Raw genomic sequence first — 138,410 nt, 5'->3', positions numbered from 1 at the left:
TTTAAAGGGCTTAAATTTTAGGATGCAAGATAAATTGCCTTAAGCAAGGATTTTATATAATAAAAACATTTATTTTCATTTTAAAGCTACCAAATAGGTATGCTGTACATACTTCACAGATGAGTAGAGATGTGTGCTCTGATACTGGATGTTTCAGCACCTGCAGGCATCCTTTCCACTTTATAAGGCTGTGTTCTAATAATGAAAGCACTTGGCATGTTAGTGATTATACTAATTCACAAACAAAAATTTAATGCTCGTTTGTTTTTTTTTTTTAAGTTTTCAAGAAAGGGATGCAGATGGAGGTTATCACCCACAAATACATTTAAATAAGTGTTTCTTACTTTGAAAGTAATCCTTAAGTAATTAGCTATCTAGTCTATCTAGTTACATTACCAGTTTTTAAAGTTCTCAATTTCAGTGAGATAAAGTGTATTAAAATGTTTAAATAGCCTCATTTGTTCTTACATTCTGGCTTACAGAACTTTACATTCTGGTTCCTTGTTATGACACATGCCCTTAGGTTTTAAAAACAACAAACAAAAAAACCCTTCCGTTTTGTTAAATTATGTTACCAGGTGGAAAGAACTGTCCAGCACATCTAATGTATTTCTGTTGGTAACTCTGTTACCTTCTGACTACTGAGCCAGTCTCTCCTGATGTATAAATGGTTCCCTGGGAGCCTTTGGAAGCCGTATTAACTCTTTCAGTTTTTATGTTACCTCTTACTAATTTTTATTCTCATACTTAATCTAAATAGAGGCCATTTATCTAGTTCAGTGGCTATTATTTTGAAGATTCTCAGATCACGGTTTGCTTTCTTTCAGCTTTGTAGCCCCTGAGAAATACATAACCTTATAATGTAATGGCAGTGTATGCTAGAATAACCACATGGAGAGAATTACTACTTGATGAATGAACAATCCTAAAATTATAACTGAAAGGACTTTGAGATTTAAGGAATTGATGAAAAGAACTAGCAACTTTTGTGTGGCGTTTACTCTGTTTTCACTCATCTACAAAAGGTGAAGTCATAGCTTTGGAGATATACATCCTAGTGAGGGAGAGTAGTTTTCTAGTTATTAGTATTAATTGGGAGGGAAAAAACAAGAAAAATTCACATCAGGAAGTGAGCCAAAGTTGCTGAAGGATAGTAAATGCTGTTTTCAGTGTAAGTTATTGACAGAAGATGATTTATATTTAGATTTTGAGAGTTAATAAGAAAAGCATATATACAAACTTGATTTTCTAAATCAGAACAGAATGGTGGATGGTTGCTCAATTAGAGTAACCATGTCTATGAGGAATATTAAAGCTAAGCATACTCCTCAGGCATTAGGCGCAGATCATCCAAATTGAAGTTATTCTTTATTTTGCCTATACCCATTTTTATCTTTCAGTGTCATTTTTGCCTGACAAAATGTTGGTGACATAGGGTATTTTTATTTGGAAAGTCCTCAGCAAGACTAATTGCCAAAGCAATAATGGTTCACATTAACAATGAAGTGGAATTAATATCCAGGTTCAACTAAGGAGCAGACATCGTATGGCTATTTCATTTTTAGATTATAAACATGTTGAGATTTATTAATGGGGGATTAAGCCTATGTCAGATTATGGGATGACTCTTCATGACATTATAGTTGTACTTTTCTTTAACTTCATACTCAACTAATACACTTAGATATTTATACGATATCATAGTGATTATATTTTTATGATAAAAAGCAAAAGTTCCATATCTTTACAAATAGTCTCTGCAGAGATGTCAGGCAGTGGTGGTGGTGGCATCTCAATTTGACAGTATCTGAAAAATGAGACTGCCTTAAAGTGTACGTGCTACAGAGCTCACTCTGCATATGGTCCAGGCCAGTTCCAACTAACATCAAGGTTTTTATGTACATAATAGTTTAGAAAGAATTTAAAGGTGTGGACTATTGGTTGAAAACAAAAACTTAAAAAAAAATTTTTTTTTTAACTTAAAATTCTTAAATTTCAGTTTGAAGTGCCTGGTTTATAAAAATCAGATTCTTTGATTATTGCCTTTCTCTTTTAAACTGACTTTTTGCTGATTAAACTAAAGCCCTAGGCTCAATTGTGATGATTTATGGATAAAATTGCTGCTTGATGGTGTGAGGGCCTAAGTGTCAAGATTTTATTAAATTGTCCTTGTTTTTCCAAATATCAGTGTAACCATATCCAAATTTCATCATTCAGGTAAGCAGGTTAAAAAATCATCCTATGAATGAATGTTCAGATTACCAAAGTACATGGTCTGCTGAGGAAAGGTCAGTCTTCCCTAAATTAATTGTATTTGTGGAGGTTGTGTTCACTTAAGGATGGGCAGCCTTTTGTGCCATTCCTAAAAACACCTGTTTTTTCTAGAAAGACTTCTTTTTTTTTGTATTTTTTGTAAGAGCTTTCTCTTATTTCAACCATCAGTTTAATTTTCAAGTTGACAAATGCTCATACTGAGAGTGGTCCTTTGAGTTATTGAAAGTCGCACTGCTGTTCATCTTTCAGGTACCTGAAGTGAATGCCATCAGCTGAATCAGGAGTAAGATTAGTCATTTTCTTCCTTATACAAAGTAATGGCTTCTCATGCTTATATTTCAAGATATTTTTTAAAAAGACCACAGCCCCTACTACAGTACAATTTGATCTCAGTTCACGTCCCAGTAATAGGTGTGATGTTTCTCTTGTTGCTGGTGCCTCCTGTTGCATCAGATAGAGATTGCCTGCCTCTTTGTAGGGCACCCTTGTGGCACCTTATGTCCAGTTGGAAGATGGCAGACGGCTTCATTTTGTGCCTCTGCTATCTTCTCAAAAGCCATTTTATAAAAATCCTAGGTAGCCTATTTTAATATTTAAATATATATATATTTGTGAGAGATACTTTTAGAACAGACTTTTTTTTACTTTAAAATTCCTGTATTCCCATTTTTAAGAGTAAATTTAAACTTTCCAGGATTTGAACTTTTTCCACAGCAGCATAATGAAAAAGTCAATTTGAGATAATAGAATGTAATTCAATGATAAAAGAGATTGATGTCTGGTTATAGGAAACAGAAGGGAAGGGAAAAACGTTTTGATGTAACAAACAAATTTTTAATAAAAATGTTTTTGTTTTCTGTAATTTTGTATTTGCTGCTACAGTAGCTCAATGTTTTCAGAGCTAACATATAGATCTGGCTCCATTCAGAAACTGGAGTACTTTATAGTGCAACCAACCTAGGAGGAAGGTGTGTACCACAGTCTTCCAGAAAGGTGACTGGCGGCCCTGTTTAGCTGATGCATGCTTTAAAATGCGCCTGTAGCCCAACATCAAGGAAGTGTGGGAGAAACGTTTATCTTGCTAGTTAGTAGCATTATGATTCTTTTTGGGCCCTGGCATTTTGTGAAACCCTTGAGGGAGGGAAGGTGATGCTGGAGAAGAAATGTGAATTACATTATGTAGAAGGATGTTTTCATGCTTCTGTCCTCTCCTAGAACCAGAACAGCTTTTGTATCTGTGCCAGGCTCTAGTTCACCAGCTATGTATCCAGTCATCATCTCATTCATATTTGGCTTCACTTGGTGACAGCGCCCATAGCTAGGTTATTTGGCATGTTTGACTTTGAACAGTAACAAAAATGGTTTTGGATTTTATTTCCTAAAAATGTATACAATGTCGAAACTTTACATTTTATATACTAGTATCTGGCTATTAGTATTTTACAGGAACCATGGTTCTTGGTGACTACATATATATATATATTTTTGTGACTTTTTTGTATACTAAGTGCCGTTTTCAATGTTACAATCATTTTTAGAGTTATTGTAATCAATGTGAATATCATGTTTTTTCAAATCTGTTCTGAGCCTATAGTGTTTGCTTTGTGAATATATATGTGTATTGTATATATTCTGTATAGTTACATTGTACTGAAATATTAGCTTGTTTGATATAAGGAAAGTATGTATTGAGTACTTTTTGCTAGTTTGGTTGTTTAATCTTTTTTAAAAAGGTTTAATCTTTTTAAAAAGCAAAAACTTTAAACCGGCCTTTATTACATGGTCACAAATAAAGTTGCAGTTAGAAGGGATGGGCAGGGAAAAAAATAGTTTTGAGTGTCTTTGAATAGAAACAAGACTAAGTTTTTAAGTTTTGTTTGGTTCCCTTCCTCCCTTCATTAAAATATCTTATTAATGCTTTATGGAGTAAAACTTCCTGCTGTTTTCATTTACTGTTGGCTGGAAGGAAGAATTGCTGCTGCTGCTGATTGAGGTCAAGTGGATAAGAAAAGTCATCAGAGTAATGCATTTCTTAAGTAAGCATCCATTGAGTGTGTACAGACCAGAGAGTGCTCTCTGAGACAGCACACATCAGCTTCCTGGGCAGCTAAGAAAAGAGTTCATGAACACCATCCCTGAAATTAAAAGGAATATACAGGAGGCTAATAAAGAAAGTCATCAAATCCCAGAGCGACCGAGCCAGGTATCTTGTTGGGGCTGCTTTCCTGAGTGCTGGGCTGCATTTTTCTGAGTCTGTGTCTTATTGATTAGAGACCTGTTGGTGATACTTCCATAATATCTTACAACCAAGGAGTAGAGATAGTACTTCCTAGGGAAGGCTGCTCGTCGCATAGGTGAGGAGCCTGCGCAAGCCCTGAAGGAAGGCCTTCCTAACTGTAGGTTCCTCTTGCTATGGACTTTGACAGGGAGTGGTCTGCAGAGTGAGAGTAACAGGCAGGGGAAATGTTCACTGACCCCAAGTACCAGGATCACTTCAGTTCTGGGAGGAAATGGGTAAATTTTTAAGAAGCATTTTCTGTCATTCAGCGAGTGTGTTGAGTATTTTTAACAACAGTTTACCAGACTACTCAAGGTCAGCAAACTGCTGGGGTCCTCAGTAGCCCCAGCCAAGGGTGATCTCTACAAACGCAGAAGGCAGCATCCATAGAATCATGCCCTATAGTTTATTAGAGACCAAAAGATTGCTTCTGGAGAATGATACTTAATGTGATAACCAAAGGTGTGTGTATCCTTGGCATATGGCACAGGGATTGATAGCTGCTTTTCTGAACAGAATGTTCTGAGTACTAACCCTGAGAGATCTGCAGACATACTGAGAGTTTCAGTGGGCTATACTTGCCCATAAACATCAAGTCCCAAAGTGTAACATCATTCCCTTTCCACGTGGGTAAACTTTTATACAGATGGGAAAACTAGACGGGACAGTCAATCCAGAAAGAGCTTCCTCATCAGCAAAATGATGAGAACTAGGGTTTAAACAGCCATGGAGAGGAGGGGAAGGCCGTTTTATTAAACTCTTGGTTCATTTACTTAAATTCTTATACCAAAAACACTGAATTTCTGTACTCACCCATTTTGTAGATAAGTCATTGCAGAGGCTGTGGGCAGAACTGTCTTTAGAATCCTGTCGGGCTTCCATGCAGCCCCACACCCTTCTGTCTGTTCTTCCCTATGTTTGTTTGTTTTCCACACCTAACATTTCTGGCCCCCTTTGGCTGAAGTCTAAATGACTGAATAAGTGAATGAGTGAGTCTCATTGACCAAAGAACCTGAGCATCCACACATACCCACGGCCTCTGGTAAGCCTGGCCATCTAGAGATCCTTGGGAAGGCTGCCTTAAAACAGAAGAAAAGGTCACACCAAATAGAGCTCCACTCGTCCACTCTAATTGAGGGGCTGGGGCACATGTGGTCTCTGGGGTTCAGGCGTCACTTGGGCATATGGCAGGACTTGTGTGCATGATTGATAACTTGTCCAGAAATAATTCTTGATTGCAAACAAGTCTACCTGCAAGATGATCAAAGATTCCTTCTCAGAATGTGTTAAGTTTATAAAAGGCTAGCACTGTGAGTGACTTGGTCTTCAAAACCCCAATGACATAATAACAAACGTGACCTGCACAGATAGTTGGCACCCTTCCTACCCACTGTGAAAAGGCACAAGGTCCACCCTGAAACCTCCAGGCACCCACAGGGCTGGAGCCCGAGAGGTGTTGAGCTGACAGAGCTCTGTGCTCTGCCAGGCCCAATGATGGGCAGAGATGCCAAGAACTTGACCCAGCCAGTGCCAGCATCAGTTCTTTGGGGCAGTAGCATTTGGGGAGAATCCCTTGAGCAGTGCTGGCAGAAAACGTGAGTTCAGTTACGCAAGTGGGTGATTCTGTCTTTCGTGCCAGGAACTAGTTCTGAAGGAGAATCAGGTTAACTTACTCTTATGATGTGTAATAATTGCACATGACATTGTCCTGTGTAAACTTTTGTAATACGGGTGCTTTTACCTAGCTAAATACCACCTCTGGACTATCCTTCCCACCCCTGCTGGTAATACCATCTTATTATTTTCTCCATCCCTACTTCTGGTACTTAATTGGAGCCTTTGTTATTGCTGGCCTAGCAACTAAAACAGCCCTATCTCCTGCCAGGCCGACTCTGGTCCATCCTTCCCATTTCTGCTGGAGTCATCTTTTAGTTGGGCCACTGCCGTACTTCAAATCTGCCTGCCTTTCTCTTAGGAAATGTCCCAGCGTGCTGAACTTGGCTAGCTGTAGTTGGACTTCACAGCACAGATCAGGCTTCACCTCCTCTCAGAACCCACCCCTCAGCCCCTACTCGCATCTTCCTCCACTTTGGGGATGCAGTCCGTCCTGTTTATTCCCCTAGCATGTTTTGTTTAGCTCCCAACAAGCCACATCTCAATCACATCATCTTGTAATCTACTTCATAGGGTGGTTGTGAGAATTAAAATGAATTACAACCGTGCCTAGTGTGTATATCAGTCAGTTCAGTAGCTCAGTCGTGTCCAACTCTGCGACCCCATGAACCGCAGCACACCAGGCCTCCCTGTCCATCACGAACTCCCAGAGTTCACCCAAACTCATGTCCATTGAGTCGGTGACACCATCCAACCATCTCATCCTCGGTCGGCCCCTTCTCCTGCCCTCAATCTTTCCCAGCATCAGGGTCTTTTCAATTGAGTCAGCTCGTCGCATCAGGTGGCCAAAGTACTGGAGTTTCAGCTTCAACATCAGTCCTTCTAAAGAACACCCAGGACACACAGTGTGTATATAGTAGCCACTGGGCGTATATACACCCATTGTGTATATAGTAGCCACTTAATAAGTCCTGTCTATTTATTACTCGTGTGTCTCCCTCAGCTGACTTAATTCTTGACATCGGGGACTGTGTCTTCTATTTGTATATCCCCTGCAGCACCAGGCACATAGTAAAGCTCAGAAAATGTCAAATGAATAATCGAATGTCCCAGGAGATGCTCACAGGTAACCTTATGCTCACCAGGGAACTTTAGGACAGAATACCAAGAATCATGTCACCTGGTAGCTTGCCTCCATTACCACTTCACCATATACATCAGAAACCTACTCATCCTTAAATGAAGGTCTGAAATGTGAGGCTGTACACAGTTTAATCCCTAAGTCGTGTCCAACTGCAGCCCCATGGACTGTAGCCCACCAAGCTCCTTGGTTTGTGGGATTTCCCAGGCATCGAGTATAACTTCAGATCTAATCCTCAGAATGACTGCCATCAGCCTGACCAGAATGTCCCCACATTATCTGAAACGCTGGTCCTGCCGTATCTATCCCCTCAGGGTTTACTCATCCATCAAGTCCACAGCCGCACTGGCTTGGGACTTGGCTGGCAGGTTCACAAAGCGTCCGATGCTTCTATTACAATGGTAATTGAGGATTCAAAAGCAGTCCGTTAGATTCAGTGCCATTAGGACAGGGCCCTTACCTGTCTGTTGTACTAAGGTGTCCTCGGGACCAGGGTTGATTGAATGAAGCCTCTGACCTTAGGAATGAACAGTTTCTGAATTGAAGAATTATAGAACTAAAACTAATAGAGATATAACTGCCCTCAGAGACCCACCAGAGCATGTGCTCTGCAGATTTGGAGGGCTCAGAGAGGACATGTTGGGGAGGGGCCCTCCCTGTCTAGAGGCCTAGTAGAGATGTGGGGGCGGGGTGGGTGGGGCACAGGAAACAACACTGAGCGTGGAAGGTGGCGTGTCCACGGGTGACGGTGGTTCAGCACCCCTGAAAGGACTGAGTGTTGGAAAGCAGACTCGGGTCAGATCAGAGGAAGGAGGTCTTTTAAGAACCTGAGCTAATCCGGTAGGAAATAGAGAAGCATCACACATTTTGAGGCAGAGAAACAGCTCAATCAGAGCTGGCTCTAGAAAGATGAACACACGTGGAGTAGGTTAGAGGACTTACAGGCTGAGCTGAGATCACAGAAGAGTTACATCGGTAGTTCAGGAAAGCAGTCAGAGGAGGGTGCCCTGAGGGGCTAGAGCAGGGGTCTAGGGAGGGCTTTGATGAGACGTAGGCCTGGGATCTGAAGACACGTGTCACCTCTGGACAGTGGACAAGATGCTCTATTTCAAGCCCTCACAGTGCTACTTCCTTGATCTTGTCAGGTTCTCAGGCAGATTCCCCTTGTTTCTGAGGAGGAACTTTGTATCCTAGACAGAGTCAGGCAGAGTTCCAAGTTGGGTTCAGAGCTGAGCTCAGAGTGAAGGTGAGGAGAGGTTTAAGAATAGTCCTGCAAGAAAAGTTACGTAGCTGGGTGGCTCTTTTCTAGCAGAGCCTGGCTTCTACTAAACCAGGTTGCTGGGGTTGAAAATTCCCCTTCGCTCTGCTTCTTACATTCCATCTACTTTCCTTCAACAGACTGCTGCACAGGGCGCTGTTCTAGGCACTGCAAACAGCATGGAACAGCACAGCAGAAACCTTGCCCTCATGGAGCTCATCATCTTGGTGGGGGAAGGGGTTTGTCCAACAATAAACAAGATGAAGTGTGGGAGTGGGCAGGGGAGCAACTTTAGGTACGCTGGCCAAGGTGAGCAAATGGCCAGTAAGCCGGGTCCAAGCACATGAGGGCCAGGGCACTGCACGCAGAGGGTCACCAAGGTCAAGGGTGCTGCCCGGCCTGTACAGGAAGGAGGCTGGGCTCCTCCCCACCTACTTCTCTCTGGGAAGAAGCCGAGTAGCAAAGGCTGTGCCAGGAGATTATAAAGGGAAACTGAGTGTGGAGAACAGAGGAAGTTTGTTTCCACATGTGATGTCTTTTCCTGGACAAACTCAGAGGAAGTCTTTTTCCCCAACACAGGCCAAGGAACAGGTTGCTGGGAGTCAGAAACTGAGCTTAAAGGCCAGTCCTGGCAGCGGCTGTAGATGTAACAACGTAGCCTAGCTGGTTCTCTAATCCAAATTTGTTACCTCTATCTAAGATGGCATTTAAGAGACCTGCCTGTGTCAGATATCCGGATGCAGCCTTTCCTGCAAAGATGGACTGCACACAGGCTCCTGTGCACACAGCCCAGAAACGAGGTGTAGACTACCAGCGTGTAATCCCCATTCAGCCAGGAGATGGGAAGTGGCTTTTGTAATACAGTTGCTGTCTCCTCAAGAACCTCCTGACAGGTGAGCAGACATGCGTAACTGCCCAGGACAATCTTACGTGCCTCCTGAAGAGGTACAAGAGGGAGGTCTAGGGCAAGGCGGAGGTTTAAACACAGGAACACGCACTAATTCATGCAGTCCTGCTGAGTACGTGCCAGGTGCAGCCATGCACAATTCCTGGCCAGAGTTGGGGTTCCACAGCACCCCCAGCCTCCCAGGTACGACTGTATGGCATCTGTGAGAGCTCACATCCACTGTCTGACATGGCAGGGCTTTCCACATGGCCCCAGGAGAAAGACTGGCACAGATCAGCCCTGGAGAAGGCCTCGCTTTGCCTTGCACGTTGGAAGTGCCACAAAGCAAATATATAGACACAAAACACACACAAAGGACGGACAAGTGAAGAAGGCAGGGTTCTCTACTTCAGTCAGGATCCATCTACAGCTCTGGTCTCCCTATGTCTTTGGAGAGCTGCTGTGACCAGGAGTCCTGCCTATCCAGCACTCCTTCCCCAGGGCTGCTGCCAGGCCCTCCTTCCTGGGGCCCCAAGCCTGCAGCCCTGAAACACGTGAGGCCAGAAGCCCTTTCGTGCCCCCACTGGAGCTGACACTGCCCCTCCCCCCGCCCCCACTGCCACTACTTCCTTTCTGTCAGCAACAGCCACCATCCCAGAGCGAAACAGTTCTGGCAGTGTACTTGCCTCTGTTTGCAGGGACCAGGTGTGGAAGGCTTTTCCCCAGTGTGCTGAATCCCTTCCCACCTGGACTTTCACTCAGTCACTAGTTAACCCTGGCGCTCATGTGTGCATCAGTGGATTTTCTGGCTCCTCTTCCACCATAAAGTGTAGGCTGAAATGAGGGTGGAGGTGTGAACAGAGCCAAGAGCAAAGGAAAAACCCAGCGGCTCAGTATGCCCAGCAACCCCCAGGCTCCAGTGGGAGCTAAATGCCCCCACCACCCAGGTCCAGCCCACAGCACCTGGGCTCCAGCACCTTGGAATGCAGGCCTCTCCCTGACTGCCCACACGTCACTCCCAAGTACATTACATAAGCATAATCTGTTTTCAGCGTAGACTTGAAAGTTTGGTCCTTGCTTCCCAGAATTTATCTATAATGCAGTCCCATGAATAATCCAAGCACAAATAGAAGGGGCTCACTAATCCCAAGGAGAATGAGAAGTATGTGGGAAGGTCAAGTCTGAACATAATTCAGACTGAGTCCAAGATAATGTTAAGCTAGGGTGACAGGAACATGTGGTGACAAACGTGCTTAAGACCTTTCCAGAGCCGAAGCCCCATCTGTGAGTCGCTGGGCACTGGTACCTTTTCCGTGAAACCATCAGCTCTGCCTCCTGCCTCTTGACGTTTCTTCCCCTCCCCTGACAGACACACAGGACAGACAGGTGTATGGGCAGCTGAGCCACTTACCTCCCCGGGCCTCGCTTTCCTCCCCAGTTACCATGGATGCAGCCCTGGTCCCCCACAGCCTGGAGCAGCCCTGGCACATGCTGAGAGGTCAGTGAGTGTCCTCGGAAAGATTAGCTGAGGAGGGACAAATGCACACCCTGGAAAAGGGTTCATAAGATTATCTGGTCACAGCTTTAAAAAATAGGTGTTAACACCTGTAACGTGTAACCTCAGCACACTTCCTGCCTCTCACTTTCACCCTTAGCGATGGACCACAGCTGACTGCGAGCTGCTCATGGAGGAGCAAAGCTCCTCGGCAACTTCCCCAGACCTTGTTATGAACACGACTTAGAAGCCAGAAAACAGTCCCAGGGAGAAAAGCCTGACAGGACCATTTCCACGTATTGTCTGTGCTCTCAGTCGTGTCCACCCCTTTGTGACCCCACGGACTGTAGCCCACCAGGCTCCTCTGCCTGTGGGAGTCTCCAGGCAAGAATACTGGAGTGGGTTGCCATTCCCTTTTCCAGAGGATCTTCCCAAACACAGATACATTGAGTGGGATGAAATAAATCCATGCCTTGTAAAAGGTGACCCAAGGAGCTTCTGTGGGCCCTCTACTCATCCCCCCTCCACCCCAAGAAGAAAGAAAAGAGGATACTGCATCCCCATGATAGTGACGATGATCCCAACCCCCCCTGGGCCTCCCGTAAACTTGCTCCAGCTTAGGAGTCTGCCAAGCAAGGCGGCACCACGTGCAGAGGTAGCAGTCCAGCGCCTGCCAGCCTCTCCAGGATGGTGGGTTTCCCAAGGGGACCACTGCCCATGAAGTTCACATCCTGGAGTGAGTGGCCTGGAAGAGGACACGCAGCACGACCCCCACCCCCACCCCCGCTGGAAAGCTGCCTTCACAGGGGCACACACATGGTGTTCCCCCACTTGGCAACACAGGGTTCTGTCTGTTGGAACACAGGGACGCGAAAGACTCACCATGAATTGGGTGGGAGAGGGTCGTGGAGAGAAGCTGCCTACCACACCTTCCTTCTGGATGTGGCTGCTTCAGCCACTGCACCTGTGACGTGCAGAGCATGGGCGCCCTCTGCTGCCCTCACCTAGAATGAGCCCCAGGGTGGAAGAATCTTGGCCTTTAACCCAAACTTACAAACTATATATATGTACACATGTGTTTGGCTGCACCACATGCCACGGCTAAGTTCACCACATCTTAGCTGTGGCACATGGAATCTTAGCTGCAGCGTGTGGGATCTAGTTCCTTGACCAGGGATTGAACTTGGGCCCCTTGCAAGCACAGAGCCTTTAGACCATGAGGGAAATTCCAAACTTACAAAATATTTATTAAGCCTAATCAAAAGGCTTTTGTTTACAATAGATACCCAGTGAGACAATTCAGACTGTTAACCACTCACATATTTTTCAAAAGCCCTTAAACTAGAATGAGGTGGACTGTCTTTTCAGCTCCAGGTCCTAGTGAAAGTCCCTGTCATTTGTGACCAGAAGTACTTCTGTCACCTCACACATGCTCATTTCGTGGCTCACTCTTTGGGAGAATCTTGAGAAAGGGGATTTCCTGGACTCAGCTGGCTTTCCGTCAGCCCTCCTTTTCCAGGCTCTCCTCCAAGCCCAGGTGCCCCATCACTTTTGGCTTCTGTTCCTTTTGCTCCAGCTTCCCCCAGCGCTCAGCAGATATGGCTCCAGGGAGGAAAGTGGGACAAGAAAAATTGATCCTTCTGAATCACAGGTCAGAACATGTCGTTCAGCTGCCCATAGACGAGACCTCAAGGAAACATTTTCTCCCTCCAGTCCATGCTAGCCTCAGTCAGGGGGACAAGGGGAAAGCAGATGGTTTGGCCCCTGCAAGAGGGAAATACCCAGGGGCTGCCAGGGCTGGCCAAGGAAATGGGGACGGGAAAGATTTTAAAATGCTGCAGGAGTCCTTCCAGAGCCCAGCTAGCTCACTTTAACCGTGTCCACGCGTGCCTGAGCCAGGGAGCTGATCACCTGGCAAGAGGTCCCGGATCCTCGAGGCTTCAGGTGGGGAGTGCCTTGCTCCTGGAAGGCAGTGCAGGACATTACTACACAGTGGCTGGAATTCATCCTTCCTCTTCTCTTTCTACTTCTTTTTAAATGTAGTTGTTCTTTTCTTTTTAAAAAAAATATAATAATGGCCACATCAGGTCATAGTCATTTCTCAGCCTTTTGGCTAAGATCAAGTGTAGTATGGGGGTTTCCTAGGTGACTGCCAGTGCAGGAGATGCAAGAGACTCAGGTTTGATCCCTGGGTCAGGAATATCCCTGGAGAAGGGAATGGAAACCCACTCCAGGCTTCCCTTGTGGCTCAGCTGGTAAAGAATCCACCTGCAATTCTGGAGAGCTGAGTTCAATCCCTGGGTTGGGAAGATCCCCGGGAGAAGCGAAAGGCTACCCACTCGAGTATTCTGGCCTGGAGAATACTATACAGTCCATGGGAATGCAAAGAGTTGTACACAACTGCGCGCCTTTTACTTTCAGTTTCCTGTATCCCTGTTGGGAGTATCCCATGGGCAGATAGATGAGGTTGGCGGGCTAGTCCGTGGGATAGCAGTGAGTTGGACACGACCGAGCTGCTGAGGAGAGGACATGGGATCTTTTGTTGTGGTGTGTGGGCTCTAGAGCACGTGGGCTTAGTTGCCCCATTGCATGTGGGGGTCTTAGTTCCACAACCAGGGATCGAACCCACATCCCCTGCATTGGAAGGCGAATTCTTAACCACTGGACCACGAGGGAAGTCTGGATTCCTCTTCTCTTTCGGAGGAACCTTGAACCAGATGCTCTGGTGAGGAAGCAGTGACGGAATACACACGCAGCACTCAGCACACGATGCCCTTTGTTGCTGACCCCTCCCAGATACCACCGGAGTAGCTGATCAACTGGACCCTCCCCCGCACAAACAGCAGCGGGAGGCATACAGACGTCTCGATGACTTCTAACAGTCGGCAGGGCAGGTGTGTGGACATGGGTGTCCTGGTACCTGGAAGTCTGTCTCCCAATATGTTAAGCAGGTTCCTACCCACCAGACCTTTGAGTTTCTTTCCAGCTGTGAGATTGAATGGAGGTGTCCTCCCAGTTCTAAAATTCAGGCAGTTGTTATCCCACCAAGTAACAGCGGGGGAGGCCCAGAACCATCCTGACAGGCACCCGGAAAAGCCGCCAACATAGGCCCAGGAGACAGGTGGTCAGATCCGGGGATGCCACACCTCCCAGGAACGTGAACCCCCAACCTCCTACTGCCTGCTTCCCCTGTCATGAAGGGCACGGGCCGGCCCTCAGCAAAATCTTGTTGAATTGATGACTTCCTTCTCCAACTCCCCCTGCTATCAATAAGCTTGTTACCATCTTCTTGCAAGGCACATGTTTCAAACATAGATTTCAATTTTCTCTAGTCTGTACACATTTTTCCTGCCCTATTAGTTATCTGGACAGTACTTAGGTTATCCAGTTCAAAGAGGTATTGGATGCCTTATTTATTCTGGGAGCTGGTGGTCCCTGACAGGAGAGGGGGAGAGGGGAGAGATGGAGAGACCTTCCCCACCCTTCTCTCTGGACCTGGTCCTTCTCACCCACTCCACCCCAGCCTCCTTCCCCGGCCCCCCTCCCCACCCCCATCACACACAGCTCTTTGGAAAAAGAGCACAGGTTAAGGGGAGAAGAGTTTCCTTTTCGAGTTAAATAAGTCCGTATGAAGTTCCAGCAGAGAGGTCTGGTGGAGAGACTGAGTTATTCTGGACCACAGGGGTATGGGCAGGGAAAATGCTGATAACCTCAAGGTGAAGGAAGCATGTGGTGGAGGGGAGCACAGAGCCAAGGGGAAGGGCGAGCTGGGCTTGCACCCCAGGAAAATACACAGCCCTCCTGCTGGAAGGTTCTGAGACAATGGAACAAACAGAGAATGGGGTTGATTCCACCTCGCCTGGAAACAGTCTGGACCCTGACTTTTTTAGGAAACAGCTGGAGGTGACAGCAAAGGGCAGACTGAACACAGTCGCCCACATGCAGGCGCAAGGCATGATGACATGGGAGTGTGCACCCTCTGAAGAAGGAGAGGGGGAAACAGATGATGGTGCTGACTGAAATCCTCAGAGCTGGGGTTTTTTCACCAAAATGCAGTCATTGCCATAGGTATGTCAGACCCTGAAGCAATTAGTGTGATGTCAAGTGCTAATCTGAGAGTCAAGGCTGCTCTTTCCTCAGCATCTCTCTTGCAGTGGGGAGTGGGGGGTGGGGGGGTGGGGGGGGTGCAGACAGCCTGAACTTGAAGACAACCCAAACCCAGGCCTCCCCTCAGGCATAGCCTGCTTGCTCCTGCTTTTCCTGATGTTGTCAGAGTCAGCTTGCCCTCCTTCCATCCTCCGTGAGCTCAGTCGGCTAGTCCCGGGGAGGAGGCTGGCCACCCCGCAGGCCCAGAGGAAGGGCCACTCACTCAAAACCTCTGACAATGTCCCTCCCCAGCGTCAGTGCCCATGTTTGTTATCTTGTGCAAGGACTCTTCAGACCACCTTCTAGGTAATCCCAGGATAAAAATGCAGGTGATAAATATTTAAATTCTGCTCTGGGGTTTGATCTCACATCTGAGTGGTATCTGGTGGCTTTCCAACCTCTGTTCCTCATTGCCACCCTAAGGAATCCCAGACCAGCAACCAGGTACCTGACCTGCTAGCATGTCCCCACCTGCTTCTAACAGACACTTTCCCCCTCCCTCCCTCCGCCAACCACCTTTACAGGGCAAGAGGAGACTCCGAGGGCTGGTACAAACCCAGGAGCATCCGCAGCACCTGGGACTTTGCTGAGGCTCCCATCCTGGGGTGCTACACACCCTCCCCCCACCCTCCTGTCTGGGGAGCCTCAGGTAACGGCAGAAACATAGACCCCTGCTGGCCCTGGGGAGGTCACAAGGCACTGTGGTCCCTGCTCTCAGCCCGACCCTTTAGGATCTGGGCTGAGGGGAATTTAAACCCAATTTCTTGCTACTGAAGCTAGAAGAGCCCATCAAGTCCAGTAAGAAAAACAATTACCTAAAAAGAAATAAAGCGTTTTACTCATACACACAAATACACACAGTGAACCCCACCCTTGGAGCCGGTAAGACATTCTGATCCTGGACCCGGCTGACGTTCAGGGCCTTCGGGCCTGAGCTTCCTGAAGACTGTGACCCTGGGGGTGCCACCAGCCCCATCAAGGGGTCCCAGAGGCCACACGACAGCTGCTCCCGTGTTCCAGGCGGACCAAGAAGCAGGCCAGCTTGGAGAGCGGAGGTTCTGTCCTCTAACGCGCCTCCCGGCACAGCCGGGTCCTCCCCACCCCAACCCCACCCCCACCCCCATTTCCGAGGCTGAGTGGGGAGGCCCCCTCATCCGCAGTCTCGGGGATCAGTTCACAGTCTGGGTTCCGGGGCCCGAGGCGGGGGCGTGCGGAGTAATCCCGTCCTCGGCCGGCGGGTGTGCACCTGGGGTGACTGCGGCTGGGCCTCCCATCTATACCCCAATCTGCGCTTTAATCCAGTCCCGGAACACAGGGAGCCTCGTGTACACGCCGGGTTTGTTCCTCTGCGCGCAGCCCTCGCCCCAGCTCACCACGCCGGCCTGAAACATCCGCCCATCCGCCTCCGGGCTGGACAGGGGGCCCCCGGAGTCGCCCTGCAGGAAGAGCAGGCCTTGGCACGGCGTGCCCCCGCCCTGGTCGCCACCTCCACCCCGCGCCCACCATGCCAGCCCCGCGCAAGCCCCAAGTCCCCGCTTATCCCCCCGCCCCCTGCGTCCCTGCCCCGCGCCCACCTGGCAGGCGTCCACACCACCGCTGAGGTAGCCCACGCAAATCATGCGAGGGGTGATCTGCTGCGGCAGCAGGTGCTCGCAAGTCGTCTGGTTGATGACCCGGATCTCGCCCTTCTGCAGGATCATAGCTCCCTGGCCTGCGGAGGAGAAAGGGCGGACATGGGCAGCTTGCCAAGCCAGGCCGCGGAGGCAGGACCCGGGTCCAGGGCTTGCGGAGCCAGGTGGGATGCTGCGCAGCCGGACACAGTGGTCAGGGTGTCCTGACCATGGGAGGGGGGGTGGGGAGGCGGGGGAGGGGGGCAATCCTGGGAAGGCATGTGGGAAAGGAAGGGACAGAAGGACAGCCACGAAGCCCCCAAATCCGACAGCAGTGCGGTTGTGAGCACACCCTCGGCCCCCACTCACCTGCCTCCTGTGTGTGGCCCCAGCCAGTGACCCAGATGGCCTTGCCGGCGGGGAAGGTGTGGTCGGCCGCGGGCAGGCAGATGGGCCGGATGGTGGCGCTGTACTCCACCGGCCGGTCGAGCTGCAGCAGCGCAATGTCGTAGTCGAAGGTGAAGTCGTTGAAAAACGGGTGCTTGATGATCCGCTGCAGCCCGCGCTCCTGCACCCCCGGGGCGTTGCGCTTGCTCTGGTCATGCAGGCCCAGGAAGGCCGTCCACATGCTGTGCTCCGAGTACCTGCAGGGAGCAGCGAGGGCCCCAGAGGGAGGCCTGAGCCAGGACCCCAGCCAGATGCCCTGCCCCGCCCCAAGCCTGCGCCCACTCAGAGACCATGCTCAGAGGCCTCCCTCCCTGCTGCCCTCTCTCAATACACTCTTATCTCACTACTAAAAATATCTCGCTTCTTATTAATCTACCCTTCCTGCCAGGAGAGATTCTTGAGAGTCCCTTGGACAGCAAGGAGATCAAACTAATCAATCCCATAGGAAATCAACCCTGAATATTCACTGGAAGGACTGATGCTGAAGCTGAAGCTCCAATACTTTGACCCCCTGATGCAAACAACTGACTCATTGGAAAAGACCCTGATGCTGGGAAAGATTCCATGCAGGAGGAAAAGGGGACAACAGAGGATGAGGTGGTTGGATGGCATCATTGATTCAATGGACATGAACTTGGGCAAACTCTGAGAGATGGTGAGGGACAGGGGGCCCTGCGTGCTGCAGTCCATGGGGTCTCAGAGACACAGACATGGCAACTCAACAACAGTAAGCAGGATAAAAATAGCACATCAATCCAAGTACTTCTCTAGCGCGGCGGTACATATTTTAAGTACCAAATGAGCTGAAAAGTAGATGGAACTTTGTCTCCCAGGTTTGTGGATGGTGGCAGAAGGGTGCAGCAATTCTTACCACTGCACATAGGAGAACTGAACGCATAAGGACAACGCCCTGCTGTTGCTGGGAGACAGGGAAATGCTGGCAGCAGAGGCGGAAGAAGAGGAGAACTTGCACTGGGAAGATCCCGGAAGAGGGCATAGCAACCCACTCCAGTATGCTGGAGAATCCCCATGGACAGAAGTGCCTGGCAGCTACACTCCATAAGGCCTCAAAGAGTCAGACCTGTCTTAGTGACTAAACAATAAAACATACCAACAGGGGAAATACCTTTATCACGGAGAAACCTGGTGGACATCACCCTAACCAAGTAATCAGACTTTTCTCCAAACTGTCCTCCACTGATGGGGACTCTTGTACTTCTTGAAGACACGTCAGCTGTGTGGTGTTTCCTGACCAAAAAAATGTTGAACCTAACTCTCCTCATGAAGCAACAACCAGGAAAAGCCACCTCGAGAGACGTTCTATACAACAGCAGCTGGGACTTTTCAAAAATGCAACGCCATTAAAAAAAAAAACACACAAAAATTAAAAGGCTGGGAGAGACAATTCTAGACTTAAAAGAGACTAGCATTGTAAAGCAACTATTCTCCAATTAAAAAATAAATAAATAAAAATAATGACAAAGCATATCCCTTGACTGGATCCTAGACTTTTTAAAAAATCTATAAATACCTGGAGAATTGGAGGAATCTGAAATCAGGCCACATTGCCAGTTAACACTGCTATGTCAGGGCACTCGTTTCTGGGTGTAATAACTATGGTGGTGACATGGGAGGATTTCCTTGTTCCTGCGGACACCAGCGGCTGTACTTAGGACAGAAGCGCCATGATGGCTGCACCTAACTGGGAAATGGCTCAGAAGGGTGTATGTGAACGTCTCGGGAATCACAGCTGAGATGTGACCTGTGTGCTGGAGCCCACAGATGAGTACAGTGTCTGAGAGAAGAAGGAATCTGAGAAGACTTCCGTGTCAGTCAGCAGTGAGGGCCTGGAACTTCCAGAAGACAAAGAAGAGAAAAGGAAGCAGGGGGAAGAAGAGACAAAGTGTGAAAGCCCCCGCAAGGCCATGAAGAACGCTGGTCGTGCCGAGGCAGCTGGTGACGCTGCGTGCCGCACCGTCACACCGCACATCGGGCTGGATGGCAGACAGGGAAGGTCATGCATCAAAAGGTAACTCAGCGACAGGTTAGACAGCACAGCAGCACGAAACACCTGCAGTAAACCCTGGCCATTCCATTGAGACCTAAGCAGAGGTCGACCAGTCAACCATAACAAGCACTCTTCCAGCGGCTGACATGCTAAGTCATCTTATCCCTAGACACCCCATCAAGGTGGTCACAGGCCACTGACTCTACCCAGTGCTCTAGCCCGTGCTCTTGACACATGAAGCTACCTCTCAGGAACAGCCTGGGGTCACCTGCTGACTTAGAAATGTGTGCAAAGTACCTGCACTTCAGGTCCTAGCACACTTCACCCCTGCCTGTCCCTGCTCACAGCCCTGCCTTTATCTGGAAGGTCCGAGTCAACTGGTCCAGTGACAAACACCCTCACGTTTCAGCACAGACCGGACACCCTGCCCACACAGGCACTCCCTAGCAGTCACTCTCCCCAGCCCCCAGGAGAGCTCTAACGCCACACACTGGGCCCTCAACAGCCTCTCCCCAGCTCTGTGCACGCACGTGTGCACATGTGTGTATGTGTGTGCCCTGTCCCCCTACCCCGGGACATCTGGAAGAGCAGGGACCAAGTCTAATTCAGCTTTGCCTTCCCATGCCAATGATAACAATGGGTTCTGAGTGCATTCACTGACAGAAGGAAGACTGCTGAGCAGAAGAGGAAGGAAAAGGAAATGAGAAATAAAAAGATGAAGCAGGGGAACCAGGGCCCAGGGGCAGGTTCTTTAGGAGGCACTCCCCAGCTCACCCGGCCGACGGGGCTGCAAGGGGACTGCGGGAACCGAGGGTGTGCGCAGTGCCCAGATCTTGGCTTCTTCTCAGGGGAATACCTAGCTCTGGGGCTGGGCCGGAAAAATACCAGATGAGCCTGGAGCACCAAGTAGTGTCAGCAGGGAGGCAGCTCAGAAGAACAAAAGAAGGGGGAACATGTCAAAGGGAGCCGGGAGCCAGCCTGGAGAGTTCCCAGTGGCCAGCTTCAAAACAATCAAGTAACAGCACACAACACGGTACCAGATTACAACCCAAAATACACACACAAGTCCCTGCACACAGAAATAGATGATTAAATAAACACATGGGAGAGAAGGGACAAATCCTCCTTACAGAACAATGCCAGACTGACTCACTTCCAAAGAATAGAGACCAGAAGAAGGAGATCCAGGCAGGGAGGGGAGGAAACTGGCATCAGCCTCTGAACCAGATGACCAAGACGAGCATCACCAGTGATCAGCCACAGTGACATCATTTACCTGCTGATATGACATGACTGTCTTCCCAACCCCAGGCTAACCATGAGAACAACGTCAGCAGCCACTGGCCTTCAGACAATTCAGGTCACGAAAAACACAGAGAGAGGACTGAGAAACCGTCCTGAACAGAGGATACTGGGGAGACAGGGCAGCAGACACTGAGGGGGCACCTGGAAGGACTCTTGCTGCAGAAAGGAGGCTGGTATGAAACGTGTATGGTATTAAGCGCTCGTATGGCACCTGGGGTGGGGGGGCGCGGGAGTGGAGCCCTGGGGCAGCCCCGAGGCGAGTTTCTAGGACAGAACTGTGAGTTTCTCGGAGCTGACAAACGCAGCACGATAACAGCAAGGGGAAGTATGTGTGGGGGGTGGTATAGTGAATTCTGTCCTGTCTTTGCAAGCTGTCCACATTCCAAAATGATAAGTTCATTCTAAACTTTCTTCAGTAGGCTCCCACCACCCCGAGAAGAAAGCAGCTCATGTCTGCCCAGAGTGGTATGGAGTGTGCTAGTGAGAAGACAGGCCATGCTTCACCCGCCTAGCCATGCCCAGCGACCACCACTGATCCCAAGCCCCCACAGGCCTCCAGTGACCCCTCCAGCATGTGCACCAGTCAGGCCTCGCCATCTGGACACAGGCCTACTTCCTGCTGCGGGCCCCGTCTGTCCCAAAAGTCCACGGTGCTCCTTCTCTCTCTTTGCAAAAGGGTGACCGTGCCAGCCTGGGTCCCCTCCACCCGCAGCTGCCCAGGGCTGGAAGGCTGGCCGGCTGGCAGGGAGGGCCTGAGGGAGGGGGGCCCTCTAAGCCCTCAGTCTCACTCCCGCAGCCGATGGCCAGAGGGCTTGGGCGGGCTGGACCCAAGTCACAAAGAGCCCCAGCCCTGGGCCACCTGCTCCCGCTAAGCCGCCCTGAGAGGCCAGCTCGGCCCAGTGATGTGCTTGGTGGCCCTCCCCGGGGTGGGTTCGGGTCTGCACATGTGCCAGCAGGGGCTCAACGCTTCATTGTCACCCTTGCGTTTCCTTCTCACACCTCTCAGCCTGCAAATCACAGCATCACCATGAGCCCCCAGGAGCCCCAGGCTCAGAAAACTTGCCTATGGCAGCCTGGCAGCCTAGAGCTGGGCCGTGCATCTGAGGGCCCCAAGCGGGGCTCCCTGTAGACACTGACCACTCAGGCTCAGGAATCCACACACCAGGGCTACGGTCTGTTCTGCAGCTTAAGAGCTGTACAACCTCAGACAAATATCCTTACCTCTCTGATCCTCTGCTTCTGTAAGATGGGCACATATGAGACCTGCCCGCCTGGCTTTTAGAAGAGGCACTGAGTCCCGCCAGACAAGCAGGGGCACCCACTAAACATTTAGTGTCCCACCCCTCCAGTCCTGCTCCTGCCTCACCCAGGCAGGCTGCACAGACACAGCGCCTTTCCACCTCAGGAAACATACAGGGGCCCCACTCAGCGCCCTGGAGAGGCCTCCCGGCTCCTGCCTGTGACCCACCTGAATCCTCTGTCGTCAACAAAGCAGTGTGCGGCGGATACCATCCAGCTGGGGGAGATGAGAGAGGCCCCGCACAAGTGGCCGTGGCCCAGGGCGTGGAGGCTCACCTGCCAGGGCCACTCGCCTTGGTCCGAATTCTCACCTCCGACGACCCGGGACTGCCTGGTGAACGACCGCCGCCCACAGTCTGGAAGAGGCACAGGCGGGAGTCACCGGGTGGGAGTGGGGGCAGGGGCAGCCTGCTAGACCAGCCTCCTGGCCCCTCTCCCTGCCCCTGGACTCAAAACCCTCACTCCCCAGCCCTGGGCTCCTGCACAGGTGCCATCGCGGGCCTTCAGACCTCTGCTGGTTTGCTGAGATTTAATTTGGATGTCATTTGCCTAGATATCCTCACTGAGTGCTGAAGGACACAGCTCTCAGAGACAAGAGCGATGGGTGATGGAAAGTCAGGATGGTCCAGCTCTGCACACACTGAACCTGTGGCCAGCGCTTCTGAAATATGCAAAGGGCTGCAAATATGGGCAGGGTGCAGACAGAACCCTGCCCAGGGGTCCAGGAGCTGTGCTCTTTCTCCTCCAGGTAACACGGAGAAGCCTGGCCTTGCCCCCATGGCCAGGTCTACAAAGCAGGGGTCAGTCAGCCCAGCACCGCAGCCCGGCCCACAGAGGCCTGACCCTTCTAGGGTCAGAGCTGCCGGTGAGGCAGTGCCTGGGTGCTAGTCAGCAAAGTCCTCCTTTCCTCCAGGCAGACACATCCTATTCCGGGGGCAGAGCTGGGTGAGTGAGGCTCTGGCATGATTTCTGCCTCTGTATGTGCCTTGCTCAGTGAACAACCTGCACAACTGTACGCAGCAGCCCTGCTCACCACAGTCCTTCTCATCCGAGCCATCAGTACAGTCCTCGTTCCCGTCACACTGGGGGTTGCTCTTGTCCACACAGAGCCCATTGAGGCAGCGGTAGGTGTGTTCCGTGCAGGTGACGGCTTTCACTGCTCGAGAAGGAGGACACAGGGGAGGCAATCCATTTATCTGAGGCACCCGACCTGATGCTCACCCACCTGTCGCCCCTCTCTTGGGCCTGCCCCACCCAGCCACACTGACACCCACTCTCCTCCCGGCCCTTCTGGACGACTCTCTCCCAGCTGACACCCTTTCTCATCATGTTGCACGTTGAGTGGCCGTGGGAGGCGGGCCCCGGCCTCACCGTCTTGGCACTTGGCCTCATCGGACCCGTCACCACAGTCGTCCTTCCTGTCACACTGCTGGCTCTGCGGGAGGCACTTCCCGTTGTCACACTTGAAGGTATTGGGCGGGCAGCCTGGGGAGCACAAGGACTCAGCAGGGGCTCGAGGGCCAGCAGCGAGGCCACAGGGAGCTGGGCAGCGACCCCCGCCCCGACCCCGGCCACACTCACTGCAGCCCTCCTCGTCGCTGCCATCCTCACAGTCCCTCACGGAGTCACAGACCCAGAACAGGGGCTTGCAGAACTTGTCCTTGCACGTGAACTGGTAGGTGGCGTTGCACTCTGGAGGGGCGGAGAGGCAGTTGGATGCCAGGCTCACTCGGTACTCAGTCACTCGCCACGCCCCTGGGGATCCCATCCCGCCCAGTCGTGGAGGCTGACTCGCGGGCTACAAAGGACAGGAATGACCCCTACCCCCACCTCAGGCCTTCCCGCTCGGGGTCGCAGCCAGAAGCCGGGCACAGAGAGGGCAGAGGACGCCAGGGGACTCACTGCACTCGAGCTCATCACTGTAGTCAGTGCAGTCGGCCCAGCCATCACAGCGAAGTTCCTTCCGGATACACCGCCCCGTGTTACACATAAAACTGCCCGGGCATGCTGCAGGCAGAGGGTAGGCCTGAAGTCCACAGCCACCCCCATCACCTCCACTGCAGGCTTCCCGAGCTTACAGCCAGCCACAATGGGCACCAGAGGAGACCTCCCAGCCCAGCCCCCAGTACAGGGGAGTGAGGCTGCAGCTGGGGGCCCACTGAGCTGTGGCAAGGGGTTCCTAAAACAGGTGGGACAGCCGGAGAGGGTGGGGAAGGCACTGGTTGTGGTCCCTCCTGGCCCCCATGACCAATCCCTGGGAGGTCCCGGGCAGAGTGGAGAGAGGCCGGTGGGCGTGCACTGATTTCTACAGCCCCGTGTCCTTGGCCGGCCATGACCCCAAGCACCAGGCTCCCCATCAGCAACCTGGAGCAGCAGCCACTCGGCAGACAGATGACGTGCGTGTCCTCCCCCAGGCACCGGGAATCACTGGATCGCCTTAATTCCAAGGTGCTTCCACACTTGAACACTTCTGAAACTAGGATGTGTCTGACAACTGAGGTCATCGGGCAGATGACAAACTGAGAGGAACCTGTTTCCCTTTCTCTGCACAAGTAGCTTTGTCACTTACCAAAGGCGTTTGCTCATCTAATTACACTTTGGGTGGTGAGCCACGCAGCTGAATGTGAAGTTAAATTTGGATGCTTGTGTGCAGTTAAACGGAGAAGGAAATGCCACCCCTACTCCAGTGTTCTCGCCTGGAGAATCCCAGGGACGGGGGAGCCTGGTAGGCTGCCGTCTATGGAGTCGCAGAGAGTCAGACATGACTGAAGTGACTTAGCAGCAGCAGCAGTGCAGTTAAAGTGTCTTCCAAAAGGTTATTCTATGATTTGTTATTGTTTACTAGCTAAGTCGTGTTCGACTCTGCGACTACGTGGACGGCAGCCTGCCAGGCTCCTCTGCCCATGGGATTTCCCAGGCACGAATACCGCAGTGGGTTGCCATTTCCTTCTCCAGGGGATCTTCTCAGACCAGGGATTGAAACTGCATCTTCTGCACTGGCAGTCTCTTGACCACTGGTAGCCACCTGGGAAGCCCTATTCTATGATACAAGGTTGAGACAAACAAAAAGATCCCACTGTGGACAGAGAAGAACTGATATTCACAGCAGACAGTGAAATTAAACGCCATGGAAACAGTTAAGGTCTCTTCAGTAGAGATCTCACAATTTTCAGAGCTAGGAGGGGTTCATGCGATGATCCATGCCCCAGTGTGCTCTGTCTCAAAAGCATGCTATTCATATGGCAGCTGCTAAAAGTCCAGAGACAAGCACAGATTCTCAAAGTGGTGCAGAGCCAAAGGGACAGTGGCCCAAGGGCACTTTGAGTTCCCCGGCCTGAGGGGCTCCTCCCAGGGACCTAAGGGCACAGTTGGCTCTTTTTCCCTCAAAAAGCTACTGCAGTGACTGAGATGCCCCCTATGAGCTCTGGTGGCTCAGCGTCAGAGATGCTAATGAGATGCAGAACAGACGGCCAATCTCAGGTCTGCCCTCCAGCCAGGCCCCGCTTCCTGAGCGCGACACTCACGGTCACGGGCATCGAAGGACAGGAACTCCGCCAGGAATCCGGTGTCGGTGTAGGACTGGTCCGAGTGGAAGTGGACAGTGATCTTGTTGCTCCTGCTGCTGGTGACAAACTGTGGCCTCTCTCCACAGTACCTGGGGGCGGCGGGCAGCTCAGCAGAGGAAGAAGACTCACCTGGGGCTGGGGCACCCCACTCGCCCTCCCCCAACACTCACTTTTCCCCATTGATCTCCACGTAGTCCTTGGTGCAGGAGCCCACAGGGACATTGGGCTCCTGCAGGAAGAAGGCTTTGAAGCGCACCTTCACGTTTTTGTTGTTGGGCACCTACAGAGAGAGATGCTGCTGTGGGCCTGGCTCTGCACAGCCTCCCTCTTTCCTGAGCTGGGGGGGATGCGAGGGGATTCTTCCCTCCCACCTGCCCGCCCACCCGCCCGCCTGCAGGGCAGTGAGGACACGGCAGGAGGGATCTGGAAGGAAGACCTTTCCGACTCGCCAGCCGCAGCACACACTGTGGTGTTCTAAAGAAGGCTGGGCAGTTCTCCCACATCACTGACTGGACGGCGCGCATTTCTAGCCGCCCAGTGAGCGTGTCCTCCTCTGCACAGCACTCACTGTCCCCACAGCTCCTCTAGAAGGCCCCAGAGCGAGCCGCATCCCGGGGGTGGATCCCTCCGGCAGGCACCAGCCATAGGAGGAGGGGTTGAGCTTGGGCCTGAAGATGCTGCTTCGAAAACTGCCCCGCCCACAGCCTCCACACACACCCCTTGGGAGTGGCCGAAGGTGCTCATCGCTCTCTCTCCTGCCTCCCTGGAGCACCCCCACCTCCGTCCTCCCTGGAGCACCCCCACCTCCGTCCTCCCTGGAGCACCCCCAACCGCTTCCTCTTTCCTCCCCCATCTACTGCCGAACCAGCTTCTCTAACCTCCCACAGCACACAGCCCCCACCTCAATGTGCCAGGTACAGTTGACATTGGGCGGGTAGTGGCCTGGATAGTAGGGGCTGTTAAATGTCCCCTGGGCTGCCCGCAAGTAGCCTCCACAGCCTGGAAGGAAAGGCAGAGAGACGCACGTGACGACTGAGGTCCCAGGAGGGTGAGGGGCCCCGAGGAGCCGGCCAGCCTCCCTCAAGCCTGGGCACCAGACGCCCACAGCTCAGGAGGGCCTGAGCTTTAAACCCCGTGGCCCCGAGGCCTGCCCCTTCCTGGGCCTCCCCTTACTGCTCATCCGGGGCAGCTGGAAGAACACAGCCTCAAAGCCGGGGTGCCTGCGCTCGGTGCTGGTCACCAGCGTGATGAGCAGGACGTTCTGGGAGGAGAGGAAGGTCAAGTTGTAGGAGGGAGGGTAGGTCCCACACAGCCTGCAGGGCAGAAGGGGGAGTGTTATGGGAGCCACAGAACCCCAGCAGAGGGGTCAAGGGTGGGGTCCCCCACCACCCTCAGCCCGCCATTTAAGTAAAGATCTCCTCATAAGACTGTCTTTGTTTATAAACAACTCAGAAACACTGAATGCCTAATAATAGAGGACTCGCTAAACAAACTATGGGCCAAATAATTGCAGCAGCAGTTAACAGCATCAACTGTTAACACTAACACTTACTAAGAATATACCAGGCACCATCCTTACTGCTTCTATATCCATTAACTCAGGTATTCATCACAACAACCATTAAATACTATTATCCCCATTTTACAGATAAGGAAAGAGAGGTGAAACAGGTTAAATAGCTTGCCCAAGACTGCACAGCTGGTAAGTGGCAGGACTAAATGAAAAAACAGCCCATAGAATGGGAGATAATATTGGCAGGTGATACAACCCACAAGGGATTAATCTGCAAAATATACAAGCAGCTCATGCAGCTCAATATCAAAAACAAACAAACAAAAATTTTTTTAATGGGCAAAATATCTAAATAGACACTTCTCCAAAGAAGATGGCAGCCCACCAGGCTCCACCGCCCCTGGGATTCTCCAGGCAAGAACACTGGAGTGGGTTGCCATTGCCTTCTCCGATGCATCAAAGTGAAAAGTGAAAGTGAAGTCGCTCAGTCGTGTCCGACTCTTAGCAACCCCATGGACTGCAGCCTACCGGGCTCCTCCATCCATGGGATTTTCCAGGCAAGAGTACTGGAGTGGGTTGCCACTGCCTTCTCCAAAAGAAGACAAAACACATGGCCAAAAAGCACATGAAAGGATACTCAACACAGCTAAATATTAGAAAAATGAAAATCAAAACTACAGTGAAGTATCAGCTCACACTGATCAGAATGGCCATCATCAAAAAGTCTACAAACGAAAAACACTGGAGAAGGTATGGAGAAAAGAATCCTTCCCACACTACTGGTGGGAATGTAAATTGGTGCAGCTACTATGGAAAACAGCATGGAGGCCTTAAATAAACAAAAATAGAGCTACCACATGACCCAGCAATCTCACTCCTGGGCAAATATCCAGAAAAGATGAAAACCATAATTTGAAAAGATACGTGCAACTGAAAGTTCGCAGCAGCACTATTTATAGGAGCCCCAGTGTGGAAGCAACCCGAATATCCATTGACAGGTGAATGGATAAGGAAGACGCAGTATGTACATACAGTGGAGCATGTACCCAGTCACAAAAAAGAACGAAATAATGCCATTTCCAGCAACACGGACCTAGAGACCATCACACAAAGTGAAGAAAATCAGACGGAGAAACAAAATACCCTATGATATCACTCATGTGTTGAACCTAAAACAATTACACAAATGAACTTTTCTATAAAACAGAAAGAGACTCCCAGATATAGAAAACAAACTTCTGGTTACCAAAGGGGGAAGGGAGGGAGGGATAATTAAGAGGTTGGGATTCACAGATACACACCACTATATATAAAGTAATCAACGAGGACCTACTGCATAGCACTCTATGGGATACTCTGTAATAACCTATATAGGAACATAGTCTGAAAAAAGAATATAGACATGCACAACTGAATCACTTTTCTGTACACCTGAAACCAATACAACACTGTAAATCAACTACACTCCAATATAAAATAAAAAATGTTTTTTAAATTTTTCAATAAGTAATAAGTCAATGAAGGAAAAAAAATCTCTGCTCACCAGAAAAAAAGCAGCAGGACTGAATTTCAGACTCGTCACTTGGCACCGGAGCCCTCAATGCTAATAAATACGGCCTATGAGCTGACCGACACCAGCACCGTTAACAGTGACACAGACATGCCACTCATCTGGGAGGGCCATCATAACAGGCTTCACCTTTACAGAGCAGACAGTGCAGCCAAGTGTGGCACATACGCCTACTTTTAAATAAATACACAGATACACCCAGAGCAAACAAAACCTGCAGGAAGGTACAACACATTTAACAGTGACCATTTCCAGATGGTAAGATTATGAGTGGTGTCTGCCCTCTCTGTGCACATCTGTTCTACCCTCTGCCTCTCAGGACCAGGCATGTACTGGCTGTACAGACGATCAGTTAGAGAAAGAGAAAGAAACCCAGCATGAAAGGGGTGTTTAGATAGAAGTCCTGGCTGCAAAGCTGTGGCAGCAGATGGCTCTCTCTGGGTTTTAGCCTGAAGTTTAGCCCCTTTTTAATCACAAAACATCTGTCCAGCTCATTTCTACAGACAACAATAGAAGGCTCCAGTCCACTGAGTCCAAGGTGGCAGGGGGAGCTGAGTGGAGGCAGTTCATCCCTACCTGCAGGCTCTCATTCACCTCAGCACCCCCCAGCAGGTGTATTATGCCTTTTTTTTAACTTTTTAAAATAATTTATTTCATTTTATTTTGGGCTGCGCTAGGTCTTCGCTGCTTTGGCTTGGGCTTTCTCTAGCTTTGGAGAGCGGGACCTACTCCTTAGCTGTGGCACACAGGCTTCTCCCTGCTGTGGCTTCTCTTGCGGCAGAGCATGGGCTCGAGGGCGCATGGGCCTCTGCAGTTGCAGCATGTGGCCTCAGTAGTTGCGACTCCTGGGCTCCAGAGCACAGCTCAACAGTTGTGGTGCACAGGTTTAGCTGCTCTGCTGCACATGGTATCTTCCCAGACCAAGGATCGAACCCTAGTCTCCTGCATTCGCAGATGAATTCTTTACCACTGAGCCACCAGGGAAGCCTCCACGCGTTTTCTTAATTGAAGCGTAGTTGATTTACAGTGTTTCTGGTGTACAGGAAGGTGACTCAGTTATATATATATATTTTTTCTTTTGGATTCTTTTCCATTATAGGTAATTATATTTAATATAGTTCCCTGTGCTTATATATTTTATATACAGTGATGTGTATCTATTATGCCTTTTTATTTCCTATAATTCTGATGCTCTGACCCCTGGGGGCTTGCTAACCCTGGAGAGGTAGCCTTCCCCCCGCTACCCCCCAGGGCTAGTCAATCCCTCGAGACAGTTAACACTTAGGCAAGACTTTTACATGCAGACTAACCGGAGCCCACACCCCAACACCTTCTCTGTGAGGCTCTTCTGCTGGAGACCACGCTCTACCTCCCCTAACTGCCCAGGTACCAGTCTAGCGGAGACGGTCCCAGGCTACGGAGCCCGCTGGAGTTATTCAAACCAACCCATCCTAAGGTGTAACTCTGCCTTGCCATTCCTGCAGAATCCACACAAAGGCTCTTGCCCACATTATCCTCCAGGCCCCTCTGCCTCCTGAACAACCCTGATGCCTCCCCCTGTGGCCCTGTGTAGCTCCTCCTCTCAGCAACTAACTGTCTGCTTGTAACAAACTGTCTTTTCAACAGCAGTCATCTCCCATCTGTAGGCCTCGGCATTGCTGAGCAACAATAAAACCTTCATTCACAATAGCAAGGGCGGCAGGTAGGGTGGTGGCAGGGGCAGGAATTCCCTGGTGGTCCTGCAGTTAGGACTTGGCATTTTCACTGCCATGGCCTGGATTCGATCCCCGGTTGGGGAACTAAAATCCTGCAAGCCTCATGGTGTGGCCAAAAATAAAAATAAAAAAGAGAGAAAGATAAAAATACAGTAATAGGCAGCACCTTCACAGTGGCAGGTAAAGGACAGATAAAGGAGCACCCGGCTCCTTTAGGGACCTGTGGGCCTCTGGCACCCTTGCCAAGGCTGATGGTCACCTCTAGATGCTCCCTGCAGCTCACACTGAGGACCACGCCACCCCTGCTCTGTGATGCCTGCAAGTCGGCCGTGGCCTGAAATTCCAACCTCCACAGCAGTCATTCCAGAGGCTCAGCCCACCACAGGCAGCCCACTGCCCACCTCCACTCTCCCAGGACACTCACTGCACCACGGCTCGGGGTTCCACGGGGCTCAGGGTGTCATACACCGTGACCAGGTCACTGCCACGTTCATCACAGGTGGCAACATCGAAGCTGCGGAAGGTGAGGCTCAGCACGGAGTCAGCGTCCCCCCGCAGCGTCCACTGGCAGCGGGCGTGAGATGGGTAGGGGCTGTCGGGGAAGCCGGGTGTGCTGAAGCGGGTGGGCTCGCTGCCCTGGGCGTGCAGGGCAAAGCTGCAGCTGTCTGTGTGGGGCAAGAGGACACGGGGCTGAACTGGGCAGGAGAGCCACCAGGACCCCCGCCCATGAGGGTGCAGCCAGCCCTGGCCCCTCTAAGGTGCCCCAGGCTGCTCTGGACCCGGGAGAGGCCAGGAAGGGGGTTTGTCCTGGCCTGGGAGAGGCAGAAGGATCTGGCCATCACCATGTGTGACTTTGGCAGACCCCCCTGACTGAGCGGGCATGTGGCCACATCGCTTCCCTTCTCCTTCGGGAGGAGGGCAGATACTTACTGTCCCGGGTGTTCTGTACTATTCTGGGGTCACTGGCTGAAGAACAAGAGGGATAAGAGAACACTTACTCATGCAGTCCATTTCCTCATTCCCCTAGAGGGAGGTGCCCGGCCAGCTCACAGTCTCCTCTCCTAGGCACTGAGTCCAGGAGAGCTGAGGCCCCCACACCAGCCCAGGAGCCCTGCTCCAGGCCGGAAAAACGCCCACCCCGGTGGCCCCTGCACTCACGGAAGGCCACCACCGAGGTCATCACGAAGGAGCTCATGGAACGGGCTCGGGGCGGCACTGTGACCATGCGCTTCTCCGCCATGGCCTGCTCAGCTTCCTTCACCAGGTGCTTGGGGATGTCGAACTCTGACCAGTAGTAGGCAATGACGCTGCCCTCGCTGGGGAGAGAGGGCTGAGCCTGAGACGCCCGGGTCCACACCTTCCCAGGTGCCCGGTGAAGACGGGGCAGGATTAAGAGCCTCCTGGCTGGAGGAGATGCTCACCAAGAGACCTTCTCCAGGCCGGTCCCCCCACGCCGCCCTAGGCTCCTGTGTGCCCACCCACCTGCTGACCCCTGAGCCAGAGGCCTGGCCCTTGACTCTCATAGGCTCACACCCAACCGGACTCGCTGGGGTTGCGGCTCAGGCTCAGGTGGGAGAGAAAGCCTGGAGTGGAGTGTGGGCTCTCCCTCTAGCCTGGGCACACTGAGTGACCGTTCGAGTCTGTTTCCTGAAAGTGAAAGGGGCCGACGGCGCCGCCTGCCACGCTGCCTCCGTAAAAGATTCAATGAGATCAGCAAACTCTAAGGTACTTTCCGGATAAAGTCAGAAGAAGGACTGGCGGGCATCCTGGCTCTTCAAGCAGGACCTCGTGGCCTCATCACCCCGGCGGGCCCCACACCCTGCCCGCCCCCCAGCAGCCCACCTCCTGCCAGCCCTCCCAGCACCCACCTGAAGGCGGTCACAGTCGATGTCTTGTAGTAGGGGCCCAGGACCGGGATCCCGCTGTATAAGAACTTCAGCTGAGGGAAGGAGAGGAGGCTGACGGCGGGCCAGAGAGCGCCAAGGACCCCGGCCCCCAACCCAGGCCACTCCCTCCCTCCTGGGACCTGGGCCCCCTAAACAAGCCAGGTGCTGGAGAGCCCCCCGTCACACGTCTGGGGGTGCCAGAGCCGACAGCAGCGCCTGGGGGCCGGGACTCACCGCCTCCTTCACCTTCTTGGCCAGGTTTGCAAACTCAGTGGAGTTGGAGTTCTCGTAGGCATCCAGGAAGTTCTCGTTCCGGACACTCAGGTAGCCGTTGAAGATCTTCTGGACTCGCACATTCCGGTCTGCGAGAGACCCAGGGAGGATGGTGGTCAGAGGGAGGGACGTACGCCCTCCAGTGCCCGCATGGGCCCAGCTGCCCTCAGCCACCCCAGGGAGCGGACCCTGCCATCTCCTCTCCCTCCCCCGAACCGTATCCTCCCTTCACCCCGAGGAGGGTCACTCACCCTGGAAGCGCCATGCCAGGAGCCCCGCCAGGAGGGACAGCGCCAGGAAGGCAGCCAGCACGGCCACCAGCACCACCCACCGCCGCGGGCCGCCCTTCTCCACCTTCCTGCTGTTGTTGGCCGGCAAGAACTCCACGCCTTCCTCACAGCCATTCATATTCTGCACAGAGAAGCCAGCGCACTGCCCATCAGAACCCCCGGCTCTGCAGCCTGCCAGCCCCGCTGGGGAAGGACATGTCCAAGCTCTCACGTTCAGCTGCACGAGAAAAGCCGGGAGGACCGAGCAGTGGCCTCCCCTCCGGGTATCTGCAGGCATGCACTGCCTGAGAACTGTGAGTGTAAATAAAAATGAAACAAGCAGCCCGTCTGAGCTCAGTCAGCTGAGACTGTCACCTCCGTGAGTCACCTCGGACGTAGGAGGGCCAGGTGTGGGGAGAGGTGGCCCAGCCCAGGGATCACCTCCTCAGCACCTCCGGGCAAGCTGCACTGTACACCCTGACCCCAATCCTTGCTCTGCCAGTGTGTAAGCAGCCAGAAGTAAAAGGGCAGTAACGTGGGCAGCTCTGCAGTGCCACGGCAGGGCAAGTCTCTGCCTTGAGCCTGAAGTCTCCCAGCCCAGGACACCATGGCGAGCTGAGAAGGCCAGGTCTCTACTGGAATCCGTGCGTGTCCATGCTCAGACCCAAGAGCATGAAAAACGAACGAAACTTCCAACAAACAGGATGGCGGGGGTGAGGGGGCTCCAGGAATAGGGGGCACAAGTATGGACAGGGAGGTGGGGTGTCTGCAGCGTGCAATGGCAGGTAGGCAAACTCATCCGCCTACAGGACACACTCTTATCTGCAGCCCTAAACAAGCAAAAGCCCCACCCCAAATTCCACAGAGGTGCCCGTTCAGTCTTCAGACGTGGCTGTCTTGGTGTGAACCTCAGACCTGTGCTTGAGCTGACATTTCCTGCTTTGCCACATTCAGACACTCTCACATAGCTTACTCACTGCTGTGAGAGCTTGTCCCCACGCCTGCCCCATTTGGGTGTCTGTATCTCGAATTTCAGTTTCCTAATGGGTTATATTTGGGACTTCATCTAATATCAAACCCAGACATACACCCTCTAGCTAACCCCACCACGATCACCGTACTACAATATATAAACGGATCAAACCAACACGTTGTACACCTCAAAATTACATCTCAAAATGAAATAAAATTTTAAAAACAAAAAAGAAGCACACCCCAGAGTCAACCACTTAAGATGTTTTCAACCTGCTTGTTCTGGAATTTGTCTCCATGTCTCCGAATAATATGCCAATACCACCAACTCGATTCATCTATAAAATATAATCAGCTGACTTATATTACGGAAATGTGTATTTCAAAGTCCTTCCTTCTGTCTTTCACCCATCTTCCCAAAAGATACAGGGCTAAAGTTAAAAAAAAAATTATATCCATACTCTATGTTTTCATTATTAGTCTCGAGAATATTGTTCACTATAATTTCCTTCTCACTACAATTGATTTGTTTTTCCGGCTGTGAATATTCATTTACTCGGGTTTCCCCACCCCCCCCACATATATCTAAGTCTTTCCATACAATCTAAGTGCTCTGTAATGTTCTTCTCACCTTCCACATATAAAGTCTGTCAAAGAACCTTTCATTTTCTTCCTGGAGGCACTCTGCCCTTTCCCGTAGCTGCTGTCTGGAAATTCCCCCCACCACCATGACCCTGGGAAGTTCCTGAATTCAACTTCCTCTTGGGAGGATAATATCTGTGCCTTTCAGGATTATAGTTCCCCGACCAGGAATCGAACCCAGGGTCATGGCAGTGAAAGCATTGAGTCCTAACCACTGGACTACCAGGGAACTTCCAATTCCCTCTTGCATTAAAACCCCCATTTCCTGGATTCCATGTCTTCATCTCTGTTGGCTTACTTCATTTTGGTGGACACATACTTCAGTAGTTTCTAGAGAGAGACATTTCTTGCAACTTTGCATGTTTCAGAAGGACCTTAACTCTGTACTCATGTTTGTTGATATCTGGGCTGGGTATAATTCAAATAATTTTCAAACTTAGAATTTTGAAGTCCCCAATGTTCTACAGCTTTTAATTTTGCTTTGCAGAAATAAGATAATAGTACAAATCCATCATTTTTTATCCATAATTTGTTGTCTTTCTCTGAAAATCTTGAGGAACTGTTTGGAACTGGATCTTTCAACTTCACAACACTGAGCTCTCAGTCCACCCTTTGAGCTTGGAAAGTTATATCTTTCAGTCTGGGAAAGTTTCCTATATTATTTTAAGTTATGCCCTCTCCTTTATCTTCTCTTTTCTCTTTCTAGAAGTCCTACTATATGGATCCTTTATTTATCCTTTCTCTGCTACTATTATCCATCTTGATTTTTAATCTTTCTATTTTTTCATTTCTGCTATCAAAACTTTCATCTCCAAAAGTTCTGTCTTGTTCTCTGATTTTTTGATGCAAAAATGTTCTCATCCTGATATTTCTATTGAGTAACTTTTTTCAATAGAGAAACTGCTGTTGATTTTCTCTTTTGTGTTGAAGGTTTTCCTTAAATGCCTGAGAATACGAGGCTGTTCACTCAAAATCAGGAATGAATTCCTAAAGGTTGTTTGAAAGTTCTGTGGACATGGCTGGCCACAGGTGGCTTCACTTTGGGCCACAATTCAGTGACTAGACAGATACTTTACTGGACAGTCCCAACTGCTAGGCTGTGTAGATCTTTTCTATGGGATGGCTTAGTTACTGCAGAGAATGATTTTCTAGTCTCCAGGATGGGATAATTTAAACCTGCTGCTGCTGCTGCTAAGTTGCTTTAGTTGTGTCCAACTCTGTGCGACCCCAGAGATGGCAGCCCACCAGGCTCCCCCGTCCCTGGGATTCTCCAGGCAAGAACACTGGAGTGGGGTGCCATTTCCTTCTCCAATGCATGAAAGTGAAAAGGGAACGACCCCATGGACTGCAGCCTACCAGGTTCTTCCACCCATGATATTTTCCAGGCAAGAGTACTCAAGTGGGGTGCCATCGCCTTCTCCAATTTAAATCTAGCCACTAGCATTCAGAACACGGGAGAGAAGAGACCTATGACTGTTTTCGCCTTCACTGCAGCCCTCTAGCTCCCGGTGTCCTCGAGTCTGGAGAAATCAATTTCCCATCCCTTCTATGAGATGTGTGGGTAGGAGCATTTTTGTTTGGAGTGGAGGTGGGGCTCTGGAGATTTCTAATAATGCCCTTCCCTGTCTCACCTCTATCTTGTATAAATACCTGAGCCCCATTCCTGAGTCTGGCAGAGGACGTTATCAGAGAAATACTAGGAGAATATTTCCAAGCATTAAAAAGTCATATGTCTTCAAAGGGCTCGCTGAATAATGAGAAAGATAAATGAAAAAGCACACATAACAAAATATATCATGACGAGGTTTCAGAACACCGAGGTTTAAAAGCACATCCTCTACTGCATGATGTGACCGACAAGGGCTTCATTTCCAAAATATACGAGCAGCTCATACAACCCAGTAACAAAAAACAAATACCTCAGTCGACAAATGGGTAGAGGACCTAACCAGCCATTTCAAAGAAGACATACAGATGGCCAACAGGCACATGAGACGATGCTCAACCTAGATAATTATTAGAGAAATGCAAATCAAAACTACAATGAGGTACCACAGGTATTCACTGGTCAGAATGGCCATCATCAAAAATTCTACAAATAATAAACGCTGAACAAAGTGTGGAGAAAGGGGAATCCTCATACTATTGGCGGAAATGTAAACTGGTTCAGTCACTATTGAAAACAGTATGGACGTTCTTCAAAACACTGAAAACAGAGTTATACGATCTAGCAATCCCAGGCCTGGGCCTATACCAGAACAAAATTGTAACTCAAGAAGATACATGTTCCCCTATGTTCCGGGCAGCACTATTCACAATAGCCAAGATATTCAGTTCAGTTCAGTTCAGTCGCTCAGTCGTGTCCGACTCTTTGCATGCCAGGCCTCCCTGTCCATCACCAACTCCCGGAGTTCACTCAAACTCACATCCATCGAGTCGGTGATGCCATCCAGCCATCTCATCCTCTGTCGTCCCCTTCTCCTCCTGCCCCCAATCCCTCCCAGCATCAGAGTCTTTTCCAATGAGTCAACTCTTTGCATGAGGTGGCCAAAGTACTGGAGCTTCAGCTTTAGCATCATTCCTTCCAAAGAACACCCAGGGCTGATCTCCTTTAGAATGGACTAGTTGGATCTCCTTGCAGTCCAAGGGACTCTCAAGAGTCTTCTCCAACACCACAGCTCAAAAGCATCAATTCTTCGGCACTCAGCCTTCTTCACAGTCCAACTCTCGCATCCATACATGACCACTGGAAAAACCATAGCTTTGATTAGATGGACCTTTGTTGGCAAAGTAATGTCTCTGCTTTTCAATTGAAACAACCTAAATGTTGACCAGAGATGAATGGATAAAGAAGATATGGTATATTTATACAATGGAATATTTCTCAGCCATACAAAAGAATGAAATATTGTCATTTGCAGCAACATGGATGAACCTAGGGATTATCATACCTAGGGAAGAAAGTCAGACAGAGACAAATACCATACGACATCACTTATATGTGGAATCTAAAAATTGACACAAATGAATCAAGCAAAATTTCATGGTCATGGGTTGGAAGACTCAAGATAGTTAAGATGTCTTATTTTCCTCAGATGCCTATAGCGTCAGCACTATCTTGATCAAATCCTCAGCAGGCTGTTCACAGAAATTGATGAGCTGCTTCTGAAATTCGTACGCACCAAGCTCTGAAAAGGAACAAAACTGAAGGACTTACATCACCTTATCTTGAGATTTACTGCAAAGACAACACATTTTTTTTTTAAGTCATGCATTTCATTTCCAAGAGTGACTTTGATTCTTAGATGGTTCTTTTTTTAAACCATAGCCTTTTCGATTCTATGAATTCACCACCTTCTTGTTCTTTCTTAGGATACCAACTTGATTGTTTTTATATGATCTTCAGAATCATGTCTTTGCCCATCTAGGTTGCAGGATTGCTGTAAATGTCCAATGGTCTTTGGTTGTCTAAACATACTGGAAAATGAAAAAACAGTAAGGCTTTAGCTAGACTCTGAGCAAACTGTGTGTCTATGTTTATATGTGCTGGAAGAAATGTAACAGAATAATAGTTTATTCAGTTTATTTTCAGTGTAAAGGGTAACTTCACAACTGTTTTCTTACTCAAGCCCCACAACAACCCTGAAAGCATTCATGACAGGTATCCTCACTACCATTCTACAGAAGGGCAGGGAGAAATGATGAGTTTGTGGGATCACACAGCCACGAGGTGGCGCTTCAGATTTGACCTTCATCTTCGGCCTCCCTCAGTCAGCATCCAGAACTCAGGGAGCAAGTATTCTGGGAAACGGGAAAGCAAACTCCTTGGGAAGGAAAGGTGGCTGACAGCATGGACAGTGGACCCCAGGGGCGACCCCAGGCTGGCTGCGGAGCACAGTGTCGGCGGTGGGGCTGGCTCCAGGGTCTGTTCATCCCTGCGGTGTGAATCCTGGGCTCCGATCAGCCCAGAAATACTGTTTAATCAGTAACTAGATGACTTATTTTATTACCCTACTCTTGGCTCCATTTTCAGGTATATGAGAGATCATCTTGCCTAACCCAGTCATTTTACTGATAAGGAGACTGAGTCTGAGAGACAGGGAGTGACCTGTCCAAAGTCACAAGGGAGGTGTTGCTGCTGTTGTTCATCACCAAGTCGTGTCCGACTCTTTGTGACCCCATGGACTGCAGCACTCCAGGCTTCCCAGTCCTTTACCATCTCCCGGAGTTGACTCAAACTCATCTCCATCGAGTCGCTGATGTCATCAAACCATCTCAACCTACGTCACCCTTTTCTCCTTTTGCCTTCAATCTTTCCCAGCATCAGGGTCTTTTCTAATGAGTCAGCTCTTCCCATCAGGTGGCCAAAGTATTGGAGCTTCAGCTTCAGTCTTTCCAATGAATATTCAGGACTGATTTCCTTTAGGATTGACTAGTTGGATCTCCTTGTTGCCCAAGGGACTCTCAAGAATCTTCTCCAACACAATTAGAAAGCATCTTCAGCACTTAGCCTTCTTTATGGTCCAACTCTTACATCCGTACTTTGGTTACTGGAAAAACCATAGCTTTGAATCTATGGACCTTTGTTGGCAAAGTGATGTCTCCCCTTCACAAAGGGAGTGAAGCCAGTAAAACAACAAAGAGGGACGAGCCACACCAACCCTTGTGGCTGGGGTTTTATGGATGCATGGGACCAGGAGGCCCCCAGGGAAATAGGAGGCAGGCAGTTCCCACTGGCTCAGGGTCAACGGCAAACACAGCCTTCTCCCTACATGCGACCACCTCTACAGGCCAGAGAGCTGATGGAAGTGGGAGGATCTGCATGCCCACCTGGGCCTCTCCTTTCTCTTTCATAAAGTAAACATATTTGCAGGTGCACACATAAAACCCGTGCTGTGCTGTGAAGCAGGTGCTGGCCTACCACAAACAGAGGCCACACAACTCTCGTGGCCTCTTCTCACCAGCCGGCTTGAGTCAGATCCTGGAGGCTCAAGGCCAGCTCAGACAAGAGTGTGAGGAATGACTTCCTGGAGAACAGACGGACATCACAGGTGCACAAGGAGGGACTCACAGGTGCACACAAAGCTCCTGGAGGGATGACCCAGGGAGCGGGACACCAGGGCAAATCCGATCACCACGCAGTCCACCTGACTTCCTGGAGGGATGGGGGGTACCACCCCAAGACCCAGGAGTAGAGACATGTAAACCGTAGACAATATCATATTTTCTGTCAGTTTAAAGCACGCCAGTGCAAATGATGCCTATCCTCCCCAAAGTCAGGGGTTGTCCAAAAAACAAATTTATAGAAGGTAAAAAGGAAAAGGCATATCTTATTTGATGCTATAGGAAAGATCCTTGTGGGCTTCCGCAGTGGCTCGGTGGTAAAGAATCCTCCTGCCAATGCAGGAGACATGGGTTCGATTCCTGGATCAGGGATGATCCGCTGGAGAAGGGAATAGCAACCCACTCCAGTATTCTTGGCTGGAGAATCCCATGGACAGAGGAGCCTGGAGGGCTACAGTCCATGGGGTTGCAAAGAGTTGGACACGACTGAGTGAGTAAACAACAGACCCTTGTAGCCACTCTACTCCTGTTAAGTACCAAACTCACCAGAGCTAAAAGCTACATGCTTAGCAAGCAAAACTGTGTCCAAGTCAGCCTCAGAAGCCTCCTCTGGGCAGCACCCTTCGCCCAGTTCCCCGAGTGCCCCCGGATGGGCTGGCACCACTGCTCGCCGCCCAGGCCGGCTCTCCCACGGGCTCCAGGGACCAGCAGATCCAGAGCCAGCAGCTGCAGCTGGCAGCCCATTACGGTCCTTGCGGGAGAACAGCTACTGGTGAGTGCTTGTGTTTACAAACAGCAGAAAGGACAGGAACGACCCAAAAATCCACGCGAGATTCCAGTCAAAGCAGACAGGGAAAAAATAAATAGTCACACCAGGCTCTCCTTTTTAAGACTGTTCCTCGTTTGGCCAAGGTTGGGTGTGATCTGTTGGGAAGGCAGGGGATGAAGCTGAGGCTAAAGAGGTCACGGAGAGTCCTGGGAGGGGCCATGAAACGCCCTCACGTGAGGCCTGATGACGTGCTTCTGCAGCTGAGGATCAGGATCAAGGGGCAGAAGTGATGTCGCTGGCTGCAGACACTGACCTGAGGCTAGACAGGGTGGCTGGCTTCATGCACCACTCCCAGCTCCACTGTGACTGCTGGTCACAGTCTCCGTGACTCAGTATACCCACCAGGTGGGACAGATTTCAATTCTTTTGTAAGAGTTATTTGTTTCTTTATTTTTGACTGATCTGGGTTTTAACTGCACACAGGCTTTCTCAAGCTGAGGAGGGTGGTGGCTACTCTCTAGTGGCGGGACACGGCTCTAGAGCATGGGCTCAGTAGTTGCAGCACACAGGTTAGCTGCTCTGCAACACGTAGGATCTTCCCAGCCCGGGGATCGAACCTGTGTCCCCAGCATTGGCACGTGGATTCTTAACAACTGGACCACCAGGGAAGCCCAGGATGGATGTCAATTCCATGATGAGAACCAGAAAATATCCGTGAGATGGTTCAAACAAGAAAGCATGGTGTGCATGCCTGCAATCATTTCCCAAGGTGAGGGTCCATCTCGTGCGACTTCGAAGATGCCTTTATTTTCAAGAGGAAAAGACAAAGCCAGCATAACTCCCTTGGCCACTTCCCAATGCCAGGTCAAGTTAGATCCTGGCAAGAGTCCCTAGAAACTCAGCGTGGCTCAAGGCCACCAGAGATGACAGAGCAAAGAGTTAATTCCAAAACCTAACACTGTCTTTGTCACCCTGGGAGATACTGAGTGTAATACAATGTATAGCACTGAGATACCAGGGGTGAACCTGGAGAAAGGCCCCTTCTTCAAGTTGCTAGTTATAAAGGGACCCTGTCTCTAGGCAGGAGGGGCCCTACTTAGATGGGCTCTCTCCAGTTTAATCAGCAGCATAGGCTTACCTGGTGGGCCAGTGGATAAGAATCCACGTTGCAATGGTTTGATCCCTGGTCTGAGAAGACCCCATATCGGGTAGCTAAGCCTGAATGCCACAACTATTGAGCCCAAGCTCTAGAGTCCACGAGCCCACAACTACTGAAGCCCACATGCCCTAGAGCCTGTGCTCCGTAACAGAGAAGCCACTGCAATGAGAAGCCCGTGCACCTCAGCTAGAGCAGTCCCCGCTCTCTGCAAGTAGAAAAAACCCAGGCACAGCAACGAAGACCCAGCACAGCCAAAAAGTAAATACATAAATCTTAAAAAACCAGCACCCATCAAAAAACACTCAAGCGGCTGTAGGCAGGAAGCAGCCGACATGCAGGCTCTCAAGGGCAGGGACTTCACTCACTCTGCGGTCACTGCAGTCCCAGCCCTGCACAATGACCGGCACAGAGAGGACACTTGATCTGCTCATCACAGGATGACTGAAGCAACAAAGGAGAAGGGAAAAGGCACCCACTTCAGAATCCACTCACTCACCAGCCCTGGGGCGACTGATTCCCCAAAGAAGCCAGATTCTCAAGAAACAAGAGGCTCTCCTCAATCGCACCACCCCAGCATTTCCCAGACTTGCCTGGTGCGAAAAATAATGATTAAAATACACCAGCGAAAGGAGCATAGGGCTTGCCCAGTGTCCAGAACCCCTGGCCCCTTTCCTAGGAGGTTCAGATGCTGCGGGGCAGGGGCACCACCCCAGGGTCTGCAAGCTTAACCCACATCCCAGGTCATTCTCGGGAAATGGATCTGAAGAGTACCAGCCAGGCCGCCTACCCTTTCCTGGAGGCTGCTGACCCGGCCCACCCACCTCCCCTCTCAGTGAGAGGAGCCTGCCAGCTGGGTCATGTCAGTTTCAGTTGGCCTATTTTAAGCAACCGCCTGGGATGCAAGGTACCTGCAAGAGGGGCTGGACTTGGCGTCCAAGCTCAGGGCCCCCCCACAACAGCTTATGAGCAGCACCCAGAAGTCCCGGAGGCTGCCAGCAGACACACACTGCCAGCCGAGGCTCGTCAGCGGCTGATAGCCTCCCTGAGCTCTCTGCCTTCTTGTTGCTCGACCCTCTGACCCTTCCCTTTCAACCTGGTCTCTTCTCTCAGCTGCTGACCTGCCAGGAAATGGGTGAGGTGCCGGGGCCCTACAGAGAATCCAGAATTACCTGCAGATCTGTGACCCCAAGGCATCCAGGAGAATAGAAAGCTGAATCAGAGCCAACGGCTCCCACTGGAGGAAATAAACCCAAACTCTGTACACCTGGTCAGAGCTGGACGGAAAGTTCCCAGGGTCTGACTCAGTCAACTGTGGGCACAGGACCTGGTGATTCTCTGCCAGTCAGCGTCCGGCTCCTGCAGGTTTCACACCTGTATCCCCTCCCCATTCTTGGCACTGCCCAGGGTCCCGCCTGGCCACACCACTGTGGCACCAGGACCACACACACCTGCAACCAGCTTCGGCAGATACAAGCCTCTTTCTTTTACGAGGGGTCAGGCTGGGTGGATTTCTACCCCTCCAACACTGGTCTGGGCGTGCTAACCTTGTCCTCAGCCAGGTGGCCCCCAGACCTGTGAGGAAGTAGGTTGGTGCCCATCCCGCCACCCTGAAAGGCTCGGCGCCCATCACCACCTCCGAAGCCCAGTGTGTCCCCGAGGACAAAGCCGGGGCCCAGCCCCTCCAGGAAGTGTCTGTGGACCACCTCAGTCCACAGTCTTTGTCCCTGGGACCTCTCCTCCCTTAGACCCTTGGCATCCATGATATCCCCAGGGCACAGCGGGCAGACAGGCAGTCCTGGGAGGTCAGGCGCCCCAGTTTCCTCTTTCTACTGCTTCTCTCCCCCACACCCTCTACCCTTGACTTTGCCCAGGGTTAAAACCTGATTGACAGACTGACTGAAGGACTTCGCTCTTCACAGCCAGAACTAAGTAGCCTACCCAAGACAGGTTCCAAGGCCCAGGGAACTTTCCAGACCTGCCTCCACTCCCCTGGAAGCGGAGAGAAAGCTCAGTCTACCCAGGGATCAGCTGACAGCTCGCCAAGCTCTCTGGTGTCAGCCACCCCGCCACGTGCTATACCTTCAGCATCTAACTTTAGACCTTCCTGGTCTCTTCCTCTCCCAGTCCTCAGTTACACGCTCCCCCTCTTTTGTAATTCCAAGCAGAGAATTCTATCTCAGATGGGCTCCAAGATTCTATAACAGAGCAGCACCCCTCAATACAGCCAGTCTCTTTGATCCCACAAACTTTGCCCCCACTGTGTCCTTTTTGGTCAGAAACCCTCTTCCGGGCCCAGCCACACCCACCTTCCTCCTGTCACCTGACCGGGAGCAGACGTATCTGCCTGCAGGGGCAAAACCAGGCACATTCCCCCAGAAGCTGAACCAGAAAGAAACTGAACAAGAAACTTAGAAACTAACAAGACTAAGAAGCTAACAAAGGAGAAAGGAGCACCATGCAATTTCTTTTCATCTTTCTTCTTGACTTTATTCTCACTGAGCCCAAGGGCCAGTTTCATGGGATAGTGCTTTTTTTAGTCATTAACACTTTTGTTGAGATCACTGTAAATTCAAATGCAGTCGTAAGAAATAATACCAAGATCTCTTGTACGCTTCACCCGTCTCCCTCAATAGTAACATCTCATAAGACTATAACACCACGACACTGCTATAACCCACAGATCTGATTCAGCTTTCCCATTTTACTTGTACTGATTATTAAGTTCCATAAGGTTTTATCACTGGTGTATGTCTGTGTATGTATATGTCTGTGTATCTATCAACAGTCAGGATTCTGAACCAAGACTTCCCTGGCAGTCCAGTGGTTAAAACTCCTTGCTTTCAGTGCAGCAGGCATGGATTCGACCCCATGGACTGTAACCCGCCAGACTCCTCTGTCCACGGGATTCTCCAGACAAGAATACTGGAGTGGGCTGCCATTTCCTTCTCCAGGTTATCTTCCTGATGCAGGGATCGAACCCGAGTCTCCTGCATTACAGGCAAATTCTTTACCATCTGAGCCACCAGAAAGGCCCCAGGAATGTTAGAAGAGTGAAAGTGTGAAAGTGTTAGTTGCTCAGTCGTGTCCGACTCTTTGCGACCCTGGACTGCAGCCTGCCAGGCTCCTCTGTCCATGGGATTCTCCAGGCACGAATGCCGGAGTGGGTTGCCATTTCCTCCTCCAGGGCCAGGAACATTAGCTCAACTGCAAATCTAGCAGTTTGGGAGAAAGCACTGAATATGCAAACAAGAAAGCCCCATCCCCAGGGAGAGGCCTGGAGGCCCCAGTCCACGATTACAACCCGTGCAAGGACAGAGCGAGCAGAGAACTGTGGAACTGGGTCTGGTCCCATCCCCTGGGGGCCACCCGTTCTGGGGAAAACAGCTTTTAGGGCTACAGCCAGCGTTACAAAACTTTCCCTTCCCCCAGGGCACTCGGCATCACAATAGCCCAGCATATTAGCGTTGCAATAGAACCAGCCCCGTTCCTCCCAGCTCCTCCAGCTCCAAGCAGCTACAAAAACACTCCTCTGGGTCTGCTCTTTGTCCAGCTCAAATGCTCAACTCAACCAACCGTTCAAACTGTTTCCTGAACCTCTGGTCGTCTGGTGCCACTTCACAGGAGCAACGTTCCCGTTAAGACTTGGAACCCAGAATTCAGCAGCAGAATTCAAGCAGGTCGGGGCTGTTTGTCAATTTCTTCCCCTAGCCCTTTGGCTCTGTTTCCATTCACTGTTCCATAACACAGGCAATTAGCACACACAAATACCACAAATAAAATAACAATACAGAATGACACATCCACTTGATGAAACTTGACACAGCAATCAAGAATAGCTTTTCAAAGAGTAGGAAAAAACTCTCTAAAACACAATGTTAACTGAAGAAAAACAAAGTCAGTGTTGGGCCCTTCCCACCCTTCCAAACTCCCGCTTAGGTGCCTCCTCTGAGAAGCTCCGCAGGAAAGCCCTGCCCCTTCCAGTCTCCCCAGCGTCCCAAGCACAGCTCCAGCGGCAGTTGGTCAGTGCTCAAGGTCAACCACCTGCTCCTTAAGGATGGAGGTGGGGAACGGGAGGGAGCCATGTCTTGTTCCACAATCCTAGCATGCATAAAGATCTGTAATAAATGTGTGATGAATTAGTTCATTACAACCATGCCTTTAGCTGCAGAACAGGAAGAACATTATGATTCCATTTGGGAAAGAATATATGTACACATAATATTAATATGCATACAAGTATTGGTTCATGCCTAAAAGACTGGGGGAATAGAAATCAAACTACTTATAGGGATTCTGAAACCTGGGGGAGAAAATTTCAGAGGAATTTTACTGTGTATATTTCTACATTGCTCAACTTTTAAAAAACAGTCCTGAGGCACCCCTGGTGGTCCAGTGGTTAGGAAACTGCCTGCCAATGAAGGAGACACAGGTTTCATCCACGGGTTCGATCCCTGGTCCGGAAAGATCCCACATGCAGTGGAGCAACTAAACCCGTGGGTCACAACTACTGAGCCTACGTGTGCTACTGAATCCCACTCGCCCTAGAGCCCGTGCTCTGCAACAAGGAAGCCACCGCAATGAGAAGTCTGCACACCATAAGAAGAGTAGCCCCTGCTCACCACAACTAGAGAAAACCCACACAGCCAAAGATAAATAAGAGTCTTTTCCTAACTTCAACAATCAGAAAAAAGAAAGCAACTTTTTAATAGAAAATATACACAGGCAATACCAAGATGTTAAAAAGCCTCTCTAGGGAATTCCCTGACGGTCCAGCAGTTAGGATTGCACGCTTTCACTGCTGAGGGCCTGGGTTCAACCCCTGGTCAGGGAACTAAGATCCCAGAAGCCGTGAGATGTGGCCAAAAATAAATAAAATAAAATATGAAAATAATTGTTTAAAGTATGACCAAGTAAAAACGCTGGGGAGCGGGGAGATTTACTTGACATTTTAGGGAGACACATTACAGGCCTGGCTTCGTCAACTCAAAACTCTGGGTCTGCCGTGGCGTCCTGAGGGCTCCTTGGACTCCTTCGGTCCCAGCCGTGGGGGGCTGAAGGCTTGGCATCTGCAGTCAGGGTGGTGCGCTCACTCTCAGTGAAGCCGGAAAGAGTGCTATTCTGCACGGCCTCTCCGGAGGCAGCCCAGGGCCTTCTGACTCATGATTAAGTCATCCCAGGTGTCAGCCTTTCCCTCCCGGTAGGATGCCAACGACAGAGACGATTTCTCCAAGACCACATCAGAGCTATTTCGATATAAGAAACGACACAGGAAGGATGCAGGGACAGCCCCAAGGCCACCGCCCTGAGCGACTTGGGTGAGCAAGGGCACCCTCTTGGGCACAGCTGTGCAGCGAGACACCCGTTCCTCCAGCCTGCAGCCCTCCACTGTGCCCAGCAGACAGGAGGCTGAGACGCCTTCCGGAACATACACTGCACATGTACAACCACACACTAGGCAAAACCCCTGTAACATGGCACAGACTGCACAGAACACGAAAAACTATAGCTGATTCGTTTCCTCTGGCAGGTGAAGTTCTTCTATGTTAAAATTCCCACTATGGGCTTCCCTGGCGGCTCAGTGGTATAGAGTTAGCCTGCCAACGCAGGGTTGATCCCTGGTCAGGGAAGATCCCACTGCAGCAGAGCAACTAAGACCTTGTGCCACAACTGCTGAGCCTGTGCTCCAGAGCCGGGGAGTCGAAACCCCGGAAGCCCACGCGCCCTTGAGCTGGTGCTCCACAACAAGAGAAGCCACCGCAAGGAGAAACCAGGGCACTGCAACGAAGAGTAGCCCCCCTCTCGCCACAACTAGAGAAAAGCCCGCACAGAAACGAAGGCCCAGCACAGCCAAAAATAAATAAATTTAAAAAAAATTTTTTTAATTCTAATAAAATAATTTTTAACCATGCGTATCCTAAACAAAAGCTACATTTTTCAGCGTCCTCTCCAGTCGGTCTCCTGGTTTACCAGGTGAGGTTTACCAACCTCATCAAAGGAGAAACCAGTCGGGTGTGGTGTGAGAGGTCGGCAGTGGACCCATGTTGGTGCCTGGTGCTCAGGACTCTCTGTCCAACCATGTGTTCCAGGGCTTTCCTGGGGATGTGCGTCAATCACCCACCCTTCGGAATACAACTGTACAACGGCTTTGCGGTTAAGGCCGCAGACTTTGAAGTCGCACAGATCTAGGTTTGAACTCTCACTCTGCCTCTAACTGCCTTTCGGCCATTCCGTCGGTTCAGTCCTGTCACTCAGACACGTCCAACTCTTGGCGACCCCATGGACTGCAGCACACCAGGCTTCCCTGTCCATCACCAACTCCTGGAGCTTGCTCAAACTCATGTCCATTGAGTCGGGGGTGCCATCCAACCATCTCATCCTCTGTCGTCCCCTTCTCCTCCTGCCTTCAATCTTGTCCAGCATCAAGATCTTTTCAAATGAGTCAGTTCTCTGCATCAGGTAGCCAAAGTATTGGAGTTTCAGCTTCAGCATCAGTCCTTCCAATGAATATTCAGGACTGACTGATTTCCTGAATATTAGGATGGACTGGTTGGATCTTCTTGCTGTCCAAGGGACTCTCAAGAGTCTTCTCCAACACCACAGTTCAAAGGTATCAATTCTTCAGCGCTCAGCTTTCTTTACAGTCCAACTCTCACATCCATACATGACTACTGGAAAAACCAGAGCTTTGACTAGACAGACCTTTGTCGGCAAAGTAATATCTCTGCTTTTTAATATGCTTTCTAGGTTGGTCATAGCTTTTCTTCCAAGGAGAAAGTGTTTTTTAAATTCATGGCTGCAGTCACCACGGCTGCAGTGATTCTGGAGCCCCCCAAAATAAAGTCTTTCACTGTTTCCATTGTTTCCCCATCTGTTTGCAATCAACTGATGGGACTGGATGCCATGATCTTCAGTTTTTAAATGTCGAGTTTTAAGTCAGCTTTTTCACTCTCCTCTTTCACCTTCAAGAGGTTCTTTAGTTCCTCTTCACTTTCTGCCATTAGAGTGGTATCATCTGCATATCTGAGGTTGTTGATATTTCTCCTGGCAATCTTGATTCGAACTGTGCGTCATCTAGCCCAGCATTTCACATGACGTACTCTGTATATAAGTTAAATATGCAGGGTGACAATATACAGCCTTGACTTACTCCTTTCCTAATTGGGAACCAGTCTGTTCCATGTCCTGTTCTAACTGTTGCTTTGTGAGGTGCATACAAATTTCTCAGGAGGCAGGTAAGGTGGTCTGGTATTCCCATCTCTTGAAGAATTTTTCAGTGTGCTGTGATCTACACAATCAAAGGCTTTGGTGTAATCAATAAAGCAGAAGTAGATGTTTTTCTGGAACTCTCTTGCTTTTTCAATGATTCAACGGATGTTGGCAATTTGATCTCTGGTTCCTCTGCCTTTTCTAAATCCAGCTTGAACATTCAGAATTTCACAGTTCATGTACTGTTGAAGCTTGGCTTGGAGAATTTTGAGCATTACTTTGCTAGCATGTGAGATGACTGCAATTGTGCAGTAGTTTGAACATTCTTTGGCATTGCCTTTCTTTGGGATTGGGCCATTATGCAAACCTTTTGAATCTCAGTACTGTCATCTGTTGGTGCTTCCCAGGTGGCGCAGTGGTAAACAATTTACCTCCCAAGGCAGGAGACGCAAGAGACATAGATTTGATCCCTGGTGGGGAAGATCCCCTGGAGGAGGAAATGGCAATCCACTCCAGTATTCTTCCTTGGAGACTCCCATGGACAGGGGAGCCAGGTGGGCTACCGTCCACAGAGTCACAAAGAATCAGACACGACTGAGCAACTGAATGCACATGGTCATCTATAAACTAGGCATTTTTCTCCTATAGTTTCTGTGAGGATAAGAAAGAATAAACCAAAGTGCTCATATTTAGTGATGGGTAGTAATGACTGTCATCCTATTCTTCTTCACATTTCGCCACCATCACCACCAATCCAAGAGAACAAAGGATCCAAGATTCTGAGCTGCTAGTCAACCATCACAAGGATTCTAAAGATTCTGTTGCTAAGCCTAGAGGAACAAGCAAATTCTGAAAACGTGAGCTTCCAAGATGGAATTCTTAGTAGGAATCTGCTTCTAGAAAAGTTCTTAGCAAAGAAAAAAGGGCAAATACTACCCACAAACATTGAGCAAACCCCAAACACTCTTCTCACCACTGCCAGCCCGGGTGAGAGTTCCACGAGCCTCTCAGAAGTTCCCAGTGACCCTTCCTATACTACCAAATGGTTATTATAAATATGTTAAGTCCCAGAAAGTCCCAAGAAGAAAAATCCATTTTCTTACCAAATCAAATCAGCTCTTACCCTTAGTGCTTCATCCCTTTCTGAGCCCACTGGGCTACTAGCCCTGTATTTCACTAAGGCAGTCCAAGTGGAATATAGCAAAGCCAGACTGCTTGGGTTCAAATCCTGATCTCACCACTGTTTCGCTCTGTGACCTTAGGCAAGTTACTTAGCCTCTCTGTGCTCCACTTCCTTCACTTATAAAAGGATAATAACAGTACTGATGCTAAGAGGTATAATACATGGTCCATGCTCAATAAACTCAGCAATGATTAGCATTCTAAACACTCCAGCAGCATGCATGTGGCCAGAAGCCACATGTTTGGGACCTGGGCTCCTTGGGGGTTTGTCACACAGTCGCTACTTTTCTAAGAATAGACTTTCTCTTTTAGGAGACATGAGCCAATAGCCTGGGCAGAACCACAGACCAGAGAAGGGGATGACACCAGGGGAACTCCAGAACCACAGCAGCCACAGACCACAGCTGGCCGTCAGGTGTGGGCAGAGGAAGGGGGGCTGTGATGAGATGCATCCCCCACCAAGGAGCCAGCTCATGGAGACTCCCAGGGGTTTGCAGGCGACACAGCCTTCTTCCTTGGGCAGCTGTCAAGCTAGTGCCATCTTCTCTTACCCTCAGTTTTCCCGTGTCCTAAATGAAGGCCATGGATTTCCAGGTGTTCCCAGGACCAAGGTGGAGGGAAGGCTGGGTAAGAGCTGAGGAACACAGGCTTCCTGTCCAATCACAGCACCCAGGTCTCAGTAACGCCCCCCAACCCCCAACCGCACACACCTCCCAGCACAGGGCCTTCCCCTTCCGGAGGGGCCAGCACAGAACCGAGAAAGAAGGAAGTACTTAAAGTTCTGTTTTATGTGGTGGGAGGGAGAAAGGGTTGAGTAGCCAGTCTCAGCACCGTTTCCCTTTCCCAGGAGGACCTTGTTCATAGAAGCTGAGTAAAGGGAGGAGAAATAAAGAGGGTCTCCATCACTGGGGAGACATCCCCTGTGTTCTGGAGACAGGCCACACACCTGTACACCAGGCTGAACCTTATAAAGGGCTTGCATGTAAATTATCCCTTTTAATCTTTGCAACAAGCCTGTAACATACATACCATTTTTATAACACAGAAACTGAAGCATAGAAAGATTAGGTAACATCTCTGAGATCACCTTGAGGGAAAGCAGTGGCACCAGGTCTTGGCTCCACATTAAATATTCCTGTCACCACGTCACAGGTGGCTCTGGCTATAATTCACCTACCCTGGTCCTTCAAGCCTGAGTCAGACATCCCTCCTAAGTGGCCCCCCAGCTTCTCCAGAACCCAGTTCTTACCATGAAAAATCAAATATCTCTATGCTACACTATGGCATCACTGACTCAATAGACATGAGTTTGAGCAAACTCTGGCAGATAGTGAACGACAGAGGAGCCTGGTGTGCTGCAGTCCGTGGAATCGCAGAATCAGACACAAATGAGCAACTGAACAATAATAACATTGCTACACTATACTGGGCGGTCCCTGAAGGCAGAGATTGTGTGGCTGGGCTCTCCCTCAAGACTACTGCCCAGGGCCTGGCACTTGCTCTGTCGATGAGCACCTAATAACTATCTGTCATGTGGATGACCAACTACCTAAGAGAGGAGACCCTGAGAATAGCCAGAGCTGCAAAGCCTGGCCCCCAAGACATCTGATTTTGACCCCACCAAATCTGCTCTCCTAATCCTGGTCTCTGCATGCCGAGGGGACACTGAGTCTTACCAGGCAACACCGACTTTAGAAAGAACCAAGGACTCCTTCTAAACAGCTGCCTGACCACCATCTAAGGCTCGACTGGGGCCAAGACACCCAGTGAGGCAGGCTTCCCAGTTATCGTCAGTGTCCATGATAACTGACATCCGTGTCCCTACTTGCATGCAGGCTGGGCTCATGGTCGCCAGACAGGACATGCACATCAGGTCTCTACAAACACCAGGGAACACAGAGATGGCCACCTCCCACTTAATAGTAATAGGATCAGGTGGAGGGCGCTGGGGCCAGAGTCATCAGTCTTGGGAAGGAGGCAGCCAGATCCAAGCATCACCAAACAGAACCTTTCTCCCTCCACAAAGGGATGGAAGTGGCCAAGAGAAAGGAACTCAAAAGCAACAGCGCTTCTGAGGGACTCAGCGTGACCCAGACTGGCTCTGCTAACACAGAGGACAAACCCAGGGGCAGCGGCTGCACTCCTGGTCAGAAGACAGCTGAGGCAGAGTCCGCAGACCCTGGCTGCAAACATGGCAGGGTGATCCAGAGTGTGAGAGAGCTGGGGAAGCAGGAAGCAGGAAGGCACAAGGGGAGACTTCCTGGAGAAACTGAAATGAGTTTTGGGCACAGCAAGCTACTTTCTTCAGGACAGTGGTAAACAACCGCTCAGTCATGTCTGATTCTTTGCGACCCCATGGACTATAGTCCACCAGGCTCCACTGTCCATGGGATTCGCTGGGCAAGAGTACTGGAGTGGGTAGTCATTTCCTTCTCCAAAGGATCTTCCCATCCCAGAGGTTGAACCTGAGTTTCCTGCATTGTAGGCAGATTCTTTGCTGTCTGGGCGGCCAGGGGAGCCCAGTCAAAGTGAAAGTGAAAGTGAAGTCGCTCAGTTATGTCCAACTGTTTGCGACCCATGGACTGTAGGCCACCAAGCCTCTCCTTCCCTGGGATTCTCTAGGCAAGAATACTGGAGTGGGTTGCCATTTCCTTCTCCAAAGGATCTTCCCATCCCAGGGATTGAACCTGGGTTTCCTGCATTGTAGGCGGATTCTTTGCTGTGTGAGCCGCCAGGGGAGCCCAGAGTCACGTCTAATTTTCATGCACATCTCTTACCATGGCTCTCAAGAGCGTAAGGGCCTCCAGGGAAATAGCCAGATCTTATTCGTCTTTGAGAGCCCGGCCCAAGACCGGGACACGGTACTGCCGGTTACAAGGAGGAGCTTGGCGGGAGGAAAGATGGAGTGATCCACGTGGGAGAAAACGGCAGAATTGGCGTGGAGAATGGATGAGCTTCACGGAAGCTGAGAAATGAGGAGGGACCAAAGGGGAAGGAAGTGAGGGCTGACGGGTGGCCGTGGGAGTTCAAAGGCCAGTGTGGCATGTGGGCAGTGTCAGCTGGAGAGGGTCCCTGAAAGGGAAGTGAGGAAGAGGGAGGGAAGAAAAACAGTCCTGAAATAACACCACCAGACAGCAGGCTTTCTGCTGAGAAGGCAGGGCTCTAGAGCTCCTATTAACAGGCAATTATCAGGGATTCGCAAACACAGAAATTATGGAAAGGAAACATCAGCCGCCAGCAGGGCAGACAACTGGCCACAGACCCCAGCCTCCAGACTGGGTGCTGAGTCCTGCTTCCTCCCACACAGGGTGGCCAAGTGGAGAAAAGAATGCCCACCTCAGTTGTGATTGGTGGCTCAGGGCACCAGGGCAGACCCTAAATCTAGTCTTTGGCAAGCTCCCTCAGTCTGCACACCACTGGAGAAATGGACTGATCGGTGAGACCTCCCAAATCAGGCCCAATGTGGGCCCAACCACCTAGTGTGGGCCAGTAGAGGAGCTCATTGGCCCCAGGGTCTCAGGAGAGAGGGGGACAGGCCCATGTTTGCAGAGCCCCAAACACCTCCTGCGTCTCAGCAGCCCTCAGTGCCCATGACCTGGCGTGCAGGGGACACTGGGGGCCCCACTACAGGGAGGTGGAGGCCTGGCTGCCAGTCCTGCCTGGGCACTGCCACCTAGGGTGCCCTTTTACTGCCATCAGTAAAGAAACTAACAACCCATTTCCACTCTCTATGGTAAGATTCAATGTTTTCAAGTTCCCAACTCATTAGAAAAAACCCTGAGGCTGGGAAAGATCGAACGCAGAAGGAGAAGAGGGGGCGACAGAGGATGAGATGGTTGGATGACGTCACCAATCCAATCGACATGAGTTTGAGCAAACTCCAGGAGATGGTGAAGGACAGGGAAGCCTGGCGTCCTGCAGTGCATGGGGTCGCAAAGAGTCAAACACGACTGAGCGGAACAGGGCTGACCGACTAAACAACAGCAACAAAGATTCTTTCCGCCAAACGAGAGCTCCCTGCTTCAGAGTCTCCAACAGGTTCAAGACACAGGTTCCCACTTCCTTCCCAAAGGGCTCCATCCGCCTTCCCAGAAGACCAAGCAAGCCCCACCCTGGAGTCCTAAGCTTCACGTTGTATGGCAACCGAAGTTCTGGGCTCCCGGTTGCCCTCTGCCCGGGGGGCTCAGATGCCTTCTGACCAGTAAGACAAGAGTAAATTCCCGCAGAGGCCAAGGATTCCAGAACGCTAGAGCCGCCTGGAAACTTCCCTCCCCGGCCCAAACCCCCGCTCACAGCCTGCGCCGCGGCTTCCTTCCCGAGGGGCACGGACCGCGTGGAGATAACCAGGTGCCGAGACGAGCCCACTTCCAGGCCCGGGGTTGGGGTTAGGGAGAGGGCCGGGGGAGGGGACCGCGGGGCTGAGCCGAAGGTCCGGCCAGGCACCCGCCAAGCAGGAAATTCCACCTGTCGGGCCGGCGCCGCGGCCACAAACCGGCAGCGCAGCGGCTCCCTCGGCCGAGACAAGCGAGGCGCTGCCGGTTCCCCGGTCCCCCTGGTACCCCCGGCGCCAAACACCCCCCCGGTTCCCTGTCCCCCCCGGGCCCCCCTCGGAGCCCCCCGACCCCGGAGCCCCCGCGCGTCCCGCCTCGACGGCGCTCGCGCCTCCCACCTCCGGCCGCGAGGTGTACTTGAGTCCAGCGCCGAGGGCACCGGAGCCGCCTGCGCCCCCGCGCGCCCGCTCGCTCTTCATGGTCCCGGAGGCCGTGGGGCTCTAGCCATCGCCGGGGGGCCGGGGCCGGGGCGCGGGACGGGCCTCGTTCAGATCGCAGGCCCAGCGCTCCGGCCGCCCAGGCTCTGCCCGGCCCTTCCTGTCGAGCGCAGGTAGTTTCAGGGTGTGGCTCCCGGGTGGCCCCGCCCCGACCGCCGCGCCGCCGCACCTTCCCGGCCCGTGCCCTCCCCGCCCTCGCCCCCACCCCTGCCCACTCCTCCCCCATCTCAGTCCCCTCCCCTTCCCCATTCCCACCCCCATCTGCCCCCACCCACAGGGCTCGCGGCTGCCTCCTCCCCTGGGGAGCCGGGAAGCTCGGCCACCTCCTGAAGGTGGTGGAGCCGCCAGGCTGACTACCTGCCTCGAGGTGGCCCTCGGCTCGCACTGTGCCCGGCACCGAAGAGGCCAGCGGGAAGGACCGAGCGATGGCGAAACTTAACCCTTCTGCCCTCCTCCTCGCCTAGAAGTGGCCCTTTCCCCTGGAAGACAGCCTCCCAGCCGCCTCTCGGAGGCCTGCCACGATTTCCTTCCGTCCCTGCCTCCCTCCATCTTCAAGCTCTCTTCACCTAGCTCCACATCCAGGTCCCACGTAGAACCCCTCCAAACCCAAACAAAACCCAGGAACGCCCCTGGGCCAGCCTGCCCCTCCAGCCACTGCTCGCCATCCCTCCTGCCAGCAGCTGCCCGCCCAGCCCTCCCCAAGTTCCTCAACCCCGTGCCGTCTTCTCTGTCCTGGGCTCCATCACCCATCTGCAGCATCTGATACCCATAGATCCAAGCCTCCAATGCCCACCTTCCCTGGATTGTAGTCCTACCTTCTTGCCCCTAAACATCAAGGTTCCTAAAGCTCTCTCTTTCAGCCTGTTTTTCCTCTACACTTTCTCAGCAACTCATCTTATGGTTTCAAGGAGGTAAATCTGGGATTTCCCTGGTGGTCCAGTGGCTAAGATTCAGGGGGCTGGGGTCGATCCCTGGTCAGGGAACTAGATCACCCCATGTTGCAATTAAGACCTGGAGAAGCCAAATAAATATTTTTTAAAACCCACAAAGCCAACATGCCCTGCATTGTTAAAATAACTTAAAAAGGAGGTAAGTCAATGGCAACCCACTCCAGTACTCTTGGCTGGAAAATCCCATGGATGGAGGAGCCTGGTAGGCTGCAGTCCATGGGGTCACTAAGAGTTGGACACAACTGAGTGACTTCACTTTCACTTTTCACTTTCATGCACTGGAGAGGGACATGGCAGCCCACCCCAGTATTCTTGCCTGGAGAATCCCAGGGATGGGGGAGCTTGGAGGGCTGCAGTCCATGGGGTCACTAAAAGTCGGACACAACTGAAGCGACTTAGTAGCAGCAGTCTGCCTTCCTAGCATTGACATTACAAAAGAGTGGCAATCTGGCATTAACAGTTCTTTGGGAACTTCTCCATGCTCTACTGGTATTACACAGTCAACAAGTAATACTGAGCACAGACTGTGTGCTGAGCCTTGCTCTAGGTACTTGGAGACAAGAATAAACAAAATAAAAGCCCCCCTTTGCAGCCAGCAAAGGTACATCTAGTCAAAGCTATGGTTTTTCCAGTAGTCATCTATGAATGTGAGAGTTGGACTATAAAGAAAGCTAAGCGCCGAAGAATTGATGCGTTTGCACTGTGGTGTTGGAGAAGACTCTTGAGAGTCCCTTGGACTGCAAGGAGATCCAACCAGTCAATCCTAAAGGAAATCAGTCCTGAATATTCATTGGAAGGACTGATGCTGAAGCTGAAACTCCAATACTTTTGCTACCTGATGCAGAGAACTGACTCATTTAAAGAGATCTTGATGCTGGACAAGATTGAAGGCAGGAGGAGAAGGGGACGACAGAGGATAAGATGGTTGGATGGCATCACCGATTCGATGGACATGAGTTTGAGTAGGCTCAGGAGTTGATGATGGACAGAGAAGCCTGGCGTGCTCCAGTCCATGGGGTCTCAAAGAGTTGGACACGACTCAGCGACTGAACTGATTGAACTGAACTTGCAGTCAGCAAGCTCCGAATGTCCTTCCCAGACTGGTCCATCTTGCACTGTTTCCTCCAGTTATAATATGATCATTCTCCTAGGCTCCAAACCTGACTCTCCACCCTCCTTTGCATCTTGTATGTAATTTGTTCCAGACCTCACCAAGTCTCTCTTAAGTGGGTGATGTGTAGCATCCTCTCTTTCCTCTCCAATCAGAGGATCCCACTCCAAGCTCTTACCCTCCTTTGCCTGGATTAGAAAGTGAAAGTCACTCAGTCGTGTCCAACTCTGTGCGACCCCCGTGGACTATACAGTTCATGGAATTCGCCAGGTCAGAATACTGAAGTGGGTAGCCTTTCCCTCCTCCAGGGGATCTTCCCAAGCCACAGATCAAACCCAGGTCTCCCGCATTGATTGCGGGTGGATTCTTTTTGCCTGTATTAGTGTAAGAATCAAATGGAGAATGTGCCCACTGTGTCCATGGAGAGAAGCTGTGGTGCCGCACTCTGGCCTGAGGCACTGGGGCACCTAGACAGGAAGGATGTCAGCTCCATTAGTCCGGGCCACTGTCCGGACAGTGGCTAAGACTACAGTGGCTTTCCTGCTGGTCCAGTGGCTAAGACTTCACACTGACAGTACAGAGGATCCAGGTTCAAGCCCTCGTTAGGGAACTAGATTCCAAAAGCCACAATGGAAAAAGATCCTGCATGCCGCAACTAAGACCTGGTACAGTCAAATAAATATATATATATATTTTAAAAAGATAAGCCTGAACACATAGGTTTGCAAGTTGGTGTCCCAGCCAGGGATTGTAGTGGCCTTTCCTACATGCTAGAATATACAAAGACAAAAGGAAACTGTGATGAAGAGATTGTCAAGATGGAGTCAGACTGTTCATCAAGAAGAAAGCACAGCCAGCACTCTTAGAAACAGAAACGGATGATGCTGAAGACACATTGTTTATGTTCAATAACCCAAACATCAAAGGAAGGTGTGGCTGCCACGAAAGCTTAATATTTGACTCTTCAGGACTATGCAGTCTGTGGGCCCCAGGAGAACTGCAGAAGCTCCAAGGTTTATTGGAGAAACCACGTGACTGTCACATGCTCAGGGTCTGTAGTATCTGGCCACCCTACAAAGAGAACAAAGTGATGCATTTTAAAATAATAATAATAAGCAAATGGATCTCCTGCCTCCAGTTTGGCCACCCTTTTATCTCTCCTACACACGGCAGTCAGGTCCCTCATGCTACACCACAGCTCCTTTAAAACCCTCAGTGTTGGATTTCCTTGGTGGTCCAGTGGTTGGGAATCTGCCTGCCAAGGCAGGGGACATGGGTTCAATCCCTGATCCAGGAAGATTCCGCATGTCAAAGATTCCACAACTAAGTGAGCCCGCAGAGAGCCCGAGAGCTACAACAAAGACCAGCGCAGCCAGTAAATGAATAAATGAAGCCCACAGTGTCTCCTGGATCAAATCCTGGACCTCCTTGCCTGGCTCTCACAGTGTGACCCGTCTTCCTTTGCTAACTCATCTCCCAGCACTCCTACTGGGATCCCTTCTCTGCAGCCAGAATTCCCCACTATTGCACTCTTCCTAGTGCTTCTCACCCACTGGAAGCCTTTCCCCTTCACAGACATCTCTGCACATCAGGAGAAAGTCACCTGCCACAACAATAGTCATTCGTGTTCTTCACAGAATATTTCTAGGTCTCTGCCTTCTAGGCACAGGCAAGGATTTGCAGTTAGATGTGGCCATATGGCTAGCTGTGGGCAGGGAAAGGACAAATGGCAGATGATAAACATCTCTTCCAGGTAGGAGCATGAGGAGGCAATGCACAGCCCCAGCGTCGTCTAGCAAGAACCCCATCACCCCCCAGCCCGGCTGCAGTGAGCAGAGATAAATTGTGGTATTAATCACCTTTTCTTTGCATTTCTGTCAATATCTTATGTACCTTTGAGTCCTCAGGGCCTAGCACACTGATTGGTGCTAGTAAATCATGTCCACTGAATAAGTAGCAAAAAAAAAAAAAAAATCTGCCACCTTCTGCCGTATGAAGCACTCTAAAGCTAAATAGAAGATGTCAGAATGTACTTTTCTGCATAATGGGACAAAATCACCTAGGGAATTTGTAGGTGTACAAAGTAGGTGCTCTGCAGTCACCAGTGATGCAGTATTCTTCAGATAGGGTAGATGATTGAAAGCAACCCATCCCAAGTAATGACAAGGAGAGACACTCATGGCACTGAAAATGCTACTCCACCCCTGCCCCACACACAAAAGAAGCATCTCATATTGTCTCCCAGGTTCCTTCAGCACCCCCTCTTACCTCATGGAGCTGTGAATGCCTTGCACGTAGAAGGCACCCAGTGCTGTCATCTGAATTCAATTTACATGTATTGCAATCCCAGATCAAAAGAAGGTGATGCAGGCCAAGATCCTTCCCGTGACACTGTGTCCTGTCAGCTTACTGAGTGCACACCATGCGTGTGACAGAGGAGAAGTGTAACCACATATCCTGACACTAAACTCATGACATGTGAGGTCACTGCTTCTGTTCCTAAACGGTACGTGAAAAAAGCCAAGAGCAGAAGCCTGATCTTCGTAATACGCTCACATGCTCATCAGTTTCATGGCCTCGTGCTTCCCTGCAGCCACATTTAGAGAGCTCTTACGTGGACCAGGAAAATCAAAACGCCCTGGTGTGCAAGCTCTAGTTGAGAAGAGTTCAGGATTCTGGGGGAACTGAGGGGGACAGATGAACTCTGCCTGTGACACCTTCATAGGAGTGACATTTGGGCTGAATTTGGATTTCACCGGGCCAAGGAGAGAAGGCAGGGTGGGGTGATATGGGGAAGATGCCAGGAGGATGCAGTGTTGCTGTCAAGGCCCAGGGTGTGGGTGGGCATCCTGCAGGGAGAAGGCTGTGCCCACCAGACAATGGGTATTTAGAATCTAGTTCATGTTTACCCTACACAGGGAAGTAGGTGTCAAATACAGTCCTTGTTCTAGAAGGTTAAGATACATTCATGGACGAGGGCTCCCTAACAGGTTGACTCTGCTCTGCCCTGCTCTTTCCAGACCTTCCCCACACCAGACTCGAGTGCAAACTGGTCCTCGCAGGAGTGGCCACTGCAGGCCGGCCTGGCATGATCTGCCTCACCTGGGTCTGCGCCCGATCTCATCACCTTGAGCAGCAGAGCTCGATGATTTTAAACTTGAGCTGGAGCTGCCTGACATGGCCCCTACTCCCTTCCATGTCATCACCCATTGAAGCCAGTGTCTTTCAGCCTGCAGCCAGGTCCACCCGTGGACACCCTGTAAGGTGCTCTGGCCCCAGGGTCGTTTGGGTGGTTGGAGCAGCCTTCTGAGGAGGCCCCCATGGACAGAGTCCTAGGGTCAGGAAGAGCAGGACTTACGGGGAGGGGATGGCAGCTTTGGACACGGAGTGTTTGTAGGGGAAGAGAAAGGTGATGGTGGAGGCTGTGTGACACGGGCTGAGGCTGACACGGGTTAGAGTCTGGACACACCCCTTAGGAGCGTGAGAACCTGGCTATATCCGACAGGCCGTCTGCTCTCAAGTTTCCTTAGTTACCATTTAGGAACGGAAGTACTTACCCATGTGCATAGTTTATGAGGATTAAAGCGAGCGGGTTTGACGTCAGGACATGTGCTTACGCTTCATCTGTCACACGCATGGTGCGCACCCAGCTGATGCGCCTCAGCGTGGGGGAAGGGTCTTGGCCTGCACCGTCCTCTCCCAGCCTGGAATCGCAGTACATGCATGGCATGCACGCTGCATTCAAATGACAGCACTGCCTGCCTTCTACACGCAAGGCAGTCACAGCTCCGTGAGGTAGGAGGGGAGCCTGAAGGAGCCTGGGAGGTGGTATGCGACTCCTTTTGTGGGCGGAGTGGGGAGGGCAGCTTTCAGTGTCGTGAGCATCTCTCTTTTATGTAACTTCAGGTCTGCCCACCTTAGTAATATTGGCTTCATCCACTTAATGAAAAAATTGTAAAGACATCTCTGGGGACTTCCCTGGGGATCCAGTGGTTAAGATTCTGAAGGCACCGGTTTGATCTCTGACTGGGAAATGAAGACCCCAGCATGCTGTGGGGGTCTTCAAAATAAAATAAAAATTGATGCAAAAAAAAAAAAAAATCCATGATGTTGGCACATACACACACACAAGACATCACTGATTTCTTTTTCTTTGTCCCACTCAGCCCCAAGAAACAAATCTCTCAGTTTTACCCCCCAAAATATTTGGAATCTGTCTACTCCTCGACCTTTCTACTATGTCTCTCTATTCCGAGCCACCATATTCTCCTTCCTGGATGACACATGACCTCCTGAAGCACTGCCTTCTTCCACTTGGTTCCACTCCAGCCCGTTGTGATGACAGATACATGGCACTCCATCAGCCACCTCTCGAAACACAAAGCACCTGGCTTCCCTGGTGGTGAAGTAGTAAAGAATCCATCTGCCAATGCAGGGGACATAGGTTTGACCCCTGGTCCGGGAATATCCCACATGCCGCAGGGCAACTAATCCCACACACCCCCACTACTGAAGCCCGTGTGCCCTAGAGACTGTTCCGCAATAAGAGAAGCCACCGCAATGAGAAGTCCACTCACCACAACTAGAGAGCAGCCCCTGCTCCACAACTAGAGAAAAGCTGGAGCAGCAACAAAGACCCAGCACTGCCAAAAATAAATAAATAAAGAGTTAAAAAAAATTAATAAATTTTTTAAAAACCCCACAAAGCTCCTGAGGGCCAGGATTGCTATCGGCTTGTTCCCCAGCTCATACTCAATAAATGTTTGTTAGATTATTGATTTACTTACTTTTATTCAGCATTCATTCAACACGTTTATTGTATATTTACAGCATGTTAGGTACTGCTCTAACATGGAGGATACAAGGCCCTATAGGATAGAAAATGTTCCTTTTCAGAAATTGTTCCTACTGTCAGGGGACATTGTAGTTGTGGGGGTCAGGGGGAGTAAACACTTAAAGAACAAGATAATTTGATAGAGATACATACTATGAAGTGTTAAATTATTTTAAAACTAAATGAATAAGTGAAAACGTTTTCTGGTTTTCTGTTATCACTTAAAACTTTTTATTGTTAAATGCAACACAAATATAAAAAAACAGCATAAAATAAATATACAGTGTTCTGGATTACTCTCAGACAACAGCATCTTGTCAACACAGCCAACCCTGAGCCCTCCATGCGCTAGTCCCCAAACAACCCCACTTCCTCCCTGACTAGCTGTGTACCCACCTCTCTGGGGATTACTTGCGTGTTTTTTTGGTATGGTTTTTATCATGCAGGCCTGAATCTCTGCACATCAGGGTTTAGCTTCAACCCACTTTTGGTTTGTCTGTTCTGTTTTAAATATGTTTTTTAGGTCTCTTTTAATCTAGAGATTCCCTTTTTCCTTCCTTTATATCTTATTTACTAAAGAAATCAAACCATTTGTCCTGAAGGCTTTCCACAGGATTTCTGTGGATTATCTTCTCCAATTGTTGTCTCTTTAGTGAATTTCCTCTCCATCTGTATTTTCTACAAATTGTAATATCTAAAGGCCTGGGCTTCCCAGGTGGCTCAGTGGTAAAGAATCCTGCCAATGCTGGAGATGCAAGAGACATGGGTTCAATTCCTGGGTCTGGAAGATCCCCTGGCGGAGGAAATGGCCGAAGTGACTGCTGCTGCTAAGCCGCTTCAATCGTGTCCGACTCTGTGCGACCCCATAGACGGCAGCCCACCAGGCTCCCCCGTCCCTAGGATTCTCCAGGCAAGAATACTGGAGTGGGTTGCCATTTCCTCCTCCAATGCATAAAAGTGAAAAGTGAAAGTGAAGTCGCTCAGTTGTGTCTGACTCTTAGCGACCCCATGGACTGCAGCCCATCAGGCTCCTCTGTCCATGGGATTTTCCAGGCAAGAGTACTGGAGTGGGGTGCCATTGCCTTTTCCGACTGAAGTGACTGAGCAGAGGCTTAATCAGATAAAGGTTTGATTGTTTTTTGTTTTTAATTAATTTTCTGGCTGCACTGCATGGCACGTGGGATCTTAGCTCCCCAACCAGGGATGGAACCTGCACCCTCTGCAGTGAAATTGCAGTCTCAACCACTGGACCTCCAGGGAAGTCCCAGTTTGATTGTTTTTTGGAGGGAAGATGCTCAATAGGTGGTGATGTGTCTTTCAAGTGAGGTCCGTGTCTGATTATCTCATTCTGTTTTGTTAATCCCATGCTTAGACCCTAAATTCAGGAAGTATAACCAATAGTGTTTTAACTTATCACCCCTTGTTTATTTACATGCTGAAATACTTCTAAATAGAGAAATCTATCATCTATGTGGTTACCTGGTGGTAATGTTTCTACAGGAAGGGGAGAGTAAAGGCCTGTGTTGTTGTTGGTCGGTCACTAAGTCACGTTCAACTGTTTGTGACCCGATGGACTGCACGCCAGTCTTCCTTATCCTTCACTATCTCCCAGAGTTTGCTCAGACTCACGTCCATTGTGTTGGTGATGCCATCCAATCATCTCACCCTCTGTCAGCCTCTTCTCCTGTCCTAAAGGCCTGACTCTCCCTCTATAAGCAGTTTTCAAAATAGCTCCCTAGCATCTTCCAAAGGAACCAATTGGTGTTTGCTTTGTTTGTGTGTTATTATGGCTTCTTGGATTTAAATGTATTTGATATGTTTTGGTTTGTTGCCATTTTTATGCTATCGATGTTCAAACTCTCCCCTCTGTAACCAGCAGGAATGTCTTTAAGTGAGTTCTGAGTCATGTTTGATCTGTTCCTCCTCATCTTGGATCATTCTTTGCTTTCTGGCCAGATGTTTCAGGGGCACCTTGTACATTCTCTGCCTACACTTGCAATCAGACATTTTCCAAGACATCCTGTTGTCTTTCCATTGAGTTAGACAAGGCTGTGGTCCATGTGATCAGTTTGATTAGTTTTCTGTAGTTGTGGTTTTCATTCTCTCCACCCTCTGAGGAATAAGGATAAGAAGCTTATGGAAGCTTCCTGATAACAGTCTTGTTCTGGTGGGTGGGGCCATGCTCAGTAAATCTTTAATCCAGTTTTCTGTTGATGGGCGGGGCTGCATTCCCTCCCTGTTGTTTGACCTGAGCCCAATTATGGTGGAGGTGATGAAGATAATGCAACCTCCTTCAAAAGGTCCCCTGCACGAACTGCCACACTCAGTGCCCCCAACCCTGCAGCAAGCCACCGCCAAGCCACGCCTCTGCTGGAGACTCCTGGACACTCACAGGCAAGTCTGGGTCAGTCTCTTGTGGGATCACTGCTCCTTTCTCCTTTCTCACTATGACCAAAGCTAGTGGAGGTGATGGAATTCCAGTGGAGCTATTTCAAATCCTAAAAGATGATGCTGTTAAAGTGCTACACTCAATATGCCAGCAAATTTGGAAAACTAAGCAGTGGCCACAGGACTGGAAAAGGTCAGTTTTCATTCTAATCCCAAAGAAAGGCAATGCCAAAGAATGTTCAAACTACCACATAACTGAACCCAGCTCATACTCTAGCAAAGAAAGAAAGGGAAGTCGCTCAGTTGTGACCGACTCTTTGCGACCCCATAGACTGTAGCCTACCAGGCTCCTCCGTCCATGGGATTTTCCAGGCAAGAGTAATTCTCCAAGCCAGCCTTCAACAGTACCTGAACCATGAACGTGTAGATGTTCAAGCTGGATTTAGAAAAACCAGAGGAACCAGAGATCAAATTGCCAATATCCGTTGGATCATCAAAAAAGCAAGAGAGTTCCAGAAAAACATCTACTTCTGCTTTATTGACTATGCCAAAGCTTTTGACTGTGTGGATCACAATAAACTGTGGAAAATTGTTCAAGAGATGGGGAATACCAGACCACATTACCTGCCTCCTGAGAAACCTGTATGCAGGTCAAGAAGCAACAGTTAGAACCGGACATGGAACAACATACTTGTTCCAGATCAGGAAAGGAGTACGTCAAGGCTATATATTGTCACCCTGCTGCTTATTTAACTTATATGCAGAGTACATCATGCAAAATGCCAGGCTGGAAGAAGCACAAGCTGGAATCAAGATTGCCAGGAGAAATGTCAATAACCCCAGAAGTGCAGATGACACCACCCTTATGGCAGAAAGAAAAGAAGAACTAAAGAGCCTCTTGATGAAAGTGAAACAGGAGAGTGAAAAAGTTGGCTTAAAACTCAATATTCAGAAAACTAAGATCATGGCATCTAGTCCCATCACTTCATGGCAAATAGATAGGGAAACAATGAAAACAGTGAGAGACTATTTTTTGGGCTCCAAAATCACTGAAGATGATGACTGCAGCCATGAAATTAAAAGACACTTGCTCTTTGGAAGAAAAGTTATTATCTACCTAGACAGCATATTAAAAGGCAGAGATATTACTTTGCTGACAACGGTCCATCTAGTCAAAGCTCTGGTTTTTCCAGTAGTCATGTATGGATGTGAGAGTTGGACTATAAAGAAAGCTGAGCACCGAAGAACTGATGCTTTTGAACTGTGGTGTTGGAGAAGACTCTTGAGAGTCCCTTGGACTGCAAGGAGATCCAACCAGTCAATCCTAAAGGAAATCAGTCCTGAATATTCATTGGAAGGACTGATGCTGAAGCTGAAACTCCAATACTTTGGCCACCTGATGTGAAGAATTGACTCATTGGAAAAGACAGTGATGCTGGACAAGATTGAAGGCAGGAGGAGAAGGGGACAACAGAGGATGAGATGGTTGGATGGCATCACCGACTCGATGGACATGAGTTTGAGTAAGCTCCAGGAGTTGGTGATGGACAGGAAAGCCTGGTGTGCTACAGTTCATGGGGTCGCAGAGTCGGACACGACTGAGCGACTCAACTGAACTGTTATCTTTTAGGGAAAAACAGCATTTCAAGACAATCATCGGGCCACCAGCAATGTTTATCACTACTGAGGTAGTAACTGTTTCTGGGGCTTTTGGAGGACAAAGCTAGGAAATTTTTAAAAGAGAGAAAACACCCAACAAATTCACATTGATATTTCTGATTCAAATTTAGGACCAGTGCAGTATCGACTATAGCATCTTATGTCTGTATTTTCCTTTTTCCTACACTCAGAGTCCTTCTCATGTTACTTTTTGCTTTTGTTTTTTGTGATGTCTCCTTTATTTTCTTTTTGAAAAAGATTTATTTATGTATCAATGGCTGTACTGGGTCTTCACTGCTGTGGGCAGACTTTCTCTAGCTGCAGAGAGCGGGGGCTACTCTCTCATCGTGGTCCAGGGGCTTCTCATTGCAGTGGCTTCTCTTGTCGCAGAGCATGGGCTCTCGATGCTCGGGCTTCGGTAGTTGTGGAGCACAGGCTTAGTCGCTCTGTGGCATGTGGGATCTTCCCAGACTAGGAATCGACCCCTGTCCCTGCATTAGCAGGCAGATTCTTTACTGCTGGGCCACCAGGGAAGTCCTGCACTATCTGCTTTGTTTAGGGAAGGCAACAAGGTACCATTTTCTCACTAGAGTTCAGTGAGTTTGCCCTTAATGCAGTTTTTGTCAACTTGCCAGCTCACGAACAACAGAATGCTCTCGTTAATTTGAGCGAAAAAGAAGAGAGAATTATTTGAAAGATTCTTAGGAGGCTCTTAGAATCTCTGGGCAGGTAAGAGAGGCAAGAAGGGAGGAGACACAGCCAGAAACGTGGCTGGACACACCACAGGGCTGCCTGGGGAGCCCCACTGCCCCCAACCTCGGGAGACGGCTCGCCCCACTAACCATGGAGGCCCGTCATGCCGCCCTGCTGCCCGGAAGCTGCGTGTTCTGCGGTCAGTGTAACCAGAGAGTGGTCTCCGGGCTCTCCTTCTTCCCTCTTGAGTAAGCCTCCTGTAAGTGCCTCTCTGGTAAGTGACACCTATGCCCTCCCCAAGCTAGCTGATAAGTCGAGTTCTGTTCCTGCTTTGGGTAGACAGGATGTGCAATATAGAAATTCTGCCAACATAGAAGAGCTGCTCCAAAAACACCCTGTGGTGTCCCCGGATGGGGCGGATGCAGGCACTCTGAGCTGGCAGTCTCGGAGCCTCCCTAGACGCATGTTTAATTACCTACTACTCTGGTGAGCGCCACTGTGAATTTCTGCCTTGTCCACATGGTCAACATGTCAAGGTTCATCCTTTCCTTCACCTGAGATTTGTGGCTGCCCCCTGACCCGTGGTGCTGCATGGGGCCTACATTGGTTTGGTTGTTTTTTTTTTTTTAATCAAAGTACCCAATGCATTTGCTTGCATTCTGAGTCCAGGGCTCATTCACCAGGTTAAAGGAACTTTATGTTTTAAGCAAATAATGTAAATAAATATAAATAAATGTGCATGTGGCTTTATAAGATCCTTGCAGCATATTATCTTCACTGCAAAGAAAAAAAAGATGATAAGATTGATGTTTCTACTCCTAGTATAAACCCTTCACTGGCCACATTATCAGGTTACAAATATTATCATCTGATAAGAAGTTGTCAAAATTTTTATTTTTATTTTTGGTCAGGTGGCATTCAGAATCCTTGTTCCCCAACCAGGGATTGAACCCAGGCCATCAGCAGTGAAAGCGAGGAGTCCTAACCACTGGGAAGTGCCAAAAAGTTCTAAATTATCGAGATTGTGGATTTACTTTGCACATTAATAATGTCCACTTACAACATACATTTAACAATGACATTCCTCATTCTAAGTGTATGTTGAGTCAGGTGGCACTGACGAATATTTCAAGACCAGCATGATTAATGTCATTTAAAAATTTAATATCCAGAACATGAAGACAAGCCACTACAATTTTTTCAACGCTTAAAGTCATGCAATATTCAATTACATAATTTATAAAATTTCATTAAGGAATGATAAATACACACCTTGAGTTCTTAATTAAATGGCAAAGACAGGAAGCCATAAACCAGTATAGAATCATTTTGTCCTGCTGCAGTAATAAAAAGGCTGAAATAAAACACGGAAGTGACATGGTGGCAGTATAATCCACTGTCCTGTCAGCAAGTGCTGTTGGAGGAAGGTGGATTTGAAGAAACAAGCAGAAAGCCATGTTAGACTATGTTTGGAAGAAGTACAACCCAATTTATGGTATGTTGTTGTTTAGGCACTTAAGTCATGTCCAACTCTTGTGTGACCCCATGGACTATAGGTCACCAGGCTCCTCTGTCCATGGGATTTCTCAGACCAAAATACTGGAGTTGGTTGTCATTTCCTTCTCCAGAGGCTCTTCCTGACCCAGGGATTGAACCTGTGACTCCTGTATTGCTCAGACGGCAGGAGACCTGGGTTTGATCCCTGGGTTGGGAAGGTTTCCTGGAGGAAGGCACAGCAACCCACTTGAGTGTTCTTGTCTGAAGAATCTCATGGACAAAGGAGGCTGCAGGGCTACAGTCCATGGGGTTGCAAAGAGTCGGACACGGCTGAACGACTAACACTCCTAAGTTGCAGGCAGATTCTTTACCACTAAGCCATATTCAGTTCAGTTCAGTCGCTCAGTCATGTCTGACTCTTTGCAACCTGAGCCATATAGTATTTGCCAATTGTTTTAATCAGGAAGTACGCAACTACTTTTTTTTTTTCAATCAATCCCTGTGTTCTGGGAAAAGATGTTTTCAACAAATAACACTAACTCACATTCACTGAGCTCATCTGTACTGGGCATTGGTGTAGCTTTAGCATCTTTCCCTGTGGTCACTCACTCCTAACCCAACAGGCTAGTGCTGCCTCCACCCCATTTCTTCAGATGGAGAAACTAAGACACAGACCAGTTATGCAGCATCCTCAAGGTCACCAGTCAGTACGTGGCCAAATTAGAAAAAGCATCACGAGGTTTGGCTTCAGAATTCCCACTTGTAACATGATAGCTACCTCTTCAATTTTATTTGTATTTTATGGGAAAGAATGTAGTATGCAAAATCTGGGAAATGTAATGCTTTGACTGGGGAAATGAAGTCAGTCTGTTCAGTCGCTCAGTTGTGTCCGACTCCTTGCGACCCCATGGACTGAAGCACACCAGGTTTCCCTGTCCGTCACCAACTCCCGGAGCTTACTCAAACTCATGTCCATCGAGTCCGTGATGCCATCCAACCCTCTCATCCTCTGTTGTCCCCTTCTCCTCCTGCCTTCAATCTTTCAAAGTATCAGGGTCTTTCCCAGTGAGTCAGTTCCTCGCATCACGTGGCCAAAGTATTGGAATTTCAGCTTCAGTATCAGTCCTTCCAGTGAATATTCAGGACTGATTTCCTTTAGGACTGATTTCCTTTAGGGAAATGAAGTATCCCCAGATAAAGTTTGGTGCTAGAAATCATTAAGTGCAATGCTACCAAATGTCTCCAACCAACAGAGTTATTCTGGTTAGAATCAAGAACATTTAAATATAAATCTTCACCATAGTTTTTAATAAGGCAGGAAGTATCCAAGAAAACATTCTGTACCTCAGAGATTCATCCTGTGACAAAGTATTTAGAGTTGTTCTTAATGATGCTAAACTGTTTTCTGGTTTTCATTTTATTTAATTGATCTGTTTTTGGCTGTGTCGGGTGCTCCTGGCTGTGCTGGCTTTCCTCCGGTTGCGGCTAGCGGGGGATGCTCTCTAGTTGAGGTGTGCGGGCTGCTCACTGCAGCGGCCTCTCTTGTCGCTGAGCACAGCCCTGCGCGCATGGGCTTCAGTGGGTGGTGGCTCCCGGGCTCTAGAGCGCAGGCTCATTGGTTGCGGTGCGTGGGCTCTGCTGCTCGCTGCATGTGAGATCTTCCCAGACCATGGATCAAACTGGCGTCTCCCGCATTGGAAAGCAGATTCTTTACCACTGAGCCACCAGCAAAGCCTTTTTGTTTGCGTTTTAAGCTAAAAAACACCTGTTCCAATTTGCTTTCTCTAAAGAGAACTATGCTGTGGAGAAATTCGAAAACCAGCATCTGGAAAGTTTTCCCCTAGTATATAATTCTGCTATCAAAAGTGGTGTCTCACCTGAAAGACCCATTTGTATACTTAAACTCAGGAGTGGAATCGGTAGATAGGATTGGAAATTAAGTATTGTGCTGTTAACAGGCATGGCCAAAGATAATTTCTCCCATCCCAGCCTGTTTCGGCAAGGTCTCTCTTTCAGCTTAAAACAAAACAAAACAAAACACTTTATTGAGGTATAATTGACATAATAAACTGAACATATTAGAAATGTACACTCTGATACGTCTGATACATGTCAGGCTTACACAACCCTGAAACCATCACCACACTCAAGAACTCTTTCAGCTTTGATAGCCATGAGATACAATAATGAAACAAGCAGACTTTAGAACTAGACTTTCTAATTGCTCTGTTGCAAAGTGTTAGGACATGACTTGAAAATAAGAAGGTGTGGCCCAGCATAACGCCCTACTTCTTAAGCACATAACTATGTCCTTCCAGGGAGGGGAGAGGAGAGCGACTCCACCGGACAAACCAACAAGTGTACCTACAGGAGAGTTATTAAGGCCAAGACAGACAGTGGCGATTATGGGGATAGCTCATACCCTTGACGAGCATGGCATTTGGCTGTGGTCTTCCTCCCCAGTAACACACAACCCTAGGGTCTTATCATGATAAAAAAAAGGTGTAACCAATCCTGGTAGAACAGCATCCGACAGTATGCTGACCTGTACTCCTCAAAGCCATCAAAAAAGAGGAAAGTGTGAGAAAGTCTCTACAGTCAAGAGAAGCTTAAAGAGACATGTTTTCCTGAAGGTTTTACTTTTGTTTTAGGTTCGAAGGATTCATTAACAAATCAAACCACTTGTGGCACAGATAAACAATTTTTTATGGAAGATTATTGGACCTAATTTCAATATAGTCATTAAAAGAAAAGAAACAATAGAGAAAAGTAACAGCATACACATCACCAAATTGGGCTGACCAAAATCCAGAATTAAGCAGCAATGGGAAGTACCTTGTTAACAGCAATCTGGAGTCCCATTTGGGAAAGCCCCCTGGGCAGTGCATTCACCCTTCGGCAAGACTTCAAATTGCAGTTTTGGGGGCTCCTGTTTATAATCCCAGGCTGAAAACTGGTATCAGCATCAGATGGTGTACAAAAAAATACAGCTTTACAAAGCTGTTTCACAATTTTTGTTGAGTCACAAGAATTCTTAGACCTTGGGGGATTGGCGAGAACTCCAGGGGCTCAAGAATCCCAAGACCCACCCCCTTTCTTATCTAAAGGGCTGCCTGATTGCTGCGCTTGCAAGTGAGCAGGTAGGTACAGAATCTGAGCAGAGTCGGAAGCAAAGTTGGAGGCCTGCTCTCCTGCCTCTGAAGCCTGAACAAGACTTCCTCCAGTTTGATTTCCCTAACAGGACACATCTAAAAATGTGATATCTTGGGACAGAGAAAGGACATGGGGTAAAAACTAAAGAAATGTGAATCATCTATGGACGTTAGGTGGGAAAAGAATGAAAACAATCACTTTGCTTCCACTGAAACTAGAAACATTTCACTAGACCCGAAAGGCTTTATTCCTTTAGTAAATAAAATTTTGTGGGGAAATTTCATCTTTTTTATGCTTTCCAAATTTCCATTTATAAGTGCATATATATACTTTTAAAATGACTATCTAAGACACAAATTTTAAAGGTTTTGGAGTGCTGGTAAGGAACAAGGAACCTTTGTGCACTGTTGGTGGGAATGTAAATAGTGGTGGTGCAACCACTATGGAATACTGTATGGACATTCCTCAAAATAGTAAAAATAGAAATACCATTACAAAAAGGTTTTATTGATGGAGATTGCTGCTGTAAAGAAAGAGCCACTGCCTTCAGTTCAGTCAGACCTAGGTTAAGTCGGCCGAGAACTTCTGGAGATTGATCAAGAAGCCATGCTTCATCCATTTCAAGGATGCTAGAAAAATGCGTTCTGTTTGGTCAAGTCCTGTCCCCTCCTCTGGATACCTGGACCACGCCCCTCAGGAAGGCACAGCTGTGCTGGTTGTAAAGGTCTGCTGGACCCAGTGCCCAGAGGTCAGGAGAGACACCATTTCCCCTTGTTCACTGCAGCTAAGAGGGCATGGTGCCAGCGGGCCCTCTTTTACAAGGACCACTTCACCCTTTGTCCCAGAAAATTACTGCATACCCCACAGACTTTGGCTCTGTGCAGGAGCGTGTGAGCTGGTGGCCATGTGTCAGCTGTGAAACGAGGGTGGGACGGGGAAGCCACGGGGCCTTCCGGTTCCTTCTCTCAAGAGTCCACTTCTAACAGTCATGTAAGGCCGTATGTTCCTTTGGAGGGGACCCCGGGGCCTCCCCAAATTTGAGCAACTCATCACGTCCCAACCTCTCTCTCATGTCAGAGAAATCAGCGTCACGGCAACTGATACCAGAGTTACTGGGACACCTGGGCTGGCTCAGACCTGACTGCCAGGTTCTGATTGTCACTGAGAGCAGACACGGGAGGTAGGAGGACCTCGAGCCAAAGTCCACAGGAGCTTCGGGCGCCGGAGGCCACCAGGAGGAGGTGGGGCCCCATTCCCCAGAGGCAAGGCTGAGTCACCTGCAGAAACCGGGAGAAGAGCGAGTTTCTCCCAGGACGGCATCGGGGAAGGTGCTGCTGCCAGGGAGCGGAGTGGAGTTGGCTTAGATACGGCTGCCTTACATGTGCTTCCTTTTTTTTTTTTAAATTTACTTACTTATTCCACTGCACCAGGTCTTAGTTACACTAGGTGGGATCTGGTTTCCTGACCAGGGATTGAACCCAGGCCCCAGCTTTGGGAGCACTGGACCACCAGGGACGTCCAAATTTCCTTTCAAAATTAAAAAACTTTAATCTCCACAGAGCTTCTACACATCTAGAGTTCTCCATCATTCCAGGGTGAGGAGGACACCGGAGCCTCGTTGCCAGGACATTCAGATCCACCCTCGGCTCCCTCTGTACCGACGCCCTCGGGGGGGTCAGAACCCAATGCTGTTTCACCAGCGCCCCCTGCCGCGTGTCTGAGTCACACTGTCAACAGGGGCGTGGGTGATGGACCCTGGGGCTAAGAACTGGTGAGCTGGACGAGCCCTGGCTGACAAGCGCTGTGTGTGGGGTGACTCCAGCCCCCGTTTCCCAGGACCGACATCCCCTGGGCAGGGGGTGTCATTCCTCACCTCTCTGTGTAAGACAATAGCCCCCTGTGAAGCCCAGACAATAAAATGAGGCAACGCATTCAAAGCAGCTGGCAGATGGCAGGCGCTGACCCAAGCGAAGCTGGTCTGTTAGATTTGGGAGGGAATCCTAATGAATGCAGACCCACACATCCCCGCTGGTATTGCAGAGGGCCAACTGAAGACACCCTTCAGAACTTGGAGACACTGGCTTCAAAGAAATGAAGTTTCTATTTTCCCAACTTCCTGGCAGCGAGTTGTGAGGTCGGTGCAGGAGGGAGGGGCAGATGGGGAGCTGCTGATGGCAACAAAGAACCAGCCGGTTCAACTGGTTTGCCCCAAGGCATTTCCTGGCCAGAGGCTCATAAAACGCACGCCCCCAATTCCAGTATCTAAAGAACATGCATACACCATGTCTGTGCACACATGGACACGCAGTGGGATCACGACAGCACCATATATGTAAGCTGCATCACACTCCACTAGGGTGAGGACTGCTGAGATCAGCCCCTTAAGTTACTCACAAGCAGAAAGACTTCCATCACAGTGAAAATTACCCCAGGGCACAACGCACTGAAAGCAGGTGTTGAGTAAACAAATCTCCTTCAATGAGAAAACAGTGCCTGCTAGTGGCAGGTTATTTAAGAAACTCAGAAAAGAAGGCTGCAAACCTTTCTTAAAAATTCAGCCCCAAGCTCTACTCACTGTCGCCAGGATCGAGAAAAGTCTCATGTTAATAAACAATTCTATTTTGTTGCACCAAACCCTTCACTTTCTTATTTATTTCTTTTAGCTAATCATGTAGTTCTCACGTTTGATCAAATGAATGATCACTACACATTTATGGGAATTCAGATGGTAAAGAATCTACCTGCAATACGGGAGACCTGGGTTCCACGCTGGGATTAGGGAAGATCCCCTGAAAGGATCGGCAACCCACCCCAGTATTCTTGCCTGGAGAATTCTATGGACAGAGAAGTCTGGTGGGCTACAGTCCATGGGGCCACAAAGAGTTGGACATGACTGAGTGACTAACACTTTCACTTTCAAAGGCAGTCAAGAGGAAATAGGCATATGGAGGACAGTATGAGATCCCTTAAAACACTGGGAATAAATCTACCATATGACCCAGAAACCCCACTACTGGGTACACACCCTGAGAACACCACAATTTTAAAAGACACATATCCCCACACTCATTGCAGCACCATTTACAATAGCCAGAGGGAAGCAAGCTAGATGTTCACTGACGAATTGATAAAGAAATTGGGGTACATATATACAACGGAGTATTACTCTGACATAAAACACAGAATGAATTTGAGTCTTGGTTCTAGTGAGGCGGATGAACCTCGAGCCTGTTACAGAGCGAAGTAAGTCAGATAAATACAATATATTAACGCATATGTATGGAATCTAGATAAGTGGTACTGATGAACCTTTTGCAGGCAAGGAATGGAGACACAGATGCAGAGGATGGACTTGAGGACGCAGTGCGGGAGTGAGTCAGTGGACGAATGAAGAAAGTACCATCAACATACACTATCACGTGTCAGACAAACAGCTGGGGGTAAGTTGCTATGTAACACTGGAGCCTAGCCTGCCACTCTGTGATGATCTACAGGGATGGGATGGGGGGAAGGCAGGAAGGCTCAAAAGGGAGGGAGTATGTGTGTAATTAACGGCTGATTCGCATCGCAGTATGGCCAAAACCGAAACAACATTGTAAAAATTAAAAAACAAACAAAAAATAATAAAAGGAAACAGGCAAGTTAGAGAAGGAAGAATACTTTATAAAAATCCTACTGCACAAACTCAGATGGATTTGTCCTCATAAAAAGAAGATATGTTATAAGAACTATTAAGATCAAGCCAGCAGGGAATTCGCAGGCGGTCTGGTGGTTGAGACACTGCAAGGGGCACAGGTTCTGACCCCTGACAGGGGGACTAAGATCCCACATGACACCAGGGATCAAACATTCCTCATGTAGCGCAAGGAAGAAAGGGAGACAGAGCAATGATGCAAGTTCTTATGAATTTAAAAACATAATTACAAAACTCACTAGAAAGGTGAAGATACGCAAAGGAATCACCCAGATTACAGACTATAAAGAAAAAGGAGCAATTCGAGGTTTAACCAGTTAACAGTTTTAGAAAACATAAAATACTGTGGAGGAAATCATTACAGAAATAATGAAAGACTATTTCTCTGAGATCAAAAATGTCGTAAGCTTTGAGGTTGAAGGAACTTTTCCTCTTTTTAAAATGAAAAATGCAATTCAAGCTCATGAGTCCAGCCTGCTGGACCAATTCCTGCCTCCGCCAAGTGGTCAGTGACCCTCCAGAAAAGGAAGCCACCCACTCTCCGGGGTGGAGGGTTGAAGCCGTCACCACAAGTAACGCCAGGCCAATGACACACGGAGTCCTGGTGGAAGTTAAAGTATTTATTGATGTGTTTAAACTCTGTACATTCTCCACAGATCAGATTAAGGAGTTTTTAGGTGAAGCTTATCTGTGCATAGTGGGAAGAAACATGGATGGGTAAAGGGGAGGAAGAAGAAAAAAAACATCACAGGGAAATAGAAAAAAAGATACACCACAGGTTACCAGAACCTTCTGAATTTAAAAAAAAGGAAAAGAAGCAGCTGTGAGCAGCAACATCAACTACACAAGCATCACAGAGACTCATGTGAACGAAACAAAACTTTCAGAGCTTCCATGGGGTCTACAGGTCATTTCGTGTACAGCTTGGAACATCCACCTTCCACAGAAAAGCACACCTCCCTGGTTCTCCCCAAGCTGCTGGCTGTCTCCTCCTGCCGTCTTCTCCCAGTGGATGGTGCGGACCAGTGCCTTGGCCAGGGAGGGCCAGGAATTACCCAAAGAGGAAAACTGCACATCTAGACATCACTTGGGAAGGACGTGCGTGGTTAGAAGCTACGGTGAGTCAACAGCAGACAGAGGAAGGTCACCGGGTACCAACGACAGGCTAATTTCTGTGGAAGAACTGGATTGAGAAGGAGCGCAGCAGTGGGCCTGCTCTGCACACACAGGCTCGCTGAGAGATGCTGAAGTGCAAATGCTTGCTCTGAGCACCTCTCTGGTGACAGGACTCGTGTGAAGACACCCTGGTACCCAGCGGCGGGAGCACCAGATCTCCGAGAAAGGGTCCTTCAAAGGCATTTTCAGAGGGGATGGTGATGTACTTTAAGGACCAATAATTACAGCTCCTGATTCGGCTTTCTCAGCAATTTTCTGAAAGCCCATTTAAAGGTAATACTGCCTCCTCTTCTTCCTTTTTTTTTTTTTTTAAATAAAAACCAGGACAGTGAGCCTTAAAGAGTTGGTTTACACAGTGCAGCTGGAACAAACAGCCCGCATGTAGCATGTTCAGTCTATCGTTGACAATCAAAATTTTCCGTTTCAATAGAGAACATGTGTGAGACGATACAATAGAAGTGAGATTCCTGATTAATTTAAAAAAAGAAAACTACATCCGTCAAATATCTGCAATAGATCATTTGTTCATTTAAGGTTTATATATCATATATTGTTATATTAACATTTTTTTGCCCATTTAAAAGAATGGAAATTGCGACTCTACAGTAGTACTTTATAGTCTTAATGCTCCAGGAGATCTGAGTGTCGAGGAACTCCTCTGGAAGTCACTGTCGGTCCATCGCCCATCCAGACCTCTGGACGTCTGCTGCCCGCCCAACCTCCCTCCACCGGCGCTGCGCTTCCCCCGCTTAAATCTGCATCTGCTCCAGGTATTTGTAGGTTGGGTTTTCGTAGCCATGGTTCTGCATCTTGCTCAGGTGACGCTCTTCTGGGGTGAGCATCGGGTCAACCTGGAGGAACAAAGACAGCAGTCACTGTGTGAACGTAGGAGAATGTGCCAGAAGACATGAACTGTGCGATCCCCGGGGACCACGGGGGCGGACCAGCCAAGAGCAGGCGGTGAGGACCCAGGAGGAGAAGAAAGAAAAGAAGAGGGTCTGGGGGCCTCCCTGGTGGTCCAGCGGTTAAGAATCTGCCTTGCAACACGGGGATACAGGTTTGATCCCTGGTTGGGAAATTAAGATCCCACATGCCGTGTAGCAATGACACACACATGATGCAACTAATGAGCCCTCACGCCCCAGTGAGAGCCCTTGTGTTGCAACGACAGATCCCGCATGCCCCAGTGAAGACCCCAGGTTTGGCAACTAAGATCCGATGAAGCTAAAGAAATGAGAAAAGAAAACCAGGGGAGGTATCGGCGCAGGAGCTGGGACGGAGAGTTCCGCTTCCAGTGGCAGGGTCTGGGGAAGGGGCGGCAGGCGCCACGTCGGGCTGCGAAGGTGGCAAGAAGCCCCTGAAGCCGCCCAAGAAGCAAGCCAAGGAGATGGACGAGGAGGGTAAGGCGTTCAAGTATAAATAGGAGGAGCAGAAGAGATTCGAAGGGCTAAAAGGGAAGGGCATGGGGAAAGGACCCCTGACCACAGGTGGAATTAAGGAATCTGGCAAACAGTAAGCTGCTCCTTGTGTCCAAGGTGGTGATGACCTTTAGTTCCATTCCTGTGCAGACATCCACGTTCCCTGCCGTAGCGGCTGCTACACCTCTAGGTAGGATGAAGTACTGTCCTGGAACTTTTTGTACATTTAAAAGGTTTTTTTTCTATTTATTTATTTATTTGTTTTTTTTTATATTTTACTTTACAATACTGTATTGGTTTTGCCATACATCAACATGAATCCACCACGGGTGTACATGAGTTCCCAATCCTGAAACCCCCCTCCCACCTCCCTCCCCAAAAACTTTTTTATAAAAAAAATAATAATAATAAAATAAAAGAGGGTCAGAGAGGCCAGCCTCCTGAAACCTAGAGTCCATGTTGGAGGGAACGGTGAGCTGAATCTATAGCAAGTCTCTGCTCTGTCGTGTCTACAAGGGGCGGCCTGGGCCAGGGCGAGCCAGGCCAGCAGCAAGACCGGATGGCCTCAGGTCTCCTCCAGCTCCGGAATCCTACCACCTGTTCAGTGTCCAGGAGGAGGTGAAACCAGATAACTAAGTACATTTGGACTAATTTTCCTAAGCACATTCTATTCCTTACCATATTCATTTTCTGGAATCAAGACACCGTGGGCATTCCCACCGCCCACTAAAAACTAGTGCTAAGTAAACATTTCTGAATACAAATGAGCAAAAGATGGGTCAGAAAACAATCTGGTCTGGCTCTTTCTGAATTTTCTGCTGCTTTTTTTCCCCTATTGAAAAATAAGAGTGCTATTCCTCTTTCATATTTTTAAGATTCAGTTCACTCACATAGCCATTGTTACCTGATCTGTTGTATACCTACCTGGTTTGCTCCTTAGAAAACAAGTCAAAAGAACCCAACTATTAATAGATATTAAAAAGTTAAAAAAAAAAACAGTATTAGCAGTCCTTCATTCTCAAACATCTAACACACCTGAAAAAAAAAAGGGAAACACTAAGGAAACAATATGAGAAAACCATTTTCTCAGCATAAAATGCTCTTACGACTTCCTCACATTCACAGTCAAAGCCCAAATTAATGTTAAATGTTGGTGGCAGCCCTTGTGACTGGATCAGCTTAATTCAGCAGGGGCTGACTTCCAAGATGGGAGCCAATAACACAGCGATTAAGCTGATGCTCGGGTCCTGTCCAGCTCATTGACGGCTCACCTCCACGATGCCATGGCTGATGCTGCCGTACTGCCTCCTCCTCAGCATCACTAGGCTGATGACGATGATGGTGGCGATGGCCACTGCGACGACCAGCAGGCCGATGAGGGCACTGCTGCTCAGGCTGAAGTCTTCCCGCAGAGGCCCTACAGACTCCTGAAGCAACAGAACAGACAGGCCACAGGGTGTGAGAGACAACAAGCCCGTAGGGGCGCCAGGACCCTGCTGTCCAAGTGGTTATCCAGGTGGGGAGGGCCCCCATCCTTTCCCTCCAGGGACAAACCCAGGTCTCCCGCTTTGCAGGCTGATTCTTTACCAGCTGAGCAACAAGAGAAGCTCAAGAATATTGGAGTGGGTAGCCTATCCCTTCTCCAGCAGATCTTCCTGACCCAGGAACTGAACTGGGGTCTCCTGCATTGCAGGTGGATTCTTTACCAACTGAGCTATCAGGGAAACCCTTCCTTTCCCTTTATGGGGATGCTAATCTTTCTTATCTGAAAGTACAGGAAAATAGGGGACGAGGGACCTTGATAACTAGACAGCAGGTGCTGCTCCATCTTCCCCCTGAACTGAGAGGGCGGGAGAGAAAACAGCCAAGGCTGACCTGAGACCTGCCATCAGGCTTTGGAGCAAAACACATACCGGTTCTTCCTCAAGGCCTCCAACTCTCTCAGAGTTGAAAATCATTTCCTTCACGTCCAGGGTCTCATCAATGACCTGGAACAGTGGGAAAATGTCACCAAATGAGTGGGAGGCAAAGTTTAGCACATAGACAACTACTTTGCTGCTCCACATACCATTTGGTGGAGGGAAACAGACACTGGACAGACACCCAGTAACCCATCAGTTTGGCCACGTTCGCCTAGGTCCACTCACCAAACCCCTTAACAAAGGGCCAGGTGTGCGTGCAGAATTCCTGTACAGCAGTTGCCTTTTAAGGGCTGTCACCTGCCTTTTCCTATAAGTGACCATCACGGAGATATTTCAGGACAGATTATCCAGCAGCCATGTTTAAATACCAAACTCAGTTAAGGATAATCTAGAAACATTAAGTGATAAACATGCTAGAAAAATAATTAGCAGGAGGTATAAACCTCAGGCAGCTTAAGAACCAAATGTGACTCTATTCCACTTCAAGTTACTATATCTACTCATTAGAAACAGCCTCTCACATTTGTTCATACCCTTAGTTGCATACCTGGTGGCTCAAAGGTTAAAGCGTCTGCCTGCAATGCAGGAGACCTGGGTTCGATCCCTGGGTTGGGAAGATCCCCTGGAGAAGGAAATGGCAACCCACTCCAGTATCCTTGCCTGGAGAATCCCATGGACAGAGGAGCCTGGTGGGCTATAGTCCACGGGGTCGCAAAGAGTCGGACACGACTGAGCGACTTCACTCACTCACTTAGTTGCAAATATTACTTTCCACTATATAGCAAGAGATGAGCTACTGCTGAAAGAGTTGCTCCGTCTCATACTCAGATGCCGAAGAACAGAGCCCGACTGCAGGGGCAGTGGGAGCCCAGCCTGTGCTCCCCTGTGGGCACGGACATGTCGGGGTCCAGTGAGGGAGCGTCCAATCGTTCTCAAAGTTAACTCGGAGACGGAGGAGGGAGAAGCGGCTCACCATGTTTTCATCCACTTTCTTCTTGCTGTTGATCACCTTCTCCTCGGCCCCGATCAGTCCTCCATCCTGCTCTCCCAATGCAGATCCTGAGTGCAGAGAGCGCAGCTGTCTCCCAAGGTGGGCTGAGCTCATGCCCGCCTCACAGAAGTGGCAGACTCCCTCCTGAGGGTCAGGAGCCCCCAGGGCATGCCCCCACCCCCGGCTCTCGATGTGCTACTTCCTCCCATCCTGGAGGATGCGCCATACTCCACAGGGATGAGGGACACAGGACCAATGGGTGTCATGGGACAGGAAGAGGATGCGGTGCTCACTGTGTAAGCCTTCAGGAGAGAACGCGGCTTGAACTACAAATACAAACTGGGTCTAAAGGCCTTCCAGCACCGAAAAACCGTCGACCCCTCTGTGATATCACCAAGCACCTACTACCCCCACTTGCTCCTTTGCCATCGGGGCTCCGAATGGAAGAACTGTCACCCCTGCACGCCCACCTCGAGCACCATCTTTCTGCTGAAATGCCCTCCCTTCCCTTGTACCTGCCCATCTGTCCTTCAAGCTGCAGATCTTTTGGGGAGACATTCCCAGGTCATGGTACTTAAAAGTCACTGTGTGTGATGACTGGCCTTGTTCTGTCTCTCACTACGTTGTAACCCTCCCAGGCCTGGATCAGACCATCACACCCTGAACAGGAAGGAGGCATTCCCTACACAGGGATAATTCTAACACCAGGCTGGACAGCACCTCTCCAAAAACAGAGCAAGAATGTCAACTGTCCTCTTGTCAAGGTCAGACATCGCCTGAGCCAGCGTCGCCTGTGCGTGGCACTCCGAACGACAACGAGAGGAAGAGTGAGATGCAATCTTCTAGTTTTCGCTCCGAAGCATGTGACTTCCAGCACTGAGGGTCTTGTTAATAATAACAAACACAGTGCTATATAGATGCCTGTGACCTGAACCTTTTACAAATAGGTCAACCTGGCAACACACTTGGCATTCTAAGGCCACCATGGCAGGCGAGTCAGATGCCAATATGGGTATCCACCAAGGTCTGCTGTCCATGGGCTGCTAGAGGCCTGGCCGCAGCAAAGCTCTCCAGCTCACAGCCAGACTTGGGCTGGACTCAGAGCCTCCAGTCACTACACTGCAGCTTTTGAACCCCCAGCCAGCTGACACTTCACTCATTACAGTGCAGCCAGAAACCAGGCAGCTTTTTCCCCCAAAGCTTTCATTTTAAAAGAGCCTCACAACGTGATTCAAGGGTGAGTTAAAGCAGGGCTGGCTTCTGTAGCCTCAGAACGTCAATGGAATAGTAAGGCTGTATTTCAGCGTACAGATGCTCATGACCAAGCCCAATCAATTCAAACTGCTCCTCCCATCCCTCTCTCTCTCGTCAGAATTTCAAAGGTCCTAAGGGCAGGATCCTATTTGAAAAGCGTGGCACTGAACCAACGGACTCAAAGCCCTACTGCCAGTGTGCAGACCGTCCTAACACTTTTTTTGGTGGTATAACCCATGCGTTTCTTAAATGCCGACCAAAACCACTTTGGTTAGTTAGAATGAATAATCAGGAGACGTTAAGAGACCAAAAGTTAACGTTTAAACTATTCCAATGAATAACAGCTGAAGCATAAAGGTGAAAGCCAGTTAGACTTTTAGAAAATTCGTCATCTAAACATGCGCTGCTCAGAAGAATGTCCTCCAGTGACGGAGAGGAATATCCAAGGGAATAAAACCAAGCTCACACACCCTTGTATTCTGAAAAACAACACATACACCACACCTCCAATCCTTCAGCCAGGGCACAGCACACAGCAGTCAGTTTGTGTGTCCTTGTTCACAGAGACTCTGGAGGCTGTGCCACCCACCCACCCAGAAATGCCGCAGCCACACTGCATTTCAGGAAATAGAAGCACCGTGGGCTTGGAAGACTGAGGAAGCCAGGTTCAAATTCTGGCGGCTCTACTTCTTAAGCTCATGACTTAACTCATGGAAGTTGACGCTTCTTCAACTGCCTTATCTAGAAAAGAAAGTTAAGACCGCTGCCTCCAGTGTATGCAGTGGGTTACACAGGGTTAAGGTTGCAAGCACGCAACGAGTCAACTTTGAAAACTGGACACTTATTACATCAGGAGTTCACTTGTCTCCACCTGTTTCATCCATCAGCTTCTACTATGTCCTAAGGGACGCTACCTCTCAGGGGACATGAGACAGCTGCAAACAGACACACCTGGGCATGGACAAAAAGCAAGGGACAGCTAAGAAGAAAGGAAACAGATGTAAGCGGGAGCGGCAGAGAAAGAGAGGGAAAATAAAATGACTCTCCACCTGGCCACAAGTGTGGTTTTACTTATGCCAGCAACTGGCAACCAACCCGTTTAAACTGGATATACTTTCAAAGTCCACCCAGATTAAAAGGGTTTATGAAGAGTCTGCTTTGGTTGCTCAGTACTCAGGTGCCGGAGGTATGGCGGCACTGGCTCCCCTCACAGCCACATCTGAAGGGATGAGGTGGAAGAAGTTAATGATGGGATGAAGCAGAGCATGAAACTTCTGGGCAAATGAAGGGAATGTTCCTTAGAGGGAACATCTATGACAAACCAACCTTTCTTCACTGGGTGGTACAACTCCGGCTGAGAGTCTAGCAGAAAGGAAAGCAACAAAAACAAAACAGCACAAGAGGAGATTAAGGAAAAAAAAATGCCTTCTTTCAAAATTCCTACCTTAGACCTTCTCTGTAACACAAACGAAAATCATGCTTCCTTACAAAAGGGGCCTGCACTTCCCCATAAGCAAACAGCATCGTGAGAGCTACAGCAAGACTGGAGGGGAGGGGAAAAAGGCAGGTGGTCTTGGGTCTCTCGGGAGGGCTTCTGTGAGATTTCTAAATCATTTAGCTTAGCCCCAAGTTACCTTCCTGAGAAAGTAACAGAAACACAAGTTATTCCTCGTCGTGGTTTTCCAAGGAGACAAGGTCCTAGTTCACAAACATCTAAGATGCTCCCGCCAGTAACAAGCTATGAAGCAGGGACCCTCACAGCCCTGCAAGGGTGCAAGGGTGGGGGTCTGTGAGGGAACGGCTGGGGAGGGAGGCGGCACCTCTTTGTCCAGCTCCTTCCTTGGATTCTCTTGTACTATCAGACCCTGAGCGGTTCTGAGTCGGCACCTCTCAGACAGTTGGTTTAGAAGGAAGACACCTGTGTTGGGGTCTGGAGGCCTCTTTCTTGGGCCTCTGTGGCAGCATCATGGGATCTGGGCCCAGGACTCAGGACTGCCTCGACTCAGGCTCCAGTCCTTCCTTCCCACCTATAAGCTGTGTGACCCCAGGCAGACACTGACCCTCTTACACCCTGGATACCCAAACAGGAACACTCCCAGGCCCTTCCTGAGAGCGTTATGTTGGGGAAGACAATATATAGGAAAGCATCCACATACAGAGGCTGGAGTGTGTGGAGGCCTGGACAGCGGTGGCCACTGTTTTTATCATCACCGCCATCAGCCGCGACAGGGGCAGACAAATAAATGGAAGCTGACTGCACACCCTGGCCTCGGGGCCTGGGACCAGCAGCCTGTTTATTTCTGGTACAGACTCGTGGCTCTGAGAGCACAGTACAGACCCGGGAAGCAGCAGGGAGCCTCCCATCGCCTACTTCCCAAGACCGTGAGGAAAAGGCAAGGACAGCCTAGGACACCGGAGCGCTATTTAAGCTGCAAAGGGGCCTCCACATCTAGGCCTCACACGCTGGACGCAGCTGGTAGCCAAGGACAAACAGAGGGCTTTAGGCTTTGGTCTACACAAGGGAGAAACACCACAAACTTCCGAGGTTCTGAAGGCGCCCCACTTGGAAGGTGCCTAGCGGACCCCATCCCCTGGCCTGCCCGAGCCGCACAGGGAACACAGCCCCCCGACACCCCCACCCCTCCCATCATCTAACTTCCATTTGCTAACCGTGTCCCTCCCTGCCCTTGGTCCCGCTGCCGGGCTGGCCTGTTGCGCATACGCACCTTCGTTCTCAGGCACGGATGGGAAGGGATGGAGGGAGTGGAATGGCGGGATCTCGTCGCTCTCTTCCGAGCTCACCCGCACGTCCACGGGGGTTTCTGAGAAGGAGGAGCTGAACTGGTCCATGTCGGCTCGCTGTTCTTGAAGCAGTTCATCTGACAAAGACAGACGCCCAGGAGCCATGTTTTCAGAAGGATCTGTTTCCTGGCACAGGACAGCCCGAACGGGACTAATCTGGTTGGATGGGAGCTCTGCTTAACGGAGTCTCAGCAGTTCACAATTCAGGCCTCTCACCTGAGGGTACACCTCTGTAGACTGCAGAACCCCAACACTGGGGACCCCAGGGCTTGTTCCTAAGCACCCCTCTCTCCTCTAGCAATTCACTCTGGTTTCCTCCAATGTCACGATGTAAATACCATCCACGGATCATGACCCCCATATCTGTGTCTTGCACCTATAGCCCGGAGACCTGGCTCATCTACCTGATAGCCGACCACTTCCTGTCCAAGGGCAGTTTCCATTTGAACAAGTGAAGACTACGCTGTACCTCGGCACTATTTTGCCCCACCACCCACTTAGCTGCTCACAATGAGAACCAGGGCATATCCAGTGCTTTTCTTCCCCTCACCCCCTGCCCCACCCACCCCATCAGCACATCCTGTTCACCCTTCCTCTGAAAGGCACCCTTCAAGTCCACCCACCCCTCCAGCTCCTCCCATTCCTATCTCAGGGCACTCAGCCAGCCCCTCTCCTTTGGATTTTTACAACTACTTTCTGGTGACTTCCAATTTTCATCAATCCTCGACACAGCAACCTGTAATTTTTTAAAAATTCACATTGTTTTAAAAAAGCATAATCCAGATATAGTCACTCGCTTGTTTAAAACCCTTGAGCGACTTTCTGTTATCCCAGAATAAAATCCAAACTCCTTGATTTTGCTAAAATCTCTCAACTTCAGGCTCTGCGGTCGTCACTTCCTGTGCTTGCTGTGTTCCTGCTGGGGGTCTCTGCAGGGAGGGTTCCTCCTCATCACTCGACCGCCCCACCTCACTCCCCTGCCCCAAGGCAGCCTGACCACCAGGCACCTCCCCAGCCCACTCTTCCACCTCCAGCACAGGACACACCCCCCACGGACACTCATCTTCCTGTCCTCTCCTCCTACAATGTGAGTTCCCGGAGGTCTGTCTCTGTGACACACAGGAGACACAACAAACGTTTGTTGAATAAATGGAGGAAAAGACCCAAAGAGGGAGAGGAAGTGAGAATGGTGTGAACAGGTGCCTTGAAATATACCAGCAATTACAGAGGGGAGGGTTAAGAGGGTGCATGTCCAGTCCCTTGCAATTTCACACCCTAGATTTCTCTTCCGGTAACAAGAGTCAAGGTCAGTGAAACTCAAGGCTCTGTGGCTGCCAGCCCAGGACTTGACCATGTGAGCCTGTGCGCATCAACGCCCAGCCTCCTTTCTCTAATCCGGAACGGTCTGACTTTGATGCCCACAGCTGGCACCCACCGATTTCCTCTTGGATCTCTTGGGCCACATATGGGACTTTGTAGAGCAGGGAGAGGCTCTGGTTCCGCCGTTCTTCAATCACATGGAGATGTGTCATCACCTGGGAGAGAGTACGAGGTCGGGGAGAGGCTTTGTCACCAGAATAGCCGGGCCTGTCGGACACCCACACGCTCTACAAAGGCCTGTGTTCTCCAGCAAAGCAGCTGGTCAGAGGGGCAGTAGGACTTGCCCCCCCCCATATTCATTGACCACTGCGGTGCAAGAACGTGTGGTATTGACCCTCAGTGACTTAAGGATTCACCCACACAGAGTGCTCCAAGTTAAGGGAAACTTTTAAAGATGTCATTACCCGACAGTATTTAAAAAAAAAAAAAAAAAAGAACCCTAATTTGCACAATGTCAGACACTCAGGAAGGTTTTTCTGAGTGAAAGAGGAAACCAGTTGGTCAGTTTTTACCACTGGCCAGACTGAAAGAATGAAATCACTGCTTAAAAAGTAGATTCGCAGGGTGGGACCGTTCATGGATTGTGCTTAGTGAAGCAGCTGCTTGAAATGATTCTCACTGTAAGCAAGAGAACAGGTGATTCCTGTTTAACTAAACAGGGCTTCCCTGGTGGCTCAGGTGGTAAAGAATCCGCCTACCATGCAGGAGACAGGCTCGATCCCTGGGTCAGGAAAATCCCCCTGGAGGAGGAAACGGCAACCCACTCCAATATTCTTGCCTGGGAAATCCCATGGACAGAGGAGCCTGGTAGGTTTGAGTCCATGAGGTCACAAAGAGTCAGACATGACTGAGTGACTAAAACTTCACTTTAACTAAACAAGCTATGCCTCCAAACCTTCACACTGAGGTATAAACAAACCTGATTTAATGAGTGATGAGAAAGACATATCTACCATGTCTTCTATGCTCATTTCTTTTCTGAATGCAAAAGTTCCAAAGTAGTTCATCCAAAAAAAAGAGGGGAAAAAGGTCATTAAAGTGGTCCCTGAATTTCAGAGCTTTTTATGGTGGAAGTGGAGAAGGAAATGGCAGCCCACTCCAGTACTCTTGCCTGGAAAATCTCATGGACAGAGGGGCCTAGTAGGCTACAGTTCATGGGGTCGTGAAGAGTCGGACATGACTGAGCTACTTTACTATGGTGGAAATAAGATTTGGGCTACCTCCGCCCCTGTGACACAGTGAGTGTGAGGCAGGTGGCCACAGACCACACAAGGTCCTCAAGAAGGCTAATCCTACCAGTTACACCTGCAGCCACCAAGCTGCTCCTCAAGAGGGCGCTCTGGGCCAATGGATTAATTATGTGGGCTTGAAGCCATTAACGTGAAGGGTCAAAATGCAAACTGAAGTTAAATGGAAAGAGGCTTTTATTGTAGATTGATGTCTCTCTGACCTTTAAAAGCAAGGATGAAAGCAATTTAATTTTACACTTGCCATACTTTCAATCAAGTAAATTGATGGGAAAGCACCAGAGTTGAGTTGAGTGCCTTAGAGAAAAAATGCAAATGGAAGGGGAACCATCAGCTGCCTGGTCTGGTCTCAGCAGTGGTGACACTGTCGCAGTCAGAGGATGGTTTCCACGAGGACAAGACCATCCGCAGGCCGGGACACTGGGCGTCAGGGTTTATGGAGGACCCCCTGGAGCTGCAGAGTGAGGGGGCGGCAGCCCATCAGCTATGCCTCAAACCAACGTGCACATGATCTAAGAGGCTCAGCGTGTTCGGGGTTTTCTAGAGTTTACATAACATGACAGGGAACAGGCACAGGCTGGTGTAATCTGGGGGCTGAGCTGCCCTAGAATTAAGGGCTTTGAGCAGACAGTAAACAGCACGCAGCAGAGATGCTCTAAGAAGATGCTCCGCCTCCCGGGGCCCTCACTCGTGTGGCACCTGCCTCCTGGCTCGAAAGTTTACTGACCACACTGAGCGAGGTCTCATCTGTCCTGCTACTCTAACCACATGAAACAGGCTGTTTCTCTGTAAAATATTTCACAATAGTCTAGTTTTCGTAAAAAAAAAAAAAAATAAAGAAAGAAAGAAAGAAAAAATGTGATTAAACTAAAAAAAAAAAACAAACGAGTAGACCTGAAAAATTCTAACCTCTTGTCAGGATGCAAGTTCCCCCGCCTGAGCTTTCTGGAAGCCGCCCAAGGTCTGCTGGCCTTCCCTCCTCCTCTTCTACCCTGTCCAGCTTCAAACGCAGCCTCAGCTCCAGGCCCAGCAGAGGCCCCAGGCCCACCAGTCCTTCCCACTCTTTAGGAGCCCCATTTCTTTCACTGGCTGAACACTCAGCTGCCAGGGTGGGCTCATATGTTAAAGGACAATTCTTCTCCATCTTTACAGCTCACATAACTAACACCACACAACTGTGAGCTGCTCAAGGGCACACAAAGATTCAACTGTGCCGTCAGATACAGGAGCAGAACCAGGCAGCATGGGGCTGGGGGGGAACCACCCAGGGCCTCCAGAAGTTCCCCCATAGTTACACCACACAAGCAACAGGAGGCGGGAGGGGACAGGTCCCCAGCCTGTGCACGCCATGTCCCCACAGCCTGCAGAGCACTGGATTTCGAATACGTAAAGTAATAGAGGAAGACCACTTATATCATTTCAAGACCCTCTAGGAAAACTAACAGGCGAACTGTTTTAAAGGAAGCTAGTGGTCTTGTAGGCAACTTCATTTCTATGAACACAAGAGAGTAAAACTCAAGTTCATATACAGACAAACCCAGAACGAGAAAGCAGGTCCAGAAACAACCTGCTTTCAACCTACAGACAAGTGCACAGACTGGCGGGACACAGCAGGGGACAAGACAAGGGACCTAACGGCATCCAAACAACAGCGAAACTGTGCAAGACAGTGCCGTTTTTAAGACGTGCTTGGTATATAAAGTTGGCCAAAATATTCGTTCAGGTTTTTGTACCATCTTATGGAAAAACCCAAATGAACTTTCTGGACAACTCAATATTTGCCTAGAAAGAGATTTTAAATGTTAATTCTGGTGGTACCCTTAACCAGTAATAAACTGAAAGAAATTGATTTATCTTGTCAATACAATTATCCATTTCTGAACTTCCAGAAACAATTTAAATAGAACATACTTAATATTAAAAAGTATGGCATACATATGTTTAAATTTGTACCTGTGCAAAACCCAGCTTTTTGTACCTACTGTCTCTGGAAATAAAAGGTCATTCTCCAAGGACTATTTACAAGCAAAACTGGCCAGAGCAGTCTCCCCACTGTCTGCTGTACCTGGGACCTCATCTGGGCCGCCTTCTCGGGGTCGACAGCCAGCACGTGCTGGTAGTGACGGAGGGTGTGGAGGCGGTCTTTGTTCTCAGCGCGGACGTAGCGCCGCAAGGCCTGCAGGATGCGATGGGGCTGCAAGACAGAACGGGAGTTTTCACGTCCAGAGACTATAGAACTAAAAACAGGCAGGAAAATGAAGCTTTAAGAACACTCTGAGAACATCAACCTCAGCAAGGCACAGGAATGAAACCTGTACTTTTAAAAGCTTTCAGTTACCAGGCAGTAAGAAGCTACCTTTCTAAGTAAGGTACCAAAAGCTAAGTTGCACAGTTACAGAGGCTCCTCTACAGATAGTATTTCCCAGAACCTCTAGCCCACTTCCTCTTCTAGCCCAATCTATGCTGTTTCCTGAGCTCAGCATCTGATGCTGTAAATACTCAGGACTGACCTCACTTGCTTAAGGAGGATACAGACAAATACCCTGTCCTCCCAGAGCAAGGCAAGTCAGAGCTGACGGATCAAGTCTAACAACATTGGCAGAGAAGAGCTGTGATATAAACTTGATCATTGTCTGATTTAAAATAGAATTGGTTCAAAAGTCTTCATCCACGGCAGGCATGTTTTTATTCTTTGGAAGTAAGGCTACTATAAAAATGCAAAAGTTGGGGAACTGCCGACTAGCACCCCGAGGTTCTGCTTTTCCAGGGGAAGCTGTATCGGCACCGCCAGCGGCCCCGAGCCGGAAGTGGTCCCACACAGGCCACCCTGGGCTTCAGGGCTGGGCGCACTCACCCGCGGAGGGTCGGACTGCAGGGCTGCCAGGTAGTTCTCCAGCGCCACCCGGCGGCGGTCGTTGAGCATGGCCTCCACACGCGCCAGGTGCGTCTCCACCAGCTGCTGCTTCTCGCTGGCTGCCTCCTTCTCCAGCGCCTTCACCATGGCCTGGAAGTGCTGAAAGAAAGAAGGAACCAAATGGGATCCATGCCCCTGCGGGCGTGCACGCACACAGGGGCGGACCCCATTCTGCCTCTCTCTGCCCAGTGCCCCTGCAAGAGGCACAGACTCAGCGGGGAGCAGGGGTCAGGTCTGAGGGTTCTTAAGAGGTGACCTTGAACATCACAGGGGTTGAGGGCACCAATCCTCCTTGGTCAAAGATCCCATGTAACTAACTTACAGTCGGCCCTCCCTATGTGCAGTCCCGCATCCACAGATCAGCCAGTCATGGATGGAGCGTTACTGTGATGTCTACCACTGAAAACATCCACGTGTGGGGGGGATCCTCTGTTCAAGGGCTGACTGTACTTCTCCATCTAACCAGAGCACATAAATCTGGGTGTCATGCAGGCTCCTCGGCACCTCTAGGGATGGAAATCCCAGCACGCAGAGCCCAGGCCTGGCCTCTCCATGTGTGCTGTGAGAAACGGAAGGCTGTCTTTCCCACACCATAACAAGGCGCCCCAAACCACAGACCAATGGGGGACAGGCTGCGACACACAGTCCAGCCCCAGGGCGGGCGATGCTGACCATTCATACCATGTGGTGAAGGGCAAGCTCCCTGCAGGTGCCAGGCCTGGTCTGCAGACAGAATTTAAGGCTGGGGAGCTGAGAACCGCCCCCCCCTGCCCAAGAGTACATTAGCTATGCATAAAGGCATACTCGTGGGTTTTCTAGGTTACTGGTGAAAAAGCAAAGGTGATTCAACATCACGAGCAGAGAGATTCTGGCAAAACATAAACACAAGCTGACTTAAACAGCAACCAGTGTCATGAGTCCCAAATCGGTCCTGTCAATTCCTGTCGACGCCCTCCTCTAGTCAAGGGGAAGGCAGCTGCTGAGGTTCTAAGATTACATTCTTACATCCAAAGTTAGAGATGAACTGGTATCAGAGAGCTCTATTTTCTGCCTTGGACTTTAATTAAGTCTGCCAAAGGAAAAAAAAAAAAAAGCATTCACTACTGCAGAAAATAAGGCGCACCCTAAGGACGATGCCAGAGGACTTGCCAGGAGAGGAGAGTAAACACAGCTGAGCAGAGGTTACATCTGCGTGTGAAAGATGTGTGTGCTCTGCCCTGGGTTTGGGTTTCCCTCCATGGCAGGTGAGCAACTCCAGAGAACACCACTGGGAGGGAAAACGAAGCGGCGAAGACCTCCTTGTGACATGAGCTCTCAACTAAGAGGGGGTCTGCCTTGTGGGGAGTCTGGCTCTGACCATATCCTGAAGGGTCTGCCTGGGGCCCCTCCCTGGAGGACACATCTCACCTGAATGAGAGTCTGCCTCTCTGCTTTGGGGAGGTTCTTTGCTTGAAGCTCAGCCTCTTCCCATTCCTTCTTCACCTGGAACAAAGGTCAAAGCCACTATGACCAGATAATCTCTGGAACAATGGTCCCATTTTCTAAAAATACTGTGGGGCCCTGAACATGATGTGGGAACGCACACAAGGAGCGCACAGCCCACGTGCCCACGAGCTCAAGGTCTGTCCCAGGGCGGCTGCTTCAGGCTGGCGTCAGTGCCCCCCCACCAGGGGAGCCTCATCTCACGGCTGCCTCGTCCATAACCTTCGGTGTGTTATTTGCCAGACTCTGTGCCTCAGTCTCCTGACAAGAAAGGGGAGGAGGGCTAACGCCTGCTTCTCAGAACAGTCACAGGTTTCTCCCAGCACACAAGCCAGCACAGGAGACGTGAGGCTGCTGCCCAGATCTGGCAAAGAGTCCCTTTTCAGTTTTCTTTCAACCCTTCTGAGTAAGTCTAGGAGAAAGCTGCACTCGTGTGGTGCTCTTGGCACTCTGACCCTTCCAACGCCTTTAAGGAAAAGAAAGCCAGAGACTCAGACCCTCAGCAGGCAACAGTATCTAGCTGGAATGTTCTAACACTGCTTTCATTCAATGTATGTTAGTATCGTTACCCTCTTCTAATGGTAAAGGATACTAGCTTTCTACTTACAATATTGATATAGAGTTCCCTTCTTCAAAAATAAAAAACTTTAAAAAACAAGCAGAACGTAATGTTGACAGGAAGTGCCCCCTGGCAGAGTGGAGCAGTAAAGCCCTGGGAGGGGGGACACTCCACCATCATGGGGCTGGGGGAGGGGCGGGCACCGGTCCCATCCAGGGGACAGTCTCGCTCACACTCACACGCCTCACCTGAGGAGGTGGTGTCCCTTTGCTTCAACTACGAAGCCCTGACACCACAAAGATAAGGGGCTGAGGTTTACCCTGTCCATCCGGTTGCGGTGGCGGATTTCCAGCTGCTCCTTGGCCTTCTGGAAGCGTGCGTGCTCATTGTCGTCTGCGGACGTCTCGAAATACACGTCGACGTCATTGGTTGGCAGAGGAGTTGGGGGGACTGAAACAGAAGGACCGGACGGTTCTCTCCGGGGCCCAGCCCAATGCTGAAGCTGCACGGTACTTGGGGACAAAGCCCAGCTGGGCCTGCTGGAGGGACCAGTGTGAACGGCACCACCTCGGCAGGGGGTGCGCCCATCTGGCGGGACTCTGCCCTGTCTTCCTTACCCAAAATCCAGCCGCCAGGCCCATCTGCATCCCCTGTACCTTCAGAACCAGCGAGGTACCTACTTGGGACTTCAGGGGCAGAGAAGGGAACACTTCTTACCCTCCCTCAGTTCTTGAAACATTAAAACCTAAAACTAACTACCCAACCGACCCTTCTGGTCGCTGAGTGCATCCGACCAGAGACAGGGCTGACGGCAGGTGCGCAAAGGCACTGCAGGGCTCAGGTGCCTTTTCTCCAGGTATTTTCAGGTCACAACTCACGCTGGGCCACTGATTCGACTGTGTGTTCTCTGCACACAGACTGGGCAGAGAAAGTCCAAACGCCCCAGCTGCCTCTGCTTAGGTTTCAGTCCCACTGGAGGACCCTCAGCCCAGGCCCCTGGCAGGGAAAACACGTCTCACAAGGACTCGCCGTGGAAGTGAAGCCACTCAGGGCTTTTCCATCCATGACGCTCGAGGGCCTCACCCGGCCACCACCCAGAGAACAGCCCATTAGAACAAACACTCCGCACGCCTAATCCAAGTTCCTGGTGGCCCCGGGCAAGCGAGTGTCTGCATGAAGGAGCTTATCTGCATCCAGGAGGTGGAGGCGACAGGTTTACTTAGCCTCTTAAGAAATACCTATGGAGACGCTGAACACCCCGACTCACTGGGGATTTCCCAGGGCAGGGAGGAATGTCAGGCAGCCTGCTCACACAACTTGTTCTGTTGGTCACACTTGAGAGCCAGGTGGACAGCAAAAGCCAAATTCAATGAATTTCGATTCTGAGGCAAACTCACCCGATTTCCAGAACCACGTAACTTTAACACAATGTGAGAGCAGCTGGCAAACTGACGAGCGTGAGCACAAGCCAGCCTGCCCTCCACATCCTTTTGTCTGGGGGTCTCCCATTCACCCTCTTACTGAGTTTTAAACCTAAAAGCTACGGCTCCAAGTCTTGTCAAGAATACCTGGTTCCTACATTAAGTTTAAATCAGGTCTCAACAGCCAATTTGCAGACTCACTGAGTCAGAATCTATATAGATTGCTTCAGAAACCACGTTCCCCACGACACTCAGGAGAGTTTCAAAGTGCTGAAGTCCATCCGTGCCAGCAAGCACGTCGCTCCGTGATGTAGACCCGCAGCTTAAAGGCTTACATGTTGGAGACAGCCTTTGGTTCATATCATTGGGCCGGATAAAGATAATATAAGCACAAGCTGTGTCCGCCCCGGAATGAAAGGGCACAGGAGCAGCACACCTGGAGGTCTGCTTCTGAAGACAATGGACTCGGACCCAGAACCAGATGCCCTCTGCGTGCAAGCAAACGGCCCAGGAAGCTGGCACCCTCACAGGCGCTGGTCCCTTTCAAGGGACAATGACGCTACCAGGTTCCAAAGCGCTCAAGTCAGGGGCCCCGCAAGTGCACGGACACACTGCTTCTCCTTCCACAGTAACAGGAGACGCTGGTTCTGCAGACTTCAAAACCGTTTGTGCTCTGCCCACCTGCCGTCGCCTGGTGTCTCTTACTGCCCGTCAACACTTGACCCTTTGGGTAAAGACTGCGCCTCACGTTCAACATGATCTTCAATGACCCCGATTCCTCAGGCTTCTGCCACAAACAATGCTTTCTTGCCCCTTAGTTTAAGGAGTTTAACAAAGCAGGAAGAATCACTGTAATTTCTAGCTCTGTCTTTCCACCGATGTTCCCTAAGGGCTCTTTTTTTTTTTTTCATCTTTTCAATGATTTCAAATAAAAACTCCACAGAGCAGCAGCTGCAGCGGACGCACGAACAGTATAGCATATCATATTAAGAGGGAACAAAAGGGTCTGAAGGAAACCTTTGAATGAAAAGTCATCAGACGCTAGAGCCAAAAATCTTTAGAGCAAATGACCAGGACTGGCAATGAGTGTCAGAATCAGAAGGCAGAAGGGTCTGTCCAGCCAAAGGGTTTTCCTACACACGGGTCAGAACTGCTCCAGCTGAGAATCTTCAACAGGAAAAGGGCTAACTATGAAGAAAAGCAATCTATTGACGTCTGAGTGAACCAGACTCCACTGAACGTGCAATTTCCTTTGTGACCAAAGAAAATAAACCAAAACTTCCTTGCTTCCTAAAGCTCTGTGTGACCCAGGGCCCCCCAGAATACTGGGGAAACAGTCACCACCGCCTGTCTGCAGAGCAGGCTCCCTGGAGTGCATAAAGATGTTCCAGTGCTCTCAGAGTCCCAAAGCATCCTTACTGTCACCTCCTTGGAGAGCAGGCATCCCCCTTAGTGAGCGTGCATTGTGGGGGCTGGCGACAGGGCTGCTCAAGACCAGAATGAGGGACAAAGCCTGGACACAAGCATGTGCAGAACTCATGGCCTGTCCGAGTGCCCTGCATGCCCTTCGGCGTCTGACAGCAGAGGGCAGGGCCTCCTTCCCAACCAACAGAGGCGCTCCCGATGAGAAAGGGCAGGCCCCAGGCTCTCCCCTCGGGCAGGGAGGGAGCACCACCCCTCCACCATCACCATCACCTCCTCCTCCACCACCATCACCATCACCTCCTCCTCCACCACCACCACCACCACCTCCACCACCAGGCCCACAGCGAGCACAGGACACAGAAAACTGAGCTGACAACTGCCGACAGGGAAGCACAGCTAGGTCTAGAAAGCACAGAGAGGAGGGCAGACGGCCGACAGCGACACCGAGTGGGCGGGGAGCACCACGCAGACGCGGCCACGAGGACGCACGCCGGACGGGACTTACTCATCGCTTTACACACAGCCATACAGTAATCCTCAGACTCAAAATTGTTCCTGTTACCGCCGCAGCCGCCATATATAAAGCGCACGCACTTCCCCTTGGAGAGGTCGAAGTACCAGCGGGGCACCACGGCCCGGCACGGCCCCGTCAGCGCCTCCTGGGAGCAGACAGCTGTGTGGAAACGGTCAGAAGGTCAGCGGGGCAGGGCAGCGGCTTCGGGGGCTCACAAAGCTACAGACCAGCAAGGGGAAAAGGGCCGAGTGACACTGGACCTCAGCGAAGGCGAGGACAGGGTGGGACCCGGGGGCCCCGGCCAGCTGTCACTGACCATGCAGTCCTCTTCCTTCCCGAGGCAAGGGAGAGCTCTGGGGCTGGAACACTGAGCGGCGCTGTCTGCACTGTCTGGAGCTTAGAGTGGGAAAGGGCTGACGTGGAGGAACTCCACAGCGCACAGCTCGGGAGCCTCACATTTCTGGTCTGTGTAGTGGGGACAGCTGCCTGCCGTGGCGTCTCGGGGGCGCCCAGGGCAGAGGGAGGCAGCGCGGGTGCAGAGGCAGTTTCAGTGGCGGTCACCGTCGTAAACACTACTCAGGCCCCTTGAAAGGGCCAGTGTACATTTTCTGTTCTCCAAGGTTAATCACAAACTTCTAGACTCGGTAAGTCATCTGCTCCTGGCTGAACCCTAAACAATTCTTCAGCTCCTAAGTGGCTTCAAATACACAGTCAGCAGGGGGCTGCACAGAAGTGGTCTGGAACGTTCACTTTTTATTTAACGGTGAAATTGAAAGGGCCCTGATCCCTTACCAGCAGGTTATCAAATTCCAGATGCCCTGATGGCCAATCAGGGCAGCCTACAGATTGGAACACACTCAGGAAAAGAACTAAAGAAGTGAGGTCCACTCCAAAAGCTGGGACTTTGGCCTCACTGAGGAAGGGGCTCCCAGGCGGGAACATCTCCAGCTGGATGTGGAAGAATCCTGCTGGGGGGCAGACCACATGGTCTTTCTGATTCTCTAAGTCCTCACAATGCACATCACAGTTTCCTGACTCCATCTGTCTGTTGCCAGACCCGGTAGCACCCAGAGCTGACCTCACTTTTGGGGCATGAAGCTGCCCTCCTGGGAGGCAAGCAGCCTGTAAGTGAATGAAAGAATATTAACATATTGTAAGTAAATGACTGCCAGGTCTACCTCTGACATCATGAGTGATCTCCTCCTCCGCGGCGGCCCTGTAGCTGCTGGGCTCGGTGGGGCTCTCCTCATTGTAGTCATCTCCCTTGAAGGTGTCGTAGTAGTAGTCGCGGTCTTCCACCACCTCCTCCCCCTCCTCCTCCTCGTCGTCGTCCTCGTCTGCAGTTGCCTCTGTGAAGTCTTCCAGATCTGCTTCGGTAGGAAACTCACTAAAGGTCACAACAAGAAACGAAGGTCACCACCAACTGCTGCGCACAGAGAACCACTAACTCCCTTCCCTGCTCTGAGACTCAGAGCCCAGAGGCAGGGAGTAATAAGTTCAGCCCATCCCTGGTGGCTCAGACGGTGGGAAAGAATCCTGCAATGCAGGAGACCCAGGTTCGATCACTGGGTTGGGAAGATCCCCTGGAGGAGGGAATGACAACCCACTCCAGAATTCTTGCCTGGGAAATCCCACGGACACAGGAGCCAGGTGGGCTACAGTCCATGGGCTCGCAAGGAGTCAGACACGACTGAGTGACTAACACTTTCACTTTCTCACTTTCACAGTGAGCTATGCTGCTAAAAGCCCTGAGCCCAGCCACCTCATCAGAAGCTGACCGTCAGGGAGCAGGGGCCGCGTGACTGTGCAGGAAGGCGCGTCCCAGGAGGACAGGTGGATGAAGGCCACTGGTGCACCCAGGCTCAGCCACAGTCAACTGAGATGTGCTGGCAGGCTTCACCCAGAAGCCTGGGTGTAGCAGCCACAGCCGCCCAGAGGCTCAGGACAGAACTCACCTTTTATAAACATCATAGTCTTCCTCTTCATCCTCGGCATCGTCATCGTCGTCATCCTCCTCGTCCTCTTTGGACACCGCAGTTTGGACCACCTTTGTCTGCGGGCAGCACACGTACTCGGTGCCGTGGAACTGGTCCACCCCGCAGGGCAGCAGCATGCCGTAGCTGTACAGGGTCATCCCCTGAGTGAGGCAGGCCTGGGGGCCCGGGATCACGGTCAGGAGACAGCAGTGCACTCAGAGACCCCACCCCTAGCTCTCTCAGGACACAAGTGTGCTCAGAGACCCCACCCCTAGCTCTCTCAGGACTCAGCAGTGCGCTCAGAGACCCCTACCCCTAGCTCACTCCAGAAGAAGCCCTCACCAAATCATAGTGTTAAGCCTTTCTCACGGACACATTAATTTTTTGCCAAAAAGTTGTGATGCTACTACTTTACAGATTTACAAATTTCACTTAACCTGCAATGGGAAAATGTCATCTGGCCCAAAACAATGAAAGCCCAAAGGTGGAAAAAATTAAGGCTGGGGGGGTGGGGGTGGTGGCTGAGTAATTATCAACGCTGGTTAACAGTGGTCAGTAATAACACACATTCTTCAGCGGTGAGGAATTCAAATTACTTCACAATTAGACAAAATAAAGGCAACTGACTGGAAAAACCAACTAAACTTGGAGGACAAGCTAAGGAAGCTCATTCTCCTCCGAGGAAGAATGAAATGACTTCTAGTCTTGTCAGCACGCATGCCCACACAGATGGTCTATAACTGGGTAGTTCCACACAGGCCTTGGGGTCTGGGGCAGCCTTACTGGACGCCCTGCCGAGAGCTTCGTAACAATCCTTTTAACGTCTTTGACTCCAGGCGCTGGACTATTAATACTGTACTTCCTTACCAAAATATCTATTCTTCTTCCAAGTATTTTTAAGTTAGAAGATACAAGTAACTGTAAACTTTGATGAGATAAAGGGGAAAAAAACGGAGTTAAGAAGACTATTATTTTTCCGGAGAAACACGCTACTCTCTCTCCCGACAGGAGCCGCAGCCCCTGACCGCTGCCGTCCGGCCTTTACCTCTTTGACCACGGTGTGCCAGCGCTGGTGATTCTCGCACACCTCCATCCGCTCCTTGTGGAAAAACAGGCACTTCTCTGGAACTAGCAGAACATCACTGACAAATTCACCCACTAGAAAAGAGAAGCTTTGTCAGGAGCAAACCTGATCACAATTCAAGGTGAAAACGACCCGACTGCAGGTTACTGGGATGGTCACGCAGCCACGTGCAGACAGGAGCAGTCTCTGACGCGCGTGAGCTGAGCAGCAGCTCATCTGCAGGAGCCAACTGGACGTTTCAGCTCCAGGCCAGCAGACACAGCCGTGACGCCCGGGACTTCCTCCCTCCTCCCCGCTCTCCATCCCTTATTCCCGGCAGGCCTGCGGTATCCAGCAGGGAAAACAGGAAGAGGAGCCCATCAAGACCTCAAACACACATGATGACTCCCCACCACCTCCGACTTCACACCAACAACAGTCCCAGCCTCTCACTTCTCTATTTCTGCCCACATTGGGTTGAGTAACAAAATGTCCAGGAAACTGAGACTGCCTGTTCTCCCAAAGTACAGGCGAACTTTACTTTAGCCCTCTGTGTACCTATAGACACCTCGCTCTAAGACAAACCACCACTGTGATGACTGATCCGGGTACAGACCGTCAGCGGAGAGTGAATGACAAAGGGGGAGAGATGTCTTTGCAGAGGGAAGGTCTGGCAGACATGACTTTACCCGGGTGAGTGATAAGCTGAGGGAAGTCATGTTCTGAGAACACATCACCTAGACCGTCTTTCTGCTACAAATAGTCATCTGGCTCTAATTATACACAACAATGAGAGGATGAGATAGTTGGACGGGATCACCAACTCGATCGACGTGAGTCTGAGCAAGCGTCGAGAGTTGGTGATGGACAGGTAAGCCTGGTGTGCTGCAGTCCATGGGGTCGCAAAGAGTTGGACACGACTGAGGGACAGAACTGAACTGATACACAACAATGTGACAGCATCATATTCAGAGATACTGTGTTAAACAAAGGGCTTAGGCTGTCAAAAATATTGTCATAAAAGATTCAGGAACGTCCTTAGCGGTCCAGAGGTTAAGACTCTACTCTTCCACTGCAGGGGGCACAGGTTCGATACCTGGTTGGGGAACTAAGACCCCCACATGCTGCCAAAAGAATAAATAAAAGATTCAAAAGAAAAAGCTCAGGAACTGTCTAGATTAAATATAATACATCACCCTTTTTGCAAGGGAGCTGCAAAGGACATTATTTGAACACTAAGGACAGTTGTCCCAAGTGTGACTGCCATATCACTGTCATAACCCGAGAACGCCCTTGCTCTTAAGAAGCTGAAAGCTACTTGGAGGTGAACTATCATAAAGTCCCAACTCACTTTCAAATGGTTTAATGATGAAAAGTAAGTAAAGGACACAAAATAGACAGAGTAAGGTGGATAAGGCAAAACTGGAAGCCCAGGTAAGAGGTATAGAGTTCACGACTGCACTCACTACAGGTCTGAAACTTCTCAAAAATAAAAGCTGGGGGGAAATTACACATAGCTGCTTAGAAAATAGAGCCCTTGTCTTTTAGAAATACGTGCTGAAATATTAAAAAAAAAAAAAAGGTATCTGTGATTTGTTTCCAAATAATGAGGGGTTGGTGGGAGTGGGCCACAGACGGGGTAAGGTGGGTCCATGAACCGATGCCCGTTTGATTGGGTAATGGGCACATGGGGGGGTAAGGCGATGATTCTCTCTGTGTCTGGGTATGTTTGTAATGTCTGTAATAAAAGGCTAGACACTCTGGGTCAGTAGATCCAAGGTGGGCCTCAGTGATCCACACTCAACGAACATCCCAGGGGGCCCACAGGGCCCAAGTGCAGGACACTGAGGTGGTGCTGGGCTCAGGGGAGATGCGATAAGTAGGGAGGGGAAAGGAGGCGGGCAGGGTCAGCTCTGACATTTTACAACAGCAACAACAACAAAACAACAAAAAGGAAAACCTAATAAGGAAATTGTCTGGCAAGAAAGGTCTTGGGGGAATTCCCTGGTGGTCCAGGGGTTAGGACTTGGTGTGCTCACTTGCCAGGGTCCGGGTTCAAGCCCTAGCAGGGAAACTAAGATCCCAGAAGTCAAGTGGCAAGGTCAGAAAAAAAAAAAAAAGTTATAGGCCTGAACTGGTGTGAAGTCTACACGTAGACCAGCTTTCCAGCCTCACCACAGCCTCAGGCCTCAGTCTCTGGGAGGCCAGGGGCAGCCCCTGACCTGCTGTGAAGGGGAACACACACTCTTGTCGTCACAAGCAGCGTCACAAGCAGCTGCCCCGTATCAACAGCCCTCCACAGGGCAGTGAGGTTTCACTTGCTATTAGCACAGGGATGTTGGGGGCCCAATAGCTCAATTTGACACTAATGCAGGAATACAAAGGTGAATTACACACAGTGCTGCTCTCGAGGGCCTCAAAGGCCCCGGGGAGGTAGAAACAAAAGTTTACCATCAACCAGGCTTACAGTTGGAGCTTAGTACAGGCAAAGCCCAGTGGCAAACTAGGATTCAGCTCCACTGGAGAAGCAATCTGAGGCTCAATCTAAGTAGAAATCACTTGAATTCTGGCATCCAAGTACCAGCTCTCATTGTTGACACTAAGTGTATTTACTTGGCAATATATTTATTTTTGGTTTTTATTTTGGCCCCGCCTTGAGGCTTCTGAGAACAAGACATCAATGGCAACCATCCCCATCCAAAAATCCTTCCAGAAATAAACAAGGACAGAAACAGCCGCAGGCTCACAGAGCTCCCTTCTTTAGGTGCAGGAGTCCGTCTGTATATAAACGTCAGAGATTAGTAACTACCTCCCCAAAATACCAGCACCTTTACCTCTTCACACTACCAACTCTGTCCCACTCAGACCAACCTATTTAGATAAAACTTTATGGATAACGAGGCAACTAGTAGTAACGTAAGCTATAAGATTCAGTTTGAGGGGGAACATCAAAGTGTAACTTCTCACTGAATATACTAAGTACCAGTGAAAAAGAGCCACACTGGGAAAGATCGAGTTGCACAGGCTTATGGACAAGGATGCAAAAGGAAGAAATGATTGCTAGGTACCATCTATCTATTGTGTATTCAAGAATGCTCTTTCATTTCCTTAAGCTTGAGAGTTTTACAGAGAATGAATGAAACTTCATACCCACAGATTCCTTACAGCCAAATGCAACGAAAAAACATCTTCCAAACCAGGTCACACACAACTTTTCAAAAACCTCTCACCACTGCAGGGTGCTCAATTTTAAATAAACCCTGTTAAACACACACAGTGTCCTTTCCCCCAGTCAACATGTTTAAAACAAAGTAATTACTATGTATTTTAAATACTGTTACTCAGGTGCTGCCTCTGTTAGTTTGCTATATGTGAGAATGAGAAAAGCAATGAATCCTATGTTAGGAAAGGTTTTAATGAAGGGAGGGAGGGGAACAGGTTAAGTTAATGGTTAACAGAAATAGCCACACACAGAGAACAAAGCAATGGATACTGAGAGGGAAGGGGGGGTGGGAGGAATTGGGAGGCTGGGACTGACATACTATTATGTATAAAACAGGTGACCAGTGAGAGTGGACTGTACCGCACAGGGAGCTCTACTCAGTGCTCTACGGGGACCTGAACGGGGAGGAAATTCAAAAAAGATTTGGAAACACGGCTGATTCACTTTGCTGTACAACAGAAACTAACACAACATTATAAAGCAACTATACTCTAATAAATATTATTTTAAAAATAAACACATCCACAGAACTCCAGAGGCTATCTACTTTTTGCTAAACTTTTTGTTTTATATTGGGATATAGCTGATTAACAATGTTGTGATAGTTTCAGGTGGACAGCAAAAGGGACTCAGCCATACATACCTGTATCCATTCTCCCCCAACCTCCTCTCCCATCCAGGCTGCCACAGAACACTGCAGGCTATCTACGCTTAATACTCTGTGTTAGTCCTATTATAGATCATCAAAAATTGATCATTTTGCCCCATTAAGCTTTTATGACCAAATCTGCCCAAGTCACCCAGGTTACAGATGTGTGAACATAATTCAGGTGTGTTGATGATGAGTGGTCAGCATGAACACACTCACTACATAAACATTTGGAACAACCCTACTTCTGGGTGATAAAAGGTTACAGTGGTCCCCAAGTTTGCTCTGACTGTTCATACAAATGCATGGAGTCAGGAACACCCTTATCAGCTGAGCCTTCAGACGGCAGGTGGCACAGGGCCTGGCCGAGGCCGCCCTGATGTCTACAGCAGCTATGACTCACTCCTTCAGCTCCTGAACACTAATACAGAGTCTGATCTGGCTGGCGATACAGGACTTCAGCAAAATGTGTGGGCGAATTAAGGGGACCAGAAGACCACCCCTCAGAATGCTGCAGTCCTACGCACGCTAGGGCTGTTAACAGTCGTTTCAGACTCTCGACGTGAATGAAGCTGGGCCGCTCTGAGGGCAGCGCGCTCACTCAGGGCTGTAGAGAAGGCTCATCCTGTGAAGTCAGAGGATGCCCACAACGGGAGAGGCAGAGTGAGCGACCAGACGAGTCACCTATCAATGCCAGAAAGCTGCGAGTGTTCAAAGGTCCCCGATGAATTCCTACAGCCCTTGGCTTCTTAGCAGATGAAGCTATCTCACTGTGAGCCAAGAGAAAATGAAATGTAAGGGACTTCCAAGGCGGCCCAGTGGTTAAAACTTCACCTTCCAATGCAGGGGGACACGGGTTCAATCCCTGGTCAGGGAAATAAGGTCCCATTATGCTATGCAACATGGCCAAAAAATAAAAATTAAAAATATTTTTATAGTTTAAAAAAATTTTTTTTCAAAAAGAAAAGAAAACGTGAGACCGGGGACCCTGACTCGCTGAGCGGCACCCAGAGGCCCCAGGAGGCTCACCGAGACACTTGAAGGGGATCACGACGTGGCTCTTGCACTGCTTCTCGCCCCTCCGGCACCAGTTGTCCACACTGACCGGCTGGTTTGCCTCCATCACATTTGTGATCTGTAGCTCTGGATACATCTGCAAGGAACAGGGAACACGCACGGTAAACGGACTTTGTCCATCACAGGCGGGCACTGGCCGGGCAAGTGAGGGCGAGGGTCTGTGTGCTCAGCTTCGCCATCGTCCTCTGTAAAGGTGAAGACCCCTCGCTGCCCGGTTCCAGCTGAACTCCTCCTCAAGTACAGACATTCTGTGACCATTAGCTTTCTTTCGACAGGCAGACTTCGGAGCATTTCTAACACATCTTCTCTTTAAAAGGACCTACAGAAGCAACAAGCGTTCACCCCAAAACGAGTCTTATTAGGTACTGAGTCCACTTACAGGACACGTAAATAGCCAAGTTCATGAACTAAAACATTTGAAAGGCAAGTCTATGGAAGTGTCTGTTAATGAAACTATACAATAATATTCTAGCCCTGACCCCAAAGGCTAGTTTTGGTAAGAAGTTAAAACATCTCCTATCCTTTTCTACATCAAGTGTTGACCTGAAAGGTCTGTTCAATCAGACCTGAGAGAATCCCTTGCGATACTGGTGGCTCCTGGCTACAGCCTACAAGTGCAAAACACAAGTGCACACCTGAGACGGGGCCTGCTTCACGTCTTCCTGCGACACGTGGGAAGCCAAGGCTGCATCTCTATGGCCCTGGTCAAGCTCCTGCAGTATTCCTTCTGGAAAGGCCAAGAGCTTGCAGCACGCCTGGGCCAGGCACACACTCAGAACAAAAGCTTGCTGCCTGGTCATTACAAGCTTGGTCTTAGGTCAAAAGAGGAGAACGACAGAGCATCTGTTTTTAAGGTTAATAGGCTCACACATGACCCAGAAAGAAAAGCATCTTTAAGCTTCAGGCAGCACGCTCACCTCCTGACAGTACTGGAGAACTTCTTCTTTTGTGCCGAAGCAGCTCTGGGTGCCCGCTGGGTCAGGCTCCCACCTCCCAGTCTGGATGTTCACATGCATGTTTAACTTCCCACAGAACATTGCGATCTGAGGCTCGGCGACAGCGAATCCTGTTCCAGCGCTGGCTGCAAGGGCCTACGGAGGGAAAACAATTCCAGGGTCACTCCCAGGAGGCAGGCGCGGAGGCGGCAGTGACAACTGACCTTTAAAACTCTTCATTAGTTACTATTCCTTCTTCATAAACAAATCTTTTTCCCAGGAACAAAGCCAGAATAAAAAAAAGACCTTTGGACATCTACGGTGGAGAGAAAGGTGGGTGAGTAACATAACCCCCTCTCCACATCTGCATAGTTCTGACCTGGGAACAGATCATCCGCCTGCAGTCCCCTCCAACACAAGCAAATCCACTTCCCAGCCCGGAACACACCAAGCCACAGAGTACAGAATGGCAGAAGGTCCAGGGATTCTATTCAATTCACTCACACAACAAAACTTTATTGAGCAGCTACTATCTTTGCACAGCAGCATGCTAAATGCTTAACACACAAAGTGAAGTCGCTCAGCCGTGTCCAACTCTTTGTGACCCCATGGACTGTAGCCTACCAGGTTCCTCCGTCCATGGGATTTTCCAGGCAAGAGTACTGGAGTGGGTTGCCACTGACTTCTCCAGGGGATCCTCCTGACCCAGGGATAGAACCCAGGTCTCCCGCATTGTAGGCAAACGCTTTACCGTCTGAGCCACCAGGGAAGTCAACACACAAGGATGAGCCAAAGATTACGCTCCCTGCCTGCAAGGGCTTACGGTCTAGTCCACAGTCGACTCTCACACAGGAAGTGTGATCCCACCCCAGACATCCTGAGGAGGAAGAGAATGCAGAGCTGGAGGAGCCTACGGTACAAAACAGGGATGTGACATAGGCCTGGGTAGGAGGTTGACTGGGGAAACGTCCCAAAGACTGACGCTGGAACAGCTCTGGGCATCTGTGTGGGGACTGTCGACAGAGAGTCTGCTGAGGCCCTAAGGGAGGGGGGTAGCATGCAGGGTCCAGACTGGACAATCCTTAGACCAAGGAAGGATGGAATGCTGAGCATTTTAAGTACAGCCTTAATATTTCCAAATGCAGCTCTGATGCTCTCTGTATGCAAGGGAATGGCTCAGGAGCTGGAGAAATAACAGTAGCTCAGGTAAGACACTCCTGGGAGACAGGAAAGGCCTGGTGACGATGGTGAGGGGTGCGATACGTGAAAAGGGATCAGTAAAAGGGACTTCAAGAACAATTTCATCTCGTGTTAGGCAAAAACCCTAGCTGTTTGTAGCCGTTAATCACTCACAAATTACAGGTGACAAAAAACATCTAGGTATGATGAAGCTCCTGCAGTCTCGTGCACCAGGAAAAAAACACAGGCATCTCTGCATCTGCAGATATACCAATATTCACAGTGACATCCACAATAAAGTTTTGTTGTCTCTCCTAATATAAAGGTTCTTTAAAACAGGAATTAAACATCTTTTAAAAAAACGTGAAAACTTGAGGGTCGGGTTAGATTGTATGGTCTTTTACGATCTTTTCAAAAAGAGCAAAGAGCATTAATATTAAATGGGTCTTCCTATTAACAAGAGAAAGCAGATTTGGCTTTTAAAATATACAGAAAGTCGTGTTTTCCAGGCAAGTCTCATTGATCTGTGCTGATGGACTGATTACAGACATGAATGGTCCTTCTAATCAGAAGCCTACGTTAGATTCTGAAATACCACATTTTCCAGGACCAACTTACCACCTGTGCAAGTTTCGCTTTGCAGCTTATTAAGATTAGCCTGCTTTCCACTAGCATGAGACAAGCAAGCACGAACACTTGCTCGATAGTGGGGGTAAAGCTAATGTGGATCTAAAATGTTGCCAAGATCAATCAGGGTTGAGAAACACCTCAGTGAAATCCAATGAGGAGAACAGTCAGCAACTTTATTAAGTAGAATAGATCGTTGCCCTACTGTGAGGAATAATCATTTATTAAAGTAGAAGACAGATACTACACCTTCAGAATAATTGATGGTGAAGCTACATACTGGAGTTAAGTCTTGTCTACTCAAAAGAAAGAAAAAAAAACTTAAGGTACCTGTGGAAAGAATGCACAGGTAGGACCCTAACGCAGGGGTCCCCAACCTTAGGGATCTAATGCCTGCTTACCTGAGGTGAAGCTGATGTCATTACAGAAATAAAGTGCACAATAAATGTGCTCGGATCATCTCAGAAGCAGCCCCTCACCCCAGTTTCTGGTGTCAAAAAGGCTGGGGACCACTGCCCTAGTGGCATTCAATTCAAATAGATCATTAAAAGGTATAAAGAGGCATAAGATAAAGATGCTTAATTCTCACACTGAGCTGGAGATATGCACAAAAAATGCCTCTTGTACTGGTCATTCTTCTGGGAGCCATACTAAGGATCAGGGCTAGTAACCTGGGTTAAGATGCTCAGGGAAATGAGCATACAGCACACAAGGGGGCACATACAGAGACAGAGGGGAGCGAACCCCAGGACACACTCTGCACTGAAACCAGTATTCTCAGCAAATTCCTTCCTTCCAACTCGTCAAAAGCTTAGACAGATATAAACAATCAACGGGTCAGGAAATAGTATTTCCCAGTAGCTTAGATGCTCAGCCGTGTCTAACTCTTTGTGACCTCATGGACAGTAGCCCGCTAGGCTCCTCTGTCCATGGAATTCTCCAGGCAAGAATACTATAGTGGGTTGCCCTGGCCTCCTCCAGGGGATCTTTCCAACCCAGTGATCAAACTTGCATCTCTTACGTCTCCTGCACTGTAGGCGGATTCTTTACTACTGTGCCACCTGGGAAGCCCAGTGTTTCCCAAACCTGCTACAGATGAACTGCCATGATTAAACGTGAAAGATGCTGAGCCACAGTTTCTAAATTCTGGGCTAGACTTATGGATATATACAACAACAGGGCTAAATCTGAAATCAGATTCGTGGTTATCCATAAAAGAGTTAACGACTGGGAAAGAGGACAAGAATATTTTTGAACAATAAAAATTTTTTTACAAGTTTTAGTCTGGTAATAATTGCATGCATATAAACATTTTTCACAACTCAAACAATGGTATATTCTAATATTAAACAAGTGGAATGCCAGGGTGGGATCTCAGGGGTGGGATCTTATCTTTCAGAAGTACAGGGGCAAGGGAGGGAAGCCATTTGCCTCTTATATTCCAAAAATGAATGTAGGTAAGAAGCAGTGTCAGCTACGTGAGCTCGCCCAGGCCACAGAGTGGGCGTGGTCAAGATCATGCAGGCAAATGCCCATCTCACAGCAGATGATGGCCCATGCGTGGCTGCTGGCTGAAAGACCACAAAGGCTCTGACTGTAAGAATGCTCAGTTTACGGGTCAGCCACGGAGGTCAGCACACTGGTGCTAAGTGCACTTGATCTTTGTGTAGAGATAGTCGACATCATCTTCCCCAAAGAGGATCCCAAACACCCAAGGGTAAAGCAGCAGGAAGCAGCAGCTTGCAGACACAGCTCCTCACATCAGTTACCACGAAGGGAAAGGAGGGCAACTGGAATCGGTCCAGACAGCTCATATGCTGCCGTGATTCACTTCTGAGTTCAGAAAGATTAATCCTTGTGGTCATCAGAGACTCTCAAGAAGGTATCATTTGGAATATAAAAAGCCTCTGCGGACCGCGTCCAGGAATCAACTAATCAAACATACCCTAACCTTACCTAGAGTACAACAGGATTTTTTGTTGTTTTTTGTTTTTCCTGTAATGCTTGTGCTTCTTTCCTTTGAAAATGCTCTTATTTAATGTGCTCTCCATTTTCTGAAGCACACACTGTGCTTTGATCCATTACATCAACATATAAATCAATCTGCTTCTTAAATCTAACATGTTACAAATGGGATTTTGCTGCCAAGTCAGCACTTCTGACATCCTGTGAACCTGGAATCCTCCACCAGAGAAAATGAATGCCCCGTGCCAGGGCGCTGTGGCCAGCCCTTGATCTGTGCGTGCTGCAGCACTTTCAAGGCTTTGAGTACAAACTGCATCAACTGCTTTCCTAGCCCAGTACTTCCACTTTACTTAATAATTCATTCTTAATAAGAAATCCCATTCTATTAATTTGACTTAGGAAAAGAGTTTAGCTACCTGAGGATGGAAATTCAACTTGGTTAAAAGTGCTTCTAGTCACTTGGTTGAAAACCTGAAATGGCTTAAAGCAACAAATAAACAGGAACAAACAGAAATCTCATCCTAACACTGATCAAGGGTCTTTAGTCATCACCCCAGGAGAAGCATCTCCTGGGCCCACCTCAGCCCCATCTCCCTTCACAAAACTGCTCCCCCATCCAAAGCAAACAGGTAACCCATTACTTCCCCACTAAAGCTACTACCCCAGGATCTGATTTGGCTCCAGGCTCTGTTGAGAGTGCCTGCCATGGAGGGAGCATCCTTCAGAGAGGAGAGCTTTATCTCGTTCCTGAGGGAGTCTGCTTCCTGGCACAGGAAGTGCCCCCGTGGTCTGGTCCAGAGCCTCACAGCTTCAGCTCCCATCATAGCACTGAGCAAGCAGCGCCTACTTACCATGGCACAGGAGTGACATCGAGACAGACTCTTACTCAAAGACGCTTTTAAAAACATGAAGTCAGTAAATGACAATCTACTCATGGATGTGAAGATCCTGTATTCATTTCTGTCTGCTCAAGTTCTGAATGGCACCTCCTAAATTAAAATGACTTGTCTGTGTCCACACACCTGCGGCTAAGATTTACTTAATTGAGCAAAGTTTAACAAAATCCATAGTCTCAAGGTTATTGCCCCAATATATTAACTACAAAAAGGAAGACAAATGACTTCACAAGTGGAGACACTGCCGTGTCTCCAGTAATAATTCACGTTAAGAGGACAGATGAGCAAAGACGCACCGATCGCTGTCCCTGACTGGAGGCTATGGACCAAAAATAACAGATGCAACGTGGGAGCCCAGACAGCATCCTAGAACAGGAAAAGGACGCTGGAGGAAACCTGGAGCTGGATGTGAACAAGGCCTGTGAGTCAGTTAACAGCACGGTACCAGTGTCCGCCTCCCATCTTTGATAACCGCACGAGGGTTGTGTCAGATGTCAACATGAAGAGAAGCACCGTGTTAACGTATGGGGGAACTCCCTCTAGTATTTCTGCAACTTTTAAAATATTCTAAAATTAGTTCAAAATAAAACAGCTTTGGTGTTTTAAATCCTGTTCCTCACTTGCCTGAATCTGACTGTGATTGCAAGGTTTCAATCTATCAAAAGCAAATGAAACATTTTGGCAGGACAACTAGCGAGTAAATCAAGCAGGCCCAATACCTGAACAACTGTTTATTCTGAACACACCATAATGTAGTAGAACCCCCATGTGTGTATAGATTATATCTGATTTCTCTCCAGTGGGGGGACTACTACAATCCTGCCCAGAACCTAACGTGTAAGAGACCCCACTTCTATTACTGTCCGAAGGGTGACCATAGTCTGATGCCCCAATTATGTCTTCCCTAGCAAGAGTGAAGCTTTCAACTGAAAAAAGCTCCAGGGACTTCCCTGGGGGTCCAGTGGTTAAGAACCTGCCTTGCAATGGCAGGGGACACAGATTCAATCCCTGGTCTGGGAACTGGGATCCTATATGAAATGGGACAACTAAGCCCATCATGGATGACTGTCGAGCCTGCACTCTGGAGCCTGCCAGCTGCAACTGGAGAGTAGCCTCTGCTCGCTGCAACCAGAGAAAGCCTGAGCGCAGCAACCGATAGCCTGTGTGCCGTGACAAAAAGCCAGTGGGGCCAAAATGAAATAAAAACAAAAAAGCTCCGGGCTTCAAACATTTTAACCTACTATTTAATAAAACAGCAGAATTCTTGTTGAGCATTTTCCAGCTTTGGAAACAAACAGAGAAGCCTGAGCTTAAAAGGGAGTTTACATCACACCAGCTAAAAATCCTCGGTCTCCCGTTTCTTTTTTCTTAACATTTGGACTTAATTCTAATCAGAAACTGGTGAATTAGGTTAGGCGGAAGAACTCTAAATGTAAAAGGCCATTTTTCTTCCACCGACATATGCCAGCTGTCAGGTATCATTTTCGTAGGCAGTAATTTATACAAATGATCCTGCTTTTATTAGAGCTCTAAATATTCAAGTATGGATGAGGTATCAATTCCAAGACTGAAAGCAGTTTAGAGTGTCTCCAAGGCTTTTGACAGGAACATGGTGGTCTGTCCATCTGGGCTATACTAGGAAGGCTGCAAGCATTAAGGTTTAAGAGCGGTCTGTCTTTAAGTGTTTCAGAGATGAGAGCTAATAGTCTTTTATAAAGTTACTGAAATACAGAAAACACTTTCATATATTAAAAAAAAAAAAGGAGAACAATGTTTATGGATCTAGAATTCTCAAATGAAGAAATTCTCTACAGGTTCCTGTGTTTCTTTTCAATTGCCCATAATAAAATAAGATTTCTACAAAACTGACGTCCTTGGGTACAGAGGTCCTAGGGACGATGGCTTTTCCAACCATCATCTCCTGACCCCAGAGCAAGTGTATGACATGACGGCTAAGAGCACCAGCTGTACGGGGCGGACGAAGTGTGGCTGAGTTCTGGCCCTACCACTGACGAGCTGTGCCACATTTGGGAGGTTACCTAAGTAACCTCCTGGACCCCAGTCTCCTGCCTATAAAATGAGGACAATAATAACTAGACACCATAGTGATGTTCGGAGGTTTAATGAGTTTCACACACATAAAGTGCTTGAAATAGTGCTTGTTACATAGGAGTTCTTCAAGTGTTGGTGGCTAATATCATCAGGCTTTAAACTTGATCCGTAAAATAGGGCTACTGACACACTACTCCTCTCAGGCCTGTTGTGGGATTAAATTAAGAGAATGCAAGTAAGCACTAAGCAAAACTCCCGACTCAAACATCAGCATTGTTATCATCGGCTGGCTCTTGAAGGCATCATTCTCTCAGGCTACCAGAACAGGGGCTTAAGTCATGGGTGTACCACATGAGCAGTCACGTCCCCACAAATCCATGAAACGGAGTGAAGATGGCACCTTCCTTCTCTAGATTTGAAATCTGGATGCACCAGAGTGGGCTGCATCCACACTCCATGCTTTATTTTGAGGGAATTCAGTCATCAAAAGTTCACACGACGATTCAGTACCAGGATACCATATAAAAAGAGAAGCACCGGGGTTGCTGGCTTCCCGGTTCTGGTTTGGCTTCCTGCTGAAAGTGAGGTCAAGATTAATCTGTGTTTCCTATCAAAAGGACACTATGTTATTTCCCTAAATCTTGAGGGCTGTTCTCTTTGACCTAACTGGGTAAGTAGTCTTGTGGAGGTTATTCTCTCTTGACCCCAGTCATCCCTTTCAGGGGATGTAAATATAGCGTTACCCAAATGTTAGGTGTTTCAATAAATGACACCCATGGTATCAGCTCTGGCTCCCATTACAGCAGACAGAAGTCCACGCTCCTATAACTCTTGACACATGAGACACACAGCTTGCAAAAGACAGCCTCCTTACTACATAAAAATCTGCCCAATTCCCAAGCAAAGCAGTGACCTGTCATTTTTGAAGGCTGTGACCTGCAGAGGTCAGAAAGCTGGAACGGTGGAGTGTGAATAGTAACATTAGACAATCTCCATGGTGTGAACTTGGCCTTCCCCTTGGCAATCACTGGCCAGTATTACCCAGGCAGCAACCAAGGGCCTGAGAAACAAACAGCTCAGGCAGGCTTGGCGGAGGTGGGGGAATAGGCATGTTTCCTAAACCTTAAAAGACTGAAATGATTTCAAGTTACTAATACCAAGAAGTACAAAGATTAAATATTATTCATTAAATATGTTCACTCCAAACCATTCTTATGGACTCACAGATGACAGAAACAACACAAACAATGGAGCATTTTCTGCAGCATAGGTGAGCACAAACCTGGCAATATTCTCAGAAATTAGAAGCATACTTCTAACTGATCTGATGCTCTCTAGTATTTAGTGTATTTCAAATGCATTAGGTCAATCGTTAAAAATTAGGTAATTTGGAGGCATATTTCGAGTATTTTATATACTTGAAACACAATAAATCATACCTCTTTTAGTCAATTCTATTCTTCAGATAGACTTAATGCACTAAAATAAATACTTAGTGATTTTACCAAGGTTAAAATGGGTAACTATCCAACATGTCAGCTCTGGCTGCAGGGTAACTATCCAACATGTCAGCTCTGACTTCAAGATGTTCTAACCACAAACGTGATCGGTCGGTGTCAGATACTGGAATTGATTTCACTGGATCTTTTTTCCTTTAAGTATCTGGGAAAAGATAACAAACAAATCCATGCAGCAACAAACATCCCCATGTAAATATTCAGGACAGTTTTTCCTGGTGTTTGAAAGCAGGGGGTTCAAAAACACATGCTAGGGTCTGCTGCAGTCTGTAACACAGTCCTCATGGAAGTAAGAGACGCCTGGCGAGCAGGTGCACACGTGGATGCGGACGGTGCTAGCTGCTCACTGCCCTACTTGAGAAGTGACTGTCCTGAGCTCTAGGGCACTCTTCTTTCTACCTTCTGTTTTAAAACATTTTTCATAGGATGACAGCAGTAGGAAATGGGTAGTCTGTTTTTAAAAACATATTCCTTCTTTAATATTAAGAACTGATAACCTTACCAAAATTTTTTTTCTTAGCTTTACTATCCCATGAAAAACAAAGCATTAGCTCTTTATTTCTAAGGTTCTGTGATGCTGAATGGGAAGGGCAGAAATTCTTTACAAATAGAAAATAAGACAATTTGCCAGGATGACTTGCACAAGGCAGGGAGAGGAAACGCACATTTGAAAAGACAAAAAATGCCAATTTCCACGTGCGATTCTGTGAAACATGTTAGTGTTTATAGGTTAAGCAACAACCACACACTAATCTTCATGTAACAAATCACTGTAACTTCTAAAGTCCATTAAAACAGATGAGAAAATAACACAAATATGAGAGTGATCCGTCCTCTCCAAGTTCAAAGCAAGTCAGAAAACCATCTCCTCCCATGATTTATGTAGCATTATCAGCTCACACCAGGTCTGCCTGCAGACAGTAATTCTTCCTGTCTGGGACCCATGCCCATGAGCACTATTGTAATTATCAGCAATTTAAAAAAATAAAGTAATAAAGTGAGTAGGAGCGGCTAGTCAGTATGTTCACTGCTTGCTGTCTCTGCCATTAATTAGCCTTCCTGGGTGCCAGCCACCTAACCACTAAATAAATGCAGGAAGGAGAGCAGGAAAAGCTACACATGAGTAAAAAGAATAAATAAAAAGGGCATCAACATCTGTGTGAATGCTCCCCACCAGGAAAAGCACAAAAGCACTCGTCTTCCAGTGGTCAGGTGGGCCCTGGGGACACTGTGTCCATGCTGCCATCTGCAATCCACTCCACCCACAGCATCTGAACCAGCTCCAGGCAGAACACAGCACACACTCTCACATTCCCAGAGATTCCATCTCTTGATGACCCCGGCTATCTGCCCCCTCCTCCCTCCATCACCCCACCAGGCACTGGGTGCCACCCTTCTGGGCACAGGCCAGGGTCTCTCCTGCCTCAAGGCACCTAGAACTCACATCTCACCTCTCAGGACCCAGTTCAAATGTGCCTCCTTCTGGGGACCCTTCCCAAGGACAGGCCCCAACATGTTGGTTGTTTTATTTTCCCATCAAGCCTCCAATAGAATGCAGGTTTCTGGGGGCAAGAAGCAGGGCTCTCTGGGTGCTCTAACTGCATCTGCAAACAGCACCTAGAACCTAGTAGGTAATCAGTGACATCCACGGAGGTGACTGACTGATTCTAAAACCTGTGCTCTTGTTTTTTTCCCCAAGACATTTAGTTAAACTAATAAGAATTAGCAGATACTGCTCAGTGGCAATTTCTGAATGATGAACACTGTGCTGGCCTTCACATCAGTACATATATAATGAATGAACAAGTTAAATGAAAAACAAAAAACCCAGGCAGTGTAACAAGGCTTCATTTTTAAAATTTTATTGTCACGTGAGTCCAGCTGCCTAGCCCAAAAGCCACCACCACCCAGCTCCTAGTGGAGTCCTCCACCCCAAGGCGGGTCCTCCTCGGGGGCGCCCCTCACAGCTCTTTCTCTATTTGCCGCCTTGATCCTAAATGACAAGTGTCCCTCTGCACCTTTTCAATCCAGACATTCTCCATCAACTCTGTATTAAAAAGGACTGAATTCAAACGACCAGACTCTGTTCAGCCACCCTCTTCCCCGTACCCTGTTGGTTAAATCACTCTCCTGTTTATATGATTATAACATAAGCAGGTACTATGGTTACAGCTCCCTCCGTAGGCATCTACCCCCCTCAGTCTCAGCAAGGCCACCTCTTCCTTTACTTCCCTGCACCAATGGCTGGTGGGCTTCCCTGGTGACTCAGCAATAAAGAACCCGCCTGCCAATACAGGAGGCACAGTTCAATGCCTGGGTCAGGAAGATCCCCTGGAGGAGGGCATGACTACCCACTCCAGTCTTCTTGCCTGGAGAATCCCATGGATAGAGGAGCCTGATGGGCTACAGTCCACAGGGTCGCAAAGAGTCAAACATCACAGTGTGTACACAGTGATGGCTGGCACTCCGTCTGTCAGGAAGATCGGAGGAAGACAGCACACCATCCTCCCGCGTCACCCGTGCGGATGCCTCTCCAGGAGACCCAGCACAGCCACCACTCCTGGAGCTCCGATCAAAACCGTCCTGAAGACTCCTCCCTTCCCTCCTGTTCCCCGCTCAGTCCTCTCTCCTTCCTGACTAACCCCCTGTGTCAGTGGCTCACAGCTTCCCAGGGGCTCCTGGGAAAAGGTGTGTGGTTGCTGAGTTTCAAACGTGATGGGTCTCAAAATAAGCTTTTATTTTACGCACACACTTTGTTGGCCATTTGGACAAGCTCTAAATTGTAATGACACAACTTTCCCTCAGAATTTAACGGGTAGGACTACTTTCTTCTAGATTCCAGCATTGCTGCTCGTACATCTAGCCAGTTTGATCCCTAGTTTGCTGTGCAGGTTTGGTTTTCCCTACATGGAAGTAAAATTTTACCAATCTCTGGTATCCTGAAATTTGACTATAAGGAGCTTTGGTCTGGTTTTTGTCACTCACTTGTCTGACCTTTCACTGGGGTCACATCAGTGTGAAACACTCAATCCTGGGTTTCTTCTCTCTTTCTGAAATTCTCATCAGGTGCATCTTACCTTTATCTTTTCTAGTTTTTGTTCCTTCTTTCATAAAGATTTCTAACCAGATTTTTAAATGTCTGATATCACATTTCTAATAACCAACAACTCTTCCTTTTTCTCTGAAAGTCTTATTTTTGGTGCAAAACTATTTCACAGAGCCAATACCCTCTCCTTTCTGAGATAAGCATCAAGAGCCTACTAAAGTTATCTGTCTGCTCCCTGCACAGTCTTCAAGTTGCTTTCTCCCCATCATTTTGGCTCTGGTTCATGGTGTCCCTGAAGTAGCTGTGACCCTAAGTCATCTAACTCAGTATTAAAGAAGGGGACGCTGCAAAGCTGGCTGGATGTCTTCAGCACATGGAAAGAACTTGTCCAGAGAGGAATTCTACAGCTCCCCAACTTGGGCCCCGAGCCTGGCTGTCATGGGTCTGGGGGGCTTGACTTTCCCCTCTCAGTGCCTCGTGCTCTGCTGGGCCTGGGGTCCCAGAGTAACCTGTGGTCCCAGAGTAACCTGTGGTCTTCTCCTGGGGTGCAGAGTGGGGGTGGTATTCAGGGACTAATTACTCATAATGGCAACCCACTCCACTATTCTTGCCTGGAGAATCCCATGGACAGAGGAGCCTGTTGGGCTACAGTCCACGGGGTTGCAAAGAGTCGGACACAACTGAGTAAGTGAGTACACACACACACAGATATACTGAATTAAACAAAATGTATTGTCAAAGCTCTTTTCATTTATTTTTGCTTTTTAAAAAATGTCAACTGGAAAAAATTACATTTCATATGAGGCTTGCCTTTCTTTCTAGCGACAGGGCTGTGTTAAGTGTTCAGCTAACACTGTGCTAGGAATGACTTTTTTTCATTCACCTGTAGACTCTGTTTAACTTTATTTTCCTTTCTTTCATTATGAAGAAGTTTCTGGCCATTACAAGAATGGGGTGCTTGGACAACTAAGTAGGTGAGAGCCGCAAAGCTTCTCTGAAGAGGCCAGGCTAGACAAGTGGTTACAAGTAAAATAACGAACAGGAATTAAGACAGGAAAAAGGACCTTGAGACATTTCTTCCTAAAAGGGGAATTTGGTGTAAGTTATATAAGTGGGTGAATCAAGGCCAGGAGCCAGTGCTCTTATTTTATCCAAATGCTGGAGGGTGGGGGAGGGGAGGATGATTCACCTTCATCTCCCAGCTCTTTAGATCTACAAATAGTAAAAGAAGCCTGATTGAGACATTAACAAAACTAGAGTAGACAAAACAGAAACAAACAAAAACCCCACTCTCCTAGGCTTCGGACAACCACAGAATCAAATGCACGGTGCTGACATCACCCAGGAGTCGATTCAATTATTTCTGTTTTGAGTCAACAGACATTTCCAACAACCTTAGAAGAGCAGGCTCCAGAGGAATCAAAATGAAAGAGTCACAAGTTCTCACCCACAAGGACACCTGGCTGGTAAGGAAGACATCATGCAAATAGAATAATCCTAATAGAAAAGGAAAGAGTCGCAAACTCCATCACATAGGAGATGCCCAGGTTAGTGCCCAACTGGTTCCTAAGTGGCAGTTAAAAGTGAAGCCACAGTAAAAGGTACATGACAGGACCCCTATTTAATGTAGGTATAATACTATAAATTGGGAGTCTATTCCTGACCAAATAGGAAAAGAAAGAGAAATAAGGACAGACACAAGTGTTGTTATAAACCTAAGTTATCTTGATCGTAAAAGTTCTTTTGGAGTTCTTTATCTTTTATGGGATGGAGTGGCTGAGGCTTCTTAAAATATTTAAACCTAGTGAAGAACAGAGAAGATGGCATCTCTTTCCCTTCAAAACATCCCTGGGGCAGGCATGGCCATCCTCTGCTGCTCATACTACCTCCTTCCAGTGTATATGCCTGGATGGTGCTCACTGCTGGTTCACTGCACGTGAATGCCTCAACCACGTCCAGCAGGGATGCGGGCATCTACGCCAAGATGCATTCAGTGATCTTTTACTCCCAATCTCAACTAACTTTTCTAGAAACCTCTGTGATGTCTCCATGTCAGTGTTTATAACCTTCCCCTGAGCATTAACTTTCTTAAAAATCCATCCAATCATTTTTTTTTCTGGAGCAATTAAATCATCCTTTCCTTGTGCTAAAAGCTCCATCCGCTGATGATTTACAGACACTGCCCAATCAAGCTTAATCAATTACTCTGTATAATAACATGCCTTTTTAATTTAAATTCAGACACTCTACAAAAGTAATTCAATAAAAGGCAGATGAGAGCATGGCAACTATCAGCAAACTCCAACTACACTTTGAATGAAAAAAACGACAACCACCTTGCTAAATCATCTTATGCATTCCCAAACAATTAAAAAGTACCAAATAGGAAGCAACAGTCAGAACTGGACATGGAACAACAGACTGGTTCCAAATAGGAAAAGGAGTACGTCAGGGCTGTATATTGTTACCCTGCTTATTTAACTTATATGCAGAGTACATCATGAGAAATGCTGGGCTGGAAGAAATACAAGCTGAAATCAAGATTGCAGGGAGAAATATCAATAACCTCAGATATGCAGATGACACCACCCTTATGGCAGAAAGTGAAGAGGAACTAAAAAGCCTCTTGATGAAAGTGAAAATGGACAGTGAAAAAGTTGGCTTAAAGCTCAACATTCAGAAAATGAAGATCATGGCATCTGGTCCCATCATTTCATGGGAAATAGATGGGGAAACAGTGGAAACAGTGGCTGACTTTATTTTCGGGGGCCCCAAAATCACTGCAGATGATGACCACAGCCATGAAATTAAAAGATGCTTACTCCTTGGAAGGAAAGTTATGACCAATCTAGACAGCATATTGAAAAGCAGAGACATTACTTTGTCAACAAAGGTCCATCTAGTCAAGGCTATGGTTTTTCCTGTGGTCATGTATGGATGTGAGAGTTGGACTATAAAGAAAGCTGAGTGCTGAAGAATTGATGCTTTTGAACTGTGGTGTTGGAGAAGACTCTTGAGAGTCCCTTGGACTGCAAGGAGATCCAACCAGTCTATTCTAAAAAAGATCAGTCCTGGGTGTTCATTGGAAGGATCGATGTTAAAGCTGAAACTCTAATACTTTGGCCACCTGATGTGAAGGGCTGACTCATTTGAAAAGACCCTGATGCTGGGAAAGATTGAGGGCAGGAGGAGAAGGGGATGACAGAGGATGAGATGGTTGGATGGCATCACCAACTCAACGGACATGGGTTTGGGTAGACTCCGGGAGCTGGTGGTGGACAGGTAGGCCTGGCATCCTGCGGTTCATGGGGTCGCAAAGAGTCGGACACGAACAACTGAGCGACTGAACTAAACTGAAATAGTCTTTATTTTTTTATTTTAATATATCTTTAAAAGCCACAACCATATCTATATGTATCTATATGCCTATATACACATATGTGTATTTACACACATACAAATTCAACAATTCTTAAAAATTCACCCAATGAGAATTGATATAGCTTGGGTGCATCAACAACCAAACCACTTTATAAAAAACTAACTCTACTAAAAGTAAAGAGTATACATGTCCTTAGTTCAACCAGCCTCCAAATGACAGCAACTCAAGCAATGAAGGAAGAAAATTATTTCTTCCAGCAAACATAGTGTCCTTAACTAAAGAAAAGGTCTCTGACATATTCAAGCACTGGCGGAAAATAAAGTATTTAAGAACTGAAGTAATTTTCAACAGATAGGAAAATATGTACAGAACACACACTGTCTAAAAAAGTCCCTTATTTTTTCCTTCTAAGTAGGCCTACAGTCATCAGAACTAGTTCACCTCGAAACCTTCAAAAACTGGCAGGCCAGCAGCTATTTGGTAACTTAATGCGTGAGTGACCCAATGAGTGCCCGACTTTTTGCAACCCCAAGAACCATGGCCTGCCATGCTCCTCTGTCCATGGGATGCTCTAGGCAAGAATACTGGAGTGGGCTGCCATGCCCTCCTCCATGGGATCTTCCTGAGCCAGGGTTTGAACCAGTGTCTTTTATATTTCCTGCATTGGCTGGTGGTTCTTTACTACTAGCACCACCTGGGAAGCCTCTTTGCAACTTAGTACCCAAGTCCAATCTGGGCAATCCATGTTGGCTACCAGAATAGTAGCCTTCTTCGGGAACAGCTACTAAGTAGTTCAATGGAAGAATTTTCACAATGCATTTCTAAGGCTTTATGCTAGGATGAAAACAAGTGTTCCTGTTAGGTTAAAGTGAATTCTTTGGCCTTAGGAAAAAAAACTGGTTTCAAATGTTTCCAAACATAGGTAAGACTAATAGTAACCCACATAACATCACAAAGCCACACCTTAGTCTCAGTAATATTTAACATGATAATATTTTACTTGGCCAACAGCGAACTTTACCTACGCTGGTACAAAATGATGTAATCGAGGTCCTGTATTTCTTCCAAACATTTTGTCCCATAAAACTCTAAAATGTTCCAAACAGTGATGTGATATCCAAAAGAAATTTATCTTCACAAATTACCAAGGAAAAAGGATGCTAGAAGTGGTATAGCTATAACATTATCTTAATATTTACTGCAACAAACATTGCTACCACGAATCAACTTAAGAGTCTCAGAGTCTAGAGCTTTTCAGAGACAAACACAGAGGCTGCTCGCCTGATATCAGATCTCTGTGGGGATGTTTCAGTGAGGATCCATTTGTCCAGCAGGAACTGGCACTGGGCTTACAACTTGCCTGAACCCCCACCAGCCAGTGACAAGTTTGCTTCTTCACCAACACACACAAACACAGACACAAAACCACATGCAATGGCTCAGCCTGGTTGGGAGTTTATCAGCTTTGAGTCCGTGCTTTGCATTTAATCCTTTAAAATCAATACTTAAAACATTTCAATCCAATATTAATCTGTCCTGACTACTATTTCCACTGTTTAAAAACAGCACTAACAACACTCAGTCTCAATGACTTGCATCAATTCACAAGATTAATCTTTCAAAATACTAGCCCAGTAGTATATTTTATTAATGTAGTCCCAAGAATCTAATCAAGCCTCAAATAATCATTTTTCTTAAAGAGCTGCTATGAGAGAGAGAGGGAAAAAAGAGTTGCTGAAAAGAAAAACATTCATACAGCATTAAGTGGAAGTCCTCTTCAAAGGGGCGTGGGGCAGGGCATTGGCGAATTGGCTGGTTTGCCAGCCAATCAGGGGAGATTCTGCTATGAAATGTGGTTTGCAATTCACTTGAAAATGAGTAATACATAGTTATTGCAAGGGGCAGTTTCAAGCCAACTTTCTCTACTTTACAACAAGGGTTGAAAACTCTGGGCCTCTGAATGACAGAGAGCGGGGGTGTAAGACAAAATGATAACCCACACCCAGCCTATGGTGGGGAGACCAGAGGCTCTTACAAATAAAGGGGGCCTGCTCCTGCCAGATTTCCAATTTCTTCAAACACTGGAAAGGAATGTTTAAGACAAAAGTCCACAGTATTTGGAAATGGTGATGTTTAATTTGAACGTAAAATACAATGATGCCCAAGACAGTGAGAGCCAAATAAAACTTGGAGTTTGAGTAGGTCCTATTTTGTCTTCAAGCGTCAAGTGTTCAGTCCCTATGGGAAGGAATGTACTGGGAGGCTTCCTAAGCGGGGCCACAGTTAATCTGTAAAGCATACAATTCATCGAACAGCTAACACCCAGAAGTCATAGTATAAACTAAAATTAATTATATTCTGTCGATTATAATAAATTTGAGGGTAATCATCTACCTTAAAGACCCTTGGCACCTAAGGACTGGAAGACCTAATATTATTAACATGACAGTACTACTCAAAGCAATCTATTAAGCAATGCAATCCCCATAAACGTCTCAACAGCATATTTTGCAGAGGAAAAAAACTTCTAAAATTCATATGGAACCGCACAATCTTGAAAAAGGCTCTCATGTCCTGACTTCAGAACCAAGCAACAGTAAACAAAACTATGCGGTACTGGCATAAAACAATAGACGTACAGAATGGAGAGTTCAGAAATAAACTCTTGAATATACACTCAAATGACTTTTTACACGGGCGCCAAGACCATTCAACCGAGAAAGTCTTTTCAACAAACACTGCTGGGAAAACTGGATAGTCACCTGCAAAAGAATGAAGCTGGACTCTTATCTTAGGTCATATATAAAAATTAACTCAAAATGGATAAACGATCTAAACATAAGGGCAAAAAAGATAAAACTCTCAGAAGAAAATATAAGGAAAAGCTTTCACAACATTGATTTGGCAATGATTTCAATTACATATGATAACAAAAGTACAGTCAATACAAGAAAAAATAGCTAAACCACACTTCAAGGAAAAAAAAACCAAACCTTTAGTTTTAAAATCACAGATCTGGTAAGGGATTGAGAGCCAGAAAATATTGTGAGCTCCTACAACTCAACAACCACCATCACAAAAACCCAATTCAAAAATGAGTAAAAGAGTTGAATAGAAACTTTTCCAAAGAAGATGCAAACGGCCAACAAGAAAAGGCTTTCAACATCACTAATCATTAGGGAAATACAAATTAAAACCACAGTAATATACCACTTCACACCCACATTAAGATGGCTTAATATTAAAAAAAAAAAAAAGGCATGAAGTGTTGGCCAAGATATAGAGAAATTGGAACCCTTGGCACTGATGGTGGGAAAGTAAAATGGAGCAGCGTTTCTCAAGAAGTTAAAAAACACAGAAATTACTGTATGATCTAGCAAGTCTACTTCTTCCAGTACATATCCAGAAGAACTGAAGTCAGGAACTTACTGGAGGATAATGTAAAAATACCTGGAAGTAAACCCTAGAAATATTTCTTTAAAAAAGATAAGCTAAATTAAAATAATCTATTTTTTAAAGACTGGAGAAGTGCTATCATTTTTTTAACCACCTAAAAGGCTTCTTTCATTCATCATCACAGCAACTGTATGTGGCCCTCAGCTGTGTGTTATACGCCTGCACAGTGCTCTGCATACAGCATTTTAATAAATGTCTGCCAACAACAAGGACCATGAGGAACTTCAAATGAACCAGTTACCAGGGAAAGTCTTCAATTTTTGAACAAGTTACATACAATAGTTCTTTTAAGTGTCAATTTGAGATACAGCTAAAAGGATTTTTTTTAAGTTATTTATTGCATACTGTTTATATTAGCGAAAAATTAGAAATGTAAATTATAAAAAAATTATAGAGAAGACTCTTGCTTTTACATATAATCCTGAAAAGACAGGCAAAGTTCAGAGACATATATGTGATTTGGGGGGATTCTACCACTAGAAAGCTAATGATTTATACAAATCCCAATTACTTCCATTGTTTTAGGAAAAAAAAATATTCTCAAAAACTTAATTCCAGCATTTTATAAACATTCCTTAGCTCTTTCTACATAATTGAGCCCACTGTTTGTTCATCTCAATTCAAAGACTCTCAGCCTAAAAAGCACCAAATAAGCACCAACTGCATCAAACTGTATGCTATGCATCAATAAAATAAGGGCAAAAATGCAGGAAAATACTCAAATTATAGTTCCAATAGTGCTGCAAATATCCAACCACTGGCTGGTAAGCAGTATTCTCATGTAGTAACTCAGAATATCTGTGCATCAACTTTTACAGCCCAAATTCAGAATATGGAAGGCAACTAAAAGTAGTGGATAGTGCACATTTTCTTTTTTTGGAAGGAGTTCAAATGTCCCAAACCATGAAAGATGATTCAATTTAAAGCAATGCTATAAATATTTAATGGGTTGGAAAGTTATTCAATATGTCAAAAGGAAGGAAAACAGACTATAAACATATTAAGAGGGAATCCATTCTTTCAAAAAAACACAGACTGGGAAAATTTTAAAGGTTTTTATTCTGGCAAATTACAGTTAATTTATCTCCGTTTTTGTTTTAGCTTTACCTATATTTTCTAGAGTTTTCACAATGACCATATATTTTTTCTTTAACACGGGATACACAGAGTCACTATTACAAACAATCATTTGTAAAGAATCAATTTATAATCTCAGTCATTTTTAATGAAAGATATTAAGACGTAGCAAATAGGTTCCTGAGATGGTACATATTCAAGTCACAATGCACAATGACTGTAAGCCTAAATTCCATGATCTGATAGTGACTTGGTGGTAGAGAGAAAGTTCAAGAAATAACCTCAAAACGGCTTTCTTTACATTCTGATTACTAAGAATCACGTACTGCAAATTTCTGCCTGAATGGGACTGTTGTTAGGTAACCTCCACAAACCCGTGGTGGTCCCATGCTGACCTGAGATATCCCTTTCCCGGGCCTCTGCCCAGGCTACCTTTCTACCACTAAGCACAAACTTGAGAGCCAGTTCATCACTTACGGATTATAACCAAGATCAAGTCACTTTATCTGTGTGTGCTTTAGTTCCTGTATCTGTAAAACAGGAACAACCATAGTAAGGGTAGTTCAAAGGTTTCAATCAGTTCAGTTCAGTCGCTCAGTCGTGTCCGACTCTGTGCGACCCCATGAATTGCAGCACACCAGGCCTCCCTGTCCATCACCAACTCCCGGAGTTCACTCAAACCCACGTCCATCGAGTCAGTGATGCCATCCAGCCATCTCATCCTCTGTCGTCCCCTTTTCCTCCTGCCCCCAATGCCTCCCAGCATCAGAGTCTTTTCCAATGAGTCAGCTCTTCGCATGAGGTGGCCAAAGTACCGGAGCTTCAGCTTTAGCATCACTCCCTCCAAAGAACACCCAGGGCTGAGCTCCTTCAGAGTGTGTGTAAAACACCATACACAGTGACTGCACCATAAATGCAGCTGTCACTCTTCTGACCACTTCAACCACCACCAGAACCTGCCGCTCTACTCTCGCTTCTCTACCCTTTCCCCCTAACTACTTAAAATAACATAGGTTCTCTCTATAAACTCCCAGCAGACATCTAATTTCAACGGAATTAATTTCCAGTCATGGTCAACTATGTAATTCAGACCAATCCTCCTGATAAGGACAGCTAGGAAAGCAACATATTTTTTTTTAAAAAGCATTTAGTTAAAGGCAGTAGGAACCTGAAAAGACAGTGAAGATTTCCCAAGTCAGTAACCAGAGGAGGATGAAAGCCCAAGGAGATGAATAAAGCACAGAGGGCTTTGTTCCTCTGGGGATGCTGAAAAATCCTGAAAGATGCAGCTAAGCAGTACTTTTAACAGCCTGAAGGATCAAATAGAGAGGGCTGGAGTCCAGGGCAGGAGGCAGAGGGGAAACAACGCTAGCGGTTTGGACTGAGACCCCAACACATGCTTAATCTAGAAGGGTAATCCAGAAATTGACAGGACTTCATAGAGACTGCAGCTCAGCTTCTATTCCTCTCAATCTGTGAAACAAAAGTGAGATCCTAGATTACCAGTTCATCACACCCCAGGTAGAAACAAATCACTCACTGGAGTATAACAGCCCCAGCCTCAAACTCATCTATAAGCATTTGTATCAATAAAATATATGGCACATTATCAAAAGTAACCTGACAAATGAGGCAAAGGAACATGAATAAATAACCAGCAGAAACAGATAACAGAAAAGACACACAGGGATCCCAGACACAGACTTTAAGTATACTTTTCATTTTCAAAGACACAAATTAAGAATTTCAGCTGTGGTTAGGAAACAATTGAAAAAAAAAAACCAACAACCAACCAATTTTGAATTATAAAACTGAAAACTACAATAATTAAATTTAATTCAATGGATGGGACTTCATGGTAGATTAGCTACAGCTGAAGAAATCCTTAGTAAACAGAAAGATGGGTCAAAAGAAAAGCTATCAGTTGAGGCATGAAAAAACACATAGACTAGGGCAACAGTGTCTACGATGTCTGTTTCTGGAGTCCCAAGGAAAAGGAGAGAAGTAGGCAGAAGCAGTATTTAAAGACTTAAATACTTAGATGGTGGTTGAGAATTTTCTAAAACTGATAAAAGACATCAAACCACAGATTCGAAGAGCTCTACAAGCAAAAGATAGCCTCTTATCACTTCAGATTCTGTATCCATGGATTGAAGATACGCAGGGAAAAAACATTCCATAGGCCAATAACTATCTACAGAGACTTACACTGTATTTACAACTATCTACATAGTATTCAAAAAACAAAGGTCATGACATTCGGTCCCATCACTTCACGGCAAATAGATAGGGGAACAATGATAGATTTTATTTTCTTGAACTCCAAAATCACTGCAGATGGTGACTGCAGTCATGAAATTAAAAGACCCTTGCTCCTTGGAAGAAAATTTGTGACAAACCAAAACAGCATATTAAAAGTGAAAGTCACTCAGTCATGTTAGACTCTTTGCAACCCCACCATTCCATATAGCCCATGGAATTCTCCGGGCCAGAATACTGGAGTGGGTAGTCTATCCTTTCTCCATGGATGTTCCCCATCCCAAGAATCAAATCAGGGTCTCCTGCATTGCAGGCAGATTCTTTACCAACCGAGCTATCAGGGAAGCATATTAAAAAGCAGAGACATTACTTTGCCAACAAAGTCCATAAAGTCAAAGCTAGTCATGTATGGATGTGAGAGTTGGGCCATAAAGAAAGCTGAACACCAAAGAATTGATGCTTTTGAACTGTGGTGTTGAAGACTCTTGAGAGTCCCTTGGACAACAAGCAGATCAAACCAGTCAATCCTAAAGGAAATCAGTTCTGAATATTCACTGGAAGGACTGATGCTAAAGCTGACGCTCCAATACTTTGGCCACCTCTTGCGAAGAGCCAACTCATTGGAAAAGACCCTGATGCGGGGAAAGATTGAAGGCAGGAGGAGAAGGGGACGCCAGAGGATGAGATGGTTGGATGGCATCACTGACTCGATGGACAAGTGTTTAAGCAAGCTCCAGGAGATAGTGAAGGACAGGGAAGCCTGGCATGCTACAGTCCATGGGGTCACAAAAAGTAAGACGTGGGTGAGTGACTGAACAACAACAACAACGTTTACAACTATCTACATAGCATGTACACTGCATTAGGTATTATAAGCAATCTAGAGGTTACTGCAGCTATACAGGAGAATATTCACAGGTTACACGCAAGTACGACATCACTTTATATAACAGTCGTGAGCATCACAGATTTTGGTACCGGGGGAAGGGGAATCCTGGAACCAATTCTCCAAAGATACCAAGGGGCTACACATTTTAAAAAAATCCACACCTAGATACATAATAAAATTGCTGAAAATCAGATTCAAAAAGAAGGTCTAGTAAGTAGTCAGAGACAAGGGACACATTACCTTCAAAGGAACACCAATCTGACAATTAATTCCAGTAAGCTATTGATAATATTCAACCTCAGGATAGACATTAACTATCAAGGAACAGAATAAAGAATAAGATCTTCAAAATGATGAAAGAAATTCTATCCCCAATGAACCTGTCTTGCAAGGAAGACACTAAAAACAGATATTTGGTGAAAGAATATATGTCACTAGCCAACCTTAAGAAAATTCTAAAGTGTGTCTTGGAAGACAAAAAATTACCTGAAAAAATAAGCTTAGAGATAAAAAATGCATGAAGAATAACAAACAGAATATATAAATCTAAATCAGGGGCTCTCAATCTCACTGTAAATTTGAATCACTGGGAAGAGTTTTTAATACCAATGGCTCACACCTTCTCTCAAGAGACCTTGATGTAATTTGTCTGAATTGGAGTGTAGGCAATCTGTGCTTTGAAAAACATTTCCCCAGATGATACCAGTGTGCCCCCAGAGTTGATAACCACTGATGCTAAGTTCATTTGACTGTAAAACATGGCTTGCATGAGGTCTTCCAGGGTTTACATGAAATTAACAACAATGGCAAAAATGTTGAGGGGAGGTTAAAGTGTTCTGATCTTCTATTCCTGGAAGAGGGTAAAAGTACCAATTAAAATAAAACATTGATAAGTGAAAGATATTTAAAGGTCTAAAGCAACCACTAAAGGGAGAACAAAAGATTATGAAATATGTTCCAAAGGAATATGAGAAAGAAGTAAAATAATAACCACTTTCAAAGGAGCTGACTAAGGGGATAAACATAGCAACCTGAATGTCCACTGAGAGGTGAAAGGATAAAGGAAATACGGTGAACACACACACAGTGGAAAGCTATTCGGCCATAAAGAGGATATCCTACCATTTGCAACAACATGGACGGACCTTGAGAGCATTATATAAAGTGAAGTAAGTCAGACAGAGAAAGATAAACACTGCATAGTCTCCCTTACATGTGGACTCTAAAAACACTAGTTTCATAAATATAGAGAAAAGATCACTTGTCAGACATGTGCAGTGAAGGTTGAGGGGTGGAGGGTGAGCAAAATGTGTGAAAGCAGTCAAAAGCAGTACAAATTTCTATAAGGTATAAGGTACTAGTTATAATAGAAGTAAGTCTGGGGAAGCAACATACCGCACGGTGACTGTAACCACCCACACTGTACTGTATATTTGAGAGTTGCTAAAAGCGTAAATCTTAAACGTTCTTGTCTCTCTCTCTCTCTCACACACATACACACACACACACACACACACACACACACACAAGTCAAGTCACCATGAGGTGGTGGGTGACAACTAGACTTAATGTGGTGATCATCTCACAAAACGTGAGCGTGCGTGTTCGTTGCTCAGTTGTGTCCAACTCTGTGCGACCCCATGGACCACAGGCTCCTGTGTACACACAAATATTAAATCATTATGTTGTGCACCTGAAACTAATATAAAGTTATATACCACTTATACTTCAGTTAAAAAAACAAAAAAACATAGAATTAGCAGAACAAAACAAAAAACACTAAATAAGACAGTAGATGAAAACCCAAATACCTCAGCAATTATGTTAAACGTAAAAGACACTCTTTCCTATGTCTGCAAAAGAAGCAACAACCATAAACACATCTAAAACATAAAGATGGAAATACTAGATAAAGTACTGATAAAGGCAAAAATTTTACTAGAGATAACATGGGAGAATACAGCTATGAGAGGTTCAATTCCTTAGGAAGAGATAGCAATTTTAAACCTATATACTCCTAATGACAGCCTCAAACTAGCCAAAGCAAACAGAATGACAAGTAGAAACACTTTCCCAAAATCACTGTAGCAGATATATTTTTTTGGCCAATCCATACAGCACATGGGATCTCTGACCAGAGATTATGTCCAAGGCCCCTGCATTGGAAGCGCAGTCTTAACCTCTGGACTGCCACGGAAGTCCACAGTGGGAGATTTCTAAGATACCTTTCTCAGTAAAAGAAAAAAGATTTTAAAAAGAATTAGGGATAAAGATCTGAACAACAATGAAAACAGTATGATCAGAAGACATATAAAATACTGTCAGTAATAACTTACAGAGTAAACATTTTCTTTATGCACACAACAAAATTTTATCATAAACTGGGTCATGAAGCAAGTCTCACCAAGTTTCAAAAAACTGAAATCATGCAGACTAATTATCTGACAACAAAGTAGTTAACTCAGAAATGGACAACCTGAAAGACAGCCAGATAACCTCCACATCTCTGGAAATTAAGAAACGTACTTCTAAATTACCTGTAAAAAAAAAGTCACAATGGAAAAATCTATTGTTTTACTTGAATGATAATGAAAATATTATATATCCAAACTTGCATCTTATTTAAGGGTACAAATTTGTAAACAACAGTTAAAGACCAGAGGCCTAACTCTCAGCGTAGTGATTATAGTCCATAATACTGTTTTGTAAACAGCAAAGTTGTTAAAAGACTAGATCATAATTGCTCTCACTACCAAAAAGAAATTTTAATTATGGATGAGAGGTGCTAGCAGCAGCAGTGATACAGTGGTAAACATACTACAATATGTAAATGTATCAAATCAGAACACCGTACAGCTTAATCTTACACAGTGTTATACACAATGGGCTTCCTTGGTGGCTCTGATGGTAAAGGGTCCACCTGCAATGTAGGAGAGAGTCTGCCTGCAATGCAGGAGACCAGGGTGCAATCCCTGACTCGGGAAGATTCCCCGGAGATGGTAACCCACTCCAGTACTCCTACCTGGAGAATTCCACGAACAGAGGAACCTGGCGGGCTATAGTACACGGGGCTGTAGTCAGACACGACTGAGCAACACACACACACATCTCTCCTTTGTTCAAAATATTAAATAGAAAGCTAAAAACAGTTATGAATTGCAGCTAAAGCCCTGTTCAGAGGAAAATATATAGCTTTAAACAGATCAGAAGAGAAGAAAAAGCTGAAAAAAATAAAGCAGTCATCTCAAAGTGCTAGGGGAAAAAAAATTAAACCTGTGAAAAGCAGGAAAGAATTCTAATGGGCATAAAGTAATAAAATAGAAACAAACCTACAGAAAATAGGGGAGAGGCAATGAAAGTATCAACTTCACTTCTACAACCACAACAAATGATAACCAAAATTTTAAGATGCCATTATAATAGCACTCAAAAAAAGAAGATATCTACAAATAAATCTAACATACTGTATATAAGATTTCTATGCAAAAAGCTTTAAAACACTGAGGTTGATTAGTGAGGACCTAAACAAAGGCATATATCATGTTTCTGGGTGGGAAGACTCAATATTAGAAAAATGTCCAGTTTTCCTAATTGAACTATAGACTCAATGCAACCTGAATCTAAATTCCAACAAACGCTGTTTTTGGTTAAATGAAGCCAATGTATATGGAAAGAAAAGGGTCAAAGAGCAGTCAAGACACTACTGAAGACAATCCAAGTAGAAGGGCTTGCTCCAGCAGGTATAAAGCCTCCTTACTAAGCACAGTCATTAAGACAGCGTGGGCTTGGTACACGGATACAGTAGATTAGGAGAGCCCAGAAAGAGTCTCACACATACAGAGAGAAAAATTAACAGAGCTGGCAGGGGAGAGCAGGAGGGAAAGGAGACCTTGACATTAAATGGTACAAGCTGGGTAACTATGTGAACAACAATAAATAAGGAAAAGGACCAATACTTCGTACCTACACAACAAGGAGTTTCAGGGAAACTGTGGCTCCAAATGTGACAGGCAAACAGAAGGCCCTTGGTAGGCAACACAGGAGATTAACTACGTCCTCTGGGAGGCAAATTTCTCACACGTGACACAAAAAGTACCTATCATAATTTAAAGAAAAGTAAAACTGATAAATTAGTAAAATGAAGGACTTCTAAAGACATCATGAAGAAGAGGGTAAAAAGGCAAGTAGCAGAAGGGGTAGTGTTATCTCAATAACCTCAAACTGGAGACATTCCAAATGTCTGTCAACAGCAAAACAAACTGTGCTTTCTTCAGATATGGGAGTACTATACAGCTCTGGAAACAGGTGAACCACAGCTACAATCAGTAATCCTCAAAAACACGTCCAATGAAAGAACCCAGAAACTCAAGAAAACATGCTGAGATTTTATTTACTTAAAGACTAGAAAACAAGAAAAGTTAAATTACAGTGTTTAGGGATGAATGCCTGGATAGTAAAACTAAAAAGAAAAGCAAGACATAAAGTCAGGCTGACAGTTACTAGGTGCAGTGGGGAATGGGAATGCTCTATTTCTGGACCTTGGCAGTGGTTACACTTCTCTATCCACAGTGTTTTAGTTCTTTCAAAAAAAAAAAAATTAAAGCAAAGATGGGAAGTGCTAAAATTTAACAAAACTGGATGGTGGATAAGTGGATATGAATACCTTTTACATACTTACCATGCTATTCCTAATAAAAGGGAATAAAAGGTCCTGTTTTATGAAAATACACTGAGTTATACTTTTTTTTCCCTTTGTGTATTTAAGTTGTAAAAAGCTCAAAAAGACTCCAGGCTTTACATGTCAGTGTGCAGGGCTGCGATGGGGCCGTAGCACCTTTTACAGGCACCAGTTTGTCCTTACTTTCATTTCGAATATCCTAGCATTCTTACCTTCTAAAATTATCTAAAACACTCCACCAATTTGCACTCTGCACTGATCTCTGAAAGCCTGGGATCCAAAGAGATGAAAGGGTTTTCTCTCAGCACGGGAACATGAATGGGAATGCTGAATTCCCAACTCAAGATAAGAGTTACTTCCGGAAAGGAAGATTCAATGGGATGGGGGTTCAGATGCTTTACTTCTCTATCCAGAGTATTTTAGTTCTTTAAAAAAAAAAAAAAAGTTAAAGCGAAGATGGGAAGTGCTAAAATTTAACAAAACTGGATGGTGGATAAGTGGATATGAGTACCTTTTACATATTTACCATGCTATGCTGGTAATATTCCTAGTGAAAGGGAATAAAAGGTCCTACACTCTTTACACTTACTGGCTCATTTCTTTCTCCATGTAAAAATTCTGCTTGAGCCTAGGTTAAGTCATACTTAGCCTTCCAGAGACAATATATAAAAATTTGAAAATGTTTATGTTTTTTATTACCCACATTAAAATCCATGTTTTCATCTTCTCTACGCTAAATATCTCCCTTATAAATTTTCAGGTACTTCTCCATTCAGCCATTCTGTTCTGGATGGCAACATCCCTCAAAACGAAGTGCAAGACCCTAATAAACCATGGGAGAGCCTTCTTTGTTGTCTCAATTCCGCCGGCAAACTTTTAACTCACAGGTAGCTTAGGTAAGAACAAATGCACTCTTTTCCTTTCCAGCCAGACCAGCCATATGTAGCAGATGTTGGGCTGTTATCTATCCAACATGCACAGCCCTCTTTCCCATCAGAACCCAGTGTGCAGTCTAAGCCTGTCACCACACCACCACCACCACCACTCACCCATGACTGCTTCGGCTGGAAGCACTGGATATCATTCAGCCCAGTTGATGAGCTCTGAGGAAAACCCAATGATCCCCTGGATGTTATCACAACAGAGCCTGTGCTCTGAAACTGCAACACCCTTCTGCAACCACAAGAAGCACCAGGCTGAGGAAGGCAGAGCAGAAAGGCTGTGGCAGGGCTGTTCAACTAACCAAACCTACACCACAGGCGCCCACTCCAAATGATGACTAACTTTTTTTCTGGACCACAATCTTATTTCAGTCGTATGTGTTAGCCTCTTCCTAATAGTTTGTCTACCAACCAGGCCAGTGATTGGAAGTCTGGTGCCAATAACATTTTCCCTTCCAAATAATGCCATACACTGATTTTGATAAGATTCCCCACAGGTGGTCAGAGTTTCTTTCCTTAAATTTTTTTTATCAGAATGCAAAGACAAAACAAGCTTACTATTGTAAAAAAGAGAGAACTTGCACATTATACAAAAAAGCATTCTTTTTTTTTTTTTAATCCATGGAAAATGTAAAACGGCAAGGTCTCCTTTAATTACAACCTTCAAAGAAAACCACTGTCAGCAGTTTGGCAATACGTGGATTCATGATACAGTATCTGTGAAATTAGTTTCTTTTAAAGAAAATATTCATATCAGATTTCCTGATGGTAGAGAAAATAGGTAAATAAGAGTGGGAAAAAAAAAGAAAGAAATCTGCAACCCAAATAGAAATGTCATGAAACACCTGATATAGAAGGAGTAACAACTCAGTAAGACAGACCAGTTCTCAGCCTGGCCTTGCTGCCCTCTCCTGACTCCCTTTTTCAGGTGTGGACGAGAAGACCTACTTTACCAGACTTTTGGGGACTTATGTAAGATGCTGTACCCACATGAGTTCTGTTGGCTTTTTGTTTGCTGCCGTTTGTTTTTCTCTACCTGCACAGGAGAAACCCCTGGGGAGCCCGTGACAGTGAGATTCCCAGACGTCCTCAAGGAGAAATCTCTGGGGGATGGGGCCTGAAAGTCACAGGCAAGTGTGCTTTGCAGAGAAAAAGGCATGAGGCATATCTGGTTTTATTACTGTACTGTTTAGCCTCTAACACAGAACCTGGTAACAGTGTTCAGCAAACATTAGTGGGTTGGTTAACAAATGAAGAGTTGTATTTTAAAAACAGATTAGTTACGTTGCAAAAGATTCCATGAAAAAAAGCTTCCGTGATGCTTATGTAAGAAAACGTCTCTCGGCAAAAAGCAGTTATTAGTTGTACTTGATACAGAGAACTGGAACTGATTTCTATTTCGTTCACTTTCCATCTTACACCATAAATCAAGGTGCACTATACTAAATTTAATTAAGAGTCAAGGTAATCTAGTTTACCTCACTAAAAAAACAACTCATGAGAACTGGATTATGGGCGATTTCCAACTCTCAAATGGCCTCCCTCCACAGACTCTACAATCACTGTTCAAAAATTTATCCCTTTTTAATCACACAGAAAACTATTTTCTTTCAGTAGTTCTTTAGGAAAATTCAAAATACTAATTGTTAGGTACCAGCTTCAATAAGCAATCTGTCTGTCACTTTGATAAAATGTATGTACCTGGTAGCCATAGGAGGCTAGACACCACCAACACATTCACAGTGAAATTTCCACGGACAACACAAGGATCTCAGGTTATTTTTCATTTCTTAGTCTTCAAATGGATTTAAAATTTCTACAGTGAATATGCACTCCCTATGTAATTTTTCTTGTAATTTTAAACAGAAAATGCAAAAGCCCAAGAATTTAGTAAGAGTGAGGAATATTCCTCAGTATAACTGAGGAATCCTGAAAGGTTTTTAAGTTTTTATTTTCCAGAGTCAAAACAATATCAGGTAAGTTTAAGATATTATTTTCTATTTGGAAAAATAATTAACCCTTCACGTACTACCAAGAATTCTAAAGCTCTTTAACTTAAAAAAAAAAAAGTTTTCAAATTCTATGAAGGCCATTATTGGTTCTACTGGCAAAATGGAATACAGAGAGTAGATCTGATCAAAGTATTGTATCAAAGTTAAATTTCTTTAAGCTGATAACCAAATGGGTTATGCAGGACACAGTCTTTGGTTCTCAGGTTCTTAGGAAATACACTTGCAAGTTTTCAGGTGTAGAGGGGTAAGATGTATGCAATTTGCTCCCTTTGCTTGTTTGCAAAAAATATATAATTACACAATCAGTGACAAAACAAATGCTGAATAGGGGGAAATGTTAAACTGATGAATCTGGGTAGAGGGGGTATAAGAGTTGTTCATACAATTTTTGCCATTTTTTGTAAGCCTGAAATTATTTCTAAATAAAAATTGTAATTGAAAAAAGTTAACAGAAAAAAATACTCAAAACTGTTAAGATCATACTGGACCAACTTTAAGCAAAGCTTTATTGTGGGAAAAAATAACATTTAAAAACTGTGCTAATAAAAACACTCAGACAGCACCAACTTTAAAAAATAAGCACCACCCAGGAGAAATATGAGTCATATATGTTATATTTGAAACAGGTGAGACTAATTTTAATATAATTTACTTAGCCAGTGTGTAAAATATCACTTCAATGCAATCAATATGAAAATTACAAATCAGCTATTTTACAAAGTTGTTCATAGTAAGTCTTCAAAATATGGAGTGCATTTAGCAACTACAGATAATTCACATGCTAAATTTCTCAGGAAATAACTGACTTGCATTTACATTCAGAAAATGTAGTTTAAAAAGTAGACTCATATAAAAAGTTGATTCCAAACACTGAACTGAGTATTGTTTTTAAATGTAAATTAGCTAAAATTAAATAAAATGGAAAATTCATTCCTCAATCATTATAGCCACCACTGCAAGTGGCTACCCTGTGGAACAGCCCAGCTTTCGATGATGAAAACAAACCTTATCAAAGGAGGATTTGCCAAAACTTAGCACATCACATTTATCAAAGGATTTTAACACAGTTATGATAAAATAAAAGCTGATGCTTCTATCAGAGGCATTGGTATTTGTCCAGGTCATAATCAGACATTCCCTCTACCACCACTTAAATACCAGCATTGATCTTCTGCCTCAGATGTCATACTATGAGTTTCCTGAATATTGGCTACCAAAGGGCCCAGTCATTTTAAAATGTGGTGGAACGAACTAGAGCTCTGGCTCTCAGAAGCCTCAGTGTCCAAACTGTACAGAGTGCAGGATTTCAGCACGAATACCACAAGGGAGCAGGCCCTCAAATGAACTTGTCTCGGATTTAACAGAGGAAGTGACCCTGAATACAGAGATTCTTTTTCTTTCCTTTTAAACAGGTGTATGAGATTAATTCAGTCAACACCAAGCAACACTCAAGATTTGCCAATCAATAATTCTGTGCCAAGCAATCTGATCAGGGATTTGGCTAGAATCCCTTTGGCTAATCTCAGTAAGGACCATCTCAAAGAGAATCCTGATTTAGGCCATTCCCATCTAAACCAAGGCTCAGGTGGCCCTTTGCCTGGAAGTAAATAAACAAAATCAAATTATATATGTATGAAGGAAATTCTGCCTTTTGGACAAAAGAAAAAACCATCTGAAAGATAATGCAGTAGGGGTGGGCAAAAATACAGCTCCAAAGATGAGAAGTTTTCCTAAAACCGCATTCAAACACCATTTTAGGGAAATGTCTATTTCCACTTTCTGTCTAGTCGGACTTTCCGACTGAACAATGATGTGGATAATAACCAAACTTAATCCACAACAGCTAATTCTGGTATTGTTCACTGCTCTCTCTGCAGGCATTCAAGTGCCTGTTTAGACCTGAAAGGAAGATATTCTTTAAAACTGATGAACCCTTGATTGTAAATTCACTAGTGCCTGAAGTTACTCATACCTCTGGGAAGTGAGGTAAAAGAATGTGAACAATGGTTTGTGACATCCTGCCCTAAGAGTCAAATTCTACGTTCCAAACAAAAGCTTTTTCCTTTCCCTCCCACCCCACTCATCTAACGTGCTTCCCTGCGACACCATATCGTGGATCACAGACGTAACTCTAACCACTGCGTGGAAACGAAAAGAATCCTAATCTAGAAGTATGCTTACATAAGCATTAACTATTTCTACTTGAAACTTCCTTCACCACCACCCCGCTCCCCGCCCCTGAAGAATCAAAGCTTTAAGCAGGATGAACCGGACGTTTTAAGCTGTTTCACTGGAGGTTTGCTCTAGAGTCGACTATTTCTAATCGTGGAAATATTTCCACTTTCTGCAGAAAAACACGTTCTGTGGGTTTTTATTAGAAACTCTTCAGTCAATGCCTGTGAAATCAAATCCAGTCTCACTTCTCTCTGAAATTAGCTAACTCCGCAAAAAGCCATTGTAATTTGCAAAAGAGCGAAGAGGGGAAATAAACTACACCAGAAACCCACATTCCAGTCCGACAGTTCAAGCACAATTTCGAGATACCAAGTAAAAATAAAGTCCCATGTCTCCCTCGTGGACAGAAAGGTTTCTACAAGCGGCCAGGTCCAGGCCACAAGGCAGGACCCCCTGACCCCAGCGAACCTTCCGGGCACGCAAGCACTGGACCATCGCCCGGCACAGACGTGTGCGTTCGCGAGGTCGCCAGGTGCGGGGAAACTACGCCGAAAAAGTACGCTTCAACCAGAGTTTTTTTACAACGTATTCACGGGTACTGTCCCTGCTCGCTGAAACCCACCACAAAAGGGAGCTACGCCGACAGCGGAGAAGGGTTTCCCCTGGTTCATCAGAGTCAGGCAACCGGATTGTATTTAACAATCCCTCCCGAAGGTCCGACGCCAGAGCCGAGATCCGGAGCGGGAGGCGCACAGGAAGCAGAGGGCGCACCCGCTGCGGGGAGCGGAGCCGCTCCGGTGCCGGGCGCTGTCCCGGCGCCCGCATCCCCGCGGCCCGGCCCACTCGCCAACAAAGGCCGCATCCACCGCTCCCGGTGGGAAGCCCGGGCGCCGCACGGGGGCCGGGTTGGCACGGCCGCTCCCGGAGCGAGCCCAGCCGCACCGGGTCCCGGGCTGCAGGGCGCATGGCAGAGGCTCGCGCGCTCCCGGGGGACGGCGGAGTGGGCGTCTGGGCTTCGCAGGGTCCGCAGAGGATGTGGCGGCGCCGCGGGCGGGATGGGGGCTGGGGCGGCCGAGGCGGCCCGCTGCCCCCCGCAACCCCGATGCCTTTCATTTGGCCTCTGCGGCGGCGGAGACAGCCCGACCTCCAGCGCCAAGCACTGCGCCAAGCCGGGGCGGGCGGGGGAGGCGCTCCAGACCCGCCGCAGCGCCGGACCACCCCCACCGCCCCGCGCGCCGCGACCCCCTCCCGGCCCGGACCCCTCGGCAGGCCGCGCTCCCCCGCGGGCGCATAAGAAAGGGCTCGGGCGCTCGCCCGGTCCCCCACCTCAATGTAGCCGGCCAGCGCCGCGGCGGGAGCTGTGAGCCCGAGCAGCAGCACGACCAGGAGTTTGCCAGTGGCCGCTGTGGCTGCGGTCCCGGTGGCCGCCATCCCTCGCCGGGTCGCTCTAGCGCTCGGCTCTCAAGCTCACACAGACGGACGCCCGAGCGTCCCCACCGCGACCCAGAAGGATCTGAAGCTTGTTCGCCGCCGCCCCTAGGGTTTTACACCGACCGGAACTGACTTCACAAAACCACACCCTCCATCTTTGGCGCCCAATGCCGACCCGCAGAACTACCGCAACACACCGCCCCTCGTTCAGCCCAGACCCAATCAGGGGGCGGAAGAGCCCGCCCCTCCCTCCGCTCCAGCCGCGCACCCCGCCCGGTCCCGCCCCCAGGTGCTGATGCCCCGCCCCGCCGGACCCCGGCTGCTCTGGGACGCGGGGGTGTGCGCGGGGTTGGGGGGGCCCGGGCAGGGTGCGCTTGGGCCGCCAGCACCCCCCTGGTTATCTGCCTGCACTGCGCCCTTCTGTTCTCCTGCAGCCGCCCGACACCAGACACGCCCCGCTGCCCGCCCCTGCGGGCTATTTTCCAGATTCCTTCGGGTACCGCCCTCTTCGGGGTTCTGACAATGATTTTATGAAAAACAGGATTTTTATTTTTTATTTTTTTTAAAGGAAAAACAGGATGAATTGTTCCGAGTTCAGGCAGGTTTGCAGAAGGCCGTCCTCCCGGCCAGAGAAAGGGCTGCAAGAGGCTGCGTTCCTCCGCCCCAACCCCCGCAGGGCGCGCCCGGTCCCAGCCTGCCGCCCGCCCCGAGCCGCTGTTTGCAAGCTCTCGACCGCTGGTCCTTAGGCCTCAGCCTTCCTCCTCCTTGCCGGCGGCCACTAGAGCCCGGGATAGCTTCCTCCCACCGGAGACCAGCGGTGCGAGGACCACGTTGACCTCAGAGCCCAGGTCCAGGCCTTCCTCGTATGTTTCAGGAAAAGATCGTTTTTCTTTCTTGTTCCCGGTTGACGATCGCTAGCAAGAGACCTGTTTCTCTCTGCCTGCGTGCCCCGCTGAGCTTCCACTCCAGCTGGGAGACGCCGTACTACTCGGTTCACAGCGGGCACGGCCTCGCGGTGCTGGGGCGCCGCCGGCTTTGTTTCTTTCCTCTCTGCAGCCGTGAGCTTTATGGACCACCCTCTGCAGCGTCCTTGCTCGTTTCCAAAT

General features: G+C 48.0%; 2 protein-coding genes and 1 pseudogene across 7 annotated transcripts; 1 reads left to right on the top strand and 2 right to left on the bottom strand.

Annotated features, from left to right (window-relative positions):
• Positions 1-15,908: 15,908 nt before the first annotated feature.
• ST14 (ST14 transmembrane serine protease matriptase) lies at positions 15,909-54,542 on the bottom strand. 2 transcript variants are annotated; one of them, XM_069565647.1, is made up of 19 exons: positions 54,217-54,542; positions 32,536-32,695; positions 32,246-32,373; positions 31,994-32,064; positions 31,284-31,441; positions 31,056-31,091; positions 30,550-30,790; positions 26,501-26,640; positions 26,229-26,326; positions 25,498-25,607; positions 25,286-25,416; positions 23,664-23,768; positions 23,343-23,453; positions 23,133-23,246; positions 22,795-22,917; positions 21,931-22,117; positions 17,072-17,346; positions 16,667-16,803; positions 15,909-16,528 (listed from the first exon to the last, which is right to left on the bottom strand). In XM_069565647.1, the coding sequence occupies exons 1-19, from the start codon at positions 54,295-54,297 to the stop codon at positions 16,367-16,369; spliced, it is 2,568 nt and encodes an 855-aa protein (XP_069421748.1). In that variant the 5' UTR covers positions 54,298-54,542; the 3' UTR covers positions 15,909-16,366. The 2 variants fall into 2 exon arrangements, with proteins under 2 accessions (XP_069421748.1, XP_069421749.1); XM_069565648.1 differs by lacking the exon at positions 54,217-54,542 and adding an exon at positions 50,099-50,278.
• Positions 54,543-74,899: 20,357 nt separating this feature from the next.
• On the bottom strand, positions 74,900-137,716 carry APLP2 (amyloid beta precursor like protein 2). 5 transcript variants are annotated; one of them, XM_069565646.1, is made up of 18 exons: positions 137,200-137,410; positions 103,705-103,878; positions 102,740-102,863; positions 97,821-97,933; positions 96,755-96,951; positions 95,978-96,186; positions 94,791-94,958; positions 91,759-91,889; positions 90,806-90,880; positions 89,339-89,497; positions 88,550-88,678; positions 85,293-85,392; positions 83,782-83,934; positions 82,382-82,417; positions 79,784-79,869; positions 78,802-78,876; positions 78,160-78,315; positions 74,900-76,321 (listed from the first exon to the last, which is right to left on the bottom strand). In XM_069565646.1, exons 1-18 carry the CDS (start codon positions 137,302-137,304, stop codon positions 76,220-76,222), a joined length of 2,292 nt encoding a protein of 763 aa, XP_069421747.1. In that variant the 5' UTR covers positions 137,305-137,410; the 3' UTR covers positions 74,900-76,219. The 5 variants fall into 5 exon arrangements, with proteins under 5 accessions (XP_069421747.1, XP_069421742.1, XP_069421743.1 ...); XM_069565641.1 differs by lacking the exon at positions 82,382-82,417 and having other exon boundaries at positions 137,200-137,716; XM_069565642.1 differs by lacking the exons at positions 78,802-78,876; positions 82,382-82,417 and having other exon boundaries at positions 137,200-137,524.
• LOC138427255 (translation machinery-associated protein 7-like) lies at positions 76,561-76,986 on the top strand (annotated as a pseudogene).
• Positions 137,717-138,410: the final 694 nt, after the last annotated feature.

This window comes from Ovis canadensis, chromosome 21 (genome assembly GCF_042477335.2).
Source record: "Ovis canadensis isolate MfBH-ARS-UI-01 breed Bighorn chromosome 21, ARS-UI_OviCan_v2, whole genome shotgun sequence".
NCBI classification, from domain to species: Eukaryota; Metazoa; Chordata; class Mammalia; order Artiodactyla; family Bovidae; genus Ovis; species Ovis canadensis.
Note: the sequence above shows the minus strand (reverse complement) of the source record. Positions and strands in the feature narration are given on the sequence as shown.

What these genes read in the sequence shown, in the direction of transcription:
- ST14 (XM_069565647.1), bottom strand. Translation starts at nt 54,297, where the DNA reads ATGAAGAGCGAGCGGGCGCGCGGGGGCGCAGGCGGCTCCGGTGCCCTC. An exon ending in GTCCTTCGATGCCCGTGACC is followed by an intron (nt 23,769 to 25,285) that starts GTGAGTGTCGCG and finishes CTCTGCCTGCAG; the next exon opens with CATGCCCGGGCAGTTTTATG. An exon ending in GGGCCACACACAGGAGGCAG is followed by an intron (nt 16,804 to 17,071) that starts GTGAGTGGGGGC and finishes TCTCCTCCGCAG; the next exon opens with GCCAGGGAGCTATGATCCTG.
- APLP2 (XM_069565646.1), bottom strand. Translation starts at nt 137,304, where the DNA reads ATGGCGGCCACCGGGACCGCAGCCACAGCGGCCACTGGCAAACTCCTG. An exon ending in AGAGGCAGACTCTCATTCAG is followed by an intron (nt 89,498 to 90,805) that starts GTGAGATGTGTC and finishes TCTTTCTTTCAG; the next exon opens with CACTTCCAGGCCATGGTGAA. An exon ending in AGAAAGTGGATGAAAACATG is followed by an intron (nt 78,877 to 79,783) that starts GTGAGCCGCTTC and finishes CCACTGTTCCAG; the next exon opens with GTCATTGATGAGACCCTGGA.